This window comes from Trichoplusia ni, chromosome 9 (assembly GCF_003590095.1).
Source record: "Trichoplusia ni isolate ovarian cell line Hi5 chromosome 9, tn1, whole genome shotgun sequence".
In the NCBI taxonomy this organism is placed as follows: Eukaryota; Metazoa; Arthropoda; class Insecta; order Lepidoptera; family Noctuidae; genus Trichoplusia; species Trichoplusia ni.
In genome coordinates, this window is record NC_039486.1 from 7,958,269 (window position 1) to 8,102,447 (window position 144,179).

At 34.4% G+C, this 144,179-nt stretch overlaps 11 protein-coding genes and 1 long non-coding RNA gene across 16 annotated transcripts; 9 read left to right on the plus strand and 3 right to left on the minus strand.

Annotated features, from left to right (window-relative positions):
* The first annotated feature begins 3,447 nt into the window (after positions 1-3,447).
* On the plus strand, positions 3,448-34,535 carry LOC113497104 (acyl-CoA Delta(11) desaturase-like). The gene is made up of 8 exons (XM_026876488.1): positions 3,448-3,689; positions 19,614-19,735; positions 22,913-23,025; positions 26,709-26,871; positions 29,156-29,329; positions 31,314-31,499; positions 32,802-32,962; positions 33,587-34,535. The coding sequence occupies exons 2-8, from the start codon at positions 19,623-19,625 to the stop codon at positions 33,793-33,795; spliced, it is 1,119 nt and encodes a 372-aa protein (XP_026732289.1). The 5' UTR covers positions 3,448-3,689; positions 19,614-19,622; the 3' UTR covers positions 33,796-34,535.
* A 4,202-nt stretch (positions 34,536-38,737) lies between these two features.
* LOC113497107 lies at positions 38,738-40,909 on the minus strand. The gene is made up of 2 exons (XM_026876491.1): positions 39,893-40,909; positions 38,738-39,471 (listed from the first exon to the last, which is right to left on the minus strand). Exons 1-2 carry the CDS (start codon positions 40,335-40,337, stop codon positions 38,981-38,983), a joined length of 936 nt encoding a protein of 311 aa, XP_026732292.1. The 5' UTR covers positions 40,338-40,909; the 3' UTR covers positions 38,738-38,980.
* Positions 40,910-44,039: 3,130 nt separating this feature from the next.
* LOC113497109 lies at positions 44,040-47,679 on the plus strand. The gene is made up of 3 exons (XM_026876493.1): positions 44,040-44,584; positions 46,285-46,457; positions 47,160-47,679. Exons 1-3 carry the CDS (start codon positions 44,485-44,487, stop codon positions 47,325-47,327), a joined length of 441 nt encoding a protein of 146 aa, XP_026732294.1. The 5' UTR covers positions 44,040-44,484; the 3' UTR covers positions 47,328-47,679.
* An 11,423-nt stretch (positions 47,680-59,102) lies between these two features.
* On the plus strand, positions 59,103-65,527 carry LOC113497108. Its single transcript, XM_026876492.1, has 2 exons — positions 59,103-59,640; positions 65,135-65,527. The coding sequence occupies exons 1-2, from the start codon at positions 59,442-59,444 to the stop codon at positions 65,404-65,406; spliced, it is 471 nt and encodes a 156-aa protein (XP_026732293.1). The 5' UTR covers positions 59,103-59,441; the 3' UTR covers positions 65,407-65,527.
* Positions 65,528-72,707: 7,180 nt separating this feature from the next.
* LOC113497103 (glutamyl aminopeptidase-like) lies at positions 72,708-81,954 on the plus strand. Of its 2 annotated transcripts, XM_026876486.1 has the most exons (17): positions 72,708-72,890; positions 73,122-73,486; positions 74,663-74,798; positions 75,017-75,293; positions 75,503-75,673; positions 75,983-76,080; positions 76,185-76,319; positions 76,547-76,713; positions 76,886-77,029; positions 77,244-77,329; positions 77,607-77,737; positions 78,486-78,686; positions 78,776-78,852; positions 79,118-79,275; positions 79,927-80,056; positions 80,380-80,602; positions 80,960-81,954. In XM_026876486.1, the coding sequence occupies exons 1-17, from the start codon at positions 72,708-72,710 to the stop codon at positions 81,107-81,109; spliced, it is 2,832 nt and encodes a 943-aa protein (XP_026732287.1). In that variant the 3' UTR covers positions 81,110-81,954. The 2 variants fall into 2 exon arrangements, with proteins under 2 accessions (XP_026732287.1, XP_026732288.1); XM_026876487.1 differs by lacking the exons at positions 72,708-72,890; positions 73,122-73,486 and adding an exon at positions 73,684-74,325.
* A 77-nt stretch (positions 81,955-82,031) lies between these two features.
* LOC113497110 (odorant receptor 13a-like) lies at positions 82,032-86,157 on the minus strand. The gene is made up of 5 exons (XM_026876495.1): positions 85,274-86,157; positions 85,093-85,192; positions 84,140-84,244; positions 83,301-83,459; positions 82,032-82,665 (listed from the first exon to the last, which is right to left on the minus strand). The coding sequence occupies exons 1-5, from the start codon at positions 85,864-85,866 to the stop codon at positions 82,612-82,614; spliced, it is 1,011 nt and encodes a 336-aa protein (XP_026732296.1). The 5' UTR covers positions 85,867-86,157; the 3' UTR covers positions 82,032-82,611.
* Positions 84,250-97,291, plus strand: LOC113497105 (acyl-CoA Delta(11) desaturase-like). 2 transcript variants are annotated; one of them, XM_026876490.1, is made up of 4 exons: positions 84,250-84,333; positions 95,260-95,390; positions 96,197-96,402; positions 96,743-97,291. In XM_026876490.1, exons 2-4 carry the CDS (start codon positions 95,379-95,381, stop codon positions 97,227-97,229), a joined length of 705 nt encoding a protein of 234 aa, XP_026732291.1. In that variant the 5' UTR covers positions 84,250-84,333; positions 95,260-95,378; the 3' UTR covers positions 97,230-97,291. The 2 variants fall into 2 exon arrangements, with proteins under 2 accessions (XP_026732291.1, XP_026732290.1); XM_026876489.1 differs by lacking the exon at positions 84,250-84,333 and adding an exon at positions 94,618-95,114.
* LOC113497111 lies at positions 87,353-88,518 on the minus strand. 2 transcript variants are annotated; one of them, XR_003400869.1, is made up of 2 exons: positions 88,366-88,518; positions 87,353-87,897 (listed from the first exon to the last, which is right to left on the minus strand). It is a non-coding gene; the product is annotated as an uncharacterized LOC113497111 (long non-coding RNA). The 2 variants fall into 2 exon arrangements; XR_003400870.1 differs by having other exon boundaries at positions 88,371-88,514.
* Positions 97,292-98,080: 789 nt separating the features above from the next.
* On the plus strand, positions 98,081-99,494 carry LOC113497497 (acyl-CoA Delta(11) desaturase-like). The gene is made up of 3 exons (XM_026877063.1): positions 98,081-98,481; positions 98,640-98,845; positions 98,946-99,494. The coding sequence occupies exons 1-3, from the start codon at positions 98,299-98,301 to the stop codon at positions 99,430-99,432; spliced, it is 876 nt and encodes a 291-aa protein (XP_026732864.1). The 5' UTR covers positions 98,081-98,298; the 3' UTR covers positions 99,433-99,494.
* Positions 99,495-102,371: 2,877 nt separating this feature from the next.
* Positions 102,372-103,901, plus strand: LOC113497448 (acyl-CoA Delta(11) desaturase-like). The gene is made up of 4 exons (XM_026877001.1): positions 102,372-102,584; positions 102,702-102,832; positions 102,961-103,166; positions 103,252-103,901. Exons 1-4 carry the CDS (start codon positions 102,407-102,409, stop codon positions 103,736-103,738), a joined length of 1,002 nt encoding a protein of 333 aa, XP_026732802.1. The 5' UTR covers positions 102,372-102,406; the 3' UTR covers positions 103,739-103,901.
* Positions 103,902-113,040: 9,139 nt separating this feature from the next.
* LOC113497268 (acyl-CoA Delta(11) desaturase-like) lies at positions 113,041-126,940 on the plus strand. 2 transcript variants are annotated; one of them, XM_026876743.1, is made up of 5 exons: positions 113,041-113,172; positions 121,278-121,502; positions 122,837-122,967; positions 125,753-125,958; positions 126,209-126,940. In XM_026876743.1, exons 2-5 carry the CDS (start codon positions 121,283-121,285, stop codon positions 126,711-126,713), a joined length of 1,062 nt encoding a protein of 353 aa, XP_026732544.1. In that variant the 5' UTR covers positions 113,041-113,172; positions 121,278-121,282; the 3' UTR covers positions 126,714-126,940. The 2 variants fall into 2 exon arrangements, with proteins under 2 accessions (XP_026732544.1, XP_026732543.1); XM_026876742.1 differs by lacking the exon at positions 113,041-113,172 and adding an exon at positions 121,038-121,144 and having other exon boundaries at positions 126,209-126,794.
* A 3,861-nt stretch (positions 126,941-130,801) lies between these two features.
* Positions 130,802-135,395, plus strand: LOC113497505 (neuromedin-U receptor 2-like). Its single transcript, XM_026877079.1, has 4 exons — positions 130,802-131,809; positions 132,716-132,813; positions 133,190-133,294; positions 135,266-135,395. The coding sequence occupies exons 1-4, from the start codon at positions 131,056-131,058 to the stop codon at positions 135,332-135,334; spliced, it is 1,026 nt and encodes a 341-aa protein (XP_026732880.1). The 5' UTR covers positions 130,802-131,055; the 3' UTR covers positions 135,335-135,395.
* The last annotated feature ends 8,784 nt before the right edge of the window (positions 135,396-144,179 follow it).

Below are 144,179 nucleotides of genomic sequence, written 5' to 3' on the forward strand. Positions count from 1 at the left end.
TAAAATGCTCCCGGAAGCTCATCCGTCCGTCGAGGACCAGGCCGAGATACTTCATCGTGCCCGACAGTGGGATCCTTGCGTCCTCCACTGTCAGGCACGTGTCCATCTGGGGTTGGCTCCGGGGGCCGTGCAACATCAGAGCTTCGGTTTTCCCCAGAGCCACGTCCAAGCCGAGCATCCGGATGCGACCTACAACCACCTGGACGCCGCAGGTCGCACGCCGGATGCATTCCCGGGGGTCAGAACCCGAGGCTAAAATTAGGGTATCGTCCGCGTAGCAGACGACCCGCATACCAGGGAGGAGGGCCCCTCTGAGGGCCCAATCGTACCCGATGTTCCACAGGAGGGGTCCTAGGACTGACCCCTGCGGAACACCGCACCCCGTTTCGTACCTCTGCAGGCCTGTCTGCGACGCGAACGAAATGTCACGTCCGGTGAGGTAGTCCGCCACGACGTGCTGCAGGTAGAGCGGCACCCCATGATATCGAAGTGCCGACTCTATGCACTGATGCGGCAACGAGTTGAAGGCATTGGCGATGTCGAGCGAAACCGCCAACGCCACCCCTTTTCGTGCCGCCGCATCCGTGGCGAACCGTTTGACCACGTCTAAGGCGTCCATTGTGGACCGCCCCGCCCTAAAACCGTATTGTGACTCCGACAGATTCGGACCCGTCCCGGTCAAGTGCCGGACGATGCGGGCAGCTATGATGCGCTCGAAGAGTTTGCCCGCCTCATCCAGCAGGACAATCGGCCTATAGCCGGATGGCGAATCTGCCGGACGTCCATCCTTCCTCAGGAGGACGAGTCTCCCAGACTTCCAGATGGCGGGGAATCTGCCCAGCTCCAAACAGGAGTTGAGCATTCCCCGCAGACGGTTTTCCAATGGCCCCAGGGCCAGTGCCAACGCACGCGCTGGTACTCCATCGGGCCCGGGGGCCGTCTTCTTTAGGCGGAGGCGGTCTATGGACGCCTTCAGTTCTCCTTCAGTAATGTCCTCCGGTGGCTCAGATGTAAAATGAGAAACGCCAGCCACCGGAGGGACGAAGTCAGTCCGAGGTGGAAAGAGGGACGAGACTACGGTCCGGAGCAGCTGCGGCTCCATGGTCTCCGTGATCGGAGGCGCCGCGGCCCGGAGCTTGTTCCGAGCCATCAAGTACGGGCGCCCCCACGGATCCCTATCAAGAGCCTCCAGCATCTCCTGTCGCGCTGCAGATTTGGCCTGCAGAATGGCGACGCGGAGACTGCTCCTCGCCGTGCAGTAGGCTCTGTAAAGGGGAGCCTCTGCTGCCTCGTCCCTTTCACGTCGGGCATGCCTGGAGCGGTGGCGAGTGTATGCTCGCTGTGCCGCCAGGCACGCCTCGCGGAGAGCTGCGATCTCCGGCGACCACCAATACACCGAACGACGATTCGGCCGCCTTCGGACGCGAGGCATCGCTGCATCGCACACTGCGGTTATTGTCCTACGAAATTGCTCTGCCTCGACGTCAATTGAGCGGCCCCTCCCCGGTGCAAACCAGTCGGTGATGATGGCCGCCTCGATCAGCAGCTCCCTGTCTAATTTGTTTAGGGCCCATCGTGGAGTCCCAGAGTTCGTTGCAGGCCGAACCGCCGGTCCTCCAGGTGTCGAGACGCTGAACCGAATATACCTATGATCAGACAGCGTCTCCACATCCTCGACGCACCAGTCTGTGACGCGCCCCGCAATAGATGGAGCGCAGAACGACACGTCGACGATGGACCCGCCATTGTGCCGGACGCAGGTCTGGACTCTTCCCTGGTTGAGCAGGGTCAGGTCCAGACCTAGGGCCCACTCCTCCACTAGCTCCCCGCGTCGGTTAGTTGCCGGCCCCCCCCAAGCCGTACTTTTGGCGTTCAGGTCGCCCAGCAGAATGACCGAGCGGGATGACAACGTCCGGACAAGGGCCTCCAGTTCGGCCAAGTACGTTATTCAATATCACCTGCCCCATTGTCTGTCTGTAATCATATATTGCAAATTGAATTTGATCCATTTCCCGATTTTCGATTGAGCTGAAATTTTGACATAATATATATTACTAGCTGACCCAGCAAACGTTGTTTTTCCTAATAAATTATTTCTAGTTGTATGTATTTTTAATGCCACATTATAAAAAAAATAAAAACACACGGTTTCGTGTGAGCGTATCACTTAGGGGTATGAAAAATAGATGTTGTTCTATTCTCAGACCTACCCAATATGTGTACCAAATTTCATAAAAATCGGTCGAACCGTTTCGGAGGAGTAGGTACGGTAACTAACATCGTGACACGGGAATTTATATATTAGAAGATGTAAATTGCGTGACAAAGTAATATTTTGACATGCTATAGAGCTGGTCTGATGCTGGTGCTGGAAGGTGGTCAAAGGAGCTTTAAGATGGAAAAAGGTTTTGTCTTTTCGAGTACTTTGAGTCCAGAGCAAAAAATAATAAAAAACTTGTTTTCAAAAAAGGCATAACTTGTTATACATACCTGCACTGTTGAATACTACTCTAAAACAAGGCCATCATACAGATTTAATTTTTTAGTCTTTTTGTTAAATGCTTCATAATATGATTTTTTAGGATTCCGTACTCAAAGAGCGAAACGGCACTCCATTAATGTCTTGCCTATCCGTCTGTCATCTGGCTGTATCTCACGAATCGTGATAATATGCTGTTGCAGCTATATCAATACAAAAAAAAATGTTGTTCTTCTGCAAAATAAGTTTTTTTTTGCTCTTTATGTCTGACTAACACGTCTGACTCGCACTGGCACTATTTTTATTTCGTTGGTACCTTATCTCCAAATGGATCAAGAAATCGGACTATTTGTAACACTAGTACGTTAAACATAACTTACTTGGTTTTATCAATTATTCATGTAATTGTAACTGTTGGTTTTACTTCAAAAATAAATAAATAACATTCCTATACTAGCATAAAGTATATTCAAGCTTCTATTTATTTTTACAAGTAGAAATCATTGTCTTACTTAAATATACCCAAGAGCTAAAACAGAGTAGATATATACTACTATGTACAAACAAAAGGCTTTCATGAAAATTAAACAAAAATCTTGTTTCATTCCTCTTGGAATTGTTTCGAAACAGAATAAACATATACCACATTATAGAAACTTAGATAATATTAACTTGTCATTATCTTTTTAACCAGTTACTTCAACTTTTTTTTTATGCTCCTGAAACTTTGCTGTTGCTGTCAAACTTGTCTTAAACATGAATGCAATGCAACAGCATTCGAAAATAAATACTCAACCAATTAGTGGTTATAATTATTAAATTAGAATAAACTCTAGGTACCTCCGCAAAAGTGTCTTATAAAAAAACTTTGAATAATCTCTATAAAATAAAGCTAAATGACTATATAGCATTAAAGTGCTACAATTTAAGGTATAATATTATTAAACAAAAACTAAAGAGAAATTCTCTTACATTTGCGAAGAGATGAAGATAGGTGGGGAAAGTGTTACACCGCGCGGCTGAAACTATAAGTAAGAGTTGGATGCGCACGCGCCACTCAAAGCTCCTACCAGTGCGCAGTGTCACGGACGCTCGGTGTGCTCATGCCCTAAAATACCGCCATCTACATTTTTATTCTAGTGCTATTTTTTTTTAAAGGTGTGTGTTCTATTCTGGATTCAAATCATCGTCTCTACATATTTTAAATAAGGTAAGTTTTTTTATTTTGCATTTGTGATTATAGCCAAAAATTAGGAAAAGTAATAATCGTGTTTAATTAAGGAAGAAGCAAAAATTAACTAAGGCATAAAATAGCGTCATGCTGATTATCTCATTACAAAAATAAAATTAATTTATTATTCAAATTTATTAATAATTCATTCATCATTTTTGTAGATGCAACTTTCTTTCTAGTTTTAGTTTTATTTCAAAAAAATGTTTAATGAACATTTATTAGAGTATTACATAAAAGTAGTAGCAAATAATATATTGAAAAAAGTCCACTTGATATTTATTTAATAAAAACGGTTTAATTAAATTATTTCTGTCATTGTATTAATTATTTTGAAGGCATTCAAATTGCAGAACCCAAACGTAAATTTAAATAATAAAATTGTATAATGTAATTTGGTGTTAGTCTCGAGATGCAATTGATCGGATTATTTATAACATAATTATTTAATTAAAATACCATTGCAATAAAAAAAGACATGTATAATCTGCAGAATCTGTTAAATCTGTATAATCTTGACCGTTTAGATGAAAAATATGTAAATAGATTATTTAGAGAGCATTAATTGCAAGTTGACAGAGAGAGCTTGTCCAATATTCTTAAGGAGGTGTTTTAAAAGGAAAGTTTAACTCTTAAGTTGCACACAAATGGTAAAGAGGGTGGGTTCGAGAAAAAAAATAAGGTTCGAGGCTTTTTTGAACACGACGTATGGCAGTTATTTTGTGATATGAACCATGGAGAATACAGTTTAGTATGACAGTGAACAGACGAGACACTGAAGGCTATGTTGCATTTAAAAGATTCAATGGCGTCGCGACCGCAGGCGCATCTCAGTACCTTAATCACGAAGTGTTGGCACTAAGACTATTTCAGACTGAGATTTGACCCAACAAAGTTATTTAAGTTCCCCGCGACTTCGTCCGCGTGGTTACAAAATAAGATATTTTCTCGTAATAAATCGTAGCCTTTTTTTAATCCAGGGTGTCAGCTAACTTCATACCAAATTTCATTAAGATCGGTTCAGCCGTTTTGACGTGAAGAACTAACAAACATACACACTCACAAACTTTCGCCTATATAATATGGGATTAGTGGGATATAAGTGGGATTATTTTTACGTCATTTGTTTTTATTTCTATAGAAGATACTTGGTACCAAGAAGTTTCACTAACTATACAATACTTAGAAATACATTTCATAACAACGTTTCAGTATTCAGGACTGTTAAAACCCCACTATTATAGTTAAACATTGGGCAACATGGTTAGCGTAATGTAAATGAAATAGGACTTACGTTTCAAGGAAATTCCATTCAAGTTTTCAATGTGAACGGTATTTTCGTATTTTCCTTCAAATATATAAACAGTGTAGGTAAAATATTCGTTTAAGTAAGTTATGACAGGTAACGATTGGCGAGTACATGCAGTTTATACTTCGTCCGTTTTAATAATTAGTAACTTAATGATATATTTTAGTTTAGGAGGAACTGTTGATAGTTTATATTTGTAATAACTAGTTGCTGCACGTGACTATGAAGATGAAAGTTTTCATAACTGCTCTGTTTCAATCAAAAACATAGTTTGATGGTATATGTTAACCCTATAGCCTTAATTATAGGCTCTCTAAAACTGAAGGTTTTTTTTAAACCGGGACAGTAGTTCCTGAGATTAGCACGGTCAACGAACTCTTCAGTTTTATTATCTGAGAGTAGATTATTTCTGCAGGAATTCAAAATGATGCTATTAACTACATTTGTAGACACAAAAATTACTGAACTGGTGTGCAATTAAACATCAGAGTATATCTTGAAACTACCTCAAAAGAAGCACAATAACAATGGGTTTCGGCGAAGCTTGATACCTAAGGTAGCTCTTCCGAGGATGTAATAAAATATTTGTCTACAAATTATCCTTGTTCTATTTATATATCCTTCCTTCCATTAACAATTGCTGATGATATCAGCTCGTAACAGATACATACAAATAAACTTAAATATATTAAACAGTTTAGTTTCGATAACAGCGTCCTTTTATCCTTAAAAATACTAGAAAAATTGTCAAGCACAATTATTATCTTAACTACCCTTATATATGCTGTAATAAATTTCTGTCATGTAATATAAACATATGTAATTATAATACTGACAGATTGCTTTTGTAAAAAATGTTGATTGAGATGGATTTATTTAAGAATTACCATTTCGCAGAACGGGAACATTACGCTTGTACCTACAAATAAAATTCATTTAAGTATTTACCATAATAATGTTAAAATAAAATAAAGTCGTGAAATATCCATCGTTTAACGTAAATTGTATTGAACAAGTACATTACAATAATAAATTGAATATTCAACAATACAATCCAAAATATTCATAAGCTTTCTACAAATATTTGTGACAAACAGTTATTTCGAGTCTAGTTAGTGTGTCAGATATTTTATGGTCATCATAAATGTGACACAATGGTACATCTTGTAGACAGACTGGTATTGAAAGACGTTTGTGAAGATCAAACATCTTTATTAGAAACTTAACGTACATTATACATTCATTTTGTCATTTTGAATCCGTTACCCGTGAATTGACGTTCGTCATTAAAATGATTGTCAAGCTTCAACTAAATGCGGCCAACATTTAAGCAAAACTCGAAAATAATTGGTTTTCTTGCGACCCGTTTGCGTCCTACAGTTACTTTGTTCACCATTATATTCCAAAATGGAAGCATTTGGAATTTCTTACGAAATTTGAAGAATCACGTGTTTTGTTTAAGCCCACCGTGTTTTCCATGAAGGCTATCCCTAAGTTTAAGAGCTGAGTGTTGGAGCAACAAGAATTCTAAATTTTCGCTCTTAAAGACGACAAAAATGTTTGTTACTCCTTCAGCCATTCCCTATTCGCAATTCGTTCGTTATTAGAATAAAGTTAATAAGAATAAATTAAGTGTCTCTGCTCACGAAAACTTCGGCAATCTATTTTTATTTCAACCTAATTATATTTGATTTATACAGTGGCCCTCAAACTTAGCATAGCTTGTATCTTTTGAACCAAATAGAATATAACAACTTTTCTTTCTAGTAGGCTTGCTATACCTCCCTAAAAAAATGTATTGCATTAATTATAATTATCAAAACCTCTCGATCCAGTTATACTATAGAGTTAGTAGTAGATGTTTATTCACGAGTATTTCTGTGTAACTGCTACAATTTTGTTTTAGGGCCGCGGTTTGGGTTTTGCTCTTATTAACATTGAGACTAGCGCCGTACATCTCACATCGGAATGTTTCTGTGTTAATGCTATTCGTAATCATTTTTAAATTACACCGGCCTCGTTATTTTTTATGCGTTTGAAAATATAAATTAACGCCTAGAAATTTTGAGACACATTTTTTGTTTTGGAGAGAATACCTGTTTTTGTATGTGAATACCTAAATGGCATGAGTATGCTTATGAAGGTATACTGACTGTGTTAATCAAAATATCTTGAAATTCCGTTTGAGATACCTCTCCGTGTTTATTTATTTTCTTTATTGCCAGTCTCCTGGTTTGTTCATAATGAATTAGTTAACAGACAGGCAATTACATTTACGACTTGATGGTATGTTGACTACTTAGAGCTATTTTCTGATGTCATTATTCCGCTTGGTAACAACTTTCTTTGCATCCCCCACTTTATGCCCTCGTACTCGAAGCAACGCAAGTCTTCGAGATTTTAAACTCTACTTTTACTCTGCCGCCAGATAAACTCGTAAAGTGTGCAGTTCATAAGTACGTGCCTAGTTAGAAGTTGACGTAAGCAAATTATTATATTTTTCCTTTTAATTTGAAACAGAAATTTATAAAACTCCTTACGTTACATTATCAGCATTAATTAAAATCGTGTTCAAAGATACCATTCTTGTTAGTAAACACACGATCGCTCGTCAAAGAAATCGGCAGAAGTTTTTCCTCGACCTCGCGTGTTGGCGTTTCTCAGCAATAAAATAATACTGGCATATAAATAACCTAAACAAAGAATAAGAGAGAGATAGAGAAAAAAAGGCAACCTTAAAGGAGGTTCCAATTATGTCATATTGCACACTGCTTAAAAATAAGTAAAAGTGCTTATTATTAAAATTTTAGAAAGTGATAGCGGTCACGTTACTTTTTAATTTAATTAATCGGCAAAGAAACTTTTGGTATCAAACACGTTTGCACAGAAATAAATACGAATTGCTAATTTTGACAACAGATGATTACTAATGAGTTTTGTTTGCATTAATGATGATGCATCCAAGACCTTGAATTTGACACAATTTTAACAAAATGTTTTTTTTTATAAATAGATTTTGTATTAAGTATCAATTAGTATCGTCTAGCTTGTGTTAACAACCATAGACTCGCTGTTTGACCTCAATTCAGGCTTGTACAATATATATCAACGAATGTATACTATGTCTATTCATATTCGGATTCGTAAAATGTAATTTTCAATCAATATACACTTAATACACGCATTTGTAATACATACACATAAACCTACTTAAAATTTGATTAATATTGTCGTTTTAAAACTATCTTTTAAACCAGCTGCCCACTAAAATATATTAATGTTCATAATATATTTTTTAAATTCATTTCTCCGTGTCGTTCTTTCAAGATTTAGTCAAAGCAAATAAATATTTAAAACATGAAAATAAAGCAAAATATTCTAGATATTTCTAAGCATTGTAAAGGCAAGCAAAATTGCTAAACAGTGCATCGGTTCGACCTCTTTGTGTTGGTTGAATAAACTTTACGACCAACTGTTTCTAGGACATGCGAATTGTAAAGTATTCGGAAACAAAGTTGGACCTAAACTTAAACGACACTTGCAAATTACTTTACTTATTCAACGAGAAAAATCAACTCACTTTTAAGTCGCTTTAACTCTTACAGTAAAAGGATCTGTTATTAGATTGTAGTAGATGTGAAGTTAACCTGAAAGACACTTGAGAACATAAATTGATGTCAAGTCGTATTTCAAATTTAGAACTATTAAAAACAATTCGTTGCACGCAGCGCATTCTGTTCGCAGTCGTTCCCTTTAAAAATGTACTGTAAGGGCAAAATAATGCATGTTTTGTAGTATTACTTATTACCTAATAACTTGGCAAACGCTTTACAAATTCTTACACACGTATGTATAAATTGGATTGCGCAGTCGAACTATATATAGGTATTATGAATATATTCACGATCGTTACCAAAGGGTACTCTATAGTGTTAATCTATCTTTTGGCTAGCAGTCCGGTCTAAAGGAGTCTGAGCCTTTTGGGAACTATGAATCTATATTGTCTGTCACTGTTATTTTGGACAACAAATATTTTCTATGTGATATGTGTTACTCAGTACAATGGGCTTAGGTCGCTTGGCTTGGCGATTCAATCAACGTTCAACAGAATCTTTGACCTTAAAGTAGACTGACAGACAGCAAGAGAGAAAAGAAATATAGTCTTATTTGTAGAAGAAAAAGTCGTAATAAGTAATCTTCTATTAAAGAGTATTTAATACAGTGTATAAGTTCTATTAAACCTCCTTAATGATAGTTATATGCTTATAGAAAGTGCTCACGTGATTGAAACAAAACGGTTACTAACTCTTCTTATTTTTCCACGACACTTAAATTGATATTAAAGGCTGGTATTAATTTATCCACACTAAAGAAAGATCGTTATTGTCATTGTTTTAACGAAGCGAATGATTGATTAATTTTCTTTAAGAGGATATGAATGTCCATTTTAGTATATATTTTACTATTATCATAGAGAACGCTTGCTAATGATCTGCTTTCTTTATAAGTAAAGTTGCTTATGAGAAAAAGTGATGTCTACTATTTATAGACCAAGAAATGTTCTGTTTTCGTATGATAATTTTAGATCAACTTGGACAAAGACTTTTCTATTGATATTTTTGGTCGAAGTTTTTAAATAATTGTCAGTTCGTAGACGGAATTAAAAAAATACGTAGGCCCGATTCTTCTTGTAAGTAGTTGATGTACAATTGTTGTCCAAGTTTTAAGCCACATGGACCTCCGAGGTGTTTTCAAATACTGTGAAAATTAAAATTATGGCTCCAAATACAATGATCTACGAGTGGAATAGGGAAAAGTAGAGGATTAGAACTCTCACAAATATTCAAGTCACATGCGCAAAGACACCCAGACTTGTGGCCCAAACCCAGATTTGTGGATCACAAAAATGTTTTGCCTCCTTGGGGATCGAAATCACTAGACGTTGCGCTCAGCGGGTATAGCGTGGTGACCTCGACCAAAAAAAATATGCAACGAGGGAGCGTCTATTACGTTTTCTCTATAAAATGGAATGAATCTAGTCTATGACTAAGATTAATTTTATTGCATAAAAAGGTTTCTACGTATGATATCTGTTTAACGTTTTTACGCGTACGTGTTAGTTTGTCTACTCTGGTGTAGTGACGGCCGGGCCTATACATTTTTTTTCATTTGCATTAGAAATGAACGTAACGAATGTCATTAACGGTAACTGTTACGGTTTAAGATTTGGGTGAATATCAAGGTCAGCTGGCTTCGTACTACTTTAGTTACGATATTAATAGCTTGTTAACTATTTATGAGTCAACTGCGAATGAAAGTTTTGTGTAGTTACTTGATTGGTTTTCTCTTACACGGGATTCCTTATTAAATTTAAGAAGAAATTAAATCTTATGTGTCTTCTTAATTAGTTGATCTTCTTAATTAGAATTTCTACCTACTGTTTTCTTATATCTCGTTAAAATATTTAAAGCATTGGTAACATACCCCAGGAAACGGTCTACTAACTTAAAAGTACCAAAATTGTACCCTGTTTGAAATTAATGCAGTTAGTATAAAATCCTTTGAAGAGTAAAAATGTAGTTCTCAATAGCTTCAAATCTCAATATCTAAGTTACTTTCATTTTTATAATAATACGATATGAGTTCTCTGTCAATCTACTTCAAGTACTCTTTCAAAGATTGGTGTGGTGACGTTCAATTTCCGAACTTATCTGAACATATTTCAGCATGTAAGGGATTTCAGTCAGAACTATTAGAATGGATATGGAAATTGTCTTAAACATATCCATGTAAGTAGTAGTAAATAGTAATCTTTATGTAACACAAGCTGCAGCCCGCGACTCCGTCTGCGTGGACTTCAGTTTACAAAGCGCGGCAGTTCCCGATCTACAATTGAAAATATTATTACTTAACAGTTAAAGTGGTGGTAGGCCACCAGTAGGTACCTAACGACGTTCAGGCCATTTTTTTTAAATAAGTATCTGTTAGTATATTATTCACTTATTAAAATTTAAAGTAATTTAAAGGTAAAAAAAATAATTAAATTTTGCTAACATAAAAAGCACAATTGTCGCTTTTTAATTAAATTTTAATTTATTTCTAAACGCAGATTAAAATTGTCTTACCGGATGCAATATGTGTTTACATAGCCTTTTAGATGGTTCACACCATTTATTCTTTATACGGTGAGAATCAGATTTGCAAACAAATATCTGTCATTTAGTTGAATTATTAATTCAAGAAACCTAATCTTAGAAGCAGGTTTACGAGATAATCTTAACTAACCAAGCTTTTTTTGTAACCTACTCTATAAGAATAAAGAGCTACCGACAGCTGATCACGTCACAAACTACTATCCAAAATGTTAACACGCATCTTCATCCAACCTATTGGGAACGAAGAACATTGTAACAAAAAAAACGCAACGTAAGCTTGGAGTTAAAGTAACTGTTCGAGCCTAATTTTTTCTTCGGCTGGTTCTTTTCCACGGCCGTAGTAGAGTACAGCTATCTGGTGTGGGCTTGGAGGCTGCGTATGAGCGGTACTTCACAACGATTCACTCTCGGCCGGTAGCCGGCAGCGCCGCGCACCACGTGGTCACTCTCTACAGGTTCCACATCTCGTCACTCGCTATCCGGTGAAAGTGTCGACGATCCCAACGCAATATTATCGGCTTTACTCAGTCGAGGTCAAGCACACAACAAGTTTCGTTCCCATTATTTACATTTCTTCGAAAGGAAGTAAAAGTAAGTGGCGCTGTATTGCGAACAATTATTACGTTTGATGTTTCAAGATCTCTGTGGTCGTCGATGTACTATTATGGTGTTCGAATGATGTTAAAAAGTACCGTTCCCCTTTTATTATTTTCACTTCCAACTTGTTGCTTTCGCAAACATCGTAAATCTTTTGTGTGTAGAGAATACATGGGTTTGTCTAGACAACCACATGAGGCATACAAAAAGTACGTGTCAATTCTTAAAATTCATACACAATGTCAGTTGACGCTGCATAAAATGTTTATTGTACAATGGACAAATTAGAAGAAAGTAGGTTCCGTATGTCTGTTTGTAATTGAAGGCTGTGCAAGTAATCATAAATCGGAATAAATGTATATGAATCAGTGTCGAGAGCGTACAGGTGTATTGTTACGGCTTTCTAAGTTACGATACTATCATCATCATCTATAGCCGGGATCTATCTAGGCGATGGTAATGTTCGACATCTCATTGTTTATTGCTCTGTGACAGAAAACGTAAACAATTCTTTAGGCACACCTCAATAAAGAACAGAATTCCTCTAAATAAAGACTGCATAATCTCTTATGATAAATTTCTCTAACGACTTCGATTAAAATTCAATAACTCGTTTCAAATTGTGTAATAACAGACTTTCAGTTTTAATTTTGGTAGAGAATTATGTATGTGACTTTACATCGATTTACAACATAAAACTCGCTTTCATTGATGTATTTGGAGAGCCAAACGCGAACACAGTTAGCATATCGAGTCCAAAGATTGCAAGAATGCATCTTACAACCAGTTCGCCTCGTACTACACTTACAACACTAATAACCATTATTAACAAAGAAAACTAATTTTCTACGCCTTTCAAATGTTTGAGACGTCTAAAAAGGTTTTTAAATCATCGATTTAAGATCAAAACCTTTTTAAATAGGCTGCATAGTGATCTTGAAAGGTAGGTAGGTAAGGGTAGGTATTCGGAATATTTAATACAAAAATGATAACCGTGCATAAAATGTGAGGTTTAACCTTTTTTTTTTGTTGTTCATTTTTTTTTTCGCTTCTTTGGAGCCATGAAACACTGATTTTAAAGGCCATATTTGCTTCGGCTTTTGGGCAAAGATTGTGTATTTGTACAGGCGGTTCTTGAGTAATTAGTCAACAAAGATATGAGCACAGCTTCACACATGGCATAACGCAGCGCTCAATGGCACTTGCTATATGGCCATTGTGAAAGTGCGCTCTTGTCACCTTTCCTTCATTTTCTAAATGATTTAACTTTCGAATATTTTACTGTTAGAGAACAAACACCCATCTTAGTACATTAATGTAAGTATAAAGAAACAACGCGTTGGAATGTAGGTCCTTATCTTCACACGAAAATGTGAATATGCTGACTATTGTCCTTTTTTATCATAATTAACGGTAATGGATGTACAATCATGATGTTTAGTACTTGTTAGCGCAAATTTATTACAAAAGATACAAACAAATAAAAGAATAGGATGACGAGCTCAGCCAATACGTGTTTATTCTCACGATTCTTAGATTTTTTAGATAGCGGAATGAAAGGTTTTTAATAAACAACTATCAGCACTTCATACCAGCTAATGCGTTTAATTTTTAAAGTGTTTTGTTTCACGGGTAGACATTAGTAAATCCGTAATACTTTTTTGTTTAAATGCTAAAAATCAATTCAGATATTATATCAATACACAGTTCTAAAATTTAATTAATATTATTTATAACGTCCGTTCTGTTTATAAAAATAAATATTTAATTTGTTTTATTAAAATAAATAAATACACAAATATAAAAAAAAACAAGGCTAAGTTGTATTTTTTGAATTATCATTCGCGTGCAACATGGCTTATTTGCGATGCATTGTTATTAACATTTTACTGACCGACTACATGAGGGAGCAATTACTACTTCGTACCTTAAGTGGTTAGATGTAATAAGATCTTTGATGGTAATGCGCGGGGAACACATCGGAACTTATCGAGTAATACAATACTGGAAAACGAAAATGCGATCTTTTTGATAGTTGTTTATATTAAATAATCATCTACCTCCTCTATACAGGGATACTTTTCAACAGCCAGCCAAATAATTACTCATATTATAAACGTGAAAGTTCGTACGTACGGATGAAAAGGTGTTTGTTCCTCTTTCACGCAAAAATCACTAAACGGACTTAGACGGAACTTGGTAAACAAGTAGCTTATAGCCAGGATTAACATATAGGATAGTTTTATTCCTGATTTTATGTTCTCGTTAGATCATTTTCGACTTGCAGCGGACGGGCCTGCAACCAATAGCTAGTTTTAACAATAAGATCATTTATAAGTGTAATTTCTATAATTTTTAACGTCAATAAATAACCCTCAAATGGATATGACATTTTGTTTCGATAAATCACGAGAGTTTAATCTTTCATCTCCATACTTTCGAGCGTTGTCTTTGTTCGTTAAGATTGAAGAAGAGGATTGTAGAGGGACTATTGTGTGTCAGTATGTAACGAGAGGAAAGTATCGAGAATATATAATTATAAGTTGTTATAATGAATCGTGGAAGGTATGCTGAGATATTTGAAATGAGTGAATGTATCTAGGTTCTATATCTCGTTTTTTTTGTGATTTTAGCACAACAACTTGTATATCGACATCCTAAAAATCCCCCGATACTAAAAATATTTAAAAAATTGTTGTCGGAAGATTCTTTTATTTACCATCAGAGTGACCTTTCCGAAAATCTGAGCAAATTTTCCGATTCCGGTTCCAATATAGTTTGTTTAGGTATTTAACTATTGACATAGGTACATGGGTAGTATGCTAAGCCTACGCTGTGTGGCTTTGATCATGTATAACGTTTGTTTAACCACAGCCCTGAAGGCCAGAATCGAGAATATTCTGTAGGTGAGTTAAAATTGTTTTAAATTTAAAACAACAGCACAGAAGATGAACACAGCTTGGCTATGAGCTACGAGAATATTGAATAACTTAGAGAAGGCTTCTTAATTCATTCATTCAGTATTTGCATTTTAACAAATATTGTTGTCAATTGTGTATTGAATTGTATCATGTATGTTGTATACCATGATACTGAAAGTAAAGAAGTCAGAAATTAAATACAAATAATAAAGCAAAAAGAAGAACATACGATTCCTGACTAAACGCCCACCGTAACACCTCATAGAATACAATTAATATTTTGACCTGTTTGTCACCGAAGTTATATTATATAGCAATTGATACGTTTAGGTAGGAGGCCCAGCTTCGGGTCCTGTCTGACTTTTTTTTTTGCGTTATTCATAATTATTTGCAGAAAGTTATTCTTTTCTCTGCATCGCTTTCGTCGTATTAAGTAATAAAGCCAATTAAGAAATTAATTTCTGTTTCGTTTTAATACTAGGTTTCTGCCTCAAATAGGAATTTATCTCAGTGAGAGGTGTACGTGATAAGATTTAAATCGCTCGACGCTTTCATATGAGGCTGGTTGTATATCTTTTCATACGCGATGGCTTCGAATTATGACATTGGAATAAGTGGGACGTGAGAGAACACTACTCAAAGGAGTTATTAATCACTTACGTATTATTCGGAAAGTTAATGTAATTAAAGGTATAGGAATATTTATTTTAAATGTACTGTTAGTATGTAGTTGAACATAAGTTTGTTCCGTAAATTGAATTTATTTATTTTATTTTGAAGAATGTGCTTTATATTTTGCCGACATTTTGTCTTAGGTCTGTATCATGAGTAAGTTGTTGTGTACATTTCGTATAATATAAAAGTCAGTTTTTTTAATGAGAACCAACGCCTTTATGATGTAAACGGTTAGTTTTAAGTAAAATGCAATAATTTAACTTCTCGTACAAAATTGACATCAACTAATCAAAATGTTTTTGATGAAAATGTTATGTATTTCACTGCCAGCTTGTAAATCAGTGTCGATCATAGGTGCCTCTTGCACCTATTTAATATAGAGCTGAAAATATTAACGTAATGTCTTCGATTCCTAACATGTTTCTGCTTTAAAAGATCTTAAATTTCGATGTACATTTTTAATGTATTAAAACAATTTTGCTCTGTAACAATTACAGGCAAACGGGAAAAAAGCAAGTTTACGCATAGAAACATACACATTTATAGAATATCAATGGGCAACTTGACTTTAGAGAGGTCTATTGTGAAATACCTATTGAATAATCAAAACAAATCGACAACAAGAACTTGGAAAACAATGAAAAGCGATTATAATTAAACAAATCTCGTTTGAAAGACTAATTGTCAAAAGTTCAAAGTTTAACTCGGCTTGTGTTTTTTTAAGTTAATTGTTTTTTTCTGTTCAGACGGTTTCTATAGAAACAAAGATTTTTTTTTTACTTTTTTGATTTGATAATTAACCTCTAGAGCTACCTATTGAAGATTCTCGTCTCTTCTGCTAAAATTGTGTAATAGTCTGTCAAATATTTACTGTCGTTCTTAATACTTTTAATGTGTTGTATATTGTGTGAGAGGTAGTTCTTTTTATGCTATTTTCAGTTAGTTAGTTTAGATCTTTCTTTTATTTTTTTGCATACATTTAAAAATAACATTGTAATATTAATTATACCTACCTTTCGTGTGGCGAATTCATATCCCAAGCGCATATTTATCAGGATCGTGCTACAAGCTCCGGATCGAGAACTCGTCGGGCGATCCTATTAATACGCATAAGTCAAATGTTCGCACAAAAATAATGTCTTGGTATAATCGTTCACCAAAGTGTGTGATACTAAAGTACCTACAATTTTCAGTCACTTTTACCGCATGGCATCAAATAAAGGTTTTCAATTTAATTTGATTTTTTGAGTATTAAGTTTTTAGCATTTTTTTTCTATTGTTGTAGCTAAGTAAAAGATAAGTCATTTATATATTTTTTTATCATGGATAGATATGATTTTAATTATTTACTTTTTTTACTTACTAATTTATATGCTTTATGGTAAAATATTTTTAATATTAAATACAAAAAAAGGAAAATAAAATAAAAAATCTAAGTACTGTCTGAAATCTTTTTCTAGTAAAATAATCATGATAAACTTGAAACAATGCGCAATTAATGTTTTAAAGGATAAACAAAACACTAACTATTTAATTTTGAGATTTTATTTAATTAAGAAGACGTGTACCTTATTAAAATCGTTAAATAAAAAAAAATTAAACGAAAATGCTAATAACTAAATATTTCGTTACCAAATATTATGACTAAATCCTAGAATAAAACATTTTTGTTTACAATCGGTCAATGTCAACGGAGATTTGATTAATTAAAAAAAAAATAACCACAGATCTAGTATTTACGCAACGTCCTGTTGACTACCTGTTAGACTGCTCATAAGGAAGTGGAAGATTCACGTAATATTTATTTTGCGGTGTCATCAGTAGGTATAATAATCAAAGATGGCCAAATAAATTTCGCTTAATTATTTTTTGGCATTTGATGAGGAAAACTTAAAAATAATAAAGTTTTAAGGTATTTATTAAAGACATTATAAAAATACTAGCTAAGTCTAAAACCCTACACAATACGTAAAATAATCACAAAATACGAATTTCCTTCAAGAAGCGTGACATACCAATCACTATTTAGATTTCATCGCAACAACATTTCTAACTAGGTTTATTCACGAATTATTTTCAAAGATCATCGGCTTGTTGAACATAATTGACGGTTATTACATAAACGTAATAATGACCTAACAATGCTAAATGCTAATACGTCGATTTCCCGACCAAAGCCAAGGGCAGTTTCGTTTAAACTTTAAAGGAACTGGGTCATTTTGTTCGTGCGTTTAGATACTTCTTTTCACAAGGGATGTGAGTCATCTTATTATCCTGTCCTACTTATACTCCATTGGTCTAGGTACCTTAAAAAAGTTAGACAATCTTTGAGCGTCCTTTACCTACTCGAAACATATATTAGGCTCTTTATACTATCAGTGTTCAATTTACTATAGGTACTAACTGCACCATGTATACCCGTTAAATAAATTGAATAAAATGTATGCTCTTTGATTTTCAATTTTCAGTTTTCTATGATCATATTATTCATTTTGTAACGCAATATTCTGCTGTTCATTTACTCAAAAAATAAAATATAGCACGTTTGTGTTCGTGTTTAAAATTATTTGATTATAATTCGTTAATTATTTACGAATTCGCATCGTAGTTTTACCGCTAATTTGATCAGATTTACGTATTTTAACACGCTCTCCTTTTATGGCTTAATAAATATTTTATTTTTATGTCACTGGCTCCCATCGTGATGGTGCATTTTGAGCAGAGAGAGACTTGAATAGAGCGCATCGTTATTTCCGTATTAAGGTTATGAGCACAACTGTACAACAAGTCAAATCGAAAGTGCGGTAACCAATTAAACGTAGAGATAGAACCTTTCCTCTAATTTTCCATTTTCAACAAAAAGTTGATTTCATCAGTAATTGGTAATGCGTAGTACGATATTTCTTTATTATCATCGTCACGCCTTAAATGGTCCACCGCTGGATAGGCCTTTGCTTAAGCCATTTTTATCTGTCTCTTGCCCTTTGCATCCAGGTCCAGCTATGTCTACTATATTAATGTAAAGGAAAATAAAACAAAAAAGATTTAAACTTGGAATTTAATCAATTTGCAAACTGACAGTCTGGATAAAGAAACGCTCTAGCTTTATGCTTGTCTTTTTCCAAATTTTCCTAGGTTTTCCGTCTTCAGGTCACCCGTGTTGTAATTAAATCGTCTTTTAGAAGAGGTTTTCCAATAATTTCGAGGACCTTTACTGGCTTCAACTTTTAATCGTAGACAATAAAATATTAACTTAAAATTGACTTACAAAACAAAATGAAATGACGACAATTAAAATTTCCTCTATTTACAGGCTGTCATATCCAAAGGGTAAAAATAGGACTGTTTTTTATTACTGAGGCTCCGCTGTCTGTTCGTCCGTTATCAGGCTGTATCTCAGGAACCGTAATAGCGAGGCTGTTGCAATTTTCAAAATATATGTATTTCCGGTACATATTGCTATAACAACAAATAAAAAAGAAGATACAGGTGGTTTTATTAGAGTAGATAGCGGTATCACAAGATGTGCTCAGCAATGTAGATTGGAGAGAATGACATGGATCATAAAAAAATGAACGGCTGTACATTTACACTATAAAGTGATAGTAAAACTTAGACTTGGAGCTACGGTCATTATTTTACGCGTTTTGAGAACAAATTTCCGTCGTACAACCGTTGTTCTATGTGCACTAGATTGTGATCTATTTGAATTCTAATATCACATTGATTATTTTTCTGAACAGGGTGTTGTAAATGTCGTTTTATGATTTTATCAATTTTGCAAAAAGAAATAACCAACGGCAGACTAAAGTTATAAGTACTATAAAATAACATATAAATAGCTGCAATAATTAACGGTAAATACAATATTGACTTTTAAAGAATGGAAAAAAACAGATAATTATAAAAAACTCAAAGTTAGCGAGTTGGGCCCATGTTTTTAAATTCTTTCTTTTATATTTCAGAGTTTCCAAACTATTTCATCGCCTACAAGCCAGTAGTACAAGCAAAACAAATGAAAATGGTCACTAAACCTGTTATAAATAAACTGATAGAGCATTATCAATGAATATTTTCTTAAAGTGCGTTTATTGACTGTCTAGCGTAGGTTTTAAGATCCTAATCTGCCTATTGTGTCAGAGCCAATATAATATTTTAAATAGCTGCATCAAGAAGCTTTCACCATTGTAGACGAATCCACATAGAATCACGAAAAACAGCTGTTGTAAAATGTTTTCTTTTTCAGAGAGGAGCGATGGCCGCGCTGTCGGGTACCCCCCTACTCATGGCCAGTACGGTGCTCACAAAAAAACTACACGATGAAGATATAATATTTTCTGAACGACAAAAGAAGAACAGAGATTATGAGTAAGTTTTGTAAACAAAATATATCTAACTAACTGTTGCCCACGACTTCGTCCCCGTGGGTAGAAGATATAAGCTAGATTAATACCTGCCCTGTTTTTTTTCACTTTTTCCATTGTATCTTCGCTCCTATTAGTCGCAGCGTGATGGTTTAAGCCTAAAGCCTTCCTCGATGAATGGTCTATTCAACACATTTTTTCAATTTGGACCAGTAGTTCCTGAGATTAGCGCGTTCAAACAAACAAACACACTCTTCAGCTTTATATATTAGTATAGATTAGTACAGATAAATGTCTGCCCGAAAGTTCGGTTTCCAATTTGGTCAAGTTTCAGAAACAGAATATATTTAGATTTAGGTTTGGTGACCTGCGGCTGCCGAAACAACGACTAAAACTGAAACTCCAGACTTCTAAATAGCATTGTGATCGATCATACTCGGTGCTTTGAAATCCATCTAAGCGACAAGGTCGTTATATGAATACCTATATATAAATACTGCTGGACTCTACCTAACCTTACCTAAAAATTGGCTTAAAATTACACTTTTGTTAAGAATGTTTCCTAAACAATAATTGGAAATTCAGGATGGGACGGTACACTCAAGGTCATTACAATGAATTTTCAACTATTGTGTTGGCATAACGCATAAGAGAATACGAATAATTTCAAATTTAATCCAAATGCCATTCATTTATCGGCCATTGGATTGTAAATAGCTGAATCTGGGACCTGCTGTCCTACTAATATTATAAACGCGAAAGTCTCCATGTATGGGTTGACGGATGCTTATTCCTCTTTCAAGAACTACGGAAGGGATTTAGACGAAGATTAGTACACAGATAGTTTATAACCTGGATTAGCATACAAGTAGTATCGAGCGGGACCGTGGGCAACACCTAGTATTATATAACACAAGATTTCATGCAACTACACCATTCAACAAAAATACTTGAACTGCAAGGTTACCCTACAATCAAAAACAATACTATAATATTGGAACTTCAAATACAATTAGCTTGAACACAGATCATTTGCTGAACAACAATATCATAGACTAATAGACGCGTTCAGCAGTTTATTTAATCGAACAAATACGAAGCCTATGTTAATAGTACGTTTAGAGAGGAAAATAATAGTATAAATAAAGTGCGCAATGTACCAACTGATTTTTTTATTTATTTGCTATTAGGTAGCAGTAAAATGTAATTCAATTTTTCATGAAAACAAATACTATAATATAATATCATGTTTTCATAATTATAATTTTTTATAGTGTGGCGAGTAGATGTATTTCATATATTGCACGGATAGTATGTATTATAATATGTATTGATATCACTTCTTTAAAGGATATCCAAGTCGTTACCACGTTAAACCCGCTATACAGGACGTGTCGCGAGTTAAATTCCGGCGATAATCGTGTAAAAAATAAGACATTAGAACAAATAAAACTCACTCACGCCTCTCACTTTATTAGCCTTTATAATCATCTCACAATGTTGTTACGTTCTCAAGTATGTAAAATGACTAATTTTCGAATATTGGAATAATTTGATCTTTTTTAAATCATCCATCTCTTGTCGATAACAGGTGGTATGTATGGATAATTTAAAGTTTCAGATTAACTGATGTAGTCAAGTGTATATCCTCAATATTATTATGAGCTAGTGAAATCCTATGTTCCTCAAACCCATTTCAGAATGTATAATTTTATTATTAGAATAAAAAGTATTTATTTAGCTCCTTTTCTGACGTCACGAAACCTTAGTTAGAGTCAGCATTAATGATGGCAATAAGATTAACCTTAGAAAAGTTTACCAAAAAGTGTATCCTTATTCCTGGTTACGATTGACAATAAAGGTTAATAATGCCATATTATGTCCTCAAAATTTTTCTGAATTGCTTGCGTAAATTTCCTTCAACAAGTTTTTCCTTATGAAAATATTCCACACGTTTTCTAACGATTCCGTTTGGCAGAAAAAGCGGAAAGGTTTGTTAAACTTAATGATGATTTGAATAGTATGTACTTTGACTTGAATTTTCGAGTATTCTCTGAAAATTTGTCTTTGAATCCCTGGAGATTTCTACCACGTCTTAAAGTAATATACTCTTAATATGTGTTGTTGGAACGTGACAGCGCAATACAGGGCGTAGAGCGGCATCTGTTTTCCACAACTGAAATAGACGCTTTATGAAGCGGTGTTAGGCATTCAGCACTCTATACTTAGGTATAATATCACAACATCTGTCAATAAGTAACGGATAAGGTATTATTCATCAATACTAAAACGACTTTAGAACGTTATTTACTGTTTAGCTGTACTTTAAGTTATGAAGTACCAGAGATGAAACTCAACGGCGGCTTAAAATTGATTGAGGGTTCAGTATATCAGCATAAATGTTTTCTTAAGTCTTTAAACACTGCTTTCTTTTGATGTTACAATTTCTTAAACTCATTTTAATTCAAGCTTCTACCTTAGACACACAATTAATACTGACGTCTTAACTTATTCGAATTTCAAAAATACAGTGAAGGTTATTTTTAATCTTTGAGATGTTGTTTCAACTTGACAGCTAAAAGGCAGCAAAAACCCAATGATCCGTTACTATTATTATGATTAAAGAATTTTTTTTCTTCGTCTAAGCCTACAAAAAAATAAATCAGACCATGAAAACTGTACTCGCTGTCACTGTTAATCGATCTTTTTGCAATGAACTAGTAGTTTTCGTGGCTTGGCTAATATCGTATAAGAATCGAATATATTTATTTCTTTCACTTACATCTGGCTGCCCCGTCACTAAACACAATAATTAAATGAAAGCAATGTTCATATATGACTCATGGGACAGGGAGATGTGTAAGAAAATGTGACTTTCACAAATTTCAATTAGTTTAGAAAGTCAGTGATTTGTTATTAACTTTTCTTTGTTCATGAATGAAATAGAGACAAGTTTTCCTTGTAAAAGAAAATGCTTTTAGTGTGTAGAAAATAATTAACGACATTTAAAAGCCGTTGCTAAGAAATAAGCACATACAGTATAAAATAATTATTGGTAAAACAATTCTAATATATTTAATTTAATAATATGTACATCTATTTGCAACACGTGACAATTTACAAGTTATTAAACTAATTAAAATGGCTGCTGCTATATTTATGTCAATCTCGGTAATTGCAGATGGCAGGTTGTGTGGAGAAACGTGCTGGCTTTTGTCTATCTTCACGTCGCCGCATTCTACGGCCTCTACCTAATGTTCACCGGAAAAGTCAAATTCTGGACCATACTCTTTGGTAAGTTAACCTTTCAGCTATTTCATTTCAACAGTAAAGTTCAATGCCTCTTTTAATATAGGCTATTCAGCCCACACAACGAGGTCGTCCACAATATGACAAGTTTCACTAAAACATTTCGAACTTAGCCCCAGGTGCCGTTGTGTTTGTTGATAAATATTCGTTTAAACTGTCACTACCAATCCAGTGCGGGTAGATAATAGTTTATACTGTAAATATTTTCTGTGCTCTGTTTTATTTATTAACAGGAGAATTTGTTTGACGAAATGTAGAATGCTTTAGGTTGAAACAATCAGATGCTGATACTGCCCACGTCCTACCCAGAAACTGTCCACAGATATTCACCCCGCCTTACTAAAAATTTGACGAAGAAATATTTTTTGTTAGTTTACTACAATTCTGTCTACACTACCGCTTTATTCGCGATTTTCCGGAGGCTTTTCACAAACATTTTGAGCCATACATTTTCTAAATCTATATTTAGACAAAGGGATTAGCAATGGCGGTAACAATGCTTGGGAATTATTATGTTGAAGTTTTGTTTTATATGAAAACTAATTATATTATCTGTGTAATAATATAATTATATACTTTGATCCGCTTACAGCAATTACCCACTTTTGCATAAACGTTGTTCTATTATTTTAAACTAGCTGTTGCCCGCGACTTCGTCCACGTGGTTAGAGTTTTCCCCGTTTTTTCCACATTTTCCATTGTATCTTCGCTCCTATTAGTCGCAGCGTGATGGTTTATAGCCTAAAGCCTTCCTCGATGAAAGTTCTATTCAACACAAAAAGAATTTTTCAATTTGGATCAGTAGTTCCTGAGCTTAGCGCGTTCAAACAGACAAACAAACAAACAAACTCTTCAGTTTTATACATTAGTATAGATAGAAAATAGGCACAAATAGGCTTAAGATAAACTGATTAGGCAACAAAATTGGTCACCTATCAAATTTAAAACCGCAGCAACTATTTTAACCTCGGGTATCGAACCTTAAAAATAATAACATATCATTTTTTTTTGGTCCTACCAACTCACGTATGAAAATTTACCTTACACCCACATTACTTGTACCAACATGGTTAATAAATTTTAGAAAAATGTATATACTCACTATTCTAGCTGATCCGCCAGGTTTTTATTTATTTTCTTGTAGTTTATCGTTAAATTCCAGTGATAGTTCACTAGTATACAGGTCTACACACAAATTTTATGGGCAAAAAATAACTTTGTTCTTTCATAGAAATTGATATTTTATACAAAAATGTGGGTATTTCGTTCTATACAATATTTGACAATCTGAAAACGTTTTGAGTCTAAGCTGTTTGACTTTTGTGAATTTTCTGGTATTCTTGATGTAGTTTAAAAATCAAATGAAATCAATGAATTATATTTCAAAAAATGACCAGGCTGTTAATATTTTTAAAATGTGACAGTATATCGAATTGCAATATTTACTTGTATTAACAATTTACAATAAAACAACGATTTTTCTTGAAAATGTTGGCATTAAAAACAAAAGGTAAATCTGGTCATTACTCTTAATAATTAAATGTGTTTCATTTATTAAGGACAAAACTACTTTTACTGTAAATAAAGTGTCTTGAACCTTCGTGATATCGTTAATCTTTAGTCAAGTAATTAATAACACTAGTATCTTTATTACAATTATGCAAAATACTTGTAACTGCCTTTCTTGAGAGTTACTTACCCAAAGGGCAAAAACGAAACTCTATTACTGAGGCATCGTTGTCTGACCGACCTTCAGTCACTATCGCCCTGAATCTGCTATTTACAATGGCTGATGAATTTGAAACTATTCCTATTTTCTTTGAGTATTGACCGTGAGTGCTCCACCCAGTGATGAATTTGCAATTATTATTTTTTATCTATATCACTGTGTCCCACTGCTCAAATCTTTCCACGATTCTCTGTCCTGGGCCTCATGGAACCAGCCCGTGCGGTTAACCTTAAGATCGCCACGCCACCGCTTCCTAGGCCTAAAACCCGTCCAATTATTTTGTAGGAAAATGGTTTAATAATATGAATAGTGCAGATTTAATCCAATTTTCATTCTTTCATCAGCCATTGTAATAGCAAAACTGGAACCCAGGTGCCTTTTATAAACCGTGATAGCTAGGCAGTTTAAATTTTCACGTATGTGTTTCTGCTATAACAAAATATACAAAAAATAAACATCGAGGTTAAGCAAAGGTTGTTATTACGATCATAAAGTGTGGGTCACCGTCAAATTTAATAGCCGCTACCTATCCGATTTTCTTCAACCTTTTTTAACACACACCTCAAGTTCGCTAGTACGACTCGTATTTGACCGGTTGTATACCTACTCCTTATTTGCCTTCTTCCTAAAAATATATTGAAATAACTCCAACTACCAGATAATTTTTGTTTTGGATTATAGAAATATGATTGGCGACAAAGCATGCGCAAAAAGCGATGAAAATGTGACATTTTATTGATATCGCTACGTAACTTGGTGAAGCGATCAATTGTTTTTATATGTGAAAGGAGGAAATTTTCTTATTTGTAAAAGAATCAGGGCCGCATCTAAGGGCCAAGAGGCCCCTAGGCCTCGAGGCAACAAAGGAGTGGAGGCCCCCTTGGTTCAAGTTATTTTCATTCTGTGAAAAATTTATCGAGCTTTTTTTAGATGCATAGTCATAGTGGTGGGCCCCCAGGCACTGGCCTAAAGTGCCTTATGGATAATACGGCACTAAAAAGAATATACTGAGTAAACCGTTGCCGTCATATTCAAAGTACCTAATATATGAATTAAACATTGTAATGCAACAAACCGTTGTGTTTACATTTCTTCATTCTGTTGCTAATATTGACACGCGAAGGTGTCAGATGAATTCAGTAACTTGGTCATTCCGATTTACAAAACAGCACTTGACTGGTGTTTAGTTAACAACCCACATATATTTGTTTATTTTTCTTTTACCCCTACGACTCTATTTTACGACATCTGAAAACTTCATTTATCTAATAACAGGGTTATCTAAATATAAAAAGTCTAAATATAAGTTGTTCTTGTTACACACCCGGGTGATTCTCCGGAAAAAAGTAAAACAAGTCGACGCACAACAAACAAACGTCATTATCCTCACCACACTTTTGAGACTGTAGATTGATGTATTCTACATATATTATTTTTATCCAAGTTCGTAAAGTACTCAGGCTATTAATAGATGACTTAAAAATTTAGGATTTTGTGAGGATAATGACGACGTTAACTTGTGTTATTTTTTTCTGGAGCATCACCCACCCAAATCTAACTTGAGTGATATTTTACTTTTCATGAATTAGTTGGACTTAAAAATTTTAGAACAGTTTTTGAAGACATTCCGTGGATGGGTGACCTATGTCCTAACTAGTTCCTCCCTACATCCAGTTCAAAGGCTGAAAACTGATACCAACATAGTAGGGAAAGGGCTAGGCTGTATCTGAGCCAGCCAGTCATGTATCCCATGTCTCTGGCCTAAGCAGTAGAAGGATCCAGAATGTTTTAGTCGGTGGAAGTCAAACATATTCACTAGCCGTGCACTGGACGCGGGTTGAAGTTAAAAACAACAGCAAAGAAGGCTGATGTTGAGAAAACCTTTTATTTTCATAATTGTTTCTTTCCATTTGGTAAATATTTTATTTCTATCTTCCAGGTGTCAGTTTCGCGATAATGTCAGGAATGGGAGTGACGGCGGGCGCTCACCGACTGTGGGCGCATAGAGCCTATAAAGCCCGCTGGCCACTGCGACTCTTCCTAGCATTAATGCAGACTATGGCCTTCCAAAACCACATTTACGAATGGGTTCGGGATCATAGGTGAGTAATTTTGCTTCAACAGCGCAGTATTTACCGTTATATTTTTGTAGTTATTTTCTTATTTTCAACAATCTCTTGCTTCCAGTTAAAATTTCGCGAACGTACAAATAGTTCAATTCCGTGAAACACTAAAAGCCACTCAGTCTAACTTCTTAAATAAGTCATCAGATTCGCCATAACTATCGTTATTTTATCGATTAACTGCGTCCTACAGTCCGATCATATGTGGTACAAACGCCGCTTTTTAAATCCGATCGAAAATAATTTTCACATCTCCAAAAGTGTTACTTTAAGAGGTGGTAGTAGGCCCCTCGATCTCAAATCAGGTTTTAATTCTGTGACAGCAGAAAAAAAACTTGTAACAAAAAAAGAAAGTGACTCTTGTCGATATTTGTGCGATTTCCATTTTAAAACAATACTCCAAGACAAACGCTGTTTATTACGAAACAATTTCTTCCGTCTCAATAGTGTTTGTCAATATTTTAATGGACTTAATTACTGCAGTAACGGACCAATCGAACAATTTCATCATCTACTCGTGCGTACTGAGTATTATGAAGTATACCTATTTGGTCTAGTTGGTCAAGTACAAATGTCCAAAGTACAAATAAGATTTATAAATAATGTAGAAAATCTTGTCTTTCTGTTTATTGCCTTTTACGGAAGAATTGGTTAAAAGATGGCCTGATATTAGGAATGGGATTGGAATTTGTTTGATTCAAAGGTTTCATAGACATAATTATTCTTGAATCACCAAATGAGGTTGCCCCTCATTCGGGGTGTTGGTCGTCGGGTCGCGGGTTCGATCCCCGCGTATGACAAGCATTTTGTAATCCACCAATGCTTGTTATAAGTCGAGGTGCATTTGTGCGTGTGTGACACAAGGATTAAACAAATGAGTGCAGGAAAAAAATAGTTTTTTCAATAATAATTCTATAACTTGAAATCCACTCGACTTTCTTTTCTTAGCCTTTATTTCTGTCAAATCTTATCCTCGAAAAAGTGATGAGCAAAACCCTAGAAACAAATATGTATTAAAAACAAACGAAAGTACTTAAAGGGGAAGTGACGTAAACTCACGTAGTATCGTTGTTACGCACGGTCGGGCTTATTAATAACATTGATATCACGCACGTGATTTAGTACTATGTTTAGTTTACAAGTGGGAAAACCACGTTGAATATAATGCAACATATTACAACATGCATAGTCTCATGTTTGACACAGAAATAGGAAATGGCTTCGTTAGCTAATTTACGGTACAGAACTATGAGACTTCTCGTCGTTATCGCTGCTGGTATTTATAATATCTATATTTTTATTTATTTAAAATTAGCAGTTGCCAGCGTTCCTGATCGCTACAAGTCGAAAATGAGCGCACGGGAACATACAATCTATATCCTATGTATTACCAAGTTTCGTCTAAATCTGTTCGGTGGTTCTTGCGTGAAAGAGGAACAAACGTCCACATATATGTACATACATACAAACTTTCACGTTTATAATATTAATGGGATTAGTAAGATGATTTTTTAATGAATAAGCTATAGGAGATTCCTCTGGGTTTCGAACGGATTAGCAAGTACACACACACGCATACGATTCGAATAATTTGAAATCTGAATAGCAGAAATTTTCCTTTATCATAGCCATGTAGCCATACCGTACAGTTTGTATCTGGAATTTCAATTATAATCATTCATTTGAGAATCTTTCAAAAAGATTAACGTGCAATGAATTCCACTATGAAAGAGGATTTTTATATTTCAACCTAACTATTGTATTATAAAAGAGGGATTAACTTTTATTAACACAATGGTCTTATTATTTGTGGTATCTTAAAGATTTGTTTTGTTTTTGTTGTTTGTTTCATACCAGTCACGGTTCTTTGAACTTTATATCTGTATTTTGTTTTTAATATCATTTACCTTAACTATCTAGTAGCAAAATTAAGACAATAACTCTAGTTCTCAAATTATAGGTAACTTAATTCCTATGAAAGCCCACAGTTTCAAATAGGAATCAGTTTAATTTAAGAAAATTTCTTAAACGATAAGTTGACCTAATGAAAAAAGTTATAAGATTTTCTATTAAAAATTAAAATGACTTCAAAAATAACTAAAAAGACATTTATATGAAATGTTAAGCAAAATACCGCATACTATACCGTAGAGCGGCATCCGTTTCGACAACTGCTGTACGTAAATAAATTGTTAAGTAGTTTCTGTCAGTGCTTAAAAGTTATCCCAAAAATCTCATATTTTTCTTCGTCATTTGTTTCTAGAGTTCACCATAAGTTCACGGAGACGGATGCGGACCCTCACAACGCTAAGAGAGGTTTCTTCTTCTCTCACATCGGCTGGCTGATGGTGCGCAAACATAAGGATGTCTTCGAGAAGGGCGCCACCGTCGACATGTCCGATCTGGAGAAGGATCCAATTGTTATGTTTCAAAAGAAGTAAGTATTTACTACTCTATTGTTAAATGTTTTTTTTACGCAAAATCGCACATGCTCGTCAGCAACTACCAAAAGAAAAAAGGTGTAAAAATGCTGTTGACAACATGCTTGTATTCAATTTATGAAGACTAACCTGGGTAACTTCTAGACAAAGAATTCAGCCCGACCTTAATCATTTCATGCGTAAAGACAAGTATAGTTCTAGTCTAGCACAGTAAATGTTTTCTTATACCTTGAATCTTCTTCTTCAGGTATGTATGATATACAAACTGGTAACGGAATTTATTCCGCCGCCGGTAGGCCTCTAGACTTAACCTGAAAACCATTCTGATGTGTGCTGGTTTCCGTAGGATGTGACTAAGCCAATACCGCTGTAAAATATTATCTGGACTAAACATTATACTCATCATGTTCAAAGAAAACTTCTAAGATACCGAGAAAAAAAAATATAAATGTCGATTGTTTGGTCGACCCTAATTAGTAAGTTTGAAAAAAATTATAATAAAGTGGGAAGTACATACATAAAGGAGTCGGCTATTCATTGAAAATGATCCTTAAGAGATATCTTTGTTGTCAGCACTGCTAATAAAAACACCCACGGGGATGAAATCAAATAATTAGAGTCTAGACGGTTATTGTAATTCTATTAGTAGTCAACATTCATGTTTAGGATTCGCACTCAAACATTAGAAGGGCGATACCGAGGCTTCGCTGTATATCCCTCTGTCACCACCCTGTATCTCACGAACCTTAATTAGATATTTCTTTTGCGCTGTCTATTGATCTTTGATATAAAATTACACGAAGATGAATAATCTTCCACGAAAAATAAATATAAAACGCAAAAGGTTTTCTAATGGAATGTAAATCGAATCGATAAGTGGGACCCTTGTTAAACCCTTTGAGATATTTCATGGAAGAAGGTTTTTGACAGAAACAATTTAAGTTATTTAATAGTTTAATCTTAATCAATGGAAATCGGTACTTGTTATCAAAATATTGTATAACAGATTGGACAACTTTCAGATGTAATTTCAAGTACTTACTAAGGTTCTTTTTTAATTTAGACTGAATAGGGGTTAACTATACATTCGTTTGTTAGGTTATATGGGGATTCTACTACTGAAATTCTACTCATAATATTAAAAAAATACCGTCCAATGTTGCACCGTACGCCGCCGCGCGTCGTCGCGTCAGCTTATGATTCAAAACTCCGATTTCACCCGAAACTAGCTGGGTTAACCCGATAAATATGCGTGAGTAAACCGTTATTAAAAAAAATATACATATGAAGGCAATCTTACCCAAATCTAATAGCACGTCTGCTGGTCCTTAAACTGAAATATAAATTGAAAATGACTACGTCTATGTCTACTATACTCATTTAACTGGAAAAAACCTCTCTACAATTTTCTACTCTCATTAAGGTTTTATATCAAACCTAAGTAATTTGATTTAACCAAACTTAGAATTTTCTCTAAGAGAATCTTCGAATACTGAATACAGAAAAAATAACTCTTTTCTTAAAATTCTACTGCGCACAAAGGTTTAGTTTAGATGTCTTTTTATCAAGTGATTTGATGTGAACGAAATTTCGAACGCTGGAAAAATGTATTTAGTATTTTTTTATATAATTTTGTACTGGTAAAGATTTCTGAATCAAATATTTTAAAGTACCTTTTAAAATAACTGCTAGCCGACACGTGCCCGTTGATTTATATCTTTTGAGTATATACCTAAAATCTAAAAGTAATGTGGCTAAGAATAAATAAGAATTTTAATGAGAAGAGTTTGAATAAGAATTATCTAAATCGGTTCAGTAGCTCCTGCAATTACTCCCTCAAATACACTTAGGTATACATATAATATATGCGTGTCTTTATAAAATTCGTACGTAATTTAATAAAAATGAATTCTGAGTTTGTAAAGATTTCATTTGAAGTAAATATATTATCATGACTAAAATTGGCACTATATATTTCAGAACATATCTCGTGGTGATGCCCATCCTTTGCTTCATAATCCCAGCCTGGATCCCAGTCTACTTCTGGGGCGAGAACGCGTGGATCTCGTGGTACGTGGCGTCCATCACCAGATACACAGTGGCACTTCACTTCACATGGCTAGTCAACTCGGCCGCTCATATTTGGGGTAATCGGCCCTATGACAAGTAAGTTATTATTTCACTTATGAATATTTCGAGTAATAAAGAGTGAAAGTATAAATTTAGCTGTGTATGTTTATCATATACTTGGCCCAGTTTCGCCTCAGTGGTGTTCGTCTATAGATTTTTACATATCGATAAATATGTTACCTTGAAGTATTATAATGATACACAAATAGCTGAGTTGTTTTCAATAGAATGTGAAAATTGGTCAGACTGATAAATAAACAAGTAGTAATTCACAAAGACATTGGTGTTTATAAGTTTGACATTCTTGGCCTTGATCTCAATAGAATTAGGTTAGAGATATTTACTGGCTTTCCCTATATCTGCCTTTGAAACTGGAGTATTTTCTAATGACGTAAAAAAACATCCGTCGACAGAGTTGTTACTATGACTTTGCTATTACAGGCAAGGCATCCTAAAATGTTTAAAACCAGTGCTCAAGACATAATATATGAAGGTTAGTAAATAGATATGCAAATTAATTTAGCTACCGGCGATCTTGTTCTTCAATAACATACAATGATTGCTAAGCAGTTGTATTTTCTTCAAAACGTTTTGGCCCGTCAACGTTGTTCACAATCAATTTTATTTTGAGATGTATTTTCGATACAACAATAAAATTCGTAGGTAGTTAATTGCTGCAGTAATTTATTGAAATGTAAAATATTGCTGTATATCGCGTGATTGCTTGTTATGTAATAGGGACTAACGAAGTAACGACCAACATCCTGTAGCATCGATCAAATTACTACATACATTTACAGTTACACAATTTTTCTACAATTTTAAATTTTAAACTAAAAAATATAATAATAAAGCTGTTAATAGATATAAATTATGTGACATTACGTGAATATGATATAGGTATACGAATCTATAAATCAATTTTTGATGACCGGTGATACCTAGGTAGAAAATAGAGCAAAAAATCCTAGTTCGGTTTCGTTTAAAATAATATTTTCACTGCCAATGTCAATAGCATCGGAGTGATACTCAAATCAAATCAATATCCGATGAAAGCGGTTGCTTTGAAAGGCCTACATATTTTTTATTGGTTGTGATCAGTCCAGTCTCATGGTTTTTATTGATCGTTGATGAGGTTGTCAAACATTTCAAGATACTGGTTGTGATACTTTTATTTATTAATCATAATATACAGTTTCTAAAATTAAAATGACTATAGAGTACTTTCTTTATCATAGTCTTTTAAAGTATATAATACGCGTGTTTCTATTAGACCCATTAAATCCCTTATGTTTATATTATATCACTTTCACTTTACGCAACTCATTGCTATTTCAGAAACATAGGCGCTACGGACAACAAGATGGTTGCCATTTGTGCATTTGGCGAAGGCTGGCACAACTACCACCACGTCTTCCCATGGGATTACAAAGCGGCTGAACTTGGAAACTATAGTACAAATCTCTCTACTGCTTTAATAGACTTCGCCGCTAAACACGGTAAGATCCTGCTACTTGAATATCACTACTAAAAGAAACTCTTACGTGTTAAGCTATTGCTAGAGAACAACACCGATATTAGTAGGTGCCATTTCTATAAGGTTTTGTTTCCTTTAAGACTTGAAGCCACACATGAGTATTAAGAACCAGAATAATGACTTAAGTACCTACATTTATTTTTAATTTATAAAGGTATAAAATATTCGGCTCAAAAGACATCTTACATTTTTTTCATGTTGCCTTTTTGATACCAAGTTTTTACCCTATTAGTGACATTTAGCGGATTCGAACCCCGCGAATGACAAGCTTTTGTACATGTGACTTGAATTTTGGAAACCCCCGCGACACAGGGATTAATTTTCTTAGTGCGTGATTTGTTATTTTTTTAAGATAAAGTATCACAGCAGAAACCAAATTTCCAATCCTTCTTCTAAGGTTTGTCTATAATATTAAGCCCATAACGCACTAGCGGTTAAGCACACTACACGTCTGACCACTGATTAATTGTTTTTAGTAGATGCAGCCCCTTATTATGACATAGTTGTATGCCAAATGGAAAAGTTTGTACAGTTAGTCGCTAGTTGCTGGAGCTTAATCAAAAAGATAATGTCTTTGCTTTCGCAGGTATGGCTTACGATTTGAAAACAGTGTCAGCTGATATGATCCGGCAAAGAGTGAACAGGACAGGAGATGGCTCCCACCCCTGGTCAAAGGAAGAGCTAGAAGAAGACGGTCACCATCATCCAGAGAACCCCGTGTGGGGATGGGATGACACGGATATGACAGAGGAAGACAAACAATTTGCTGAAATAGTTCATAGAAAAACTGAATAGATTCCTTAAGGAGTGGAATTTGTTTTAATTTTTCTATTGTGTTACGAATGTCCCGATTATTCCTGATGACTGACTGTTTTGTAAGCATTTCATTTAAAAATACTTTTGTTCAATGTTTATCAGCAAGAATGTCGCATGCTTTTGTGTCCGTAATTAGAATATACTACGTTACAGTTTGTAAAGATTCAACAGATGTAGATTCAGTCAGGGAAGCTTTGTAAAGTGCCTCGTTTTTAAAACTTCCAAATTCGATCACAGAAGAAAACAAGTTTAATATGAATCGTGTAATAAGTGTTTATGCTTTTGTGCTATAAATCGTGTCTATGCTACGTGGCTGTATTACTGTCAAAAAGTTATGAAATATCGGGAGAGATGATGGGTAGATATTATCGGTAAGGTGACTGAATTGATTTGTATATCTTATTATACTTTAGTGTTTATGTGATATTGTTCTGTAATGATTCGTGGTGACTGTTAATTATATTTATTTCTTAATTTATAACAATTAAAGGCCTGTTTAGCGGTATTAAATAAGTTTTACTTTATATTATTTTGTTAAAAACACTTATTTACGGATAACTCAGGCCTCTAAGGAAACTTGACACAAAGTTGTTTTAAGTTTTTTATAATTTATTTGCAACGGAACATTCGGAACGGATAGTTGCTCATTATTTTGTGTAAGTACCTATCGTATTTAATGTTGTAAGTACCTTTACTTAAAAATAAATCATGAATCGTTATGCATTGTTTTACTTGCACCTAACATTATATAATTATCAGCCGCATTAGCCGAGTTTGTGATTTCATTAATTAGATTATTAGGTTAGATACCTATTCATAGTTTAATAAAATAGGTGAATGTTTTCCGATGATTTTCAAATATCGACTAAACAGTTTAAGTATCTTAAGATTTAATACGACAGCTCTCTCCAAAATCAAGAGACATCCAGACATGTCTAACTTGGATCTGAAAATCTATTTTACACAGTTTCTGAGAAAGCGGCATGAATTCTCGAGAAAATATATTTCTCCTAAATTAGTAGAAAACCTTTTACAACAAAAGCCATGTCTCGTTAATGTAAGTTGTTTAAAAAAAAACACAACAGTATTTCCTAAACTTAATAGAACACACACGAAAAATCTTTTGTTTAGAAAAGAAATATGAGGTTTTTTATCTAAGAATATAATACGTTACTTACATTTCATTTACCTACTGTTGTTGCCCGCGTGAATGTGGGTTTCGGGGGAATCGATTGCTAAGCCTGAACTTCGGTTATAACTGCAAAATCTTTCCCTCGTTTGACGAAGTCGGATAAGGGTAATCTATATGTTAGCCCAGCCAAATTTCATCGGAATCGGTTCAGCAGTTCGAGGAAACAAACGTAAAGTTTCGTGTTTTTAATATCGTACAGTTTGTTTTACAAGTATTTTCGTAAAGGAGCATATTTCTGAGGAATATATAGGTATTTATTGAGAATGTTTAAAAAAATGAATGTACCTAAGGCTTAAAGGTGGCTTAAGGTGCTTAAATAAATCAATTCCTTTAATGTACAACAAAAGAAAAATCTCATAATATTATCCGAGAACTTCAAAGCTATAGAAATACAATACAATAACTCGCTTTGTGCGGTTTGATTCTACGTTTGGAAAAAACAAAATGTTTACTTCAAGTGTTTTCATTATTATGTTTTATTGCCTCTTTGGAGCTTATTAGGGCTGTTGCCTGTTTGATGAAATAAGACATATAAAACAACAAAAAATATCTACGTAACGAACATAATGTTACATCAGGTTCATTACGTATTTTTACATTTTTGTTGTTAGGTTTAATTTGTTTTTATTTTTGAGCAATTGTAGATTATTTTCAAATATCAATGTTAATAAATGTTACATCATCACGGGCCAGCGGAAAGAACACGAGAGGGCTTTAGTTAATAAAAAGTCTTCTTAGCAATACTAGATAGATGGATATTCGAAAAGTACGGAACTCGTAAGCAGGTAGGTAAAGCTCTTAACAGGAACAGCGATTTCTAAATTTAGTTACTTTACTATTTCTGACCAAAGCTTTCCTTCCTACATTCGGAATTGGACAAGCATGGTCCAAATTTGTTTAGTGAGGCGTAAAAGACAATTACGCAATGAATCGATTCGAATTGTTCTGATAGGGATAAGGAAAATAATTCAACACGAACGTAATTATCCGATACTAAGACAGATTTAAAGAGTAATAAATCCCTCCTCGGGGTGTCCCTTCCATTTCATTAAACTGTTTCGGGGCCCAGCGGTTATCGTTAAGGACCAAAACCATTCAAGCAAAGCGAGTTTTCGATACCCAACATTAGTTTATAACGACGTGGCGCCTGCGTGAATTTCTATAGCAATAGTTGGTATACCGACTGATGGCTATGTAAAATAGTATTTATCTAACATCAGGGCCTATTTTAATAAATACTTGGGCTGAACTTTAGGTAAGTAATCGTTGAACGAACAAAAAAACAGAAATATTAAACTATAATATATATTTTTACATGGTATTTTACTGGATTAATATGCGGCGTAGGTACGTGTTCAGCAGTGGATATCAATATGTAGGATTGATTGACTATTTGAAAATGCTAGATTATATTTTTTTTGTCTGTCTCTTTGAGCAAGACGGATATTTTTTGTTACTACCTAAAATATCAGGCTAGATCTTTTCACCCGTAAAAAGTTGATACTTCTATGTTTTATAAAGACAAGAGGACATATTACATTGTATACACACAAAGCAGTCTTCTACACCCAGAAGCAAAACAATATCCCAAACGGTCAGTTCATTAAAAGTCTTCCACAATCCGACAACTTCGCGATAGTTTGTTTACTAACAACACTTTAGTGTCCTTTGAGTATAGAATATCCATTAAGCATTCATCGTATCTTTATCGACTTATCTACTGGAAAGCTTAATGGATACTTTATCAGGTTATAATATAACTAAAATGCATTTAATTAAAACTATTTTATCTTCACTCGATTAGATTTCGGTTATGGCTGCAAAAACAGCACCCTCCTCTGGCTCAGTCAGTCTAGCCGTGTCGACCATCAGCTGATATAAACTCACTCACTTTCGCATTTGTAATGTAATATGCGTGATTTATAAAATATCTCAGTGATTGAAATTATGGGAAAGTCTAGGTATACTGAAATCGTAGTGAATATTGCTATCAAATTAGAATACAAAATTTCAAATGATCATAATAGGGATGATATTTTTTTTTCGATGCGTGGCGTGACTTGGACTTTTAATTTAATACACTTGAGCGATTTGTCAGCGTTATAAGGGTTCAGAGAAGTGTAACTAGTCTACATGTTCTAATCAGTATTACCCAGTGGCCAGTATCTAATACTAGTTTCTAAACATATTAAGTTAAACAACCTGAAGTTATACACTTATCGGACAGATAAAACAAAGACCTGCCCTTAAAGTAGCAAGTTACTATACTCGTCCATTATGGACTTGTATTTGTCAGTTAACTAGGTACTACGTGTCTGACTATTGAAAAAAAAATCAGACTATACATCGAAAAATCTGGTTATCTGGTGTTTGAAAAGTGAACCAAAGAGGAAGAAGTATGTTAAAAGCTGTTAAACAATTTTCATCGTAATAAATAAATTCTTGGAGAGATATTCCCGTCTTTATTAATATAAATTAAAACATTTTAAATAAACAATATATTCACAAAAACATAACCAGAGGGCTTACCAAACGTCTCAAAGTAATGTTATTATGGATGCGTAAGAGCGAAAGCGCAATACACTGTGTAGATCGGCATCTCTTTTCTGCATCAGCTATAACATTACATTAATACGGGGTGGTACGCCCTCTGAACAGACTAGAAGTCAACAAGCGATTCCGAGAAGGCAGTATATAGTGGCAGTTTAATTAAGAGCAGTTTCTAATTAGTTTCATCTTGCTTACAACATACGGATCTACCAAATTCGAATAACTAAGATCTTTGTATCTAAGTAATATTCTTGAAGTTGTGGGAGCGACAACACGGCTTCTCTGTTCAGCTGCAGTCATATAACCCTTAGGTATATTCTGTCTAAGATATGTTGACTTTTTTGACGGATATACTTCTACGACACCTACGTAACAAATAAAAGAAGTTCGACAGTCGTATACTTTTTTTTAATGCGTCAGTTATAATTAATTAATTCGATAAATCGAAATTCACTTTAATCAAATAGGTTACGTACTGTCGCCTTTCATGATAGACAATTTGACAACCTGTCAAAAAGGTCAAGTATCGGACTGAATACAAGTCTTCAAATTTAGGCTTTTATTACATAAACTTTTGATAGAACTAACAATAAACACGCGCTTAGAAACATGACAAGGTGTTAAAATTTCATCAACTAGTCACGTTTTCTAAACGCGAGTTTAAATTTATGATAAATCCTAAGTCATTACTATCCGTCGCGGATCGTTAATTAAATTCATAAGCCGCTTTGTTACTTAACCCATTAAACAAAATCTTGACGGTTAGTTAATTAACACTATTTAGTTTATTTGGCAAGGAATATGAGTCTTAAGCCGGAGACTTAACTGAAAAGTGTACTGTAGGTATTTGACAAATTACAAATCAAAGTATTTGTCGTCGACAATATTTGTCAACGACTGTATATTAATTACTCAATAAAGTCAATGTACAACTCCGAGCAAATAAGAAATTATTTAATATTTCTTTTTGCCAGGAGTTGTACAATGTACCTACTGATGCACAAACTTTACAACGTGTAATTCAAGCAAATCAATGCTCGCAATATGACTAATTTCAAATTATACCACCTATGCCTAATCATTGCTTAGGTAACTTTTTTAAATTTTAATTATTCCACTACGCAACTATTAAAACAAAAATTAAAAAGTACACTTAACTTCACCAGACTTAGACTTTAAACAATTGGATTTAAGCAATTATTAATTAAAAGTTAGACAAAACATATTGAGTTGCCAAATAAATTACAAACATTGAAGTAGCACTATCATATTAGAAATTTCAGAATTAAATTATGCGTCTGCGAAAGATAATAACCACAACACTCTATCTAGAAATAATAATAACTACAATTAAAGCATTTTAAATTAAGGTCAGTTCTAAAGGTACAAATTGGCAAGGTACGTTTACTTAGGCATGATGGGCTAGTGTTTCTGTTTGTTCCTATTTTTCCCTATAATCGCCAACATTTTCCCGTCTGCGTATGCTTTGAGCCATTCCGGGCTAACAGACAATGCTGGTATCTCCTCACCGTTGTCAAAGCTTTCCGCAAAGTTCTGTTCTTCGACTTTAGGTCTCTGGACGTCATCGTAAAGAATACCATAGTGATTAGAATGAATGTGCTCTTCAGTATTCGTGGCGGCAAACTTTTCGTTGTCATATCCACTATTGACGTACACAACTTTATGCTCATACTTATCGTTAAAGGCGTTGTTTCTTAGCAACGTGAAAATTGCGCCCATCAAAGCCATGTTATTCATCATTCCAACCATCAGAGTCATCATCTTCAACCCAGGTAATATGAAGGGGAATATCGCAGACATTACAAGACCCGGCACCAAGAGTATGGGTGAGAACTTGTAAAACATTTTATACAGTTTCTTCATGCTACTCCTACCAGTCTCAGCTTCGTCGCCTGAAAGTAAAAATAATGGTTTTAAAAAGTGAAATTGTATCATTATTTGGCAACGCTTGAACAGTGTTACACTTTCGAAGGAAAGTTTAATGTAATAGATAACAAAATCGGTAAAAATAAACATTACAATTTTTTCTGTTGCGTACGCAAATGTAGGCTAATGGAGAATAAATATTAAAAAATAAAAATAATTTGCGCTCGCTATTTTTACATTATTCTTAATTTACACCCAGTCGAATAAAAATGTTCTTGTTAAGACAAAATTAAAATGACAAAGTACAACATTGCTCTACAAAACGTTCCATAACAAGCAAGTTCACTAGACACGGTGTTTACAGTTCGAGTTCATTGATCCTTCATTGCACCCGTTTTATATTGAAGCGGAGTAAACAACAAAACTTCGGAGAGTTGCTTTACTTACTTTTATAGAGGTCGACGTTCATCGTTCCGTTTTCTCTGAAACCCAATGTTAATTGATAACCGGGTATCATGTTCAGCCCCAGAGGCCGGAACTGCAGCAGTGTCTTAGTATCATCATAGAGTTTTGTATATAGCTGCTCATCAGTAGTGTTAGTGTACTTCGTCCATGGGAATTGTTCCACATCCTCGGTCAGATTGAACCGGCTAGCGGGATCCTTTGCGAATGCTTCGATGGCGCGTTCCGCTCGCCAAACACTTAGGGCACTGAGACATTTCGTGGGTCCTAATGAGTGCGTACAGGAGAGTATGCGTTGTACGGGCTCGAAGTGTTCTCCGAGGAGCGAGTGCAGTGTCCTTGTAATGCGTTCACGTGACGTTCGCGGGAGCTCGTCTGCGTGTAAACACTGGCACGCGGCTAGTAGGAGCAGTGCGGTGAGCGGGCGCATCGCGTCGGCTGGACTGAGGCCGCGCGCCGACGTCTGGGCCCCCCTCACTACTCACTACCCGCTACAAATGCTACGTGCATCAACTCACCCGGCGAAAGCGTTTGCGAACGTGCTAAGCCAATCAATATTTTGTTGGACATGTGTATTTCCTTAAACCGATACATTAACACTTCCATGTAAAAGAATTTCGACGGGGGCAATTAAGTGGCGCTTCCTGTGAAATAAAAGTATGTTAATCACGCGATACTGTTAGAAAGAATTATACATTTTTTATTTGTCACATGAATTAGAATCCTGCGACAAATACTAAGGAGAAAAACATCGTTACGTTTAATATTTTATACGTATCTGTTGGCTACAAACCAATATAAAATAAGATAGAGTAAAAGTCACTAATAAATTGGTTCTATCGCACTTGAAAACGATAGAGCAATGGAAGCGATTAATGAAAAACAATCGTGCCCAATGAACTCTAATACTTTCCTATCGTTAAGGCACTGCCAACGAGTTTGTTAACACTTCCGTTATACTTCGGAAGGTACTTTGGGACCTCTGGTTCGTTGCTTCCGCAGTTTTCAATAGGCGAAAGTGGTCTCCTACTTGATTACCACCCAAATAGCGTTTTGATGAAGTGGATTTTATTAGGTTACCGATGTAGGGATACTCTTTTTTTTAAATAAGCTGCTGCGTATCGTGACAATAATTTGTGTTTTTTGTTTAAGCGAATTTCTTAATTTAGTACTCAACTATAAGTAGGTACTGGTAATTAAGGTTACTATGCTGGACTCTTGTGTAACTAAAACATAACATATTATGTACCTACTACTTTAATTTGATTTGCTTTCAACTCCAATGGGACATTTCCAATTTAAAAGGTAATTGACAATCTCGAAGAGTAGCCAAAATGCTTGCAAAAGTTGACCGGATGTTTGTGAAAACTTACATAATATAGCTAAGACATTAAGACGCAGCAACCGCATGTGTTACAAAAGTCTGTAAATGTTAAAAAAGATTTATTGGCAAATCATAAGGATTAGCACTATTGCTCGTATAAGCATAATAAAGAGGAAAAAAAAACAATTGATGAGTGTAAAATGATTAAAAACCGTAGCTAAAGTCTTGTTACATTCCAATAATCTGTTTTCTTTCAAACCATGTATCTAATTACCCATACATATAATAAACAATGTGGTATAAACCATGTTTACATATAAAATTGCAGTTATAATCGTTAAGCACGCTATATTATAAACTAAAGCATGAAGAACGAACGTCACAAATTGAAAGTGAATACAAAAAAAACCTCTTTTTTAATGTTCTGGTATAATGCGACTGCAGTAGAAAGCAACGTAATATATGCAACGTCTGGACGATTGACTTTACAACTGTAATATAATCTACATAACATTACGCGATTCAGCAAGGAAGTTAATAATTAGAAACAATTTAAGTAATTAATTGTTTTATTAGAAATAGAGTAAATACAGTTTTCTTGTGTCGCTCTTTTTTTATCTTTTTCGCGTTTTGAGGCTTATGACGTTACTAGCTGTAGCCCGTGACTTCGTCCGCGTGGTTAGAAGATCGATCATCTTTCCTGTTTTTTTCGCTTCGCTCCTATTAGCCGCAGCGTGATGGTATATAGCCTAAAACCTTCCTCGATGAATGGTCTATTCAACACAAAAATAATTTTTCAATTTAAACCATTAGTTCTTGAGATTAGCGCGTTCAAACAAACTCTTCAGCTTTATATATTAGTATATAGATTACGCGATTTAGCAAGGAAATAATTTAAAGTATTTATGTTATTTATTTGATTACTTTATTAGCGTAAGCTAGTGTATGCTCAACGAAACCAACTTTGAATATAGGGTAGTTTTCTTGTACCTATCAATTCTTTTTTAAATATCTTTGCATTTTAAGGTTTATGACGTTACTAGCTGTTGCCCGCGACTTCGTCCCCGTGGGTAGAAGATATAAGTTATGATTTATACCTGCCCTGTTTTTTTCACATTTTTCATCTTCGCTCCTATTAGTCGCAGCGTGATGGTTTATAGCCTAAAGCCTTCCTCGATGAATGGTCTATTCAACACAAAAAGAATTTTTCAATTTGGACCAGGAGTTCCTGAGATTAGCGCGTTCAAATAAACAAACAAACTCTTCAGCTTTATATATTAGTATAGATTCCGATCCATTAAAAACACACTGATCCTTTCCATCGCCTAGGCTGGTGTCACAAGATTGCTCCATGTTGTGTCGATTCGATTCCAGTAGCCCTGTGTAAGTACGATCAAATAATAGCTTTTACAACTTTCATGCACGGGAAAATAAATCCTGGTGCTGTATGATGCGCGAATGATTTTTGAACCTATTGTGATACGTTACTTTCGTAGCTGACGGCTGTTTTATTAAGTTTTCCGATTTTCTTCTTAATTAGAAGGAGTAAGAAATAGTTATTCTTTGCCAAGTTTTCTGGAGATTAATTGAATCACGAAGGTTCATTCAGGTTCCAAGTAGAACTTACAAGTGGCAATGTTTCTCAAAGTAGAAACCTGGTGTTACTATAACTAATAGATTTTTTATGTTAAGTACATCGATCGTTAATACATTTATGGCCATTTTCTTTACGCTTACTACATCGATTCGTATCGCTGTATCATTTATAAAAACTAATTTCGATCTCATCTGTTCTCACAATAATGTGAATGTATTACACTTACTCTATGGTGTCGGCAAAAAGCAATTACTATTACAATGGGACATTTTTGTTACGTGATTTCATACTGCTCGTAATACATCGATTGCTTTATTTTTTCTTCCAATTGCATATGGCTATCAAAAACGAATATTCTTTTGTTTCAATGTCTATTGACGGCCTGTTTTATTCCCAAGCATTGTTATATAGAAGAGGTTTTTGCTTGAATTTACGGCCTTTATATGAATATTGACTTATCGGAGCTACCTTGCAAGTATCTTTTCAAGACCATAAGTTTGGAAATTGTTGTATCTCCAGGTTTTGCAAAAAATAAATTAAGATGAAGTCTTAAAGCACTAATACTGAATCAATAATTCTCATACTCATCCTTACCAGGTTTAAGAAATTTGGTCGTAAAAATCGTGACAGTTGCGCCGAGGAAATCCGAGACTGGAATACTGCATCAGTCACGACAAGAATAACAAAACACCATCGTGCTTTGACAAATCACAATAAGAAAATGAAATGTGCGTGAAAGCACTAATTTTGCTCCAAATTCTATGTAAATACATTCGTTTCGATTTTTCGGTATTCGGTGTTGACAGGAAGTGGCCTATATTGCCCAACATAGTGTGTGATTAGCATATGCACGGTCACGGACGCAGACGGCGCACGCGTCGCCGAGTCGCGCACCGCTGCCTGCGCACACGCCGACGAGTTTCTCCACACTATACGTGACAAGATTCCTGATTAATGCTCACTAATTATGCCCCACACACGCAAATCATAATTTCACTAATATTCTTACATGATTTCAGGCAATTAACTGAAAGCAAAACTTACAGGAATATCATATGATTGATTTCAACTTGTATCAATGTCAAGCATTGTGCGTATATAAATCAACTTCATTTACGCTTTTAATGGGCATACGATAGGCAAGAAAAAGATAATTACCATTATTAATTTGCATAGATTTCATTAAGATTACAATGAATACATAAACAAAGAAACGATGAAAATCAATTATTGAATGATATTTGTTTCTGAACCAACCGAGCAACCGTTTGTATCAATATTCTAATTATAAAAACTAATTATTGGAATTTTGGATTAGCACTATCTGTGTCCTTGATTATAGCGGCCTTGTAGGTTATTACTTTCACCGTTTCATATGTTCTGATAAGGATCAAACCAATGTCCAACGGGAGCATGCACACCGTTAATGATTCAACATTAGTCCTTAAGCGGAGCGGTTATCGGGGGCGACATTTCTACCGTGCAGTCACGTTGTCCTGCGCTTTCTTTTGTCGTTGTTTGGTCTCGCCGTCCATTGTCTTCCGTAAGACACTTTATATCCTGGCATACAGGCATACAGCCCATCAGTCACACACCAGCAGGCGTCTGGAGATCACCAGCTAATTGTTAGTCGCAAATTATTAAGTGCCAGCCAAAATGTGCAACAAACTCACCCTTTTGACCTTGACTTATGTCGTCATCTTCGTATCTGTAGTGAACTGTGATAATGTGGAAGCTAAGGATTTGTTAAGTGAAGGTAATGTTGAATTATTTATGAAGTTAGGTTTTTGCTGATTTAAATTATTAAATATCTTTCTGCAAATTGTGTCCTTACACTTGAGCTTAATTTTCTCATTAAAGTTTCCCCACACTTTTGTTTCAAAAAATTTACTCTAATTGTAGCATTCTTATCTCCTGATTAAATTCGTTCATCCATTTCAGCAGCTAAGATCAGCTATCGCGATTTCAAATCCAAAATAATAGAATATACTTTCAGTAAGCTTCAGTAAGTTAGTATTAACATATTGGAGTTATGTCAAACGACATGATATCACAAATATATGACTAGGTACCAGCTTAGAAAACTAGCGATGATTATAAAAATCTATGAACTCTAAGATATTACTAATAGCCTGCTAAACTAATCCGTTTATCGAAGCTTATATAAAAATCAACAACATTTAACGACGTATCCAATTATAAAATGTGATATCAAATTATGAAATATGACATAAAAATATTTATTATTCGACGTTAATTTTTTTATTTTCTCATATTTCGTAATACAGAACCGTGCTTAAGATTAATTAATATTTGAAATGATATAACATCGTGTCATTGCGAAATCAATCATCAATTCTGGCAGCTCTCTTAAATTATATCCATTGACGACTTAATTGTTACACTAATTAATCTAAAGACATTTATTTTGTAGATTGCCTTTTGAATTTGATTTATTCACACATGTTACAGCGTATTACTTGGTATTCGTTATTACGTATATTACGTTTCGAACACGTGTTAGACTGGTAATTGTCAGTAGAATACTTATTAGAAACAAGTTCTAGAGTGCTGATATATTCTTGTCAGAGTATCCCACTAGCTTAGATTCTCACAGTTTGAGCTATCTAGCGCAATTACGCTAAATATTTGTGTTACTTGAACTAAGATGGTGGAATTTCCCACTAAGTATAATAATATCATTTAGTATTTTTTTACATAAATTAGTCACTTTAAACAAAATAATAAGTGACTTCATTTATTTAAATGGTGTTGTAATTTGCTTAATAGTTAACTTTGTATTCAGTTTCGGTTAATCTTAATCAGTAATAAAAGTTTTTAACTTTCATAAAGAGAAAAGAGATAAGGCACTTTTCGCTGTTTAAAGAATATTTACTGTACAAAAAAAAACCGATCAAGTGCGAGTCGGACTCAGGACGAGGGTTCCGTAGAAGGGTAAAAGAACAAATTCGTAACAAATATTGATCACCCATAGAATTTATCAACAATCATCAGTGAAGAAAATCTCTACTCTTTAGCCGTAATGGTTCATGAAACAGCGGAATCTTAGAAGAGTTCCGTTATTTAACCTTTTTGGTACGGAACCCTACAATTTTATTTGCGTACAAAACAAAATCAAGGATAAAGGAACAACAAATAGGTAAAATGAACCCTACGATACATAAGCCTTTCTAAATAATAAAAACAAGCTAGTAAATGTTCGACTACTAAAAAGCCCTTTCCGCAAGGGTTATCGCGACCTCAGTACACAAAGGGCAAAGGAAGGAACACGGATGGGTTTTAGACACTCACCGCTCATAGCGGGAGGAGTCATTTGATGCCATCCAAAATAAGGTCTCTGTCCATACAAAATTCCGGACCAGACGAAGTTTAATCATTTTCATATAAGAAACCATGAACCACATGCATAATAACAAATTTCTTTCTCATTTTCAGATGTGAGCGTCGGCCGTACGTTTGGTCACAACGCGCTGAAGCGTTTGTCCTTCATCTTCTTACCAGTGATGTTCACTCTGGGTGTGATCTCCACGCTGCTTATGGCATTAGCGGTCATCTCCGTGAAGAACCTGGCCATCGGAGTCATGCTGCTTATCGTAGCTGTCAGTCAGGTAAGCGAAATTGGTTGTTGATTTTATATTTATGAAATATTGGTCTAGTGATACACCCGACTGCTATAGAGAAGGTCATGGGTTCGATTCCCACTCAGGATTTTTTTGGTGTGATGGCTCTTATCGTTTATTCTATCTAAGTGAATTTTACCCCTTATACTTATTTGGAAATACCTAAGAATGATTATCAGTTGTCTAGTACTCATAAGACAAGCTTCGCTTAGTTTTAGATTAGATGGCGTAGTGTGAAAGTTGTGGAATATTAAATTGTTAGTATTTATTCTTTTTAACGACTCCTACATTAGGCTATAAGCAAATTAGATCAACGTTTAATTATATCGCATACAAAGAACCGACCATTTGGTGGTCAGACGAGAGAAATAAACATTAATATTGTAAGGTGAAAGTTAACGAGTGTATCTACGTGTATTTTCAGTCTCGAACGGCTAGACCAATTCTTATGTAATTAAGTATGGAGATAGCAGTCACACTGAATAATCACATTTTTACAGTTACATAAAAATATGAAACGGACAAGTTGTAGCTACGATTCATATTTTAACATTCACATGAGGAGTGCAGAAAACTATTTTCGATTGTCCTTTGATTTTGTTTTTCGTGTGGAAAGGAAAGTTTAATTACGTATTTCATACTAATTTCTTACAAGTACTTATTATATAACTTATTTCTTTTTTTCTGCAGGCTGTATCGAGGCTCTTCTTTGCAGCTGCTTCTCCGTCGCCCCTAGTGCACTTACATCCCCGAGCTGAGTTCCTCCCTGCGCCCGCTCTACCCGCGCCCTGGGCCGCCCCTGGACCCCTGCTATCGCCGTGGGCGAGATCAGACAACGATGCCACAATTTCTGACTAGAAAAATCTCGAATCTAGACCTTATTTAGGCACGAACAACGGTGACTCACAAACGAAAACCCACCAATTGAGAAAACGCTATGGCTACCTCAACGACTGAACGACTTAGTTCAGCGAATAATACGCATTTATATACATTAAGAAATTATTTATTTAATCGTTTATACGACACATTATTACATTGAGTACTTATGTAATACAACTAACGATGCGATGTATGAAACGGATGTTCTTGCTGTTGATGTAATTTGTATAAAATTTTCGTCTGCCTCTCGCGAAAACTGTGAGATTTTGTGAAAGATAGACGATCAAGTTAGCTTTAAGTATTTATTACAAATAAATAATCGTAACAAGTCGTATTTTTTACTTTCTGATCGTTTAGAAGATGAATTGCGAACTCACAAATCTTAATAAAAAAAAGGTAAATTTAGAAAATTTTAAAGGCGATCAAGACTTTACTTCGACTATTACAAGTTGAGACGACGATTATTACAAGCAAGTTACGATTTGGTTTTAATTCACTTCAATACAATATGTTGATCATCATTTATGTAACGTTCAGTGCGCAGATCTTTTATCAATTTCAAAGTTTTTTTTTCTTTTGCAGACTTCATATTAACAGTTGAAAGTCAGGGCGCGGTTCAGTAACGCTAGGCTACATACTCACTACTTTATTAAAAGAACGGAATTTGGGTGTGAATTAACTTTCTATTGCAGAATTAATAGCTTATTTTTTTCTGTTATTTTTTAAATTCTAACAGACTGCACACGGTTTTATTGCAAATATGATAGAATTGATTGACGGTATCTGTAAGTGTTCTATTTTTAAACGCAACTGCAATTAGCCAATCGGGATAGTAAATTACTTTTTTAACGGTTTATTTGATTTAAGAACTTGACGTAAAGCTGACTGAAAAGCTAAAATTGTGAAGTATTTAATCTAATTTCTTTATTTTTTCTCAAAAGAAAGAAAACAATCAAGTTTTTATCGAGATACTTAAATTCTTAGCTGTCACTAAAACCCTTTTTTAAAACAAAAATGAGTTCAACGTAAACTTTTTCTGCCAAAGGTCACGATACTAAATATTAAACAAGATAAGATTATAGTTCCTTTTCGGAAAAAACGAAAAACGAAAGCGGTTTTTATTTCACCGGTTGCCAAGTACAATGCACTCTTACTTCGTAACGTAAAAACATCGTAAAACAAAGTGTCTCGAGTAAATAGCGTGCAAAAAAGTGACAACTAATCGAATATAATTTCGCGAAGTGTTACTTAATAACATAGTTTCGTTAATAACGTGTTAAATATTTACACGCAACAATTATTTGTTTAATTATCTATTTAAAAACAAACATGCAGGGTAGTTCTATGCATGTTTAACATGTTTCTAACCTATTTAAATCAGCTGGTAGACAAGAAATTATTTTATTTAAATTTTTAAGGGCAAAAGCAAGGGCTTAATGAAAACTTGTTCTGGTTTTTAAAACTATAGATACGAGTTCCTACAGTTACTAAGATACGAAGCTCTGTCCAAACATTCAAAGAAATACCTTTTATATATTTAGTTAAGTCGAAGAACTATCATTGGATCTCCTGATTGAAGATTAGCTTTAAACTCACAAGATCTTCAATCAATTCTTGAGCAGATATCTCACCTTTTCATCGTTGCAATTGGTTCAAGTGCTATGCAAACTCGCGCAAACTTTTTCCGAAATGGATTTTATCGGTTCTTTTTTAAGTCAAAAAGGACCACCTTTTCTGCTATTGACTTTTAACAGTCGTTGAAAATATACATAGGATAAAAAAAACATGAAATAATATATATCATCATACGGCATACCGTACCTTTTATAACTTTTTGTTTAGACGTACTTTTTTACTGAGATTCACCTTACTCTAATGAGCATGTAACAAAATTGTATCTACAGGTAAAAAAACTCTTTATAAAATTCTTCCAAATCAAATTTTATTACATCTACGGCTTCATATTCAAATAACCTTTCTGTTGTTCAAGATTGGAAGCCATAAATTGAATTTATTTCGGGTAGAGAATGGGAGTGGGAATAGCTAAGACGGTAATGATTCGTGAATTTATGGCAATTATTTAGTAACAGGTATGCATTTGGAAGGTCCCTATTACCGGTTATAGTTAGTAATCAGGTTAAGTATTTATATTCAAATTGTGCTTAATAAAATGAAGTTTTTGTCAAGAAGATCTGAAATATGTATTTGCAACAAAAAAAAAATCTTCTTAATCCTTATTTTCTAAGTTTATTCAGACTCTTAAAAAAGTTTTTTAGAAATTGCGTCATCATTTTTCTTATCTTTTTTTATCTCTTCAAATAGATACCAGACCTGCAAAACTAGGCTAATATTTTACAGCTGCGGGCTCAGGCAAACTGTACCTATCGATTGAACGGGATTTTTTCTGTTAAAATGCTTCACCAAGTCCTATTTCTATTTTATCATTTCTTTCATAATCTTTTATCCTTTTTTCATGACATGATATAATTATCTCACTAAATATGCTTTGTGAAATGCATAGTCATGCTTATAAAAGTAGCCGCGGAAAAACGTGCGACGCGGCAAGGATCGTTTTACTTTTTAATTGGCGTTACAAAAATTCTCTTGCTCTTTTTTACACATCCCGCAGTAAGGAATTTAATCCTTGTGTTGCTGGGGTTTCACAAACACTTAAGTCACATGCACGAAGACACCCAGACTCAGGATAAGCATTTGAGGATTACACGAATGCTTGTCCCGAACGGGGATCCAACCCGCGACACGTTGTTCTCAGTGGGTTTGGCGTGGTGGCCTCAACCACTCGGCTGTCCTTGCATTTATGCGACTAGCAACCTCCGACTTGCTGTAGAGTCTATGCCATCACGTCCCGGTCTGCATTGGCCATGACATCGCCTTTTCCCAGTTTTACTTTTTATTTCCAAGCCTCAATTAATTCAAACAAGCATTGAAACGAACAAAAGTACAAAAAAAGAAAAATAAACGTGTTTAATTTGCTCCGCTCTCGCTTTTCTTTCTCTAGGTCACGAATCACGATAAACTTTTCTCCTAAACTAATAGACCCGATAATATGATTTCGCAATCGTATTTGATTTTACAAAGGACATAGAAATGGTATAGGTACGTTCTAAGTTTTATTTAATTACACTGTCAAATGGAAAAGGAATTCGTTTAGTCTTAACCGACTTTGTAGTCCAACGTACCACGAAACTAGTTTAAGCTACTACTGGTACTGGGTTCAGTCTTTTTGTATAATTAAATAACAAGCCTTCTGCCTGAAATAAACAATAAGTTGGACTCGTGACACATATGGTTCAATACAAAGGCTATCTAAAAAAAAGCGATCTTTATTTTTTGTTATGGAGTACCTTATGTATTAGGTAGTATGTTTCGATACATTGGTAATAGAAGTTATATGTGAAATTTCAATTGTATAGTTACCACGGTCCATGAGATACAGCATACAGGGTGTAAGAAACACCGTACCACCAAAGTCGCATAATGACTTTAAAATAACGTGTTAATTAATATTAAAGAAGTCGCTACCGTCGGAGATTAATATTTATAGATTTAGTCATTTTTGAGCACGCAATGAATTGGTTACCGCGCGATCCTTACGCTCAGCGTACGTACTTACACGAACTGTAATGTGGTAGGAGGGCGACACTCGGCGACACGATCGAAACATTCGAGACGCGCGCGCATTTTATAAAAATGTTGTGATGTAACGAAAAACAATCACAAAAAAATACCAATCAATTTACACTATTCTGACTTCAATCTGTGTCTTGTGTATTATTAAATCAAACCTACTCTTACCTTAATCTCGCTCACTTCTAACCAGATAAGGTTCGAAAATTTCGAAATGTCCGCCATCTACGTGCACACAAATTTTGGCGCGGCGAAAAATCTGCTGCTGAACCCGGGGCAAAAAGTACCGCGTCCAGTAAATGTTCATCGCGAGACTTGCATTGCCACGTGCTTCGCCATAACACATTAGCATGTTGCCATTCTCCCGGGCGGTAAAATAACCTATCGAGCTACTAGGATCGTAATTTAAATAATATACACACAACACACGCACTTATATCACTTAACACAATAAAATTGTCTGCCTACACGATAATTAGTCCGCGAATTACCCGATTGCACATGCACATTCGATTAGCGTAAGGAACAAACTGAGTAAAAATAGGTACTATTTTGAAAAAAGCCGAACTTTCGGTTTTACCTTTGAGTAGTGTTGGACCTAGGTACCTATGATTCTTTATCGATAAATTACATGAGGTCGAAGTGAATATCGTAAAATTATTCTTGACAATAAAGTACTTAACTTAAACCTTTAAAATTGATTAATCACAAAATGTACTTTTGTGTAAGAACATAATTGTTTTATGTGACTGGAATAATTATTCAGCAGTTCGTAGGAAAAAAAATGATAAAAATTTTTAGGCAGGAATTTCATTAGTAGATGATGGATATTAGTAACAAAACAGACTTTAATTTTAGAAAAAATAAATTATTGTTTATAACAACATGTTTTAGAACTACAGAATTCTAAACAAAAACAAACTGTTAATAATAAAAAGTTTTAATAAATTTCGTGATAAGTTGATAAACGCTGAGAAGGTGATTTTCTATTTTATAACATGGAACCCGTGTAACAAAAATCGATGTACTATTTTATCCAGTGTCACAGGTACGTCACTCGCCGATACCGCTGTAGGTGTCGGCGGCGCGCTGGCGGTGTCGACAAAGGCGGCTAGCGGTGCCTACAAAGCGCGCGGCTTTTTTTAAAGGAATAGTAGGCAGGATTACGAATAATGCGTGCGAGTGCGCGCGCAATAGTTGCGCTATCTCTTACGCTTGTCGCTCATGAGTATTGGTTCGGTTTTGACGTCACTTTCGGTTAGATTTGCAAGAGAGCGATGACCGACGAGTACCTTTACGAATCAGCTGATCGGGAGCAGTTTTTAGTGTTTCATTTACATTGCCTTTTTTTGTGAAAACGGCTTAATAATGATTTTGTTTATGAAAATATTATTGAAATACGTAGGAAAAATGATTTTATGACACATAAAATTAAAAAAACGCGAAAAAAAACTGCAATTTTCATGAAAAGACCGATGAAAAATTCCAACGCAGTGGGGTCTGGAATCATGTCTAGAACTCAGATCCCACGGAAAAGTCACGGTGTTCCTTACACCCTGTATAGATGGACGGCAGACGAACAGACAAACCTGACAGCGGAACTTCAGTAATACAGTTCCGTTTCCACCTTTTGGAAATGGTGGGTTTCTAGAACTCTAAAAAAGGTCAAATGTGAAATTCATTTCGCATTTTTCTTATTAAAAAGTAATTCGCGCGGCAACGTCATTAGCGAATACTATGGGTGGTCATTTCTTTTTAAACGTAATGACCAAATTATTGTTCCTTTAATGTCTTCGGAAGTTGATCTTTCAGCGAAAATTGATGGTAGGGGAATAACAAGAAAGTTTGGTAATAACATAATTGTCAAAAATCATGTCTCATAAATGAACCTTCTGGAGTTCACGTTAATAAATTATACACCTTTAAGGTTACACTTTAATTCGTGACCTTTCATAAGAAATTAAAGATTTTCTCTTTACTTACGTCTGCCTTTATTTGACATTTCATTTCATCATGTAATAAGTATTTGATTTTCCCTTGACTACTGATTTGCAAGGATAATGTTTTATGTGCGGAGTTTTAAATATGTGAAGAACGTTAAAATAATCTCTTTAAAATCGCCAAATATCGTATGGACGAAACATCTGTTGAAAGCTTGTGTTTCAAGGTAGTGCAAACGAATTAGGCAATTTAGGGCTCTGTACTTCAGGCTTCACTATCCAGGCCGTATCTCATAGAACTTGACAGACAGTTGAAATTTTCGTTTTTTTTCAAATACTTTGTCATTTCTTCCATCTTTTTGTATCGTCTTGCAAAAAAGCATGGGAATATTAGGAAGAGCAGTAACTTGGATTTTGCGTAATAATCTACAGCTTACTATCGAGAGGCGTGGTTGCAAGTTAAATTGAAAGTTCTATGTTAATCGTTCCTGCTTGTTTTCCTTTGAGTAAACCAACCGGTCGAAAGTAGATGCGCTGGTATTGTATCAACTAGATATTAAACGTAGGAATTTATACAGAAGAAAGTCTTACTTCGAAGTAGAATTTTACAAATTGTCAATTTAAAACTTCTTTTTCCATTTCTTTCAAACTTTTTTTAAATTATTTAATGTTTTAGTACCTACAGTAATAAACAGTATTATTTACAACAATTTGATGCTTAAATTTTGCAGGATGCCAAGAACGCTTTCAATGGACAACTTCAACCCTCGTTTTCATATTCTGACGTACTCTGAATATTTCAGTGTCACGTCATGAAAGGTACTTAACCTACCTCAATGTGAAACCGGAAGAATCCTTTCCGCTTTAAAAGTAGGAAGTACTTGCATTTCCTTACAGAATGTTACAACGATTTTAGTCCTTCGGAAAAAGCCATGATGAGATCGGTCGAGCCTTTTAGCTATCATGAAATTTTGTATGCACATTAGGTATTGGGTATGTATGAGAATCTGACAGCTATATCTCATTCCTCTAACACATTTTTTTATTATTATAATTTTTTTGTACACTGGTGCAAAAAAATGTGTGCTGGAACAGCTAATTTATCTACCTATATAATCTCTCTGTTTAGAAATACATATATAAATATGTTTATCAGACGCCTAGTGCTCACAATACAAGCTTTGCTTATTTTGAGGCTAGATGGCTTGTATGCCTTAGGCCTAGACTGAGTAAAATTTGTGGCATATAATATAATTTCTACTTAAATATTTAATATTAACCTTTTCTGCGTAACTATTAGGGTAGTTAAATAACATAGTCTAATAAGTAATTAATTATAAAAGTGCAATAAAATAAAGTACTCTGTAACGTACTCTGAATATTTCAGTGTCACGTCATGAAAGGTACTTAACCTACCTCAATGTGACACCGGAAGAATCCTTTCCGCTTTAAAAGTAGGAAGTACTTGCATTTCCTTACAGAATGTTTCGACGATTTTAGTCCTTTGGAAAAAGTCATGATGAGATCGGTCGAGCCTTTTAGCTATCATAAAATTTTGTATGCACATTGGGTATTGGGTATGTCTGAGAATCTGACAGCTATATCTCATACCTCTAACACAATGTTTTTTATTCGTTTTTTTTTTGTACACTGTGGCAAAAAAATGTTTGCTGGAGCAGCTACTTTATCTACCTATATTATCTCTGTATTTAGAAATATTTAAATATGTTTATTAGTCTCACAATACAAGGTTTGCTTAGTTTGAGGCTAGATGGCTTGTATGCCTTAGGCCTAGACTGAGTAAAATTTGTGGCATATAATATAATTTCTACTTAAATATTTAATATTAACCTTTTCTGCGTAACTATTAGGGTAGTTAAATAATATAGTCTAAGTATTTAATTAGAAAAATGCAATAAAATAAAGCAAATAGCTGTATAAGTATATAGGTCACGATTTAGAATCTCTGTTTATTTCTAACAAATAACTATAAAACCTATCTAGACTATACTAAGGCCTACCTGGCACTATAGTTTCTAACCTGTTTTAAACTGGTACCGGGTAAGAAGCGTGCGCGGCACCTACACCTGTGTTCCTAAACGACTCTTGTGGAGATACTAAAATATTTGAGATGTTTTCTTTATCCTATAGAAAAAATAAGGAGTAGGCGTGATTTTGAGAATATATTTTAATTTATTTTGGTTTAAGTTATTTCTTTTAACTAGCTGTTGCCTGCGACTTCGTCTGCGTGATTTTCAAGATTATTTATTATTATTTATTATTTATTATTATTTTATTTATTTTTTTTACATTTTAAGCTTTTTTATTTCTAAATTATAATGAATCTTGAGCGGCCCAAAGACTATCAAATGTTTGAATCAAACAGATTTCATCGTTTACGATACTATCCTGGTGTCAAATATTTCACAGCTGTTTTAATGACTTTTTCTTATTTAATCCCAAAAAGAGGGGTTTATAACTTTGACATATCTGCCTGCCTGTCTGTCTGTGACATCATAGCTTCCGAACTAATTGAACTATTCTAATTTCAATGTGAATTATGTGCGAGTGTTCGTTTAAACATGTTTGACAAATCGAGCCGTTTAAAAATGGGGGGTGGGGGGTTAGTAGGAAAAAATTACAGAAAGCATAACTCAGGCTTAGCAATTCTGCTAAAAATGTTTTACTTAAGGCTCCTGCTCACCCCCTGTATCGAAAAGCGAGATAATAAGTAAAAAGTATGTTGACCGGACCTCTTGTTGATATTCTCTGCAAATTTGAATCAAATCTATCCAGTACTTTCCGAGATCTTTCCGGACATACATACAGACAAACAGACAAAAATTCTAAAAATCATATTTTCGGCATCGGAATCGTTCGCAGACCAAACTTCAATTAATCTTTTTTTTAAATATTCAATGTACAGTTTTCACTTTTCTACAATTTTATTATATGTATAGATAATCTTTCTTTTTATCTGTCATCGACTTGAAAAGTTAATTAATAGTCGCCCTCCTGAATAACGCACCAACATCCAACGGTGGTTTAGGTACCGGTAACGGTTGTTATTTAGGTACTTAATTACTTGGGCATGTAACATAAACTTAAATAAAATTTAATTTAAATCAAAGAAATTTACCCAAAGTAGACAATTTTCACATCAAGGATCCCTCCATAATTTATGGCATAACTGCATAAGAGAGATCATTCAAAGAATCTTTTATCTCTTGTATGAAGGATTCGAACCCTGAACGCTGAAGGTCAAGGTCGTTGCTCCATCAATTACTTAATCGCGGTGTAACGGTTGAACAGATTCAGATCAAGTTTATTGAATGTCAGACTTGGAAAGCGAATTGGAATCTTTTGCGCTTAACTCTACAGAAGTAGATAATGAGATTCCTTTGAGTTAAACACTCAAACCTGCATTGTGCAGTCCTGTTGGGAACAGACTATCCTAAATTAATTTAATCTTTGTCGTTCGGTCTCAGCATCCTCGAAAATAACTTAATAAAACTTAGGTTTTACTAACTAAACAAGTCAACAAGCTACTCCACAGTCTGGTATTTTAATTGGTCGCAAATCAATAAATAAATTGAACGTCTAAAAGTAATAACAGGGTCGGGTTAAATCCCAGTATTTTTGTTAAAAACAATTGTTTATTGTTTTCGGATAAACTTTGAAGTTTCTTATATCTCTCTCTCTCTCTGAATAATTGTGTTTATTTGTATTCACAATAATTGGTATTTTACCTTTTTCAGCTACTTTTCTTATGCTGAAGAAATATTTATTTCAACGGCATCCATTTATTTTTCATACTCTTTTGATCTTATTATAGACCCCAATTGAATTTATTATATTTTTCCTCAAACATATTAGACCACCCGGAATATATCAGAAGATTCAAAATGCAAACCAAATCGTATAAGATCAATTTCAATAGATGTGTACAATTTTATTGAGAAATTTGCAAGAAACTCCCAACTTAAATAAAACTATTCGTTGCCAACACGTTGTTTTACCCCACCTTTACCAGACGATACAATTTCATCATTATTGGATGACAGTCAAAAACTGTTTGTCTTGCAACTGGTGTGCTGCCAATGAGAGATGGCTGTTGCTTGACAGCAAACCCATATTATTCTTAAAAAGAAAATCAACAGTCTAAATTAATAAAAAGTATTTTTCAAACAATTAACACATACATATTTTTTGCTCACAGGTCCTAACTCTTTTCAGATGTACGCAGTTTCTCCATTTCAAGGTTTTCAATACTCAACCAGACATAGTCTACTTCAACTTTACAAGCAAGCATCGCAAAATAGCATCGCTAAACAAAGGCTCTAATTTAACATAGTCTAACTATAATGATAGAAAGTGCTCAAGTAATTGGAGTGTTGTTTCCCAGGAGTTGTGGGAATATGTTAACTAATAATACTGTGTGCTAATCCTAGGCGTTCGTGGAAGACAAGAATGTTAGTGTGTCATCCTGTGTGGAGTACAAGACGTGAGACAAAACTGAGGGAAACGGGTTAATAAACGGTCTGAAAACCGTTACCCATTGCTGTTATTAGTGCTATTGTTATCATTTTAATCATAACATGGTATTACGGTCTCGAGTAAACGTTTTGTTGCAAGATAATGAAGCGTTTGTGGTAAAGGATTGACTTGATATATAGTAAGTAGCAGGTCCAAATTATAAACTTTCTGAACAAATGTAGTTGTGGTGACTAAAGATTGTACTGATGGTTTTTGGTTGTCCTGCAGTGGGACATATGTATATAGGTGCACGTGGAAACCAACGAATTCTGCGTTTTAGCCGTTAGATTCCCGGATTATTTTGTCGCATTGGTTTACGATTTCAGATTGCAATATTTGGAGACCAGGTTTTTTTACGATAATTTCCGTCACGTGTCACTTCACTTTTGTCTGCACGGATTGCTAAGTGACATAGGTCACCACGCCAAAACTACTGTGACGTGTTGTGGGTTCTATGTAACTTGAATGTTTGTAAAACTTAAAAGCTCCCTGCTCATTGCGGGAGTCGATTCTTGATAAAAAAAATCTAATCGAATCTTTGGGATCGAACCTAATCCTCGTACTTACAAATCCATACATTACAGTAGCCGTAACCAAATACGTATCAAAGCCAAAAGCAATAACATGAACAATTACCAATTACTTCAGTACACATTGATTTATTATGATTGTTTATTATCCGAATAAATTAAGTAAATTGATTAAAAATACATTAATAAATAATGCGAAAAAGTAATGGGCTAGTGTGGTTCTCGTTTTATAGACTTGTTATGTTTATAATTCACCTGCTTAATATTTTAGTGCTCATTACAAAATGTAAACATACACACAGTGACAGTGCACACAGTGCACATTGTTCAGAATGTCGTTAAATAAATGTCACTTATAAACGACAAACTAGCACATTAATATAATAATAAATAATTATATTGTGCCCAGTGCCCAACTGTGTGTGTCATTGAAGCTTAACAAGTAAAATGATGAAGACATATACTTTCGGTTGCTTCGTAAAGTTGTTAGTTTGAGCTTGATCCTCCTCGCGAATGGTCTAATTAATCCCTGTTAAAATTATTATCCAAAACTGTTCGAATTTAACGATAAATATACCAGAACAACACCGACATTGATATTTGTGATTATGATTGCCTCTCTTTTATTTGTCGTGATCAATTTTAATGCAAAGTGACCTTAACTGACCTCAGAAATAAATCTGAAGATAGATATAAGTTTGTAGCAGAAGTATTACAAAAAATGACTGAAATCAGATTTAACTCAAATGAAATCATAAAAGAAAGCAAATGAAAAAAAAAACGATTTAAGTACCCAGAATCCATTTTATTTTAATGAAATGTTAAATTGCATGAAAAACGAAGAGTATATATATAAAGTATAACGTCATACGGAGTCTGCGATACTTAATGGTGCACTTTAAGTTTAACGAATCAGAAAGAGTTTATGTTAACATTGATGGACGAGACTTCTCGCTTCGGTGCAATAAGTAGTAAAATCGATTTGCTCCACTTCCCCTTGACTTCCACCGTTAGCTGAATCGCTAGTACACCTAGACAGTTCTAAAATCATAATCGTGATGAACGGTGCTACCAAGTTAATGCTTCCTTCATTTATAAAACCAGGCCTTCTTACTTAAATGCTAAAAACTCTGGTTAATTGCTGCTCTGAAAGCCAACGAGATAAGAACAGCTTAAGTGCCAAAAAAATATTCCATGGAGTAAAAGTTTACCGTTTATGAGACAGCAATGATAGTTCAATAAACAATCAAGCGTAATATACTGTAAGTTTCACGTGATTACGTAATGGACTAATTTCACGAATAACAAGTGAAACTGAACATGGAGAATGTGATCGTGGAGAATATGGTCGCGCTCGAATAAGATCAGTTTAGGGGAACAGGCGAAGGCGTGGAGGGGCGTGCGTGCGCCGGTGCACTGCCCATACAACCGGCAAAATGGACGCACCGCGCCTGACGTGGACTCTGTGCCTCCTGACTCTGTTTATCTGTGTGACAGCCCATAATATACCAGAAAAAGAACCTGAAGATGACAAACTGGAACTATACGACGGTGTTTATGTTACGATTCCGAAGAGTAACAGCACAGGAAGGTTGTTGTCGTTTGAAGTCGATACCGGCAAAAATTTGAATGAAGGTAAGATTTTTTTCATTGATAAGGTATCTTCTGTCGATTTTTGATGTACGGATGTGTCTGGATGTTACGTGTGATATTATTATTTAAAGTGATTTATTTTATTACAAAAAGTAAAAGGATTGAAAGATACGGAAAAAAATGTTAAAAACATCATAAATTGATAATCTTACGACCGATTAAATTGTCGAATGCGGTTTATTCGAAACGTCGTCGCGGTGAATGCAAACGAATTATATTCGTCTTCTCAAATTATAATGCAACAATTTTTAAGAGAAACCTTATTAAAATTACAACAATAAAATATACCAAATTGTATTTAACTTTCCATTTTTAAAATGCGAATTGTCGATTCCGTATCAAACTTTTACTTACTCTCTACCGAACTCTATTTCCTTTTGTAATTCTGATAACTTCTTAAGAAAGCTGGTGACGTTTTTTGGACGCATCTACTATACTATTCGGCTTTTAAATCAAGATTAGTTCGCAATTTACTCTTTCGCATTGAACCATGAATGTACAGTATGTATATACACATAGCTACTAATTTAGCATTAATTCCTATTGATGACGAAGCTTAGTACTTAGAAAACACCATTTGTATTCGCGTTGTATAGAGAGATTCACTCGTTGCCTGATAACTTAAATTGCCATGCCAACTTGGCCATTCTAAATGAGATGTCAGCCTCATAGTTTACTTTATCTCTACGCTTTTACGAACTCCCAGCCTTCTGAGTCAGATATGACAAAGGCTAGTTATTTAAACTGCTTTCGTAAATATAACAGCAGATATCAGAATTGCACTGATGGTATTGTAATGTAAAATTAGAATGGTTTTCAAGTTTTCGATTTAAACTAGATTATTGATTAGGCACAGAGTCAATAAATTGTTTCCTAGATCGTACTTAACTTGAAACATATTTGCTAAGAAATAGACTAGATTCTAGTTAAGATTATAATATCAGAATTACACTGATGGAATTGTCTGTACCTTGACATCAAATGCTAGTTACATACTAAACATTTTATAAAAAGGATAGCAAATTAATCTGGGTATAGGTAGTGAAGCCGAGGTAATTGTTGAGAAGTAATAACCCCTTTCCCTTGGCAGAACCTTCTTTTCATTAGATAAGCAAATTAACTATCGAATATGTAAATATATAGCCAGGAGTAAAGGGAGGTATTAGTTATGGCAAAATCACCGAACATATCCACGGACGTAACTTGATAAAAAAACCCAATGGCTATTACTTATTAGTATAAGTGTTAAGTGTAAGTTATTGCCAGTTTATCTCCGGTTTTTAATGAATATATTATATGAATATTATAATATATTTCCGTTCTATTACAGCTTTGCATAATATTCGATTATAATTTTCAAGTTATATAACATTGGCAATTTCAATCAGATAAATTTAAAACGAAGTCGTTAATCTTGTGGTCGCAAACAAAAGTGTCCAAGATTGAATTTTTAGTTGCAATTTCCTGATGAAACAAACTTCCTTTGATTTTAAACTAGCGGTATATTTTGCCCAACGATTTTAAAATCGTTTTAGTAAAATACCTTTAAATTCTTGCTTCCTTCAATTTGAAACATTTAATTTATTTTTATAGCTTCAATTTAGATGCCAAATGACTTTATAAATAATGTTAAGTTAAAAGGACATTTTTAATACAAGGTGATCTGGAAAGACTGTTTAGAACTTTTAACTTAGCATCTTTGTAAATTAACCGATTTTTTTTTATGATTCTGTAAACTTTTGTGGTTAAAGAAGTACTTTGGTCTACTAGCATTTGTTTGAAAACTAATACTAAATTAAGTTTTTATGTGCAGTATTTATAAAATCGTTAGTAATCATTTATCAAACTTATATGCTAGTTTGCTAATCTTTTTTTCACAGCCGCAATATTAGCATTTGTTTGACATTTAGTAAAGTCCAAGTAATCCTCGTATCTATCAGAGGCATAGCAAGGCAATGCATAGAGCCTAACTGATTTTTTTAACGCCTAATCTTCAATGGTTCCAAAAATAAAAATTATACCCATTGTCCTAAAGAACCAGTTCTAAAAATGTGTTACAACTTACAAGTTATTATACAAGTGACTAAACCGAAGAACAGACAATACGAAAACAAAAGTTATAAATTGCGCAAAAAAAATCTACAAGAACAAGAAATCCCCAGACATATAATAATGAAATTCGAGAAAAATGTTATAAACGGATTACCGAGTTGTCATAATATGCCAGTAAGATGTTGTCGTGAATTCTTTTGACATCAGACGTTAAGAGTGTTTTGTACGCGTTTCTTTATCACCGCCTATCACGTGAGCTGTCATTTTTTTCTTAAAACGTCGTTTATATACTGTGAGTTGTTAATATGATTGATTTTAAATCTCATGAGGATTTAGTTAACTTAAATGATACACATTCATTATCCAAAGTTTTATAGTATTTTATGGGTGTTTAATAGACGTAAGCAGCGTGTATTGATTATTTATATTACTTATTAGAGGTTTCTTTCAGTGAAAGAAAGTTTTTGAACGTTGATTAATGTTTCGCATCACTAAAACTTCCGCAGACACTTTTTTATAATGGTGTAGTGCATGGAACATATTTTTATCAACTGATAAATTGATGTTATAGATCTTATGTATACTTGATACAGACTCATATGCAGACCAGATCAATACTCATTAAATATCTTTCTAGTAATTACTTTTTGGTGCTAATAACTTAACTCTTTCATAGCTCCGATTCAGAGTCAGGAACAACTTTTTCGATTTGAAAAATATTCCATTGTGACAGCCCATTTATTGAGGAAGGCTATAGGAATTAGGATATTATATACCATGATTCTAAAAAAATCTGACCAGAGCAGGAATTGAATAAGTTAAAAAAACGGGGAGAAATTGCATGGACTATAAATGATTGATTAATGTAATGATTCTTTCTTAAAAATTGCTAAATTATATCTTCATAACCACGTGGATGCAGTCAACAGCTAGTTTAGTTATAAAATAATAAAAAAATAAAGTTAGTAGTTAGGACAACATTGCTCGCAGACTAGTTACATTTCTCCGGACACTAACGCTAAAGAATTATAATTAATCAATGAGCTAATTTCTGTATCAATTTTGACCTCGTCAACTCACTATTATTATCTCTGAGTTTACGTAACAATTTGAATAGTTTGTTTAAACTTGAATTACTCCAAAACAATGAATAGAGTACATGGAATTTAGTTAAACTGTTCAAAGGTAATTACGAAAGTCCGTGGGAAGCATCCCTGGATGGTAAGCAGATACTGGAGTTGAATTTCAATATCAACGTTTATTTTAAATACGGTAGAGTTCAATATTGCCTGTACTTTTTACATTTAGTCTTCAGTGTTAATCTGACAGAGTATTCTTTCTTGAATACCGACTCCATGGAAAGTCAAATTAGTGTAATTATCATTATTGTTTAGTGGTTCTTTAAAGTTTATGTTTGATTTGTATTTGTGACTGCAGAATACTAAGTACCGGGTTCGAATTACGGATACTTACTTAAAAATATTTAGGTATTTAGGTTCTTGACGCAAAATTGAGTACACCAGGGCCCCGATTCTGCTATTTTAAAATGGCCGATGAATGACTGGCAATTGGATTAAATTTGAAATTATTCCTTTTCTCTTAAGAATTTTGAAAATACAATAATTGGAAGTTAATTGTATTGACCTTGACTGTACCGTCCCATACTAAGTTTTTAATTTTAGTGTAGGAAAAAATGCGAACAGTGTCGTTTTGAGCCCATTTTCATTCATTAATCGGCCGTTGTAAATAGCAGAATTGGGACCCTGAATAGGTAAGCGGTAAAGTTCTAAGATGCTGTAATATTTGGCAATCGTTCATAAATACATTGTGTTAAAAACAAAGGAAAATTAATGTACTTTATACATTGTCGATTAAAAATAATCAAGAGTTTCTTGTATATGTTCGGAGATAAAAACTTGGTGTCAAATGTAAGTTATACTATGGTCTGAAAGTTCTGTAACATTTTGTTACCTTATTTATCAGATTTTTATTACTTGTATTATCTAAAAAATTAAGTTAAGCCTTTAAAAACCTTTTTTCATTTGTGATGGATAAAAAAACAGAGACTTTAAAAAAACTTTTGAAAACAGTATTCTAATAAAGATGAATTAAAAAATCATATTTCTATTTTTTGGTGTCATAGCGGCAACGCAAATGCATACCTAATCGAAAACGGATGCGGACGGCCAAACGGAATCCTAAGAGGATATTTCTCACAAATGAAAACATTCTATTAAATCGAAAAAAAACCTTTGATTCTCAGAATATCCATTAAACCTTCCTATATTAAGTTCAAATATTAATACTAAGCACATGGGCATTTTACCTCAAAGGAACGTTTTATAAGCCTCGCTTAATACTATAACGGTTGGTACATCGAACCTAGAAAGCTGCTAGTGAAATGCCACTGACATACAAACACTCGATAATCAGAGCGATGACAAGACCACGATAGTTTATTGGAAGTGATGGGAATACACAATGCCCAATTGCGAACTTGCCGAAATATTCAGAGCACTCGAAAGTGCACAAACCGGTCTGACGGACGTTGACTGCACGTCAATGTGGCGGCTGTTATTCAATGTTATGAAATCAAGGGCATATTATTTACATGAGCATGTAAACAAAAGCGAAACGTTCGAATATTTTAAACTTGGAAGAAAAATAAATGAACAAGGAGATTTGATAGGTTTTTTTTTAATTCCTTCTGGTAGTTTTGTAATCAATATTGGATACGTATGTTTTTCTTTGACGAACTGACGAAAATGTAAGTTATAGAATATATGTACGCGTGACGTCACTTATAAGTATCTACAAATTTTTGCTGAACGTAGTAGTTGTGTGATCTAACATCATACTTCTAAACTTTAAAGCAATTAATATTAGTCAATTTTTATTTGTCAGGTGAAGATGAAAAATAAGTTTGTTCCAGTCATCGTCCCCATAGCCTTCGTCATAGTTTTTACTTTATGTTTTGGTTCAAAAAATAACCGTGTATCCACATTTTGGATAAAAGATTTACGCTTAATTAATAATAAATAAGGAAATTTATTATATTGGAGTTAATTAACACTGTGGCTTAATTTACTGCGATACAGAACCATATTGCTGCTATAATGTTACTTTACTGTGTCGAGAAAGCAACGACAGAACACGCAATATTAGTAACATTCCAAGTAGTTTTTATGCAACTGTGGGCCTTCTTATACTGGTATTGTTACCTAGACTTTGGTAATACCAATTGCAAAAAGGTTTAACAACAAAGTCGTGACTACTCTCGATAGCTTCCAAAATATAGGCATTAGGCGTGCAATCACCTTCAGATCTCCACTTTTATTGTCTGTCTGTGAATGCAAACGTTTTTCTATGACTCTACTTGCCATTTTGAGATATTGAATTAATACAAGTTATCTTTTGTTTCCAGGCCGTGGAAAAAAGAAGAACATAATGCAGAGAATTCTACCGATGTTTATATTACCGTTCGTCCTCCAATCGGCGATAATGCCTCTTGTTCTGGGCATGCTAAAGTTCATGCTAGTCAAGTCACTGCTCGTAGGAAAGCTAGCCTTAACATTAATCATGATAAACGCCTTCAAAAACCATAATTCCTTCAAGGGTAGAGACGCAGAAATGGCGAGTGTCCACTACGGTTACCATGGCGACGGGATGGAACATTACACGTCTTATTTAAATTAAACATAGTAGATCCTCTTTGTATGGAAATGTAATTACTTAGCCAAGAGTCCGACTAGAGTACTCATGTGTCGTGTTTAGAAATATTAATTGAATTCTCGACTGATTAAAGTAATAATTTATTTGTTGTTGTTATATCATAATGGTTAATTTAATAGAAATAGTCATGGAATGTTTATAGTAAATATGAATAATGTTTAAAGTCACACCGTAGATAATAATATCGCTTTTAATTGTATGATTTAGATTCTACAGGTCAAAGGCCTTGACTCTGGCAGTTTTAGGGATCTACTGTCACTTTTTTTGTAAAAAAGAGGCTACAAAATCGTACCACACGGCTTAGAGCCATGTAAAACGTCTCTTTGAAGTGATAGTTGCCTCAAGTCTTAAAATAAGCTTGTACATTAAAATATTTTTTTTTTATTTATGTAACTTAGAATTTAAGGCATTATTTAAAATTACATTACTTTTGTATTAACCTCGTTATTGTACTCGGCTTGCTTGTAAATCAAGAATGTTTTAAATGTTATTAAGATGATAGTAATTTATTGTTTTTTATATTTCAATGTACTTTACAGTGTACATTGAAATTTATTTTATTATTTATTAATTAGCATTTAGATAGGTGCTTCAATAAAGTTATTTATTTTAAAGGCGGTATTATATATTATGTTTAATACTCATCCTCTTAATAAAACATCATCTTGTAATTTCAACTAACAAGACATAATATTCAGACAAATAACATATTTTACCTACAAATAGAATCGAAATATACTAATCGTTTCAATTTATGATTTAATTCATTAATAAAATTTATTTTGTGGCTTGTGCAAGAACAATTATTCTGCTGCCAAAGGCAATTCACTTCCGCACTAGATAATTTAATTCTTATGTGTTGGAGGTTTCACAAACATTCAAGTAAAATGTACAAAAACATCTAATAATGTTGAATACCAACGTAACTATGTTTTTAAAAAGAAGTGCATACGGAGCAGACGGTGTAATAATACGATAAAATATTATACACCGTGATTTTTTAGTCGTCTTACAAAATCAGCCCAGTTCATGTATCCAATGACTAGAACACGTTCATGATAAAAAAATAGCTATTTATGAGATTTTAAAAATGCAATTTTTATTCAATATTATGATGCAATTCGTAGTCTTTTAGAAACACAGCTCTGTTGCGAGCGCGGTCCGAGCCTTGTAACAAGCCGCCGCGCGCCGCCCGCACCATGGGCGGCGGCGTTTTTATCATTTCTAAGAGTATATTTCAGATTTCTCTTGTTTAATTTTTCTATATTCTATTATCTTAGTTGATGATAACAAAATAATAATCGCGCCTAGGGGTATTTTACGTCGGATACATGAACTGGGCTGCTTTTGTAAGATGACTAAAAAATCACCGTGTAAAAGATCGTTGTAATATAGGTAATGAACCAGCACTCTCACTAAATATATTAAAAAAAATCAAATATGAAGTAAAAACAAAGTTTTACTTGCTGTCCTGATTTAATTGAACGCATATAGAAAATTTTACGATTAATCCAAACTTTAAATATTTGAAAAGAAATTGAAACTGATCCTAAGCATTCATTATTCTGTGAAACTTAAGGTTATACAGGTACATCTTTTTAATTTTAAGTAATTGGAATTAGTTTTAATTATTCCCTTTTAAAAGCAATAAGAACTCTTCTTACTTAAGTGTTTAATTATTGCTTTAAACATAATAATAATTTACTAGAAATATCAAAAGCCTTATTCTTATTATCAAGCTGTGCTGCCTTTGAATGTTAAGCAGAGCGTTTCCCTTTCATCATTTGAATTCCCCCGCGTAGGACAAGCATAATGTGTAATCCGCGAATGCTTGTTCTGAGTCTGGATCTCTTTGTGCATGTGATTTCAATGTTAGTGAAACCTCCTATAATTACGTTTAGGTCAACGCACAATTACGACCTCATAAACCTGCTGCTACTGTATCTAATTAGTAAACGTTTCTCTCATCATGTAAAAAGTATCGTCATGGCTTAGAAAATGTTAAATAAAACATTATTTTACTACGAAGTGCATAATGTTAAAAGTATTCTAAAAAGAAAGCCTAGATCTTCCTACATTCTCTTTTCATAAATATTAATCTTTATTAACATGGTCCGTGTATTGTCCGGGCGCAGGTCAGCGACCGGAAAATTATTCATCTGAAGTGCCTTGGAAAAAATACACGGCAAAGTTTCAGAAACTTATCAGTGGTTACTATGGTTAGACTTCTAGTCTGGCAATACTAGTCACCACGTCTCAAAGCAATCAACAACGAGACAGCTCATTTATAGGCGTAGAGCTTCGTCTCCTTTTGACGACTGGGAAAATTACCTCAAGGGATAGTCGTGAAGCCCATGATAACATTATGTTTTTATTATATTTCGACTAGGTTTCTAATCTGGAGCTGCCGTGGAGAAAAGAAGAGATCACGTCGATTTAAGGCTTTCTTATGTAATTGGTGGAGTTTTGTATAATCTAAGTGTATGGAATGTATGGTATACGATTATATAGGTAACTAGGTATACGGAATTTATTAAAACTTGTAATGATAGAAATATTAGTAACCGTCTTGGCACGTATAAGTCATAAGGTATTTATACATTTCAATAAAGTTACATTTATTGAAAACAAAGACTATTAGGTAACATAACAATTTCATTGCTACCATAAACTATCAAATAAAAATAAATAGGTATTTTCGACTCAATATCGTAAAACAAAAGAAATAACATCTAAAATGTACATTTATTTTATTTCTGGTAAGTCAGGTCTTTGATTTGCGAAAACATGGAAGAGCATTAATTTTACTTACTTACTATTTGGACTACATAAGTAGATGTAAGCTATAACATTATTTCTGTAGTTTTAGATTATTGAACCTCTGAAGATAAGTATTGGGTAAACTATGACTAATTTTCTAATTATTTCTCATAAATATTCCGCGTACATACTCCACGCTTTGGTATTTCACTTCGATCGTTTTATCCGACCGATTCTTTTTCTAAATTTCATGTCACGAAAATCACAAAGGCCCAATATGGGATAAAAAATGGTGGACAAATATAAAGTAGCGCAAAGAATTCATATTGATTCTTATTTTGGGCTAACTCTGAGCAATAAAACATGGAAGATATCTTTTTATTGTACTTGTTGAGAGGAATTTCCCGATTACAGCATCGACCCTTATCTACAAATAACGGGTGACAGTGCGACTCGAACATCGCTTGTTTGTACGTAATGTAATCTTTGACCCACGACATAACGTTTGACCTGACTTACTCGAGACACATACACGGATAAATCACTAGAATCAACGATATGTGCATGATTAAACAATGTACATCCAACACCACGACGCGCGACGTGTAAAAAGTGCAGCGAATTCTTGACACGTGTTATCAATGGCTACTTTACAATCGTCATTATATTTGTGTAGTTTCTCTATAGACAATTAGCTATGCCGCGGCGCGGCGCCTCACATGCCCGTCACTGCAACTAGTGTAAGCCAGTATATACAATAAAACCAACGAAAACCACCGAAACGATTAAAACTCTCTTGAAACTAGAACGAAATTGTTAAAAGGTGCAGTAAGAAAAAAAATCCACTGCAGGCTCTTCCATTGCAAGCGGGATGCAAAAAAAGCAAAGAAAAGAGATTGACAGGCACCTCGGATAAAAATTAAAAAAGAATAATGGTTCCTATAATTTAGGACTGTTATGGAAAAAGCCTCGTCCTCATAGTAAACCACACCGGATGTTGGTTGCAAACTAACTAATAAGACGTATCGTTCGTCCTACCACAGACCACACTCCCACAGAATATGAAACACACACTCCCAATGATCAATCACTATCCAAGTCCTCTTCGGCTTCTCAGGAACAGACGGAAAAAAAAGTTGGTAAAGGTAACCATTCCACCATCAGATCCTTTGGCTCCATTTGTGGTTTAAAAAATCTGTCGAGCTTTCTACATACCCGAGAGGTTTACTCGTTATTTAAAAAAAAGTAGTAGGTAGAGTCATATATAGCCATACATAGCCACGCGAAGTTGTATCATAAAACGCCTGTTAAAACAAGCAGAGCACACGAAAATCAACGGCAACCATTGAATTTGAAGCAGTTTATAACGTGTTGCGCCTATTGTAGCCTAATGAGCCAAAACATAACGAATTTATTTTGCCCGTGGATGATTTTCAAGATGTTAATTGGAAGACGTGGATATCATTGTCCAGGCATAAGTTTAGCCTAATGGTGAGGACTAGTTTATTAAAAAGATTAAATAATCGTAATGGTATATCACACTATGATCACAGAATCTAAAAATATTATGTAGCTTTACTTTAGAGAAAGAGTCTTTAAAAAAGGATCTGTAATTTAATAGCTTGCTAATCAAAACAAGAAAACACACGATGTCCTCGTTATAATAATAACATAGGTTTAAAATCGTTATCCGCATAGACACGTCATCTATGAACATTTCATTTACACGGAGAAAAGCATGCCTAATGTATAATACCTGATAAGCTAATGCACAGCCAGCCATTGGAGAGATCATAGTGCGGTAGCTAGTTTGACCGGAGGGTCAAACAACTTAGGAAAGCAACGTATATTTGTAAAAGCGGGATATTCAACTTTTAAACTAATGGTGCGTCCACTGTGCTTCTATTAGAGACCCGAGACCCGCAGGTCTACTCCCAAAACTGAAGTGCTTTTTTTTAATTTCATTCGAATTATATTGGGTTCTCGATTCGATCCTGAAATGGTACTATGGAACCAAACCAAGATCGAGCAACTGTTCTATCCAATGCTATCATCGTCTGTAGCTGTTGATTGACCTAAATCCAATTCGAGCTACTGCACAAGTTGGCTCTAAAGAGAGCTTCAGAGAATTGATATCGGTAAGTTCGATATAATATACGTTTTTTTCTTTAAATATAAACGACTCTCACACTATCCCACAGTAAGCAATTTAATCCTTGTGTCGTGGGGGATTTCACAAACAAATAAATCAAGTGCACAAAGACACCCAGACTCAGAACAAGTATTCGTGGATCACACAAAATGTGCCTGTCCAACGCGGGCATAAAACCCGCTACACGACGCGCACAGTGGGTTTGGCGTGTTGACCTCAACCACTCGGCTATCCGTGCAGTCAAGATATCTTCGACGTTACGTGATATCAATTCGCTACAAACAGAACTCATTTTTTTTACCCGGAGTACGGCTACTGACCGCTGCCTTTACCTCGAAAACTGGCTTCTACAGTGAGGATCAAACATAAAACATACCATTATAAACAGAAATACATTTGAGTTCCAGACAAGAAGGATCAATGACCATTCAAAAACATCTAATCAGAATGTTGAAAATAAGAAAAACAATTCAATACGAGACGGTTTCTTATTATTCAAAAAATACCTAACGTACTTCAAGAGAACAATGTAAACAATAAACTGAGTACCAACAAGAAATGGTAATAGAAACTCTGGTACTAAATTAGCATTACTCGTGTAAAACATATTAATGTACATTGTTCTTACAATAGTATTATTTCATGCAAAGGTCAATTAATTACTTAAAAATGAAACCAGGTGACGTGACACAATTTCTGTACAAATATTATGGAATTTATATTTCACTTTCGAAGGCCGAAATGAACAGTCAGAACTTATTTACAGACCAGTCAGTGATAATACATACTTTAATGATACGATGGTTTATTCACGCATTTATCTGAATCGATCACCCGGTTTCGGATCCAACCGTCGTCCCTAATCCTAGTCCTAGTAGCCACATCGTCGACTGCGTCGCGAACGGATCCAACTCACGGCCCGAGTCTGGCAGGATCGAGAGTTGAAACTTTTGAGGTCCTCGTCGCCACTCTACCCCGATAAATAAGCGAAATTAAACCGTTGTATCATTAATCAACTACGACTAGGAACAGCACTTCCGAGTCTATCGCCTCCATTACGTTTGAAAAGTTTCAGTCGTTTAGGAGGTTGCCCTTAATAGATAAACATACGTTACGATTGTGTAAATCAAAACATAACTTTCTATTAAACCTAGTTACTGTGTAATATCATGACTCAAACTTCTTATATAATAATTATTTTTGTGACGTCAGATGGTAGGGATGGATTTTATAAGAAAAATATGGCTTTGACTGTACACCAAACCGCAAACGAATGCAGTTGACGACCCTTTTCACGAACCGACAAATTTTCATTGTTTGGTAGATTTGTTGGTTATAAAACGTGGAAAAATATAGGGTGTATTTTTCAAAACGGAATCAAAATGTATTGTATCAGTAACAACGTTATGTCGCTAAGTATTGCGTCCATCTAGAGTGGACGCAGTCGCCAACGAGTGAAACTTATGTCGTAACATTGCTAGCACGAGCATTTTAATCGTAGTTGTCTTGGCATCGCCCTGTACAAGCAGCTCTACTCACTCTATCAACAATTTAATAAACAAAATAACAATATAAGTGATAGTATTCATTAATGTAAATAAAATTAAGTACTAACGGTTACAAAAGTGAAAGAATTATAGCAAGGTAAGTGTTTTTGTTTTTCTTTCTTTATTAAATAATTATGGCTCTATTTAAAATGTTGTTGTTTTCTGTTGTTTTTTACAACGGTGCAATACGATATCAGATAATCGGTGAATTGATTTACAACACAATATTTATATTACGGTCTATACCTACATAAGTAGCCACCCACCTACTACACTTAGATATAAGTTAGTACTTACACTATCTACATTAATATAATATACCTAACACAAAAGTAAATCTATCATCGGTTAAAATAGATTATTACTTAGAATTTAGGTACTCCATGTTTAATCTATTTCTTACTAGAGCTGCTATTTTGAGCTATTTGAATTTCTAGGTGATTATAAAGATCTTAAAATGTAAGTTTTTAATACAAAAGTTAAATTAATTCCTAATTCCTAATTAATTCCTCCGAAAGAGCTCCTTTCTCTATTTTTTTTATTCTGCTTTATATGCAATGCCGTTAGGCGTTAGCGTTTTACGTAGGCATTTATGAGTACTCGCACCTACATCTTCCTGTGGGCTTTACGCGTTTTTAAGGCATTATATACATTGCGTCTTATTTGCATAGGTTTTGGATGCAGATTCTATTCATGAGCGACGTCGTCGTTCACGAATTTTGGAAGAATGTCAATGTTTGATGAAAAAAAATAACAAAAGAAAAAGGTACATTGTTAGCAGTTACAAATCATTGTTTTCTTTTCAGATGAGTAATAGTTTTAAAATGAAGACATGGACATGTAACAATAAATTGCTTATATTTTTCATATTATTGGCTCTATGCCTGTTTGTCTCTACCGTGGCCTTAGCTACTAGAGAAGAATGTAATCTACTTCTAGCGGCTCAAAGAACTAAAGATGCTACAGAAGTTCCAACTGAAGTGGTTGAGGTAAGTTACAAAAAAGTGTGATATGATATAATATGAATATTTTGTGTGGAAATAATACCTACAAACTTACTTGATAGTCACATAGTAAAACATTTACCGCTTGTCTTCCAAGTTAGGTGATAGCGTATAAAATGGCAACCTGACTTCATTTAGGACCTATTAAAAATATATTTTTCTACAATAATATAACGTTGAAGAAGTAGAAGAAATTAACACACGTATTTTTTACAGGATAAAGATTTTTACCGTCTACCCAGAAAACTAATGCCAAAAAATTATAAACTTATGTTGAAACCGAATCAAATTACTAAAACATTTGATGGCTTTGTTTATATAACATTTCAAGTATACGAACCAACTGACCAAATAATTTTGCACGTGAATAATTTAACTATTCATTCTGTTAATCTCAAAAACCATTTAAACCAAAGCGTAGCCATAAGATCATACGAAATAGTTGCAGATAAAAGAGAGTTGTTGCTCATTATTTTAGACGATGAATTGGCAAAGGAATCTCATACACTGTTTATTTTATTCTCTGGAAATATGGATAAAAAACTTGTTGGTCTCTATTCGAGTAACTTGGGACACCATGGGTGAGTAAGATTTTCTATAACAAGTGTTTATTTCGATTAAGTACTGTTTATTAATTTCCTTAACTGGACTAGTCGTTATTTATATTGTGAATGGCAAACAAATTAACTCTAGAATTAATGTAAGCAATACTGAAGCCTTCTTTTTAAACGCAAATCGGCAGTAAACTGTCAATGTCATGATGACACTTAAAATTTTGACTTTGAAGTTTATGCTTTTTATTCTCTGCGTTCAATGGTGTATAAGTGTTAAATCGATAGTGTACAATTTCTGAAAAAAGTAAACAACTACAAGTTTTAGTTTTGTCATTGATGAAATGTTTATACTGCAGTTTGTTTAACAAGGCGTTCTATTACGTCGGCTTTATGCCTCTTAGACACCGCAGCCGTAGGCAGATATTCAGATTTACTAATGTAATACGGCAACAAGACCGGCAAATTCATAACTCGGATAATAATATTATGGAAGATATGCGTATCAACGCGAAATTGTCAGAAAGGCTTTCGCCATTAGTGCGGCCGGAGAATTACAAACTCGAACTGCGTCCTAACATGGACGCAGGCGATTTTACAGGGAGCGTGTGTATCGATGTTGTGGTCCGACAAGAAAAGAATTACATTAATCTCCATTCTAATTTTCTGAATATTGCCAATGTGAAGGTGTGCAAGGGCGAGGATGAGGTAACAGTCGCGAAGTTCGTGGAAATTAAACAGTTGGAGCAACTCTTCATACATTTCGAAGGGCCTTTGAGCCCAGGGAATTATAAAATATTTATTGATTTCTCTGGTGACTTAACCCGAAATATCGTTGGGCTGTACTCCTCACGATTACTTGACTCTAGGTACTAAAGCTACATTTAATTTTTCAAATGTGTTTGATATCATAGTTCCTACAAATTCATTTCATAGTGATTAACTAATTCTATTACTGGTGTTATTCTATTACCGCTTTTACGTCAATAGACTAGATAGCTACTGTAATATTCAAATGAAAAACCAATATTTGAATATTGCCATTCATAAAATAAAAAAATAAGATAAAAATAAGCTTTTTAATGTAAATCAGAAATCTAATCTAAAAACAGCTACAAAACTTTTTAGACGATTATTTGTAAAAAAAAATAATTGCTAAAGTGAACAATGAATATTACCTTTCTATATTTAACTTCTTACTTTCAGGACTATGGTGGCGAGTAAATTCCAGCCAACTTATGCCCGTCAAGCATTCCCTTGCTTTGACGAGCCGGACTTCAAGGCTACATATGATATCACACTGTTTAAACCTAAGTCACACATTGCTCTGTCCAATATGAATGTAAGTTGTACCTAATGGTCCAATACTTGGGATTTGCAGCTATAGCACAAACCTAGGACTGCTTGATATTTTTTTTTGTTCTGTATATAAAGGGTAAAATGGGGTTTGTCAAAATTATACTTTATTACATCACAGTTCTGGTAACAAACAGATAAAATAACAGTGATAGTATATATTTCTTTGATACCCTTAATAACTACTTTAAAAATCTTTTTCAGGAAATATCAACTGAATTTGACAGTCAAGCTAATATGGATAAAGTAACTTTTGCAACAAGCGTTCCTATGTCTACTTATTTGGCTTGCTTTGTGATCTGTGATTTTGATCATAAAGTGGCTGAGATAAACTCTAGTAATATTGGGAACAACTTTATACTCCGCTCGTTTGCACAGAAACAAGAATTGCATAAAATTAATTTCGCTCTAAGCATTGGGAAAAGAGCAACAGAGTTTTACATAAAATATTATGAAGTACCATTTCCACTGCCGAAGCTAGGTAATATTAAAAGCATGCAAATTATTTATATTTTTCACATCTATCTCTATTTAATATAATTTTTGTATCCTGGATAATGTTGAGGTTGGCTTGTAGTTCAATTTAGTTCAATAGTAGGTATATAAAAAAGTATAGAATAATTTGTTCTGAAACATAGTGATGTAAATAGCCCTTACAAAAAACATTCTCAAAAATCTTTATAATTTCAGATATGATTGCCATTCCTGATTATGTTTCTGGCGCAACGGAGCATTGGGGTCTGATTACATACAGGGAGACTTCATTCCTTGTTGATGAGGCTAAAGCATCAGCCATGAACAAGATCAATGTTGCGAATACCATCACTCATGAGCTGGCACACATGTGGTTTGGTAATTTGGGTAAGTTCCACGAATATTTGGTGCCACCTGTTGCCCGCATCGTATTTGTTAATCCTGGCTATAAACTATCTGTGTACCAACAGTTTCGTCTTAATCCTTTCAGTGGTTTGTGTGTGATAGAGAAACAAACATCCATACATGCAAACTTTCGCCTTTTTAATATTAGAATCGTTTCTGCGTAAATGGACGCTACTATGTCCGTCTCATGTTCGGCCGGCGCGTTATGCCAGACAGCTGTAGACACCGATTTTCTTACAGAAACGATTTTTACTTGCTAGTTCAGTTATTTAAAGCTGTTTTTTATTTCAGTTACTATGAAGTGGTGGGATGAAGTCTGGCTGAATGAAGGCTTTGCTTCGTACATGCAAGTTAAAGCATTGGACGCTATTGAGCCATCTTGGCAAGTAGTAAGTTACAATTAATTCTTGTGTAACATAGTCTTTTTTTCATTTTTATCCGGGAACCTCTTTGTTTAGTTCAATAAACATATAAAGCATAATTTTATTTTCAGATGGACCACTTTTTGACGAAAACCTTACATCCAGTCTTAGCAAATGACGTGAAACTTTCAAGCCACCCTATAGTGCAGACTGTTGCTACTCCAGACCAAATCACTGCTATTTTTGATTCAATCTCGTATAACAAGGTATTGTAAATGACCAACTCCTCTTATCTTTAAAAGTTCTAAACCGCGCGAGTTGGTACCGGCGCATTTTTCTAGGTATTACAAAAAGGTTCAAAACTGCAATGTTGCCAGTGCGTGGGGGATGGAAGTTTTAGATGCTGTAGAAATTGTAGTATTAGTAACATTAATTTTGTTTTTTGTTGCCAATTTTTTTTGTATGTCTTAGTATAGCAATGCATCTATTCCAGGGAGCTTCAATCCTCAGAATGTTAGAAAACTTCATTGGCCCAGAGAATTTCCGTTTGGGTGTGTCTGACTACTTGAAAAAGTATAAGTTTGGCAACACAGTTACGCAAGATCTACTGTCATGCTTGGAACCTTATTTCAAGCAAAAATATCCTGATTTGAATCTCACGTATGTACTCGTTCAACTGTTTTCGTACCTAGATATCTTTGCGCAGTAGTTATGATATATTGACTTTTCGTTGAATAATCCACCTAAGGAAAAGTATTCCTTTTTTCTATATTTTTGAACATTTTTATTATTTCACCAGGGTAAACGTTGTAATTCATTGTATGTGTTTTAGATACATAATGGATACTTGGACGCGTCAGAAAGGGTACCCAGTGTTAGAAATCAAACCTGGAGATATGCCTAACACCTACTTCGTAACCCAGACCAGATTCCTGATCGATCCCGAAGCGGAACACGCTAATGATTCTAAATTCAAGTAAGTTTTATAAATTAAAATACAGAACTTAAAGTTGTAGGAGATAGATGTCGCTCTATTTTTTCCATTTCTCTATCTCACTTTCACACCTGCACGCATCTTATTTCTATTCTCTGTCTCATCCTCTTTAATTACGGTAGTAATCTTTATGAACATTCTTTGCATTATTCATTGTACTATGCATATATCTATAGATACCCTTTTTCTTTTTTAGATATCGTTGGTTTGTTCCTATTACCTATACTAGCAACACTGGTCCAAGTGATGAAATTGTTTGGCTGTCTGATACTGCTCAGTCAGGTAAGAATAATAATTAAAGTCAAAATAAACTAAATTTTAAGTCTTGTCTCATAATAGAAATGTCAGAGACAAAATAATGGTAAGACTAACCATTATTTTACCTGAGAGTTTAACAAGGGTGTGTACAAATACAGTAACGGCAGAAGAACTCTGGCGGTTACAAAAACTTTAACCTGACACCTGTATACATATTGGAAGTTTAGAAAGAACTTTTGAATCTCATTTAGTTACTCGAAAGATAAATCAATTGAAAATTATATTTTAACCTTTTTTACAGTGAGTTTGAGAGTGAAAGATGGCGACGAATGGGTGAAGTTGAACAGCCATCAAGTTGGCTATTATAGAGTGAACTACTCAATGGTCATGTGGCAGACGTTGATCGAACAACTCAAGTCCAGAGCTAAACACGTGTGTATCCATATCTGTTTCTATAAAGTTGAACACGACGACCAAATTATAATGCAGAAGCCAAAATATTCAGTGTAAAACTTTAAAGTAACTTTGTGACTAGGTGAGATGGGCAATGTGTATTACTGCATTTTAATAGGCCGTTTCGAAGTCTATATTATTATTATTATAAGCGGGTGAGGTAACTTGTCACGTACTGATCGAAACTAATTTGAAATTGGTCAGGGCCCCGATTCCGCTATTTACAATGGCCAATGAATGAATGGTAATCAGATTAAATATGGAACTATTCCTATACTCTATACCAAATTGACTGTGAGTGTTCCGCCCCGTATATTATATATTATTGTATTGGAAAAATGCTTATAATAATACAAGAAGCAGAAGATATTGAAATCGTTACTTTAGTACATAAATGTTTAATTATATCATCTAAAAATAGTCTACTTTAATTTTTGTGCAAGCTGGTATAGTCGTACTATACCAGCTTGCACAAAAATTTCGTGAGTGTTTATATCCGAAAAATCACGCCTAACGTGGAGACAGACATCGGTCGCTTGCTGACACGGCTTTTCTTGAGATGTCTGAGGATTGTATGGTCATTCAATTCTTTTAATTCATGTCATGTCTGTATTTATTTTATCCAAACGATTCATTCAATTTAATACCGCCTCTGTTTAATCGTCGTTTTTATGTTATTTTAATCATTTTTAAACCTACGTGAAAATAACGATGCCACTGTCTTCAGATCACACCGGCGGACAGAGCCAATCTGCTGGACGATGCGTTTGCGCTGGCCGAGGCCCGCATGCTGCCCTTCCACATGGCACTCAACATGAGCACCTACTTACTTGTCGAGAACGAACTCACTCCATGGGACACTGCTGCTTCTGTGTTCCGAATGCTGGAGGACAGGCTACATAATTCTTTGGCACATGATAATCTTATGGTACGTATGTAATAAATATATTCAGGAAGAAATATGTTAGTACTGACGATGTGACTTTATTATTTGAGTGTATCAATATATCTTTACAGAAATATGTGCAACGTATAGTTCGGCCTATTTACGTGAAACAAGACTGGGATGCTGAAAATCTTCCTGTTCTTGCAAGGTAAGGAATCTTCATCATTATAAAGGACTAGTTTAAACAATTGTATCTGATGTCTATATCATAGATATTGTATCTGATGATAGGCTGATGATGATGATGATGATGATCTGATGTCTTACCCTCTTTGTAATGACCCAAAAACATTTGAAATTAAATCTTGTGTCTTTTGTTTCCGGGTACCTTCTACCTCAAATTTACGTTGTTCTACTCATAAATTGCATTACCATTAAAAAGATACTAAAAAAAAATACCTTCTTTGTTACAGTTTACTTCGTACAAGAGTCTTATCGCTAGCTGTGCGTTATCAGTTACCAGACGCCGAAGAACGTGTCAAGAAAATGTTCCTCAATTGGTTACACAAACATGGCGAGCTTGACCACAAACCCATACAACAGGATCTACGGGAACTTGTATACTTCTATGGTAAAAACATATTTTATGGACAGATTGTCCATATTGTATGGACATATGCAATTCGTAGTTTTTTAGATACACAGCTCTGTTGCGAGCGCGGTCTTAGCCTTGTAACAATGGTGAGGGGCGCGGGCGGCAGCGTTTTTATCATTTTTAAGACTTTTTAAGACAGAAATATTGTTCGTACTTATTATGTTAGTTGATGATAAAAAAATATTAATCGCGCCTAGGGGTATTTTACGTCGGATACATGAACTGGCCTGCTTTTGTAAGACGACAAAAAAATCACCGTGTAAATAGTCTATAGATTTTTAGAGCAAGACCAAAATAGAAACGCACGTGAGTTGCAAATGTGTAAAAGTGAGTGAGCGATTTTTTTCAGCTCTTTCGGCAGTAATTTGTAGTGTACCAACACTGACATATTGTGTATTTTTCTACTTAAATTGAGAAATTTTGTTTTCTGGTTATAAAGTGTTTAAGGGTTTGCATGTTAAGGTATTCTTGTCTACATACCTGAGGTATGCACTTCCTTTAAGGTTGGAGGTGATATAACTCTAACAGTGTTGATAGACTTTCGTGAATGACTTAACGTTTTGTCTCTACTTAAAATAGTATTAAATATATGTATATTGACAATACTAATTTTAAAATATTCCTTAGGCATGAAATCAGCTTCGATGGCAGATTGGGATACTCTCTGGAAGATATATCAAAAGGAAGAGGATGTTCAAGAGAAGACGAAATTGCGCAAAGCTTTAGCAGCGCCGCGTGATACCGCCATATTGCGCAAGTATGTCATATAGTCAATTCATACATCTTTATAAACAGAATAATCTAGAAAAGTTATCCTAATCTCCTTCAAGTCTGTTGTCAGTATGTCTTCATAATGGAAATACCCCTAGAACTTATATTCGTCAAATCCTGCTTTAAAAACGCCTTCTGATGAAGTCTCAGAGTTTATTAGGGGCCTACCACCACGTCTTAAAATATTATAATGGCGAGTGTAAAAGAGAGATAACGCTCTACGACGTGTACTGCGCTGTCACGCTTCCACATCACACCAATATGGCTTCAAGACAATATGGTATAACCTCCAATGTAACAATGTTACAGGTTCTTACTAATGGCTTGGGACGAGACCAACATTCGTAGCCAGGACTACCTGAACGTGATCATAATGATCAGCAGCAACCCTTCAGGCACGGCCCTCGTGTGGGACGAGGTGCGGTCGCGTTGGCCCTTCCTCGTTCAACGGTTCACACTCAACAGCCGTTACCTTGGCAACATGATACCTGATATCACCAGCACCTTCAATACTGATCTTAAACTTAAAGAGGTAAGTTGTTCATTTGGTCTTCAAGCCTTCTTCCATTTTGTCTTAGACTCAATTGCGTTTCAATGTTAGAAAGCTGGCAAATAATCCGTTTTTTGGCACTTCATTATATGGAGTAGCGATGGATAGATATTTCAATCATCTTAAGACGGGTCATGACGCTGTCCCCAACTGTTGCCACTTGTCTAAAATTCAACGACATTCTTTGGCCAGCCCGTACATTTTCTTAAAGAAGTTGCGACTACGCTTTTAATCCATTCAATTGTCGTTTGTAGCCGTTTAATTGTAGAACCTTTTCTTATACTACCGTTCTCGTATTAATATTGTAATGTATTCAATATAACTAATTTTGTTTAATAGATGGAAACCTTTTTCGCTCAATATCCTGACGCTGGCGCCGGCGAGGGCGCTCGGCGTCGCGCTTTAGAAACAGTTCGTAACAACATCCGCTGGAACGTGTACCATCTGAACGCTGTCACGTCATGGTTGGTCACCAACCATAGAGGCTAAGTGCCAAGTAAAACTGACACTAGTAGATCTTAAGGTGCGTTTCCACTGAAATTATATACGACATTTCTTACCGACAACTATGCTAACTATATTAAGTTGTCTAGGGTCTTTTCAGTGGAAATTCACTTTTAAGCACAAACAGAATAGAAGGCGCTAAGAAGGCGATGCTTTCACAATAACTTTTTGCTTTAAAAGACTTCGGCATTTATGAAATTCCATTAATAAGATGCCCTGTCTCCGCTGTACGTCTATTCTGCGTGGCCTACGCAACATAACAATTAAATATGACATGTAATCATGAAGGATTTTGTATGTGTTTAATGTGACAACGTTATGTAAAAATACTTGTCAGAATGGGGTAAGTGTTCGTTGCGCAAAGCGCCGTCAAAGGCACTGTACTTTAATGCGAAAAACCAAAAGATTGGGTCTACGCAGGTTTTATTTGTAAGTATTATACTCAATTGTAAGTGTCTATTTACTCTGTATTACTTACATATCTCTGTGTAGAAACTTTGTTTTAAATAGTTTTGATAAAATTTAGAAGCTCCATGTATAATATGAGCATTAACAAAAATTGTAAAAACAAAAAAATATTTTGGTATATGAAAGAGTAGCCAAGGGGATTTATCTTATATGCGAAATTAAATATAACAGGTTTGCGTTAGTTCACAGTTTATTGGTAAATTAACAATTAAATTAAAGATAATTAAAACTTAACACCAGCTTATTAAATCGGACTTTTGGTAGTAACTATTTAACATTATAACCTATGTATTTATTTCCTAAGTTTCCTTGTTTGTATGTCGCATAAGTTTTGGCTATAAAATAAAAATATTGTAACGAAATATAATTGTATTTATTTGGTTTTTCATCGAAGCTATGTCCTCAGTTCGCTCAACTGGATAGGATTATCAGGTGTTGCCTGATAATCTTGACCTTCCTTGACATCAGCAGAACTATTATTTGTTTAAATTAGCCCTTTGAAACTTGGGATATACTGGGTATAGGGACCTACTAAAATCTTGCCTAACCATCATCATCGTCGTAGCTTTAATCCAACTATGTTGGGGTCGGATTTCCAGACTAACCGGATGCTGCTAAGTAGGTTCCAGTGGTTTACAAGCAGCGAATGCGTATCTGACCTCAACCCAGTTACCTGGGTAAGACGATATCCCTTAGACTGGTTGTCAAAGTATCGACTGTCAAAAATGTGTTAATAACAGCCAGTTGGTGTCTACCATAGAATTATCCATGTGCCTAAGCTACGCGCTCTACCAGACCGCGCGGTGTAGCACTTCTCTTTCCTTTACCACCGAGCCGTGCGTGCGTGCCTTACCCAAAACCAAAAAGCGGGCATTATCTGGGTGTAATGACTGTCAATCATTACCATACCTAATTTTATTTTTACTTGTCTATTATCTAAACACCTGTTTCAAGTACCTACGTATTCTGTGACGCAAATTGTGCACTTATTAGGTAATCATGAGGAAATTGAAGTCAGCTTACTGCCCTCTTTTTCCCAGTACAGCGTAATAGCTGTAGGCGGTGCGGATGACCTGTTAAATGATATTGTTATGAAATATTACACATTTTCGTACAAACTGTGCTATGTTTACGTGAGGCAACAATGATGGTATTGGAATATTTTTCAGTCTTTTCTGATGTTACTCGCATTACCCCCCGCCCTGTCAGCATGAGCTCATGATTAGGGACTCCGGTTGGGTCCGAAACTGGTCGGGCACTCCCGATATTCGATAAATACGTGTGAGTAAACCGTTGCATCACCTAATAGACTATATATTACCAAAAAAAACTTAATTTTAACAAACTTTTCCATACCGATTTACCTCTGAGTTCTTGATCTAGCTTTTAAGTCAAATATCGTTTCAATATTACATAATGCTAGAAATTTCTTGTGGAGTGGTGGATTTGACAGGCCAGGGAAAATATATTCGGCAAAAAAGTGTTTATTATCAGCTATTCAAAACAACTGTAGGTACACAAACATATTCTATGAGTTGATGTTATGCTATTGATACAAAAATGGTTTGTCACCTAATTAATTGGATTCCGATAACCGACTCTTGTTGCTAAAACTACCTACCACCTGGATATTTTTTTTGCACTTCAACAAGTTGAAAAGTGGACAACGATTTTAAGACTGTCTAGTTGTTTTTTGTGTTGAACTGACCTGTATAAATGAGGGCAAATCCAAATAGCTAAAGGGTCCGGCGCGTAACCGTCGCGGGCGCATCATACTGGCGCTGAGGATGGCCAAGTCTCTTCTGATGCGGGGACTAAGACACCACGTGGCGGCAGCATAAGGACCTTGACCCATACTCAATGAACTCTACATAAATAATCACGGCATTGAATTAATGAAATGTTCACGTTTTAGGGGTTAAGAGGTTAATTCGAACTTCAATTCGTATCTATAATTTGAAGTTGTTCATTTTATTTATTACGGTTTTCTAAATTTAGGATAATTAAAACGCGTTTACTCTTCAGACGGGCAAATTCTATGTACGTATACTCCGTATGTTTAAATGAAGGTTTATTTTTTAACGGAATTAGCGTATTCGTAGTACTCATATTAACTTCTGAATAATTACGTAATGAGTTCAAAGAAAGTCAGTAGTAGTTAAGAATGTAAGTAAATGAAAAAGAAAATAAATACCTATTAAATACTCATAGCATTGTAAATGTATCTAATAAGATATGACTACTTACTTTTTTTAGGTTAAAATTCTTTCCATCCTTTTTTTCTATACTGCTTTTTAAAAACCGAATTACATTATAAAAAATATTTTAACCTCACAATTAATAATGGTAGATAATAATACCAGCCTATGCATCCTACAGGTGTCAAGTTTAAAAATAACTAAAAAACAACGTCATACCGATATATGCAATGTTTGTTAACGTAATTTGGTCTCTTTAAAAAAAAAATCCAATGCCGTTAGCATCCAATAACAAACACCTTGTTATAAATACTTCGGTTAACAAAATTATATTGTTTTACGTTTTTACCTCGTTCATGACGGCGTCTCCGAAACGGCAAAACACAAAGAGCTGTGTAAGAGTGGCGCACATGTATTGTATCAGTGACACCAGCTGCATGGGGCCCATGACTTCCTAAAACATTAAAAACAAAATTTGAAATTGCTCAAACGAAGTCTTGAACATCGAGTGTTTACTTCAAAATCAAGTTTTTCAACTATGAGGTATGTAAGTATTTTTATCACGTTAGTGCAGGGGAGTTCAATTATCTATATATATAAAATAAAGTCGTGTTAGTTACACCACTTATAACTCAAGAACGGCAGAACAGATTTGGCTGAAAATTGGTAGGGAGGTAGCTTAGAGCCAGGAGACGGACATAGGATACTTTTTATCCCGTTCGACAGCGTTCCCGTGTGACTTGACATGAAACGTCAGTCACTATAAAACGTGGTATAACAAAAAAGAATCAGGCTTGGAATAAGCTGGGGAGCACGAGGGCGGTACCAGGAGAGCACGTAGCCGTAGTTCATTAGGGTGATACCAGGAGATCAGATAGTAGTATTTCATGAGGGTTGTAGCTGGGTAGCAGGCACTGTACGCGTGGGAGTAGGGTGGGACCTTAGAGTAGGTAGAAGTCATGAGGGGATTACCAGTAGACCAGGTAGCAGTAATACATGAAGGTGGTACCATTAAATCGGGGAATGGTAGTCAAAATCAAAAATAAACTAGATGTCTATTGGCAGCACCCATGAGTTTGGCTCTAAGTTGCAGTAGATGTATATGAAGGTGGTTGCGATCTTGCTGAAGGGACGCGATTAGCATAAAAAACTAATTCAATCGGCAATATTATTAAATCATGTGTTTCTTATTTACAACCTATATACAACTTAAAATGATTACTTAAAAACAATCAGCAATATTATCATCGACTCTAAGGCGGTACGAAGTCCGCCGGGAAAGCTAGTATTATATAATCTTACCGTTTGCAGTCTGACTGCTACAGAACATAGGGTCAGTGTGGCCACAAAGAAGTAAACTCCAATAATGTTTACCAACAATTTGTCCAGTTCTGTGATGGATCTGAGAAAACATTACCAGAAATAGTTAAATGTTAGTCAACGCAATCTAAAACTTTAAATATTAAATACAATTCAAACATACTTCACTAGTATGAAGTTGGTGTGGTGACATTGTTTAATTCTGAAGTGAGCTCGGTCATCCCGTTTCTTCGATAGATTACACTTCTTTCCCTTCCCCCCTATTAACGAACTGTACTCGCGAAGCAAAGAAAATTGACCGCAAACGAATATCATGACTCCAAAAGACATCAAGTCAAACGCTAAATGCACAGAAACGCAATAAGCAGCGGCCAAACATTCAGATACAACAGTTATCAGGTAGCCAATGAACGTGATATCATCGAGAGGTGACCAGCATGGCAGTATGTGAGGGTATGTCACGCATTCCATACTTTCTATCAACTTACATAAAATTTGTTCAATAAACGGTGACAATATGAACAAAGTTGCAGTAAAAAAGTATATTTTAATCAATATTGTCGATGCAGTCTTAAACTTGTTTGTATAAACGTTAATGTAATCAGAAAAGTTGATATTTTCGTCGTTATTCGACTGATACTCTAAGGGTGACGGCTTTGCCTGCAACTGTTGGTTCTCTAAGCTTGATATTTGGTTCAGAAGGAAGTGCCAGCCCTTATGATATTTACACAACGAGTGGAGTTTTAACAGTCCCATGCCGCAAAAGGATAGGATGCTAAAGCATTCAAACAATTTATCGGGGTCGTTATTTGCTGTGAACAAAGTAACAACTTGTAGCACGCAGGACACTAAGAAACAGAAGATAGAAACTTTAGCAGCCCAGTGCAGTTTGTATACTGAAGAGTAAGATGATAGTCCAATGTAGCGGAATGGGTCGGTGATTAAGTTGACTAGTCTCGAACACTCATCAGGGTCAACGTACTGTGAACCAAAACAATACAGGACGTAACTTATCTGCAAAGAAAATTTCCATGAGTATAGTGCTAGGTTTAGATAATTATATCACTTATCAAACTAAAACATTCAAATTTACGCTTAGCCCCCTTATATCATATCTACGTATTTTTTGGACCTACCTTTGTTTTCATTATGATTGCTGGCAAAACTCCGTAGCTAGTGGTCTAACAAACACTGTAAAAGTTATGATTCATATTGTTTCTTGTGAAAATTATTCCTAATAAGCCTGTATTTATGTTGCAGACACTATTAAACCCAAATTCTTACTGCCAACATTTATACTGATAAATTCTGCAGGGTATTGTATTTTAAAATATTGTATTCCGTAAACCGCAGTTCCATAATTTTAAAATATGGAGTTGCGTTTGTCGGTCCCGTTGGCTTTGCGGTTCCATGAATAGTTTTGAATGCACAAGGTGCAGCGTTTCCAGCGCAAGTACCGTGTCTTTTTCGGCCTTATGAGTACAATCAATTAAAGTTAAAGGTTCAATAATTAATTAACATTTTTTTAATAAAGCCACTGTCAAATGGTAAGAAAGAAAACGTGGTGAGGAAACCTGGATTTAAAGTATTTTAATCGCAGCGACCAAACGTGGTGATGTATTTCCAACCTTCTCAATATAAAAAATGGCCAGTTCTCAAGAGTGGGATATTAGTAGGTACTATTTTTGCAGACACAGATTAAGTGGTTATTATAAATCTGACCCTACCCACTGACCCAATTTTACTGCAAACGTTTTATTTTTCTAAGTATTTTTGTTAAGAACCTCCGTTTGAACATATTCGATCCGATGTTTTCTACTTTGCCTTGTTGTTCCTAATAATTATAACTTCGTACGTGTACCGCAACATTTTTTGTTATCTGATGTGATTAAAGTAAAATTGATGTTATTACTCAAACTATTGTAATTAAAACTTTCTTATTTCTAAAGATATGTTTAAATTGGGTATTTGATAATTTCGAAATATATATTTTCTTCTTTCCATCTATAATAAGTAGGAATTATCTAGTTTGTCATGAGCACTGTTCTATTACCTTTGTTTCAATAGCTAGGCAATTATGTCGTTATCGACTAAGTCTGCCAATGTACAGCACTCCGCCTTTTCCGTGTATCAATGGAAAACAAACATTTCAAGTAAAATCTGCAGCGATTTCATTTTTTTATATACGCAGGAATATCACCTATTGTACTTTTTTATGTGGGGTAGTATTAAAAGCATGAAATGAATATTCAAATTTATTTTAATGGATGCTTTTTAAATATCATTGTCATTTATACAGAAAGGTCCGGTTAATTGTCTAAACAGGCAAACAGGAAGAAAAATAGAACGGCACTCAGTATCAAATGCACTTTTCTGCGTTCTACCAGCTCGAGGACTGCCAGCCGTTGGATGAGAAGCCTCCGCCAGTGCTGTCCCAACCATTCGATGAATCTAGCCTTTCCGGTTCAGCAAAATTTGCGAAATTGGCATTCCACCCAGCATTCGACCTGGTATATTTTCCGGCGAGCCCACCGTTTGACCCGAAGCCACTCGCTTTCCATCCGTTGTCGGAACGTCTTCTTTCGCCTCCATTTAAATCTATATCTTGTCTTCGGCCGTTGGATCCGAATGCAGCATTTCCGCGCCATCCGCTCCTTGCTCCATTACCGAAGGAAGACCGGTACAGTCCACCTCCGGAGCCAGACCAGCCGGCATTAGAAGAGCGTGCAACACCAATAGAGGGCAGTCCTCCGCCGAATCCACTGTTGCCTTGCCAGCCGTTACCACCTGCGGAAGATGATAAGAGTTTTATCGATTTGCAAAATTCCTGATTATATTGAAAATCTTTTCATATCGCGCTTCATTATTAATATGTTTTCAAAATTAGTGGGTATATATTGACTTAATGTGATGTAGATAAAGCATCTACGATATGCAATAAGAGAATCCCTCTATGCTCGTTGGAGAATTGTTGCAAACAGATCGACATGCAAAATCGTATTGGCAAGCAGTAACTTGCCCAGTTTACTTGTGTAGTTCCATGTTTCATGTTCCATTGTGTAGCCGTACAAGTGGGTATTAGTTATTGTCAGAAATCAGAACATATTTGCGTTACTAGTCTGAAGTCCGAACAGCATGTTTGCAAACTCTCATAAAGGCAAAAAGGCCTATCGATCTAAGCAAAACTCTCTGCATAATTGACGGATGCAATGGAAAAATTATCAGCGACGATGACGACCAACAGAACAAACATACGTTACATGGGTTAGTCCATAATGAAGTTATTGAGTTTGTCACATTTATGGAGATTTTTATTGTTTTGTATTGTAGATGTTAATTGTCTGCCGATGTTCCGCAGCGTACTTGATGTTTGTCTTTCTGACGTTTATGACAACAGCCATAGCTATTGGTTATTTCTTAAATAAAATCCTCAGTAAAGAGGAATTACTTTTGTCTACCATGTCCAAAACTTTACATTTGGTATGCATAAACCGTTGATATACATAAATATATTTGATGAATAAAAAATAATCGATCACAGATTGAGCCAAACTTGAATCGGTTGGTCCGTAGATGGGTGACCATCTATGCCATTTCGAGCTATTTCGTTTTTCGGAAGACACGCTAAATTGTGGGCCCAGCCAATTTATGACATCTTTAACAGTCGTCGTTACGGGTAGTCAAAAGCTAAAAGTCTGACAACCAGTCTGACTAAGGGGTATCGTGTTGCCCAGGTAAGTGGGTTGAGGAGGTCAGATAGGCAGTCGCTACTTGTAAAACACTGATACTGAGCTGCATTTGATTAGACTGGTAGCCGACTCCAATATAGTTGGGAAAAGGCTAGGATGATGATGAAGCCGATCTTTAACATAGCTTACAATAATAACGAATTAATTATTTTTACCAATTCCGTAACAAGTTGGTTATTACAAAATTAAGAATTTCTCACCTGGTGAGCGAACATCTCGGCTGCCGATTGCTGCAGCTATTGTGGCTATTAGTACAAGCAGCGATATTTTCCTCTGAAAATATATATATTCCAATCAGAATAAAATCCTGTAAACTTTTAAAAGCGAACCCTTCTTTAAATAGTTTAGAAAAGCACTTTAAAAACTTTAGAAGACTTTCTGATTATAATTTTGCTCAATCTTATTGTCTGACTAGTTTCGGACGTCATAGAAGTCATTAATCATGCACTAACGCTGCGACAGTCATTAAAATTCACAAGATAATTAGTATCTTATTTAAAGTCGAGGAATAGCAGTTATTTTATCTGAAGAAGACTGACTTACCATCTTTATTGATACTCGAATAATTCGTAATGTGTGGTAGCTTCCACGCTATTTATACTGCTTCCAACAATTGTGACCATATTCTGTTTGGGTTTTTACTCTAATATATCAGAAACACGATTTAATACAATACAAATATGTTTCTAAGGCACGACTTTACAATTAATTAAGTTTTTAAGTACCACACTGACAAAAAACTGTGTCACCATGTGATTGTTGACATCATCATTTAATTGTATCGCCTGTATGACACTTCAGTCTCCTTAAAGGTCATTGGCGGTTGGAGAACCTTCCCCTGGGACTATAGAATGGCGGAACTTGGGGGTATTCTTTGAACATTACTAAAATATTTATAGATTTGGCCTGTTGGTCTAGTGGTTAGTAACCCTAACTGCTATACCAGAGGTCGTGGGTTCGATTCCCACCCAGGACAAATGTTTGTGTGATGAGCACGATCATTTGTTCTGTGTCTGGGTGTAATTTATCTATAATATGTGTGTATTTAGAACTATATAAGTATGTTTATCAGTGGTCTAGTATTCATAACACAAGCTCTGCTTAATTTGAGACTAGATGGCGTTGTGTGAATGTTGTCCAATATTATATTATATTTAATGGCCAAGATCGGTTGGGCGTATGACTGGAATTCTGTGTCTCAAGATTTGATCGAGAAAAGTGTGAAAAGGAGTGAAAAGAGTGAAATGGACCGGGGACGGGAGTCACCCGGCTTGGGGATGGGATGATAAAGACATGCCTATTGAAGACAGACTGGGTTCTATAATAAGCTTAAATCGATTTAGTTAGTAGTATAGATATGTGTAAAGAAATAGACAGTTGGAGGATTAAGAACCATTGACCATAATATGTTAGAAATTGTAAACCAAATTCTATTTCCTGAGGGTGGAGTTAAAATTGTATAGATTTAAATCGAAATATTACCATTTGTAAACTACGTTGCATGTGCAATGAGGCTGAAAGCAAGGTTTTAATTTGTTCATTCCAATGTCATTTTATTCTTCAAAGTAGATAAAAATAATTGCTGGGCTGGTCATATGTACATCATTATCAAGCTCCCACTGACTCGACGATTAAAATGTAGCTAATTTTCACACGTTTTTATACACTCACTTTTCTTGTTTGTTCATTCTTCGGTTGGATTTTTACAACTTAATTTTGAGGCACTTCCTGATAATCTAGCAGGGTAGCTTCAAACCCGATGCCAATGCAATTTACAGCTATAAAAATGGCTAGCCTGAAAAACGTAGGTTTTTAGATTTTCTGAATCTATTAAATTTGTAATTACCTATGACATTATTTACAGTTTCACTTATTTTCCGATAGTCATTTGCCGTCATTCTTGTAACCTTATTTACCTTTTGCACCAATACTAGCAATGCTTACCTACTATGCAAATTGTAATGTCTATTTTGATTGGTTAATTTAAATAAAATTAATACCAGTAGGTAACTATGTTACGCTATGTATAGTTTTATTTGTCAGCTGATTTTACTTTATTCCAAACATAGGCGGCATCTACCCTTAAAAGGTTCATGCTAAAGAAGGAAAAATCACATATTTCACCGACTTTGCCACCGCTAGTAGACCCTTTTTTTGTTATGGGGTGGAATCCTCATGGACACCCACTCCCTCGGGGAAGGAAATGGGTAGTGTAACAATTTTACTGACTAAATCTGAACCGCCGTGCTACGTCATCTGCGCTTTTGTGTCGGTGTATGGCAATGCGTAGCCAAATACCTAATAAAGTTTTCTTCTGAGAAATTGACCTAACCTTCAAGAAGACCACAAAAAATATATGACTCATACTTTACAATAAAACGTGAACGTAACACGTTTTTGACAGTTGTAGGAAGTTCATTATATATTTAAGGTATTAATGCATGCAATACACTTTAAAAAACATACAATTTTATAGTGTGACTCATATTTTTCGATAGTTTTCTTGAAAAAAGACCTGATAACAATTTGAAGAAGCTGGTGTCCATAGAAGAAACTTATTCCTTGTTACGTTTTGCTTTAAGTAGATACCATATTTCACTAAGCATTGTTACTCCTTGAAACTCAAATATTTCGTCTAGGAGACGTATCGTAATAAAGACTTTTCTAAATAAATATTAGAGTTATCATTGAGGTACTGAAAGTAATATTTTATCAAATTTTATTAGTTTAAATAACTTGTAGTTCCTTGTTATATAACTAGTTAAAATCATGCATCATCTAAATTCGTGTTTTTGGACATGTTTAGGTCGGACCTGCGGACTAATTAGTCCGTCAACGCCAAAGAAATCATGGATTTTGTATACTCATATTTTCTGATGTTTAGATTATTTTTGTTAAAATGTCAATTATTACGGTTTATTAGATGCAACCTGGTCACAGACGGATTGACGATATATTCAAAATAAGGCTTCGATCCCTTTGAGTACAGAACCCTAACTGCATTAGAAAGTGAATCAGTAAAGACTATTCCAGAAGTGTTTCTTTCGAACGCAATAGTTTTAATTTAAATAAGTAAGTAGCTATGCCAATGCGTCACAGATAATCAGAATTTTGAATGAGATAGCAATCAGTCTACTTATTCAGGGTGTGCTCTATCTTTCATCTTGGCTCCCTTTCTATCTTTTCCGTGACTTTAACCCACGCTGAGGGGGTGCAGGGATTTGTTTTACTGGGTCCTCTACAATTGCCCAAGCCAGAGTCACAGGCTCGTTAACGCTTGCTCTGCAAGCATTATTCCTTTCTCGAGGAGTGGGTACAAGAGCCCTCCCTCACTTGTCGTAAAAACGGTCGCGTTTTTCTCCTTCTTGCTCCTTTGAGCTGAAGATAAAAGGACCAAATAATATCACCGAACTATTCCATGGCCAAAAACGTCTCAAGGCTTACCATCGGCTTAAAAGTACAGCAAAAGGGCAAGAGCTCCATGTCGGGGTCAGACGTTTGTAATAAAGTAAATAATAGTAATAAAGTAAAAGAAGTAAAATAAATGAGATATTAGGGTAGGTTCATGAATAAGCCGATTCATACATTTCCATTTTTCTATCACTGAGTATAAACATAATATATATACATGGCCACTAAACGATTTTAATTTATTTTTTTCCTTTAATCTAACTAACAAAGTAGCTTCTCATGAAAAATCGAACGAATAAACAAAATATATTAATAATGCAGTGAATCAATATAATTGATGTGGTCATATGATTACAATTACACTATTTTTTTTTGTGCTTCCTGATTTTTGAGCCAGACGGTGGTAAGTATTTTCATGCTATGAATAATTAATAGATTTAACAAAATAAAATTAAAAACCCACGTCTTTAAATGTCCTTAAAAATGATCCAGTTACCTAGTTTTTATAGTCGTAAATTACATTGTTATCGGGTTTGAAGCTGCCCTAAAAGAGCCTGCTAGCTTAGCGGGAAGAGCGTCAAAAAAAGTTTCAAAAATAAAACCAGAACGTCGACGTCAAACAAGCAATAAAAGTGAGTAAAAAAGGAGGGAAATAGAGTGAAGTATGTGGTGATAAACAGACCGGAAATGTTTGATAGTATTACGTAAAGGCGTGGAGGTATGGAGAAAATGTCATTTTTGTAACTTTCCACCCATTTCGAATAAGCCAAATGTTATTTGTGGTTGATAGGTGTACCGATAGCTCATTTGTGAAGAAAAGATTTATTTTGTCAGCTTAGTGAGGTTTCATACAAAAATGGCGATAAAAGTTCTGAACGAAAGTATTAGGAAAAATACAGTCTTTCGAAAAATATTTAAAGTACTTAGAAACTTATTGCGAATTTAAAAGATGACCAGGGACTTGGAGCCTTCTTTTCGTCACTTAACTGATCATCTAAAATGAACGTGGTGTAAAACCGTTCCAGTGTTTTACCTAATTTTCCTTTAATTTTAAAAAGTAGGTAACGTCGATACTGTATTGCGGTATGTATGAATTTGAATACACTAGATGTAGATTCTGTATGGCTTTCAAAGATAAGATCACATGCTCAAAGATTTCCTATTGATCGTGATGAGAGCATACCTAGGCCCAGATGTCTGACGATTATTAATATTTATATAATGCTAGCTAATAATACAATATTTAGTTTAGCCTATATCTTCTTCTTCTAATATATAAAATTCCCGTGTCACGATGTTAGTTACCGTACTCCTCCGAAACGACTTTTACCATTTTTGCCGATTTTTACCAAATTGTATATGCGTATTCAGTAGGTCTGAGAATCAACTATCATCCTTTTTCATACCCCTAAGTGATAAGGATTGCTCACTAATGAGCATTAGTGAGCAATCCTTATCACTAATGACACACATTACACAACACACATTAAAAAAAAAATTGTTTGTTTTTATTTTATAATGTGGCATTAAAATACATACAGCTAGAAAAAAAAATATTCGGCAAAAAAACGTTCGCTGGGTCAGCTAGTTACATAATAAAATTGTAAACGAATGAAATCTTAATACACTACATATATTTTAATAAAGTAATAATTACGTAGTCTTAAACCTATACAATAATTTATTTTCCGTATAATATTTTTGTGAGACTTTTCATTTGAACACGCTTATCTCAGAAATGGCTTATCCGATTTCGTTAGTAATTATTACTACGCGAATAAAGTCGCGGTCACAGCGAGTATAGCACGTGACATAATTAACTTCAGTATTAATTAGTATTGGCTATCCATTCGTTAGGGTTCCATACCAAAAAGGTGACCGCCCAACCGTCTGTTTCCAGGCTGTATCTCATGAGTATCATAACAAAACTCTTGAAGTGTTCAAAGATTATGTTTTTTTTTCACTTTGTCTCTTTGACAAAGAAGGCTGAAAACAGTAAAAAGAATAAAATACGTATTAAAGCACAGTCAAATAGTCCTGTGTAGAAAAAAACTTTTTATATGTATGTAGGTATTTATTATCTATACTTCTATACTTACTAATATATAAAGCTGGAGAGTTTGCTTGTTTGCTTGAACGCGCTAATCTCAGGAACTACTAGTTTAAATTGAAAAAATATTTTTGTGTTGAATATACCATTCTTCGAGGAAGGTTTTAGTTTTATATATCCATCCCGCAGCCATCACGCTGCGACTAATAGGAGCGAAGATACAATGGAAAATGTGGCAAAAACGGGGAAAATTATTTATCTTCGAGGGCTTCCGTTCAAAAATTCCTAACTTATATGTATCTTGTAACCACGCGGACGAAGTCGCGGGCAACAGCTAGTATAATATGTTACGGAACTCTTCCAGCTTTAGTCAGACTTGCACTTGTCCGCTTTCCACGAAAAGAATTGGAATCAAATCATGATTAATGAATAACCATGAATAATGAATGACATTAAGGAGTACCTTAATTTCATTCATTTTGGTTATATTATCCTAAGTTTTACTCCAAGACGGCTGATTGCTTAGCCATTATACATTTACTACTCGAGTAAGCTCCTCGTCAAAAGAATGTCGGGAGAAAATTTAATTGAACAATCATGTAAATTAAACACGGAAAATCACAGCAAAGCTGTGAATGGCAAAATGGAACCAGCAGCAGATGCCGAAGCGTCGCCGCGTCCAAAACTAATACTTTTTTGGCCGAACATTGTGCTATTTGTTGTTTTCCATGTGGCATTAGTTTATGCCATTTATTTAGCCTTCACGAAGGCTATGTGGCAGACTAATGTTTTCGGTATGTATAATATGTTTATCTAAACGAGGAAGGAAAGCTTCTGTAATTTTTCGAAAAAAAAAATCAGGTTATGTAACCTCGAGTACAATCAATTTACTTGTTGTTGATCTATAGGTGTTTTTCATCAGTTTCTCTCTGTTTCCAGCCTATGTACTGGGTTTATTATCAAATGTCAGCGTCACGGCTGGAGTGCACAGATTGTGGTCACATAGAGCGTACAAAGCCAAGCTGCCCTTGCGCTTGTTTCTCTTATTTTTCTTCACCATGATTTACGAGGTACGTGTATATGATAACCTTTTCCTTTTTTGATTTTATCAAGGGTATAGTAGATATAACTGACACAACTTATGTTGTCTTCATAAAACATCAATTTTATCAGAAAATTAATGAATCTGATAAATTTTCCGAATTTTTCTTTAACTAACAAAACTCAAATTTTCGTAGCTTACCTAGTTATTATGATTGATTAGCTGTTTCCCGCGACTTCGTCCGCGTGGTTAGAAGATATAAGTTATAATTTATACCTGCCTTCTATCTATCTATATGCCTTTTATCTATTTTCTAGGATTCAGTCAGCGTTTGCAATGTAAGCGCAAAAATGTGTTTTTTTACGACCTTACATTAGAAACCTCAAAAATTGTAGCCTATGTGTTATTCTGATGTATAAGCTATATTGTGGTAAAGTTTTATTCAAATCCATTCAGTAGTTTTTACGTGAAAGAGTAACAAACATCCATACATCCATACTTACAAACTTTCGCCTTTATAATAGTAGTAGGATTTGTTTTCAGTGCTATAGGTAACCTGTAATATATCATTTCAAATTAATTAAATTTAACTCCGAAAATTCTTTTAGAGTGGTTCTTCTTTACCTAATTAATAATTTTATACTACACTAAAGCCCCTTAATTGATCGTTTTTAATACGTACTGGTTACGTAATTTAATTACGTAATTTTTATAACCATCAATTTGTACGTGTCAACTCGATAGCTCTTTTTGTGTTCTTTACTTTTGAATTATGTTCTCCTTTATGATTTCAAGTGAAAAGTTCTAGATTTCATATTTTACCATATTTTCCAGGGTTCTGTATTACATTGGGTACGCGACCACCGTGTGCACCACAAGCATTGCGACACAGACGCTGATCCCCACAACTCAAGGCGAGGATTTTTCTATGCACATGTTGGCTGGGCGATGGCAAGGAAAAACCCGGAGGTCATCGCTAAAGGACGCACAATCGACGTAAGCGATATACTGAGCGATCCCTGGCTGCGATTCCAACACAAGTAAATATAACTTTTGTACACCAGGTATAAAGTCACAAAATAGAGCTACTTAATAGTTAGAATAGCTAATAATTTAGCTAGCGCCCTAAGAGGTCAGGATACAATATGATCGGAATACTGCAGAAAAGGAACTTGAGACGTGTTCAAATACTGGATGAATTTCTAATCCTTTATATTATATCAGCTTTTAAAAGCTATGTAGCCGGTTTTGGAGAAAACCCCTTCATGGCGCTGTAAATCTATAACTTTCTTTCTAAAAACGACAACTTGTATTTCAATTTATTTTGCATTAGTTTTGCCTCACGTGTGCTGGTTTTTTTAAAAGAGTGTTTTTTTTCAGGTATTACTTACGCTTGGTCATCGTTATCTGCTACGTTCTGCCAACATATATTCCTACGTTATGGGGGGAGGAAGCATGGACTGCATTCTTCGTTGCTGGTGTTTTACGACATGTGCTATCAACCCACGCGATAGCCCTCATCAATTCAGCAGCTCACATGTACGGCACCAAACCCTACGATAAAAACATTCTTCCAGTGGAGAACAAACTTGTGTCGCTACTTGCTACTGGTGAGGGCTTCCACAACTATCACCATACTTTCCCATGGGATTACAAAGCAGCTGAATTAGGAGGATATTCGTTGAATTTTGCCACGTTTTTCATTGATGTAATGGCAAAACTTGGTTTAGCATACGATTTGAAAACAGTATCACCGGAGCTAATAGAGAAACGTGTCAAGAAAACTGGAGATGGATCGCACCCGGTATGGGGGTGGAATGATAAAGACATGCCTGAAGAGGATAGGAAAAGTGCTATAATTTTGTAAATATTAATTTGACTGATGTTATATATTTTTATAAAAATTTTCAATTAAACAAAATTTATATACGTCATCTTTTATTTTGTATGTTAACCATATTGCATTTTATACTGATAACCATGCGATAGATTTTAGCATGTTACCGTGTATGTGACGGGAATTTAGTCTTATAGAATAGAATTTTAATTGTTACACGTCTCTTGTCCTAATGAAATAGTTTGAAGTATTCGATAACGGATAATGGCTCTCTGAATCCTTTTTTCCTGTGACCCTCTAGCTAACACACGAATTTAACACCTTACTTCTACTTCGTTGTGCGAAAATCATAGTCGTGACCTTGGGTCCACTAACAATCTTTTCCAATTGTGTCCAACACACAGGTTTTGTTAACTCTTCTTTTCTCGTCTAATCCATCTTATTATGGAACTACCTTTTCTCGTAATCAGGACGACAAATAAACATTCGCTAACTATTCCTGAAGAGACTTGCTGTCTCCAATTCTTATTTAATTTGGTAAGTGTATGTAATGTATACACTTACTATTTAAAAGGATGTATGAAAGAAAGAAAGAAAATAATCAAAGCCGCATACATAGTAAAAAGAGTACAATAAAAGAAATAATCATAAGAAATATGAGAACTATGAATAGATTAATTAAATCATAGGCCAGAAAAAAATTAACCTGGAGAATGTTCGTAGGTCCTATATTGTGCAATAAAATAACAAATAAAAAATATTGTTTCATTTCCCTTTTATGCAACTTAAAAGGTGTAATAAAACATTTTATATTTATCGGTTACCGATCGTTGCATGGAAACCAAAACATACAAATAAATATGGATGTGTGCAGTGAAAATATGAATGGTAGAAACAAAATAGATGAAATGGCAGTGCCTTCTTTTAAATTTAATCTTTCTTTGCGCAATATTACATTCTTTGTTCTTGCCCACATCGGATCATTTTATGCTATTCGTTTAGTTTTTACAAAGGCTATGTGGCAGACAAATCTTTTTGGTATGTATTTTTCTTTATTGCTAGTGAATCATAGTTCGTCAGAATCTAGCACAAACTACAAATGCGACATTTCAGATCGACAAGTATTTTCAAATTACTTTTTCTGCTTTCAGCGTATTTGCTGTTCGTATTTTCATCTGTTAGTGTTACCGCTGGAGTGCACCGGTTGTGGTCGCACAGAGCATACAAAGCTAAGCTACCCTTGCGCATCTTTTTGTTATTTTTCTATACAATGGCTTATCAGGTGAGACTTTATCACAGCATCGCATAAGGATCTTAAGTCTAAACCTTTTTCTAATACAATGTGTGCATTTATGAAATCTTTTTTAGTTTGTGTTCCAAATCTTCTTTTGCCTCTACATTCTTTAAATAATCGTTACATTGACCGTATACTTGTTCTAGGGTTCTGTGTTACACTGGGTGCGTGACCACCGCGTGCACCATAAGCACTGCGACACAGATGCGGATCCCCACAACTCAAAGAAAGGTTTCTTTTTCGCCCAAATAGGCTGGATGTTGGCGAAAAAGCATCCAGATGTCATCGCTAAAGGAAACACCATCGACGTTAGCGACATACTAAGTGATCCATTACTACGGTTACAAAATAAGTAGGTATTTTTTAATTTTTCATTTGTTGAGTGATGGGAATTCGAGGTATAATTTCTTGCCCGATTGTAAAAACACAAAAACCTTACGTATCATTTTCAGATATTACTTTCATGTGGTTTTCATCATCTGCTACATGGTGCCGACGTATATTCCTACACTATGGGGAGAGGAAGCATGGACTGCATTTTTCGTAGCTGGTGTTTTGCGACACCTGGTATCAGTGCACACGATATCCCTCATTAATTCAGCAGCTCACATTTATGGCACCAAACCCTACGATAAAAGCATTTGTCCGGCAGAAAATATGACGGTCTCGCTGCTCGCTTCTGGTGAGGGTTTCCACAACTATCACCATACTTTCCCATGGGATTACAAAGCCGCCGAATTAGGGGGATACTCGCTTAATTTTGCCACGTTTTTCATCGACGTCATGGCGAAAATCGGTTGGGCATACGGTTTGAAAACCGTTTCAGAAGATCTTATAGAAAAACGTGTCAAAAAAACAGGAGATGGGTCGCACCCTGTATGGGGGTGGAATGATAAAGACATGCCTGAAGACGATAGGAAAAGCGCTATAATTTCGTAAAACAATGCGATGTTCATTATCATTCATTATACCTAATCAGGTTTTAGAGAAGTAACAACAGTTGAATAAACATTTTAAATGAATAGATCATCTGTTTGATTAGCTCCTGACTAGGTATTCACGTCATCGATAGAAAAAAATCATCAGAAAAAATTGGTGTCATACATACATTCGGCAGCCTACAGGTAACCCCACGATTGAACTATTAAACCAGTTGAGGACATCACTATATCTCTGCTAACCACTGGTCAGGTTTTCCATATCAAGCACTACACACTTATGGGGCCTATCACAAAGAAAACAGAAAAGGCATTGTAGTTTGTAGAAAATGTTCTAAACGGTACTAAAATGACTTTTTATAAGTGATTTAATGACAATGAGTTGCTAACAGGTTTGTTAACGCATTCTTGAAACAAAATCAAGTCTGGAATCCATTTTTTTAGCATAAAGGCTTAAACGTTTTTGCTCCTGGTTACATAATAGAAGTTCTAAAATTTTACATGCATACCTTCTGGGCATATAGTTAATCAATTATTTACATTTATTCTACAAATGGGTTAGTCCTAGCTATGGTATGGTCGACAGGCTTAAAGTTAGCTGGCAGACAGCTTAGAACCTAAGTCAAAGGAGTAAAGAAAAAAAAAGGCAATCTTACAACAAAATATTAGTGCAAAAATAACGTGCCTACCCTGCAACTATTGTACTATTGAAACTACTGACTATTGTAAAACCGTCTGACTTTTTATTTTCATTATTCTATGAAATGTCATCGCCATCTAGCGGTGACATGTAAAGATGCTACAACACGCGCACTTTTAAAGGTATCACAGATGTGTTCTTTTTCGGTTACATCAAAGTATTTCCGCCCGATGGCGCTGTGGTAAATTTATTTGCAATAGTTTGTTTCGTAAATACTAATATTACGAGATAGAAAAACAGGTAGGTATGGACATATTCCTGACCCAGAACAATAGCCTCTCCCAACGTAGCCAAAAGCTAGGCAGATAACTCTTATATTTGTAATAAATGTCATCGTCATTCACTTACATCATCCTTCCATCCAAGTAATTACAAAATAAGAAGAAAATCGAAAATTCTCATAATATTTAAATATTCTATCGTAGAAAAAAGTAATAAAATAATTTCTTTGACAAATATTTATGTATTAAATTTATAGTAATATTTCTGTTACTAAAAATATTTTGTCTTTGAATATTAATTATTATTTAAATAGTTTTTTTTTTCGAGAAGAATATAAATAGGTTATTCACATTCACGAGAAAACCATTTCATTGAAGAAATATGAATTTTGGAAGAGCATGTTTTATGTAAATGTTGAAGACTTCGGCGATGCACCTCATATTTGGATGTAAAATATCAGTAGAAACCTTATTTGATTAATAGATACTACAAAAACTGTACATCACTTCAATACCATAAAATACCATGTCTGCGTTTTGCGATGTCGTTCGCCGTTAGGTCTTCCCGCGTCGCGTATCATACCGTCACATAAAGTCGCATTTGTATATAACCGGTCGATAGGAAACTCAACCGCCAGTCTTCTGTGGTTCGTCCGTAATTAATCACATCTTACGGGAAACCCACTGGATGTTATAATTCGTGGATTTAACGCAATTCCTTATACTTACATCTTTCTAAAGATTACCAGGTAAACTTTCTATTTTTAATGATTCCAATTAATTAATAATACATAAATGCAACCTTTGTCCAGCTAATTCTAAAGGTTTTAAGCTATTATTTCCGACTTACCAAAAACTGAACTGCTTTTAGAATTTTGTAAATAGTTTACTTTAAAATGTATTTTAATTTAGCAGTATTTTGTATGAGGAATTAATTACTATGTGAACATTAAAATAACGACATTAGTGAATGTTGGCTATTTGTCTAAAAACTACTGAACTCATGAAGACATAGCATGAAAAGCATTCTATAATGCCTAGACTTGCTGAGCTTGGATGAGCAACAGTAAAAGAAGGTGGTTAATTAATGTCTTGAAGGCTGTTTAATTTAAAAGAAAAAATGACTTTTTTCAGTCACAGTAAAATTGTAATATTTATGAGGTAAAATAGAAAATGTAGTTCAAGTTATTTCTCAGTTTACTGTCACAATAACATAAAACTGGATAAAATAAATTAGGGTTAGGTTTACATACAAGATTATGAATTAAAATCCGTATAAAATTGCTAGGATGAGGAAGTAGAATTTGTTTCAGTGCCCGGTTATTTTTTTAGTTACTTATATATATTTTGTTATTATCTACCTAATATAATTAGTTACCATTTCACATAATTAATACGCGTGTCTAAAAACTATATAAAAAAGAAATGGCTTATCAACGTTATTTGTCTAATTAACTTTAAATATAATTTGTTCTTATTTAGTGTATCGCGTTATCATATTTTATCAATTCTTCTAAATAGTTTGTTTCCAATTCTGACATCATACTATTCAAGAGACGCAGAAAGGATAACGCTTTATTTGAACAATATCGATAGAAGTAAGAGTAGATTTAGGATCAAAAACATTGTAAGGTTTTGAAAACTTTAATACATTTTTCTTCTAGTGGCAGAAAACAAGAACGTTCTCTTCTTCCGACGCAAACGGGACTCAAGAATTGTCACCTGGCTAGCAATTCTGCTATTTACAATAGCCGATTGGTTGTAAATTGGCACTATTCGTTTTACTCTAAGCATTTTCCAACACAATAATTGGAAATTCAGTACGTTGTTAATACATTCAATTTCTAATTATTGTATTTGCAAAATCCTTAACAGAATAGGAATATTTCATTTCCCTTTTATGCAACTTATAAGGTCTATACGACACTGTACGAGATTTTTAAACATACATATATAAGTAAGTGATCGTTGCATGGAAACGGTGCAAATAAATTCATTATATTTTAATTTGTTTTTAGATCCGCTTTGAAATTAATACATATGTACAAATAAATATGGATGCGTCCAGTGAAAATATGAAAGCTACCAACAAAACAAATGACATGGCAGTGCCTTCTCCAAAACTTAAAATATTTTGGCCCAATATTATATTCTTTGTTGTTGTTCACATCGGATCATTTTATGCTATTCGTTTAGTTTTTACGAAGGCTATGTGGCAGACTAATCTTTTTGGTATGTATTTTTCTTTTTTGCCCATAGATCATAGTTCGTCAGAGTCTTGTACAAATTATAAATACTTACGGCATTTCAGATCGATCAGTATTTTCAAATTACTTTTTCTGCTTTCAGCGTATTTGCTGTTCGTATTTTCATCTGTCGGCGTTACGGCTGGAGTGCACCGGTTGTGGTCGCACAGAGCATACAAAGCGAAGCTACCCTTGCGCATCTTTCTGTTATTTTTCTATACAATGGCTTATGAGGTGATATTTTCAAATTTACGATGACGATTTACTTCGCATAAACAAGTCTTTTTTGGCTTGTGTCCCATATCTTTGCTTCTACATTCTCTACATTTACCTAACCTTCACTTTGCTTGTATATGTTCCAGGGGTCTGTGTTACACTGGGTGCGCGACCACCGTGTACACCATAAGTACTGTGACACTGATGCGGATCCCCACAACTCAAAGAGAGGATTCTTTTTTGCCCAAATAGGCTGGATGTTGGCGAGAAAACACCCAGATGTCATCGCTAAAGGACACACCATCGACGTTAGCGACATACTAAGCGATCCGTGGCTACGGCTGCAGAATAAGTAAATACTGTTAATTTTACATTTGGGGAAGTGTACCATCGAGGTTTATTTTTGCCCAAGGAATAATCTTACGTTTCATTCCCAGATATTACTTTCGTTTGGTTTTCGTCATCTGCTACATGGTGCCAACGTATATTCCTACTCTATGGGGAGAAGAAGCATGGACTGCATTTTTGGTGGCTGGTGTTTTGCGACACCTGGTATCAGCGCACACGATATCTCTTATTAATTCGGCAGCTCACATTTATGGCACCAAACCCTACGATAAAAACATTCGTCCCGTAGAAAACATGACCGTGTCGCTACTTGCTACTGGTGAAGGTTTCCACAATTATCACCATACTTTCCCATGGGATTACAAAGCAGCTGAATTAGGAGGATATTCGTTGAATTTTGCCACGTTTTTCATTGATGTAATGGCAAAAATTGGCTTAGCATACGATTTGAAAACAGTATCAACTGATCTAATAGAGAAACGTGTCAAGAAAACTGGAGATGGATCGCACCCGGTATGGGGGTGGAATGATAAAGACATGCCTGAAGAGGATAAAAAAAGTGCTATAATTTTCTAAAACAATACTAACTGCGATGTACATTATCATTAAGGATGCTACCCCGTTTCTGTAGTGCATCAGAATGTTTGCTCAAACACATGAAAATTGCTTCTATGCAACAATGGAAAAATGGTGTGCGTCCCTGGTCCGTTGGATGATAGGTTGAATAGCCTCACTTCAACTAAGTTATTGGTGTATTTTCTTACCCTAACATAAAATTGCTTATTAACTAACATTATGAGTCAGGGTTACTTGAATAAAGATACTTTCTATTCTACTCTGTAGTAGTAATAGTAACAACTGTTGAAATAGGTAAAAATACATTTTTAAATGAATTGATTATCTGTTTGATTATAGCTATGACTATATTCACCTTATCTATAGAATAAAAAGTTATAGATCAGTAAATTTTGTCATATACAGCCTACAGGTACGACACCAAACCCTACGATTAATCCAGTTAAGAACATCGCTCTATCTCTTCTAACCACTGGTTGGGTTTTGCACAGCAAGTACTAAACTTTTCCATAAGATTACAAAGTGAAAAAAAGGGGAAAAGCAGAAAAGGGGTTTGTGAAAAGCGTTCGAAATAATACAAAAACAAAGTTTTTTAAATGTACTTTAATGACTAAGATGGTGGTAATGCAAAACATTGTTAAGTATTAGAATCATAGATATATGTAACAATGGTTAGCATAAGATAAAACTTAATTTTTTTATCTTCTTCGAAGTTTTACTTTCCTAGTTTCAAAATAAAGGCTCTACAATTTGACATCCATAACGTCTAGGCGTATAGTCAATCAAGTATTGACGCTCTTTGCAAGAATGGGTTGGTTGAGTTGTTAACCTAGCCCTAGTGTGGTCGTTTGGGCTAAAGTTCAGCCATTTCTGGACCTAAGACATAGTAAACGAACAAAAGGGAAAATCTTACAACGACATATGAGTGCAGAAAAATAACGTGCCTCATCTACAGGTACATACAATGTGCTGTATGATCACTACCTTAAAAATCGACCGACTTTTTATTTCCATTATTCCATGTTATGTCACCGCCATCTAGCGGTGATATGTAAAGACACGTAACTGCTTAGATGCTACAAAACAGCGCACTTTTCAAGGTAGCACAGAGTTAGTCTTATTCGGTTACTTCACAGTATTTCCGCCCGATGGCGCTAGCTAATTTATAATTAAAGATTGTTTTGCAAATACTCAAATCATGAGATACATGGACAAAAAGTAGGTCGGGTTGTTTCCCTGACAGACAGCAATAGTCAATCCAATGTCATCATCATTCACTTAGATCATCTTTCCATCCAAGTTATAACAAAATATAAGAAAAAATATCTGTGTTTATATAATGTATAAAATTCCCGTGTCACGATGTTACCGTACTCCTCCGAAACGGATCGAGCGATTTTTATGAAATTTTGTATACATATTGGGTAGGTCTGAGAATAGAACAACATCTATTTTTCATACCCCTAAGTGTTAAGGGTTGCTCACACTAAAAAAAAAAATATTTTATTTTTGGAACGAAATGGTTTGTTTTTATTTTTTTTATAATAAAAAATGAAAAAAAAAATCGGCAAAACAACGTTTGCTGGGTCAGCTAGTTATTTTATATATTCTTAAGTAGAATAAATAATTATTAGTTAGATTTTTCATATTCACGAGAAAACAAAAAAAAAAAAATAATTTAGAAGACCGTCAACGTTGAAGAACAGTAACTCGAAGATGACATGTATTTCGTATTTTAATGTAAAATACAAGTTGAACCGTATGTGAAATTAGTAGATGGCATCCTCCATAAATAATATTGGTAAATGTCAGGACAATTAAGAATATAGTCACTTTGGTTATTTTTATGAAGACATCAAGGGAGTATTTGGGCGGTGATCAGTGATTGTAGGGTCAATAGCATGTTCTTTACTGTACATATTATGAATGGTCGCAATGAACGGACAGCGCGTCGGTGGAGTGTTTGTCACTATGCTTGCCGTTTGTTCTCTTCAGCCAAAGGTCGTCTCACATAGCGAGCGGCAAAGCTGGGAAATGCTCAAAATTATTTTTCTGCTATTAATATAATATATTGTTCTGATTTTTCGTCGCAGGGATCGAACCTGTAACACGTAGCGCACAGTGAGTTGACCTTTACCACTCGGCTGTGTACCGGATATACATTGTATGTTCGATTTTTATTGTAATCATTTGGCCTTCGTGATAACGTATTTTTAGAAGTATTTATCAGGCAAAATGGGGCGCTATTTCTAAAACTCCAATTTTTTGCCCGTTTGTCAATCTATATCTCTAGAACCGTTCAACATTGAATTAACAAAGAATACGTATTTCTATTGCAGCTATAACAACTAAAAAAGAATGAAACAAATAAGGAGCTCCATAAAACTCATTTTTTTAGGATAATATAGATAATGTAGGTTGTTGTTGATGTTTTTCAAATTGAGACCTTTTTACGACGCATCTGTATCAAATTTATCTAAAAAGAAAAATTTTTCTCAATATATGATTTCTCTGAAGATTTTTATATGACTTTTTAGAGCACACCACCTTATTAGTATCACTACAGCTGTTGAAGCAAAAATCTGCACTATGTCGTATATAAGCATAATAATATGCTATGTAGAGTCGCGGAGAAAAAGGCATGACCTATTACCCATTTCACACACGGTCACAATATATCATTCCGCATAAATTAATACCGAAAATTGCATTTATTTACATAACTATTTAAACATGAAAATAACGTGCCAAAATATAATGAGGTACACGTGAATAGGTCGGCCTTGAAAGCATACAATAGGAAAATTTCAATTAGACTTTATTTTTCTTAGTTTAGTTTATCTTCTTTAGTTGTTGTTAGCAATCATACTGTCATCATTATTAGGAATAGGATTTTTTACCTGTTCTGCCAATTAGTTTTACATTTTCAGTCACTTTTGTCAAAAAGCTAAAGCGACTAGATAAGTACGAAGATCTCTGAAAAATGTATACGTCAACTAGCCTTGCAAGAATGAATGCCTCGTGCTACTTACAGCTATTTAGTTCCATCTAAAGAGTTCCCATCAGCCTATTTTTAACGTTTAAATATAAATTTGCAAAGGTAGGCGTCATAGATAAAAAAATAATTTACCTATACATCATATACACCAACAAACCATAGACCATATAGGCCTAAGGACTGTAAGTTGTCGTTAGAATTTTCTAGACCTGACTTGGCAAACAACAAAGATAGTACCGAAAATATGTCCGTACACAGGGATTTAGCCCATTAGGCAATTGACGATTTATTGCGAACGTGAGCCGTGCAATGGTCAATTTAGCAATTTGTGCACAATACAAACGCATCGTATGATGTATTGACTAAATTTGTAAGATTGTAAACAGTCCTACTGACTTCTACGGACTTCCAGAATCCCGTTAGTCATAGTTTTTTTTTTTGTAAGCAAATTTTTTTTTTTTTATACTAAATGAACACTTCGTAATGTTACAAAAGTTCGTTGCTATTTCGTTTCTTAGAGTACTAAAAATAAGATCTGAATAACATCACTTTGTCAAATAATTATAAGACTTAATACCATGCCTGTGGTTCAAGAAAAGCTAGGCTTAATACAACGAATACCTTAATCAAAGTCTTAGGAGTAATAAAAAGTTTCAGAACCTGTATATATGGTACCTATTAATAATAAGTAGTCATTTTCCAAGAACATAGTTTTCTCAATCACGCACATCACAACGTGTTAGGTTTACAGATTACGAGGTCATGTTAATCAGATCACTTTCCTTGAACTTTAGAACAGCCCATACATGACTAGTTGACAACAGAAATTTCTACTAGAATCTTCTTTATTTATTTGATACATATTTTGACGCACACTCAAAACGGTAAAACAGCGCAAAATATCAGAAAATGTCACGATCACGATCTCATGAAAGTAGAATAGTCATAAAACATATAAATTAATAAGTACGTAGTTTTCAATTAAAATCAACCCCACCTTTAAAAACTAAAAACTTAAATCACGAAAATCTTAAGACCTTATTATCTATGATGTGAAAAAACATCACACTTATAACCCAACAACGTATTACTATATGCTTCATATACCTACAAGGTAAGACTTATTTGCTACGACGCGACAGTTTGGCACACTTTAAATCAATGCATGGACACGCCTCTACGAACTCATACCCATTCATAATAAATCACGAACAGACATGGAAATGTACCCAATAATTACGAATTAATGATGCTTGTACAGAACCAATGAATTGCAGATTGAACCTCCTTTGTTTATATTGTAGATTAGGTGAGCCTCGCAGTTTTCTCCGAGTTCTTTCCGTTTTTGTAGAGCTGAATCGAAAGGATTTGATTCCCTTTCTTAATGGCAATTGAATCTGAGATGAAATACTGAATCCGACTTATGACTGAATACTGCTAATTTTATTTGTCGGAAGGAAATGGACAGAAAAGTCTGTCAAGTCCGTTGTTCAACGGCAGCAGAATTGCCTATCACGGTTCATGAGATTCAGTCCGATGACGGACGGCCGGACTGATAACGAAGCCTCAGTAATCGGTTCCTTATTTCACCAATTGGGTACAGAACCCCAAAAGTGAACAAAAAGCAGAATTAACGAATAGTCTCAACAATCTTTGTTAAACCGTCTGCCTACATGCAGTCTTACTTTGTAAACATAATTTGCGTTTATATTTAGTTACAAAACGTGATTTACGTAACGTATAACGTTCTAACGCACATAAGAAGGCAAAGCTTATCTATTGCACTCGAGAAGTATCTGGTTGCAGCAAGTAATTAATTAAAGGTTATCATTTATCAAGCGATTCATGTAAAATGTGTGAAACGTGCTGAAGTATACTTGCACCACATTAAAACATAAACGTGACTGCTAATAAACTACGGAACTATTTTTAAATACTTAATTAACTATAACTTTTTCTGGTGATTTTGTTTGCTTCGTTTATCAATAAAAATGTTAACCGTACAGCTTAATAAATAAATATACCTACGTTAAGACTCTATTTATGTGAATTGGTGAAATAAGAAAATATGTTTTTAAATTTTAGGTTATAAGTCTACATATATCCCATTTGAGAGACGGACAGACAGCGAAACTCTGTAGGATTCAGTTTTTACTATGTTTTTGGGGGACCTTAAAAACTTATTATCATCTGTTTTATATCAATGCTTCTGATGCTACAAATAAATGCATAGGTTAAACTTATTATGTGGCTGCTATTTGCAGGGGGTTCAAAAGCAGACACTGAAATAGAAATGCTCCTTACGTTATAGCCACAACTTTTACTTGTCACCCAACTTATTCATCTTAAGTCAGCTTTCACGAAGCAAGCTCAAGTTATTGAAGGCAGTAAAGCTACAGAATATTAATATTTGAGCAGTCAATGTTTTATACTAAAACATATTTATTTATGGAACAAATAAATCTACGAGGATTCATTCAAATAAATTCATGATAGGATTTCTCGTGAGGCTTTTCGCTATTTATTTGTGTGACGAAAAAGGTTTTCCAATTGAAGTCTCTTTAGGTTCGAGAGAGATGTTAATTACGGCTGTTGTTTAACACGTGGGGATAAATCTTATATCTATATATAATAATATATGTAAAAATGAATTGCTGTTCATCAGTCAGTTCAGATTTCAGTCTTGAAATATACGTGGTAGACCAGAAAAGGTTTAGACGGTGAGAAAATATGGAAAAATTGCAGCAAAGATAAAGAAACTGCAAAAAAAAACCACGAGATTGTGTAATACGCGGGAACAGCTAGTTATATAATAGATTTGCTTCCTCATTAAGAGATGTAAACAAGGAGTCAATTTACTAGGTCTCTTAGTTCCATGGATCATGGGAATCTCATCCTCTGTGTCAACAGCTAACTATGTGTGAAACAGGTGTATACCGCAACGTATGCGGGTGTTAAAGAGAGAGCCGCTCTACGCTGGATAAAGCGCAATCTTGTTTCTGCAACCATTATTATATTGCTTAAGATGTAGTGGTAGACCCTCAGGTCTTAGGTAGGTACTTGAAATTAATTTTCTGTACTTGGACTTACGATGTACCTTTGACAAAAAAACTGGACGTACTTGGCACAAAAAATGAAATCAGTTGTTCAAAATGCGCAAATGTGTAGGTCAAAAGTTATTTTCGGTGTAGTTTTTGTGATTTTAATGTTTTTTTTTTCTGGAATTAATTTACATAATGCTGTTGAATAACTTCTAGAATACTGTTATTTAAGTTTTTAATATTTACTTCAGTAGAGACCGTGTAGTAGTAGAATATAAAAGTAACCATTATTTTGAAAAATACATTAATACTCTATCCTTGTAAAAATCATTTTTTCTTTTCTGAATGTATTTACCACTAGGTTCAAATCTTTCAATGTCCTTGATTGACAATTATTTTAATGCATTTTTAAGTTTTATATTTCTTACTAAAAGATGATTTTTATCCTCTTTATATTCCTTAAGTAAGGGAAAACCTATCCTGCAGTAAACAAGCGGGAAATTTACGAAGTAAACTAATATTACACAATATTGATACCTTGCCTTTAAATACTTTTTCCTCTTCGACTTACAATATAATATTATTAAGCGATTAATAATATTTATTTGTATCTACATATTTAGATTTATTTTACTGTTAACTCGTCGTTTGTTGTACAATAATTTGTTTTGTTTTTTTTCAAACTGATCACCAAAGTAACGTTTAAGATAAATGTAGATATGATTTTGCACGAAAGGTATCTAAATGAAAGAACCTACTCTGGATAAAATTCGGAATTTCGCTACTTAGTTAAAAAGTTCATAGGTATTAGCAAAACTTGAAAACTGTTAAATGATGTAACGGTTTATTCACGCGTATTTATCGGGGTAGCCCGACTAGTTTCGGACCCAACCGGAGTCCTTAATCATGAGAAGACGCGGCGGGATCGCCACTCGCGATCCCGCCGCGTGACGCGCGAGTAAACCGTTACATCATTTAATAATGAATCAGTCTCACGATAGTTATTATAAAAACTTGAAAACTATTTCATGAAAGTGCATATAAACGCCCCACAGCAGCTGGATTATGACCTCTACCCATATAAAGAAGCTTTAAGGCATTGATCACCACTCTATCCCACTACGGCGATTCTAGATTTCAATAATTCCGTATTCCTCATGATGATTTCTTGTTTTGATTTCTGTAAAATATTTTTGAATTTTGAGTCAACTACTCAAAATTCAAAAATATTTAAGTAATTGAAATACTTTTGAGTGTCAAAAAAATCTTTTTTACCCCGGCTCTTACTTCAAAACTACTACTTACTAAAACTTAGAAAAGCTAAGTGAATGATCGATGCCTTATGCACAATCAGTGACCTAAGTTTAAATTTTCTTTTTCTGTGCCTAAATCCCAAAACGCGACACAGCCGATAAATACACCAAATTATAATAGCATCAAAGCCTACAAGAAATTTAAATTTACACAAAAGGACATTTAAGTGTTTGTGCTTAATTGTAAAAAACGAAAGCAATAAAAACATTTAGTAAAAACTAAAATTTTATGACATGGAAATTCATTTAAAAGTTACTTTATACGAATACGAGTTGTTGAAGAAAAGATAACTCTTCTTCAAACACAGCCAAAGTATGAAAATGAATGTTATCGTAAGGTCCGCTTTTTATGTATTTGCGGAAGTGTTCTTTGGAAAACGACAACGGGAACCTAAAAAGTAGTCTTTAGAAACCCGCCATGCCTCTTCACCTTCCTTAGACCTTGGAAACCTATGACGACGTAGCCTGAAAACAATTCCACGTGGTCTTTGACAATAGTGAATTGAAAAGATTGATTCTATTTATTTCTGAACATAACTTTGTTTATTACGTTTGCTGTTTTAGACTACCCAACAGCCTATGAAGGACTCACTATACACACCCCGTGATTAATTCGCAGGTATTATGGCCTCCTCATACTGCTTAAAACCGTGAAAGAAAATTGACGGTTCATAGCAAGATAATTATTTTGTAATATGCACCTGAATTCCAAAAGATTTTTATGCTACGACCTTTGACTTGAGAGTCCAACGTTCATATAACAAATGTAAAGCTACTGTATCAGCAAGAAAAATACGCTAAATTTTATTCCCTTATTTTTGTACTAGCTTTTGCCAGCAGCTCTACCCGCTACTAATCGAAAACGATGCTATAAGAACATGAAATCTATCCAGGTTGTAAACTGTGTTTTTGCGTCGAAAAGTAACAAGCTGGGGGTGCTTGTTTTGTAGGTATTTACAAACTTTCGCGTTTATAATATGAGTAGGATTAAGGGGAACTACATAGCTGAGAACGTTATGTCACTTTATTACCATAAAATACCATTACTAGTATAAATAGACAGCAAACAAACGTTTCAGATTACTGAGGCTGATTACTGCAGTGATTTTAGATGATAGCGAACATTATGTCCAATGAGCTAATGTCATTTTGTTGTTTCGCAAATACGTAGATAGTTGACATTTTACTATTATTATTGCGTAGTTTTTCGAAAAGGAAACGTTGACAGATAAACTAATATACTGTTTTCTGTCAAAATCTCTCTACTTCATTCGAATTATATAGTAAAGTTTTTTTGTGTTTAAAAAAAATGTGAACTACCACTTTTTTTCTCTCAATATTTAAGTATAAGCGGAAGGAGGTTGTACTATGTACCTTCTAGAAAAACTAGACTTAGATTTAAGTTTCTTAAATGGAAATTACAGCTGTTAAAGTTTCGAGACAAAGTACCACGTCATCGGTTTTTGTTATTGTTTCTTTCATAATATTGAAAATAAATAATGAAAATAAAAAATATTGTCTTACTGGGTACCTGCCTACGTGCCTTATCTGACGAAGTACATACAATTCAAAAGGTAACCTACCGAATTTAAATAATTCCCAATATCAAACGTGCATTAATATTAACCTTTGACACTAATTTGTTAAAATAATAAGTATAATGAGAGAAGCGTGACTTTCACACATGGACTGATAAAAATCACGTAAACGATCATTCCCTGCACCGTGGAAAAAAACGAATAGCGAAATAATCCTTCGTCCTATCTCAAGTCATACGTTATGATAGCTAACTAAGGTTGGAGCAAAGGTCAAAAAACAAAACAGTTCTTCATGAGATCCGCACGGGACTGAATTTTGACCCTTCAGTGTTCGAGTGACGTCAGAGGTGCGCGCACGCCGGTCTTCCCGCGTCGCGTATCATACCAAAGTCGCATTTGTATATAACCGGTCGACAGGAAACTCGACCGCCAGTCTTTTGTGGTGCGTCTGTAATCAATCACATCTTACGGGAAACCCACTGGATGTTATAATTCGTGGATTTAACGCGATTCCTTACACTTACATCTTTCTAAAGATTACCAGGTAAGCTTTATTTTTTTTTAATATTCCAATTAATTAATAAAATTAAATGCAACTTTATACGTTTTCACTTAAGACTTAAATCTTGAATTCATTTCCACGTAAATCTTTTCGGTATTTTTGTTGGCTTGTTATTATTTTCAACTTATCCCACACTGAACTGTTTTTAGAATTTGCAAATTGTTTACTTTAAATCGTATTGTTATTTACCAGTGTATTGTATGAGGAAGTAATTACTATGTGAACATTAAAATAACGACATTAGTGAGTGTTGGTAATTTTTTTATTTGACTAAAAACAAGTTTCAGTAGTTTATTAGCTATTCAGTTGCCCCTGTCTTGAATATTTTAGATTGCTGACTTAAAATTTTAGGCACTTTTATTTATAACGTGATAGTCATTACAGTAACATTTAATGAGTCTTAGTGTAAAATCCAGTCTCAAATTTTTTGTAGCATAATTTCCGAAATAGTCGTGGTTATCTTGAAAACATGTTTTTCTCGTCTTTTTACTTAAAACGTTCTTTTTTTTTTAAATACATCCTGTTCATGATATCCAACGCGCCTTTATACAAAACATAAAATCAGGCATTCTATGTATAATGCCTTGACTCGCTGTAGCCTTTCATGAGCAAGAGTATAAGAATGTAGAAGACGATAGTTAATCTAAGTATTTCAATGCAAACATGAATTACATTCTTACTTACATTTAAATGCTAATAAAAGACTTGTTTGTGAAACAAAAAAGAGGATACAGTAACGCAGAAAAAAATTAACATTCTGAAGGTAAAATAAAAAATGTAGGTCAATATTTTTTAAGTTAAATATCACAATAAACTTTCGTTCGATTTTTTATTCATTTTGATCAGAAAAAAAGTAATATTTAAACCGATATAATTTCATATGATATGATATAATTGAAATTATAAATCACAAATTCATTTAAAGTTATGAGTAAGTAGATAGTATGTCCTGCATTGTTTTTCACTTTATTTACTTTCTTAATAAAATTAGTTACTGTTTCACATAATTAATATGCGTACCTAATAACAATATAAAAAAGTGAATAACTTATCGTCGCTATTTGTCTAATTAACTTCAAATATAATTTGTTTTTTATTTTGATTTTCGGGTTATCACATTTCATCAATGGTTCTACATAGTTTTTCTCCCTATTTGTAATACAACTAAGATAATTCGCACTATGCTGACCAATCGTCAAAATGTCTTTTGGCTGATAAGAAAGTAAAAGCAGGTTTTTACTTTTTTGAAAGACTATTTAAAGTCCAAAGTCTGAAAAAAGACAATGTTTAGATATCCTATTCTGTCATCATATGAAATAGTGTTCAAGAGGTGCAGAAAGGACTGAACAGATATTAGAAACGACGTTATTTTAACAACATCGATAGAAGTAACAGTCAATTATATTTGAAATACGTTATATTCTTCTTGTAGTAATAACCGAAACCAAAAACTTTCTTCTTTGGCCACTTTTTGGCCTCAAACGGGATCCATGCTCCGACACCTGGCCTTTTGAATTTTAATCTATCTATCATCGGCTATTAATCTACCTTTCCCAAAGTATCAAGCATACATTTTAGTATTTACGGATAAGAATATTAAATTAAACATCCTAATTAGTACAATAACGTGTCGGTCTGATTAAAGTCGCTTGATAACATACTACTGACATAATGGCTTCGTCTGTCGGACAACGTGAGATCGCAAACTATCATCTTTTATTGCACACAATGCCAGTACTGTCGTGATCGGTGGTCGATTGTGATCGCATCATATAACGGTCACGCCACTCCCGCGCACCCGTCACCGAGAGCAAATAAACATACAATTGCTAGACGCGTTCGCTGAATGAATGAAGGGAAATGTCTACAAAAGGTACTGCGATTCTAGTGTCTTTTAGCTTATATTCACCTCGTGTTAGGAGTTTTGGAGGTATGCTTTTACTAGTCTTTATTCCTAGCAGTCAAAAAAGTGTACCAGCTTAGTCCAGATTTTCAAAAAACTATCGCAATAAGGAGTTTAAGCTTCACGAACGAATTCGACAAACATTCTAATCATATGCATATAAAACACCTACACTCTGTAATAACAGTCATTTTTAGTACCTCCCTATACGAGGATTGACCCCGCAGAACATTGCAAAAAAAAAAACTGTCATTGCCGTTGACCTATGCACTCGGCTATCGATGCAGCCAAAATTACGAGAGGAAGAACATTCTATTATCACCACGCTCACTCAATGCCACTCGATAATTTCAAATACCTATGCAGTGTCAACGGTTTATAAATTATTCTTATTGATACGGTTAACATGCTCGTTATTGCATGTCGAGGTAACAATATTTGTAATGTTATTAAATTGATAGTGGAGTCAAAATAAAAATGAGTTAAGACTAAAAAAGAATGAATCATACTTATCAATAGGTATGAAATGGTAAATATAACAAGGTTGTTTGCTATTCGTTACTTCGAAATGATCTAGAATGGAGGTATGATGGCTGATCTAAGTCACAAGGACAGTATTTCCTTAAATAAAAAACAACATATGTCTTTGTTAAAATCGATTTATGAGTGTTTCTAATATTTTTATTAAAAAAATTACCAGTTTCAAAATACATTCATCTATAAGCATTCAAAATGTCATTACCCAAATATTAATTCTTGAACAATCGAAATGTAACTATTGTTCAACTCATTGTATCGTAGTTAATTAATTCAATTTTAATTCGCACCGTTTTCAAGTGTCATGGTCACCAGTATATCAACTGTAAAACTGCGATAGACTCGTTTTGAAACAGTTTTTTTTTCTATGTGGAACATTTTTGTGAGCCAAATATGTTCTGCCAGACATAATTCAAACGTTGGTAGAAGAGTAAGCATAAAGGCCGTAATGGTTAACAGACGACTACTATGGCCAATAAGTAGAATAACGTCCGTTCACGAACAAGATGCGTGCATCAATCACTCTTTGCTTAGTTGTATTGGATGGATCTCGGTGACCTGCTAGTCTCACAGCAAGTCCATTTACCTAACAAGATCAATATAAATGATATGGAAACTATTGCTTTAATCAATTTTATAATTTAAGATGTTCTTAAATTTAATTTTCGTAATTCTTGCATTTGAAATGCTTCTCACTGTATGCAGAATATTGAAATTTGAATTTCAAGGTCACAATTAAAATTTAAAGATGGAGTTTGAATACACACTCAAATATTATTATAGCATTTTATTTTTTGCGGTTCTTGTTAAGTCTTATACACCGTGATTTCTTAGTCGTCTTACAAAAGCAGCCCAGTTCATGTATCCAATGACTAGAACACGTTCATGATAAAAAAATAGGTATTTATGAGATTTGAAAAAAAAATATCGTAGTTTTAGAAACACAGCTCTGTTCGAGTATATTCTGTAAGAGTATATTTCAGATGTCTCTTGTTTAATTTTCTTCGTACTTATTATCTTAGTTGATGAAAAAAAAAAATTCGCGCCTAGGGTTATTTTACGTCGGATACATGAACTGGGCTGCTTTTGTAAGATGACTAAAAATCACCGTGTATAATAATATGTTGTTTTATATAATCTTTGATTTTTATTTTACCATCGTCGTATTAGGGAAATGTCAAATATTTGTAAAACTATGCTAGTTAGCAAGTTTAACGTAAGTTAAAAGAACTACGTAGTTTACCTGAATTAAAATTCTAAACAAACACAAATTATTCGAGAGAACCGAGTCATTGTATACTAAAAACGTAATACAAATACATTAACGAATTTGAGTACTGTCATCATGATTTATTTAATTAGAATGTGTTAAGGCTGAGTTCTAAATATTTGTTTCTATTATTATTAAATATGTGATCTATTGACAAAAATCAACTACTTATCTATACTCTATACTTAATATATAAAGCTGAATAGTTTATTTGTTTGTTTGAAAGCGCTAATCTCAGGAACTACTTACTGGTTCAAATTCTTTCTGTGTTGAATAGACCATTCATCGAGGAAGGTTTTAGGCTATGTCCCATCACGCTGCGACTAACGGGAGCGAAGATAAAATGGAAAATGTGGAAAGAAAACATTGAAAATGATTCATCCTCGAAGGCTTCCGTTCAAAAATTCCTAACTTATATCTTCTAACCACGCGGACGAAGTCGCGGGCAACAGCTAGTTATAATATATCACAACATAAAGTCAAGACATTTTCAAAGAAAGGGGTTATATATTTATTCATATGACCTACGAACAAAAAAAATAGAACACATTTTACACTAGATACGAATACAACTATATATCTATTAAAATAAACAGCTGCTACAAAAGTACATTGCAAAAATAAAGTAAATAAATAAGAAGAATTATACTTAATTTGCAAAGTCATAAGGCATTTTATCAATTAATCACGTATTTATCAACCAGAGACTAGAGATGACGTATTATAGATTTGCGTGCGTGTTGTTTGCGATAATATCATTATTTGTTTAACTTGTCAATTTGTTGCGTTGCGTAAATACGTCATCGTAAATTATAAATATTATGGTTTAGAAATATTTATTTACATTTGTTATTTACGTACCTTAACTGAGATTATTTTAATCATTGTACATAGAATCAGCCAGACTCTTTTTCTTAGGCCATGCTTAAAAAATAATAGGAGAAACCTCAACTTCATTTTTTTTTTCATTTTGCTCCAAGTTTCGAAAACAACAGAAAAACGAAGGTTTTTAATACATTGCGGCTTACATGTGTGATTGGATGTTGGGAATACAGCTTAACTGTGCTTACCGAGCGAGCCACAGGCGCGTGACGTCATAACGGTGTTTTTCTCGTCATACAATAGCCGTAGCCACTACCTTATTCCCTGGATCAGCCTGCATGAACAGGAGCTTAGTGTATCAAACCTCTTTACTAAGAACCTGTGCTCTTGTAGACGCCATAGGCCACTAGGATACGTCAAAGAGAAAACAACTGTAGTTAACATTACAAGGATTCCAAGGACGCACGAGTCGATTAAAGAAAAAAAAAGTGCATTTTTTCTTAACCTCTTTATTTAAATAAAAGCAAATTCATTGTTACTGGATGTTATTCCACAGGAATAAAACGAATAAAAGTTCAAAAATAAACGTTCTCAAACCGTACTCTTAGAAATACTCTAAAGAAGGAACTGCACTAAAGTTTGGAAGTAAGATATGTTCACTTCTTTGCTGGTTCTATTGTTTAACTATCACAGAAGTTTGTTATTATTTGAATCCTTTTGAATTTAAGTTAACTTGAACCTTCAGGAAGTTACTGGATATTTTAATATGTTGATCAACTGTCTAATATACCTTTAAAGTTATTTAACAGGTCATTGCCAAAGAGTTAAACGAACACGTATTATATTTATATTTGAACATAATTAAGGCGATATCCCGATCACGCAACATGCCCGCTAACTATGAGCCTTCATTTGTTTCACATTATAGACCTACGTTTGCACTTTAACCTCGTTTTGGTAAATGTCAGATTGTCAAATATATGTTGCCATGGAAACGAGCTAACACAACAAAAACGTTGGCTGTGGTTTAATTAAAAATTGGAATTAAAATTGATATTCAAACTTTTTCTCGCTTTTAATACTTTTCACTTGACTCGGTGGACATGAAGACTCAAAACCTGATCGTGATGTATGCAGTAGGACAGACCTGCACCGTCAGCTTTACCTTACAACGTTCGATATTTGAATCCCACGATATTCTCGGTAGCTATTCAAATATGTGAATAGACTGATTACTTTTGTGTCAGCTCGAATATTATATAAAACTAGCTGACCCAGCAAACCTTGTTATGTTATATGAAGAAAAAACCGATGTTGTTCGATTATATTATGAGACCAGCCCAATATTTATTAACCTACACACTAAATTTCATGAGAATAGTTCAAGCTGTTTCCGAGAAGTTCAATAGCGTACACCATTACATGAGAATTTTATATATTAGATGTGCTAAACAGCATGTAATTTTTAAGAAAACATCTTTTGATCTTTGTGTGACTATCACAAATCAGCAACAGGGTGTGCCTCTGCCAAAAATAATAAATAATATTTCAAATTGATATTGGCTTAAAATATTTTCTTTATTTTTGAAATTTAGCTTACAATACCCAATAGTAACAGTAAAAATAATTTTTATTTTATTTTCTGTAACATTACGGCAAAACGTTTAGTAGGTCGCGTTAGAATAAAATGCATCTGACGCCAAAGACCCATTTTCACCGCTTGCATTCGTTGGATTTCAAGTAATTTCAACCGATATGAGGTAGCGCTATTTTAGGGTTTTTTTCTTTTCTATCAATAATTTATGCAAATCTTTTTCAAGTTAAAACCGGTTTAAAATGTCCAAAGGGACTAAAATCGAGAGCCATTGCTCATCACAGTGTAGCTTGCTGAACACTTAAAAAATTACAGAATATGACTCAAGGAGCCCTCTGCTCTATGCACGAAGAGAAGTTTGTCTGGAATGACCATTGATGATTACACTAATCTATATCTATACTCTATACTAATATATAAAGCTGAAGAGTTTGTTTGTTTGTTTGAACGCGCTAATCTCAGGAACTACTGGTCCAAATTGAAAAATTATTTTTGTGTTGAATAGACCATTCATCGAGGAAGGCTTTAGGCTATAAACCACCATGCTGCGACTAATAGGAGCGAAGATAGATATAATGGAAAATGTGAAAAAACAGGGCAGGTATAAATCATAACTTATAACTTCTACCCACGGGAACGAAGTCGCGGGCAACAGCTAGTTGGTTAATACCACACAAAAAAACTGACTATCCATTTTATTTATAGCTGATGCCAACTTTGTTGCAACACAAGTAACAACTTTTAAAAAGTCGACACTAACCGAGGTCGATATGTATTTAAATCTCTACAAACGCAACTTAACTGCTAGCATTATAATTTAATTCATTATATACATTATGTCATGTTTCTGTATTGTTACTAAGGACGAAAAAAAAACATTTACCTATTATGTACGATTTTGAATTGATTGTATTCATACATCTATACGAGTGTCAAATTTGTATGTAATTTATTGTGTACAATATGACAAAAGATAATTATAATTGATGAGTAGTAATCAGAATTAATTTTTTTATGGATATTGTTTGTTTTTTTATGAAAAAACTTATGTGTATCGTACAAATACATGCGTATTGGGAATGGTAATGGGAATTTTGAGCATTAATCTCTAAACTAGTTCACTAGGGGGCGGATTCTGAATCTAATATTTAAAATCCAGGTATTTTTACGTTGTCTTGGAATGATAGAGAAGCGATATGAAACATTAAAAAATAACTAGTAACTAACCTCATTTGGGATTGAATTTAAATCCCTTGCATTCAAGTCTATCTATTAATTCATTCCAGTATAAATATATTATGAGACAATTTAACATATTTACTTAAATGCAAGTTAAAGAACAAATGAAGACAATTACTATACCTTCCTGTACTCTTAATTACTAGAAAAGTTAAAACTCGATCTTGGTCTAAAAATACAAAGGTATTCCACCTATTTATTCCCAGCCAGGCCATACATTAGCAACCTGAAAAGCAATTGCGCTCTTTATCTAGCATTCCAATCTCGGAACTGAATTGAATCTCAACGGAATCCAGTTCTAAACTTTAAACCTTGTTTATCTGATCCGAACTTTAGAGACTTTGTAAAAATATAGCCTGGATACCTGAAAACGTGGCTGCAATATTTTTCGCTATGCAAATCTGTTATTTATTACAAATTTTAGGATTAAAGCTAGCCATATCATTAAGATAAACTAGTCTGATTGGAAATGACGCACTTTCGTAAACCGATTTAAATCAGTGTGGAATAAGTCAGTCTGAAGTGTTGCCTCCAGTAGTACAGCTTGTCTCCCCGCAGTTTAGTAACAGTAACACCATCAAAATGCAAAGTGAGACTTCAAATAAGGAAACCATGAGCAAAATTTAAGGAAATAAATACAAGGAAATTTGTATAAATAAGACGTTTAAGTGATGTGTTTGTGTTAATTTATTCTTATGGTATCAATTGTGTTTTGTTTGCAGACAATATGCCTCCTCAAGGGCAAACTGGTGGATCATGGGTCCTGTATGAGACAGACGCTGTGAACACGGACACAGATGCGCCAGTCATCGTGCCACCATCAGCCGAGAAGAGAGAGTGGAAGATAGTATGGAGAAACGTCATCCTCATGGGCATGTTGCATATAGGAGGAGTATATGGTGCTTACCTGTTCCTCACGAAAGCAATGTGGCTCACGGATCTATTCGGTATGTTCTTTGCTTGTTTACCTATTAAATATTGAGCAATTCTAGCAGAGCTGAACCGCTGTTGAGGCCTATGTCTGCGAATGGAAGTTAGTTACTCCGTCATCTTCTAAGTCTGTTTATTGACAATATCAAAAAGTATTATATTTTTCACGATACCCCAGACTGCAAATCTAAGAAAAATAGAATCGCGACGAGTATTTCATTTATTATTTATACAATATTAAATTATTTGTAAAATGAATTCTCTAATTTATTTAAATCTTAATTAAGGTGTACGTGTGTAATTAATGTCATAAACGTGACAGTAACGTGATCTTTGTGTCAGTTACCTTGTTGTTTAAAGTAATTGTTTGTGTGTCAGAGTGTTTGTTTGTTTAGGCAGTTAGGTATTTAGTCACAGCTCTACCAATATAAATAAATCAAACTGGTTTGCTATAGATCAGAGCTGTGTATAATCGTTTTATTTTGAAACACCTGCAGTGATAAATATACCTATATTAGGTCATATTTATCGACATAAGATAAGAAAAGAAAGAATAGAAGGAAATATAAGTTTAATTACCTTAACTGCATACACAATTAATATGGGGAAACACTGCCCACTATTTACATGTGGCGTGACCTAATAAAAATCCCACATACACGATGTATTAATTATTTAATTCATAACGTTTTGTTTTGACTTACATTCCTCAAACAAAGAAATAAATCCCTCAAATATTTTAATACTGGTAACATGAAAAGCTTACGCCATCATATTACAATTTAATTAATAGATACCTAAGTAGTCTGAATATAGATGAAGCGCGGCCATATTTAAAATAGTCTATACGCACATACTACGAGTAATAGGTATTTACGCAATTTACTGCTGTTAAAAATTGGTAGTGTTTTCTCGGCACCACAAAAAAGGCTGTATTTAAAACTTATCGCATTTCATTTAGTAACAATGCCTGATCACTGAGCTAATGAGGTCTGATGACAGTACCATTCACTGCCACCGAATAAATATCTGAGCCCCAATTCTGCTATTTACAATGGCCGATGAATTACTGAAAATTGGCTAAAAATGACCTTTTTTGTATTTTTCCCTACAAAATAATTGGAAATACAGTACGGGACGGCACGCTTAAGGTCAATACAATGAATTTCCAATTACTGTCTTGACAAAACGCTTAAGAAAATAGGAGTAATTTCAAATTTAATCCAACTGCCACTCATTCATCGGCCATTGTAAAATAGCAGAATCGGGGCCCAGTTTACATGTATTGTATACTACATAAAGTATAGTATAGTATTTCACGTTACTTAATATTGATTCTGTTTTGTTTCAGCGTTCTTCTTGTATTTATGTTCGGGCCTTGGCATCACCGCCGGAGCACACAGACTCTGGGCCCACAAGTCTTACAAAGCGCGCTTGCCTCTCAGACTTTTGCTCACACTCTTCAACACATTGGCCTTCCAAGTAAGTAATTTTGTACTCTATACTATATACTCAGCAACTATCACCTCTTTTAGTAAAATTATTATTTGTGCAAAAGAGACGAGGACTGAGACTTCTTCTTGCAGAACGCTGTGATGCTTATGAAACTGCTTTAAAATTACTTTGAGACGTAGTGGAAAACCATCTAAAGGGTCTTCCAGTGACTGTAACAGTGACATGTTACCTACCAACACGTCCTAAAGTAATATTATTATGGTTGTAGAAGCGTGATAGCTAAACACACTATGTAGAGCGGCATCTCTATATTACTTAAAGACGTTTTCATTAAAGCAAAGGATTTTTTTAGTTCTGAATAAACAGTGCTTTGAACTGCATTTGAAAGAAAATGATAGACAATCGACATAACTGCCAAGAGTATAAGGTTTTCTTTATGCAAATATCATTTTTGACAACCATATCTCTGTCACGCTAGTTTTGCTAGTTTAAGTGAGAAAGCTGTGCATATTGATTATTTTAAGGTTTTCTATTTCATTTATTTATCCAAAAACAGAATATTTTTCAAATCAACAACAAACTGTAAGTAAATGTGGCTAGTTACAATGAGAAAGTTATATATGTTACGAAATAGAATGATTTCATACCTAAAAGAGTTGATTTTTAAATATGTTCAACTCAAAACGGTCAAGGTTATATCTTATCGGTCTCGTCACTTTAATTATGTATACATGATTTTGCACGTAATTGTTGTTGTACATACTTATATTTTTTTACGACCAAAGTTAATGTACATAATTAGGGTTACATTTTTAAGAACTGATGTACTAAGGACAAAGTAAGAATATGTAGAGTCCTAAGGTGAATCTCGAAATTTTCAAGACGCTATCTTGTCTACTAAGCACGTGCACTCATAAAAGTTCAAAAGGTTAATCGCATAGATGTGTGCGTTAGTGATAAGATGTTTGCGTGAATGTCTCGTCACAAAACTTTTCCAGGAAAGTGAGGAAAACTACTAGAATACGACTTTAGTCACCAAGGGCACCTTCACCATTATCCAGTTTTAAAAATAGTCCAAAGTCTTAAATGTCACACAAACGATTCGGCTTTATAAACGCCCCAGAGTTCATTGGTTTGTTTAAGGTACAAAAATATATTTTACTGAGGCACAAAAAATAACGGCAACAAACAGTTTTAAGTCAAACATTTAAAGGTAGAATAAACTGTTTGCCTACATCTCATGAAACATATGGTAAAATAAATCGCATGCAAGTAAACGAATTTATACTAAATACGTGATACTTTATTAAGTTAAAAATTAATTGATCCAATTTAAATTGCTTCCTGTCGATTAAGTAAATCGTATTCGATTGCGTATTGTGATTCCGTTGACATATGTAAAACAGCTATACCAAACAAACCTCATTCGATATCCTTTACGGAATCACGTAAAGAAAAGTCACGATGTCCTCATTTTCTATTAACACTGAAAGTTAGGGGTCACGACATGATTGCAACATAAAATATGATAAACGAATGACATTTTATGACATTGAAAGGCATCATGGAACTTTCTGTCTATTGATAGGAATACAAGCACGTTTACCACGTGAGCGAGTGATCGATACGGTAACATGTGCTCGCCACGCGTGAATCTCAGCTATCAGCATCACCTTTTAACACCACTATCGATGATTAACCTCATAACCCATAATTAGTTTATCATTCAAATGTAATGTGATCGATCGGGACTTTCTTTCGCTGACTTTGTTTTATCTACCTTTGAGATAAATTAAAGATTTTTTGTCTGAGAAAAATAAAATAATAATTTACTTAGGCAAGACCTGGTATATTATTTAGTCTTTGAATTGCCTACATGTCAAAACTATTCATTCGTTTTTCTTCAGGATCTTTCTTGAAAGTTTTATAAATAATCCTAAATTTGAGATAGTGTCATCGACCGCCGTTTATAGTTTAAAATAACTATTGTCAAAATATTCTTGATCAATCGTTATTTTTTACTAATTGCAATGAAAACAAAATGTTGCATGAATGTAAAACAATGTATTTTTTTCAAACTAAACGTTACGTAGGCCAAATACTTGTTTGTTTACAGTTATCATAATGCTAACAACTAACTTATTTCTAACGTACGGGTTTCGTTAATTTACGTAAATTTATATCAAGTCCATTGTGTACAAATGTTTAGCTAATTACCATTTAGACAAAAGGAATGTGAATTTCCTTGAAGATAATGAAGAAAAACAAACGCTCTTTACCCAATATCTTATCAAAAATTCTAAGTGGTATTAGTATCCCTGTAATCTGATATTTTAGTAAAATCAGTAGCATTTTAATACTTGATAAACAATGACAAACATTATTCGTAACGAGCATTGCACGTGAGTTTTTTTGACCGATATTAAGGGTGTCGCATATTATTTTTCAGAGATATAATCATGCAACTCAGAGTTCTATTTTATCCTTTGGACCTTTAAATCATTATCAGTCATCACAAATCTTATTTACGATTGAACAAATTCCTACATTATGATCTTCAAATTATTTAATCTTCTGAGTATTAAGTATGTTATAAAAAGGTAGTAAAAAAAAGTTCTCAGGAATACTAAGCGTTCAATGAAATGACAAAAATAACAAATACATATCTATAAAAGTGAATGACCACTAAATAAGGTCCTGAGCAATTAAAGTCTATTAGGTTTGGTTATAATTAACATCAACGGATATGTTGAACCTCCTCTTGAACGATAATGTAGAAAATATATTTATAACAACTTCTCCTTGTACCCAGGACGCAGTAATTGACTGGGCCCGAGACCATCGTATGCATCACAAGTACTCCGAAACTGATGCTGACCCCCACAACGCGACCCGAGGATTCTTCTTCTCCCACGTCGGTTGGTTGCTGGTCAGGAAACACCCGCAGATCAAGGCCAAAGGTCACACCATCGACCTCAGTGACCTTAAGAGTGACCCCATTCTTCGTTTCCAGAAGAAGTAAGTTAATCAAAAGTTTTGTTAGAAATAATGAATTTGTTTTTATCATCAAAAATATCTTAGAGCTCTTATCTAATATTAGTCGTTTTGGTTCATTTAAGTTAGACAAAATAAAAACAGAGTTAAAAATAGACGAACACACGAAAAAAGATAAGTGACTTGTCTTGACGACAGTTCATACTTACCTTAGAAGCAATTATATTTTGATCTCTTATACAATAAGCCTCTAAAATAACAATATCATTTTCAGGTACTACTTGACACTGATGCCCCTGATCTGCTTCATCTTACCGAGCTACATTCCAACCCTGTGGGGTGAATCTGCGTTCAACGCGTTCTTCGTATGCTCGATATTCCGCTACGTATACGTACTCAACGTCACTTGGCTTGTGAACTCCGCCGCCCACCTGTGGGGCAGCAAGCCTTACGACAAGAACATCAACCCCGTGGAAACCAGACCCGTATCACTCGTAGTACTCGGTGAAGGATTCCACAACTACCATCACACTTTCCCTTGGGACTACAAAACTGCAGAACTCGGCGACTACTCCCTTAACTTCACCAAAATGTTCATTGATTTCATGGCCAGTATCGGATGGGCATATGACCTAAAGACAGTCTCGACTGACGTCATCCAGAAGCGCGTGAAGAGGACCGGCGACGGTAGCCACGCTGTATGGGGCTGGGACGATCACGAGGTTCATCAAGAGGACAAGAAGTTAGCTGCTATAATCAACCCAGAAAAGACTGAATAACCAAATTAGTCCATAACACAATTCCATTAGTTTTTAGATCGACGGGTGTATGCGTATTATACCAATGTGAGGGAAATGTGATACCAGTTATATTTTATTTATTTCTTAATTATTTAATTTGACATAATAATGGTTTATCAAGACTTTTAGAATTAATTATTAGATTTTTAACAAAACAATGCCCATCTGTTTTCATTCGACAGAAAATAAAAATAGATTTTGTTAAATTGTGTTTCCTTGTTACCCATCTCTATACACATACATCTTTATACAAAAGGAATAATAATAATGATCCCATAGGACAAATGACAAAACATCTATGCCAAAGATTGATGCTAGAGTTCTTTTACACCACGATAATATTAATTGGGATGCCATAGCCATAACCAAAGTCAGAAACATTTATTATTTTAGTCCAAACAGTCCCTTTTTATTTTGGTTAGGCGTGGGAATTCTTATGGTCACCCTTGTCCTTGGATGTGTCAGACTCCTAACTACTAATCTTGGAGCTACGTCTAACCCCAGTTGGTCTGTGCGTAGCAATGCATTGCAAATCACAAGATCCAAAAGGTCCTATCGTTTAGAATTTATTTTGGTTGCCAACATGGATGTACCCACAAATCTTAGATTTTTTTAAGACCTAGCGAAAACGTTTATACAAAAATAAAAGTTGCCCTTCAAATGTCGTGATTTTTCAAAGTTCATGATTTACTTGTAACATATGTAGGAGCATCGGCTGACAAAACATTGTTAGACAAGTAAAATGGATTCCCAGGCTTTTTTTAGACAAAGTTTCTTATATGTACCAACTAAGATAGAATTTTTCGTGACACATTGCGTCATTGCATGTTTTCACTTGCCCTATTGTTGGAAACACCTGTTTACTAAAATCCAAACTATTTTAGTGTCCAAAGCCAAGCTAATTTCGTCTCGTACTACATAGTACGTGTACGCACATTCTAATGTCATTTGAGATTCATTATGAAAGTGTGGGCGCGGCAGTTTGATCACAAAGATACATTATGATTATGACATTCGACACAGTATGGGCCATTTAACATATTAAGGTTTTTGAAAAGGCCAGCTATAATTATAATAAGCTAATAAAATTGTATGAAGGGCATCTTTCCAGACTGTTTTAGATTAAATTTCTTTTGAAGTAAGAAGTAATTAATTTGTTTACGAAAAACAACGAATAAGAAATTAGAACCGTTAATTTCATCCTACTTAAGACCGCATGACATAATAATATGAAGAAAGAAAAAAAGTAGACATTTTTTCAGTCATAATTGTTAAAAATAACGCCAATGACGCAATGACATGAGTATATACCCACTCGTTACATGAATGAACGCTTGCTCCAAGTTAGACCGTCGCAGCGGATATTTTGGGAGTGTTTGCAAAAAATGCAGAAAAACTGCTTCAAAAATTCAAATTGGAGAATTTTACACAGACATGGAGACTGCGATATTCATTTTGTTTAGTTCCTCTTTTCTTTACATCGTTTTAATATGCACACACATTATAATTCTCATTGGAATAGTACTTTTAAATTTAATAATTTGTAGAGTTGTTGGATTGATTTGCAATACCTGAGCTTTTGTCAATTACATGTCTTTTATTCTATCCTTCTTAAAACTCATAATATTAACAAAACGCCTTTCTTGGTTGTATGTCGCATCTTACTATGACAGGCTGTAATTTCAATTAGGGGTGGCCGTATGCCTGCACTGTATGGTTGCCGTCAATTTGACGGCTTGTTTAGATCAACTCAATTACTTTCTTATTCAGGGTGTTCTTTTTAGGAACGAAATAATATTATTTTCTTTTATGCAACTTATAGACTTTGTAGACAAGTCCACAGGTCTATTCGCTGTACTACTGTCTCTTGTTTTCCTTTTTATGACTTTTTCCCTCTAACTTGCCTTTCAACATGGTTGCTCGATTGAAGAGATGACTCGAAAGATGGAAAATAAAATAGAGAACTTTACGACCCTTTTGGAAAAAATGCCTGGAAAAACATCGTTAATGCATAATGCAGCAGGAAAATTCCCGTCTCTGAAATATTGCAAAGCGGAATTCGCAAATTACTCTCTCATTTCAACGAATCGGATTTCAAACTGTTTTCTATTTTCATTTTTCCGTCGGAGGTAAAATTTAACACTTTCCATTACCTCATTATAATCTTTGATAATATTCTTGTTAACAGCTTCGTAATTCACTTTACTCCGATCGTGTAAAGATCAAAATCAATTTCTGCGTTAAGTTTAATGTGGATAATGAAATTTTACGTAATCGTCGCGCCTAATAACACTTAAAGCGTTTATTTGTGGGCTGTACATTTATTTTATCACTACCCTGCATCACAATAAACGCGCTACGTAATATTAAAGGTAAAATTTTAGGGAAAAAGCTAAAATCGCTGAGTCACAACCAAAATGTAGCAAAAAGAATTTCTGGGCAACTTTCTTAATTTTCCGAACCTTGAAATTGATGACCTTGTTTTAAAGAAAATGTGACAGCAATATAATGCCGACCACATTTTCATTTCATGTTTTAGAAAACTGATTTAGTGAACTTTTCTGGAATAAATGCCTAATCGTTTTTGGAAAGCCACGAATATAATGGTTGCCAGTCTTAAACGACGTGTTTAAATAGTTGCCTTTTTTCGTCTCTTAGGAAATTCTTTATTTGTACTTTTGGAAGGTATTTGTGATACGTTATAATGACATGAAGATTACGATTGAAATAGCAAAGTACATTTCCTAAATAATTAAATTCAATACTTAACCTGTATGAGTTCACTCGAGCGAGTAGAAACTTACCTAATTGTCTGTTTAGGCTTGTTCTGTTTTAATAGAGACGCTTTTGTAACTATTAACAAGTGACGATCGTAGAGAGCTACGAGTTAATTGCTACGAACAAAGTTGGCTACGTTTAACGCTACGGTAGAGAGAGAGTTACACCTTTAGTAAGTGATCACTGTCGTTATATAAGAACACTGCAAGGTAAAGCATCTTATAATTAAATCTTTAATACAGTACATTTTAAAGAAAATAATATAATAATTAATCTTAAATACAGTAAATTTCAAAGAAAATAATAAAAAGATAATAATTAATGATATTCCACAACTTTCTCTCGGCGCCATCTAGTTTCAAACTAAGCAAAGCTTGTTTTATGAGTACTAGATAACTGATTAACGTACTTGTGTATATCTAAATACATACCAATTGTATATAAAATACGCCATCGAGCCTTTTAGGTAGAGCAGATGGGGCAGCTTACCACTATACTCCTACATTAGCCAAAAACATCAGCTTGTGGTCGATCAAAGCTTAAAAATCATTTCTATTATTTAGTATGTTACTGCTCTTTCGTAAGTGTTTTTTTAGTCCAGTTTTATTTTTAATTTTTTCTAATGGGCACACCGCTTTGAAAAAATACTAGTAACTTCACACGACATTAATAATTCAAAGTTTAAGAAACATTGTGACGTCACAAGAAACAAGTGAAATAGCTCTATCAATAGTATATGTGATAAGTTTACTACATGTGACGTTAAAAGTAAATCTGTATCACAGTTACAACTTTACTGAGTGACACACGCCCTTTGCCTGTACTTTGAAGTTTTAAAGAAAGACGATTGGAATTGAGGAGGTGAGACGACGCAATACATTGTTTATAGTTGTGTCTCGCTTCTACAACTACAAGTCTTATTAAAGAAGCTAATAGTAAGCGAACAGATAAAGTTTCCTTTTGTTCGTAGTTTTTCGAACTATTTGGAGACGTTACATTGAGTAGAAATAAATCATTTGTAGCGAGGTCTTTGGAGCTATTTATAGTTCTGGTTTCGAAAACTATTCTTCTTTTATTGAAAGATTTGAGGCCTATTTATACGTAAAAAATGGTGATATGGACTTGAAATATTGCTTATATGTTTTAGTCGTGGAATCTCCCTTGGGACTGCCAATTACATATAAATACATCCTTCTCAGACCACTAACGAGGTATCAGGCTGTAATCCCTACTCCCACGGTTATATAATAGGCTTTAACATTAACCCTCTAAATGCTCAATTATAAAATTTAGCTAAATAATTATTAGATTTTTAGTAATCAAGTTAAAGTCACCAATTTTAACATCACCCTGTATAAGGGAGTATCAAAGTGGTGGCGAAATTTCTTTTTATCAGTACTTCCCTATCGCTAGCCAGAGCGACACTGTCCGCACTCAATGGGCATTATCTAACATGTCGGCTTTATAGTGTAAAGGTCATTATAAAATGTAGTAAGAATCAAAACAAATATCGTACTCGAGAAAAAGTGACACTTAAACGAGAATGTCGTTTATAAACGACAGCCAGTACGAAAACAATTCATTTTCTTTCTTCGGGCCCGTGGGGATGGCTTTTTTTGAAGATGGAACAGTTTTGGACGACACTTATCCGGTCAAAATAGTCGTGAGCTGTTTCTTGGGACTCTTCATGATGTTGAGCCTCATCGGCAACATTTGCACTTTGACGGTTATCGGCCGGGACCGCTCTATGAGGACGCCTACAAACTGCTATCTCGCAAACATCGCTTTAATAGACCTGCTGACCGCTCTATTCATCCCAATTGAAATATACATCATCTTTATCCCAGACTTCTATCCCTTAGGGGAAGTAGGCTGTCGGATACATTTCATCCTTTGGGACGTGTTAAGTAACTGTAGCCTTTTGATAATAACAGCGTTTACGATAGAGCGGTACATTATAGTGACGAAACCTTTTTTGAGACAAAAATTGTCGCTGAATTCTCGCGTCTTCAAAATTGTGGGCGTTATTTGGCTGGTATCCCTAAGTTTCTGTATTCCTGACGTCTTTTATATAGATCTGCTTGAAAGAAAGGAATACGTGTTTTGTTATTATAAGTTGACGAGTATTGTTAATATTGTTGTTGCAATCGAGATATTTGTTTGCTTCCTGATGCCGATGACCATTATATCGGTGTTGTACATTAAGATGCTGATTGCGTTGAGGTCTGCGAAGATTAAGTTGCGGAGTAGCCCGGTGGTAGGCAAGCAGAACAGAGATAAGGCAGTCAAAATGATCGGTTAGTACAAATGTCATGTTTGTTTATTATATTTTTTTAATGTATGTATTCAAAATAACAGTGTAATTTTCAAATCTCCTCATTTAAATGTTTTTAATTTTGTGAGTGCAGAGATTTAAATAGATTCTTTAATTTGTTCAAAACGCCCACGGAAAGATGTTTTAACGTTCGACACCATGAGCACATCATTGTAATAAAACTTTTCATGACCCAAAATTGTGACAAAAGTTATTTTTAACATATAAATAAAAGTCAAGTTTTCTTGACAATGACCCAATTTAATGAGGGTTAATTTGGGTTAATAAAGTAAAAAAGGTAACACCGTCCAATCCAAAACTTTTGAAAGTTATTCTTGCAAGAAAAGATGATAAAGAAACATTGGAACAAAAAATAAAATAAAGACCCTTAACTAATATAATAACGTAATATCTAACTGTCAGTCCCCTTATAAATAAAACGGAACATCATTTTAACACTATATTTTATGTATAAAACTAAATATTTTAAACAATGTGCACTTACAATAATAGTGAAACGAACCAACAATCTTGTAATTGCTGGAGAAATGCCTTGTCCCTTATAAAGAAAAACAAAACCTTTGAAACCAAGCTTGCTTAGTTACGGTGTTCCATTCTCCAGTGTTCTTCCTTTCAATGTTTTCTTCCACCGTTTCTCAAGTGGACTTAAAATAATAGGGAAAGTAGACGAAACTTTGAAAGAGCAGCAAAACATTTGTATGTAATAGGTTTCAATCTGTAGTGCTGTGCATTCACATAAGTTTATAGGCCCACCGACACCAAGGCAAAGGCAACATTATTTTTAAACTGCATATAGTAATTATATCATGCATACACAGTATTTTTGCGTTTCGCATATCTATGGCTTTATATTTTAATTCTATTACAGCGGCAGTGGCAGCTACTTTCTTTCTAGCTTGGTCACCATATTGCGTCCTGCGCATAATGACAGTACTGCCTAAATGTAATTACGAAGATTATTACAATGTAAGTTGCTTTAATACTTATTTTCTATTTACTTAATCCGATTCATTTTCCAAACCAAAACGGACTCGTGTACTCATTGTTCGAAACCATTATCTATTACCACAGCTAAAAATGTTGGACTCCCTTAAATTAAACTTTTTGTTGTCTAGTATTTTTTCAATTTAAATTATCAAGTTTATTGAAAAACAGCCTGGTGATAGACTGCGGAGCCTTAGAGCTATTTTGCGACAAGCAATGGCTAATCATTTAATTGCTTTCAAGTTTCAAGTATTTAAAATGATTACAATTAGTAGGTAGGTAATGAGAGAAGAAAAAAAACGTATTACTTCAGCCTTTAATCATTGATTAGTTTATAGTCAAACTATTTTTGTTTCAGGTGTGGAAAATAATGAACTATTTATGCTACAACGCGTACATGGCGACTGCAGTCAATCCCATTGTCTACAGTTTGATGTCACGAAAGTTTCGTCAGGCCTTTAAAGTGAGTATATAGAGAAAGCAAACAGTTTTAACGGCCAATAGAAGTGATTACGTTTTATGCAGCCCTAGAGGCACATGACGGTGCCAAAATAATTATAAAATAGCTGTTTACAGAGTAAAGCAAATGTTAAAATAATAGCTTGTTTTTTTTGCGATTACATTTGTGTTAAAAACTCGATATTTTAAGATACAGTAAGTTGTACTATAGACATTTGAGGGTCTCCACAAAACATATTGTCTAATGTTACCACGAGTATCTAATGCTTTATTGAAACCAGTTTTAAAACTAAGCTCTTTGAAATCCCCAAAAACGCGTATACAATCTTAATAAGAAGTTAGGAACGGCAGAAGTGGGGAAAAAACAAAATGCCTCTACAATTTGATTAATTTGAGCCCAGTTTAACAATCCAATGATATGACGTCACAAATCTGGGGGCGTCCACTCCGTATTCATAAATTCATCTGCCAAGCTGCGTTTGACATCGTCCAACGGGTCGTGAACTTTACCACCTATAAAACACATCTGTGCAACATGTCTTGCAGCACAATGCATTGTACCGACTCTTTGAAATACAGCTAACTGGGCAAAGGCTGGCTGAAATTTCAGATACATTCTAGTAATACACGTAAACTTGAATGGAAAAATAAAAACAACCCGAAAGATCAAGAAGACGGTTTGAGTGCTGAGAGATGGAATACCTACTGGAAATGAATATTCATGGTTTTATAAAAAGGAAATTTAATCAAATTTAAGTAGAGCATAGTAATTGTATCTCATAGAATCGATCTTTAAGTATGATATTAACATCAAAGCACGGACAATCCACAAAGGACAATCTGAGGCACACCGCTTAAATAACTTTTATTAAAATGTTTGCAATGCTGTTAAAAGATCCAATCGAAAACAGTTAAGTAATTAAAGACTAGTAACTAAGAACTGTTAAATTATTAAACGGAAACACATAAACTGTGTAAGCAAAAATAGAGAAAGAGGATTCATTAAAGCTCTAGAAAACATGTAGGAAAAAACGATCAACGTCCGAGGTGACATAGTTAATGTTCGTTTGGAAGCAGTCCAAAAAGCAGGTCTGCAGTTAACAACGTAGACCGTAGAGATACTAAAGAATTTCCTCTAATTAATGAATACAAGTTCAGACATGTTCTGAATTTCCAATACACTTCTGCAGTCTGAAATATGGAGGACTATGCCGCTTCGAATACAAAAAGAAGGGAATGAAAACGGGCGCGTCTATTGAAATATATCTGATAAAAGTAATATTTTGATTTTGGACTATAAGTACATTAATTAAAACTGAAAAAAAATAAAAATATATTCTATTTTGAATACAGTACAATAGGCTTGAAGAAAACTATTGAGTAAATAGGTGACTCACCAAAAGCGGTTGTTTTCTTTTCAAGTTTTGTGTGAATATAGAGTGATTCCAAGTAGAGCCGTCACGTATAAAAGCTTCCTAAAATCACATTTCATAACGGATTTGAATGTTTAAGTGGGATTTAGCTTGTCTGACCCTTGTGAGTCTACCTGTGGCCATTTACGGTCGACGCAAGTTTTCTAAAATATTACAGTAGCGACAGATACAATCCGAAACACTACTGATTTAAAAAAGTTTATAATCGGATAGAAAATCCTCTCTTGAAGTTTTATTGTTAGCCGAGTTCCGAATCCCGCAAGGGGTTAAGCGTGCCGTAATGACTACACGTAGCAGATTGTCCGAATTGTCTGTCCGAACGGCACCATTATTAAATGTAACCATTATTAATTGCAACGATTTACTCACAAGTATTTATCGGTTGTTTTCTTACCCGAATATTTTCCACCAGAGTCCGGAACCTTACTATAAAAAAATATTTAATTCTCGCTCACTTGTGATAGCAGGCTACATGATCTTTGTGACGTGGCCTTATACACAGTATTATAATTTCAATTAAAATTATAACATTTCGTTTTCAGGATTTGCTGAAGAGCCCTCGAACCCTCGGTCGAAGAAGGTTAACATCAGTACGCAACTCTATAGTTTAAATTATATTTAACATCCATTTTTGTTTTATAGTTATGTAGCGACTTGTGTATGTGCATGCATGTCTTGGAATTAAAATAAATATGTGTTTTATTTTATAACTTAATTTTATTTTTAAGAGATTTGTTAATTTGTACATAAAATAGGCAAGTATTCATTCTGAAAATTACGTATTTGTGTAATGGAATGAATGCTATCCAGACGCGTTTGAAGTTACTTGAGTCATTTTAAATATTTAATTAGTTTTATCAGGCGCATGAACACGGTTATAACAAGTTCTAAAATGGTTTTGTTCGCGTTTTAGATTAGGCCCTTAATTTGGTAGCTTTCAATCAAAATTAATTAATAATAATAAGTCTTTGAAAAACATTATTTCAAGAGTACACCACAACATTAAGATTATATTTTTATAGTTGTGGAAGCGTGACAGCGTTATACATGGCAGAGAGCTTCATCTCTTTTCTACAAGCTTAATTTAACTTTAAAACGTGGTGGTAGGCCTCCAACTTCCCACACTAATAAACGAATTCAATTTCTTTAAATAAAACGACAAGAGTTAAAAAATAAAACGTTTATTTGTGGCGTTAGATATTGAAGCAGGTACTTTATCAAGAAAACAATATCGTAGATCATAATAGTATATTGCATAAGTATGATAATACCGTGACACGGTTTTGCAGAACTTCGGGAATGTTGGACTAGTTTCTGGCCTCCAACGGCAGCTTTAATCATAAGCTCTTCGAGCGGCAAAGTCGCAGCCGGATTGAAACTACACGGAATGTATGATATAGTTTCATGAATTCATTTAATAATCATGTTTTAGTATATCCTTCAAGAGACTTCAAGTTGTTGATGTTTAATTTACATTGACTGTACTGTATCTTACTATACTTTATTTTATTTATACTTCTTTTTGATTTTACTATGATGTACCTTCAAGACTTGATAAGTGTATGTTATGGTTTTGGCCTTGATAATTCGTCGCTTACATTTTGAGGCATTGTGAGGTAAATTTTTGGTAGTCACAATATCATATTAAAATAGTGTGTTACTAAAAAAATAAAATTAGTGTGTTAAAAGTCAAGATACGAAGTGAGTATTAACTGTCGTTATTTAACACTATCAATTGCATAGACAATTGAACTAACCTTTCAAGTGGTTGCACACCAGCGATCACATTTTACGAAATTCAACCTTGTGCCTTTCGGACAAAGATGCTTTCAGAAAGAAAGTGTTACTTCTAATGGAGGATTGACCTTATCAAGGTTACTCTAAATCTTCAGCCCTCCACTAATTTCTATAATCAAGATTAATGAGGACGTGCCAAGTTTATCAACAGTTGAAAGTGATTATCTTACCTATATCTTCATTCAAGTCACCACAAACAAATTAAATTAGCGCTATTGGCGATAACCGCAGAGAAGGTAACATTGTAGATAGTGCACGTGTATCAAAAATGACAAGAATACTTAATTGTAATGTGTTTCATGTTTATTTCACAAGTCAAACTATCAAAGCTTATATGAGTACGTAGTAATAAATATATAAGTATGTTTATGAATTTACACAACTGATAAACACACTTATATATTTTTTTAATCATACATAGTACATAATAAAGAAACGAAAAATATTGAGAGTTATTTGAAATGAAATAGATCGCAAAACTCTTCCTGACTGACTTGACTGACTTAAATTGTTTGTTTTATAAGTGTAGTTTTCTGTCTACAGCTTTTGTGTTCTATGGACCAATGAAAACTAGAAAGATAAATATTATCGACACCTGTATAGTTTTAACAAAAATAGCAAATCAAGTGATTAAAAATCATGGTTATGTAAAATTATGACATTTTATCATATATATTATATAATAAGATAATTAATTTCTCATTTTTTCCACCAGCGCAATTGTTCCTTCATTATGTAACTCTCTATACCCGTTATGCTTGATCGACGGAGAACCTCAGTATGCGCAAGGACATCTCTACTGCGCTACTTGTGACCGCGTGTTCAAGAAAAAGTTTGGTTTCCCAAGTCAAATACGTTCACATGATCGAAACCAAGCTGCCAGTATACCTATGCCAAGGTGTCGCCGTCGACGGAATCCTCTAGGAAGACATCATCATCATCATCATTTTATGGTGTACTAGCTGTTGCCCGCGACTTCGTCCACGTGGTTAGAATTTTCCCCGTTTTTTCCACATTTTCCATTGTATCTTCGCTCCTATTAGTCGCAGCGTGATGTTATATAGCCTTAAGCCTTCCTCGATAAATGGTCTATTCGACACAATAATAATTTTTAAATTTGAACCAGTAGTTCCTGAGATTAGCGCGTTCAAACAAACAAACTCTTCAGCTTTATATATTAGTATAGAGTATAGAAGTATAGATAAAGTAGTAAGGTATAAAAATCAGCCATCCGTAAAGACAACGTAGTCAGTTAGTTAATCAAATTGTTACTAAAGTTCTGCTAGTATTGGTTTTTGTAATGTCATATTTCTTTTAATATTATTTTTGATATGAAAAAACACAACACGTTACCTATTAGGCTTAGTTTTAGAATGCCAGTTTCATGCTGTAAGATAGTACCACGTTTCCAGTAAAACCACAGTCCATTGAGCAGCCACGCTTCGGAGAGTCCACTTTCAATACCAATGTGTAAAGTGGCTCTGCTGCTGTGCAGCAACAGATTCAAGACTGTATTTATAAATTCATGTTTGTTGATAGTGCTTATTTACCGTTAAGAACCCTTATTATTAATTATTTATAGTACGGTATATAAGACGCGTTTTATTCATGGAGCAATATTCTGTATTCGGATGACTTTTTTTATTATTTTTAAAGAAAAACTTTTGTTTAATAGTAAAAAACAAAGTTATCAAGATTCCAAGCTGACTTTTGGTATATAAAATTGTAAGCACTATTCCAGTGCGAGGGCCAAAATATATTTTTTTTATCCCGGAATGATTTTGTATTTCTCATAACGAAGCCTTAAATTGGGTAAACAACGTATTTTCAATTTGTTTTCAGCAAGAAATCAAACCGAAATTAATCGAAGCATTGTTACAAACATTAGATTGACCTCTTCAATGAGACAAATACGTTGTACAAACAAATTAAACTCTATCCGTCAAGATGGATGTGAGTCGCCATAGCGGATGACCTATGCCATTAATACTCTCATCAAATGAATAGTCACGATCTGGGGGTCTACCACCTGGTCTTAAAGCAGTACTGTTTCTGTAGTTAGACAGAGATGACGCTCATCCTGTATAGCGGTGTCTTGCTTCTACATCAGCATGAAATTTACTTTAAGGAATAGTAGTGTGCAGTCAGCCTAGGTGTTATCGATTGCTATCCGGATAGCTAAGACATTGTGTACTGTGGCACAATGTCTCAGATCCAATTATTCATGGTACCTATGCATTCAGATAAGGTCATTGTTTCAATAATTTGTTATGACAAATATTGTTTCATGCATTATTTAGTAAAGACTTTGTTATGAAAACTAAACTATTATTATTTGTAACTGTTTTATTTTCCTAGTCTTTTCTCCACTTTGTTGGAGTTGGCTTGGAGTCCAACCGTTTTCAGCTAAATACCAATGTTATACAAGGCCGGCGACTGCCTATCTGATCTCGTCAACCCAGTTACCTGGGCAACTCGATACCCCTTAGTTAGACTGGTTGTCGCACTTTCAAGCTTATGACTAACGTAACAACCGTCAAAGGTGCATGAATAACAGCCGGGACTACAATTTTACGTGCCTTTCAAAACACGGATATTATTATTTGTGACTATGTCAAAGTAAAATAGGTAGTTTAGTTACGGTACCCTTTTTTCATTAGAATAAGGAACCCTAAAAACATACGCACACAAATACAAAACAGTTTTATTGTAAACAGCGCCAGTAGATAAACAATCACCACAAATAAGTGTAGCTTCCATTATTGTTAATCTCCACAAATATTTGGAAATAGATTATCTTTTCCCGTATCTACGCTCTGTCCTTGAATGTTACTAGTTAGGGAGAACATTGTCAAACGGGTCGCATTATCAAGTTTCGGGCGATACACGAAAAGGTTTTTAGACTACATTATAGCGGTAACATGTTTTTACGATGGATAATTTCTAGCTATTAGGACCATAGTTTGGGACATCTACATTGTTATAAATTTAAATTGCATGGTTAGCCGAGTGGTTGAGGTAACCACGCTAAACCCACTTTATGATGTCGCTCGTTCTTTCCTCGCGTAGCACAAGCATTTGTGTGATCTACAAAAGCAAGTCCTAAGTCTGGGTGCTCTTGTGCAAGTGTCTTGAATGCTTGTGAAACCCCCCGCGTTGGAAGGATTATACTCCTTATGGGGAGACTTATTTTTAATTGTGATCAAAATAAGAAGACCCGTCAAAAGTAAAAATAATGATCATTAATGAAGTATTTTGATGACCAAATGACTAAGATCGTTTTATTTTTAGACCTAGTTTCCAACAACAAAACTGAAATACAATTATCATTTGGTTCTTGAACTTTTTTCCTTTTTCCAATAAGATGGTAATAGGAAATGGATACTAAATAGCTGGATCAAAAATTTCCACAAATGTATTGACAAAAATAAAATACGTTGATAATAATATTACTGTGATAAAATTTATGTATTGTCATAGATCGCTATTTGTTTTGTTATCGGCTTATCGCTAAAATGCGACCCAAGGGTTTGATCATTTGTTATTGTGATCATAATAATTCAGTTATTTTGTTTTATAATATACTCTCTAAATGATATTTTAATTATGGAGAAACTAGTACTAGAAACACTAATTGAACGTTCTGCCCCTTAAGTGAAGTCCTGCTTCATACGGTCAGAAAGACTTACAATTTCTAAATCATACTACAACATTAATATTTTATAGAAAAAAGATATGTAAAGATTCAGAAACTATCGTAGTTAATACGTGCAAAAATAGTATTCGGTCAACCAACAATAGCATCCCACCAACGTTTTCTATACATATTATTACATATATTCAATCGACGAATTATTAAATACTTTAGTTTTCTATATTTAAGTGAACTGTGTATGTATTTTCGAGAAATAAATTTCTATAACCCAAAAGATAAGAAAATAATAATTGTGGTAAACCTTAGTTGTCACGTGCCCTACGGTCAGTACAAGGCATTGATTACTAAGCTCTGTACAATGAGGCATTTGTTATCTATTGAGAGGGCTGCCTATTAATCCAGTTATCTTTGACCCATAGTATAATTAAATCAGCTGTTCTATCTGAATATATTTTATTATATGATTTTCAGTAGAATTAAAGAAAATGTAATCAAATTTTTGGTGAAAATTTTTTCTTTCAGAGATTGGCATGTTAATTATGGTGAGCTGGAAACCATATTTTTTTCTGTAAGTAGTTTTGCTTTAAGGCTCGCAAATTAAACAAAGCTCTTTTAAAGCAAAACATACTTAAAGTAATAGAAGTACAAAAACAACTTCGTTAAATTATTTTGTTCCGGTCTATATTTAATTTTAATATTTATAGCACTCGCCAGGAACAGAAACATACTTTGAATGTTTATAACCCTAATACCTTTCAGCAAACGACTTAATACAATTCTTTGAAGTTTTAAAATATTTCACTTCCATGAAACATTTAATCAGGCTTTACAAATTCACTTGAGGTGTCAAGCCCGTATTTTCTTTAAGGCAACAAATGGCAGTTGACATTTAATAAAATACGTAAATAAACAAGTTTTGGAGGGTTAGTTGGCGTGTCGCCAGGCATGTACACCCGTCCCATGGAGCAGAATTACAAAATGTACTTTTGGATACCAGATTGCTATCAGATGCGCCGTTATATATCAGATAGTACATATATAGATAGCCGTTAGTAGTTTGTTTACCTATTATTCGGTGATATCGGTGATCTTGATTAAATCTAACATATTTGTTGATTAATGGTTGGAAATGGCTCGAATAGAAAGGATGGAATCGATATAAAAGATCTGCGGCAGAAATGATAATGCTGGAAAACCACCAAATCGCCGATGTGTGAAAAGCTACAAGGAAAGTAAATACTGTCATAAAAATCTACTTAGAGTTAAATGAACCTATGTCAATAGGCATCAGATCTCCACTGTAATTGACACCCAACTAAATAATATATGTCGCATGCCAGTCTAAATTACGGCATTAGCATAATTTCCCTAAATGATGAGCAGATTGGGTTTCAACCCTAATTTATTAAAGACTTTGCGGGCTAAACAAAGCTTATTTCGCATGAATTATTAGGATTCCCGAGGTTTATGGGCTTGTAATTAATAATTATAATACTTGGATGAGGTTGTAAAAAAAGCCTTCTTTGCACTGATTGATAACTGAGGTTTCAATTTTATAGAATCGGCTTCGACTAAAATCTTGTTAAGCTTTCATTTTTTAGTCTGGTTGGAAGAATGCTTTTTTTATCGTAATCAACTTTATTTCCTTTTTGGAGAAAATAGTTCAATACGTTTTATTGTACACCATAGAACTACAGCAATGATATTAGGTACATACAATTACGGGTTCAATGACGATCTTTCCGCTAATATCTTTAAAACCATTAGATGGACAAAATAGACCAATATTTTTCAATTGTAAGGACAGAGGTTACTGTCCTCCTTCTTGGTCTTCATAGGGCATACATAACAATATGGTTTAAAATGATCTACAGCCATTGACAAGCCGCCCTCATCCAAGCGTTGCAAATTTGCAGGCTAAGTTTAGTTCAAACTTATCTCTATAACTAATCTCGTGACTTAGGCGTTCAACTATTGCTGCTCCGACAATTATATTCGTCGTCTTAAGACCTAAATCATTCAAAGGGCAAGAAGTTGAATGCCAGTTTGGCATACTTATATACTAACCGTCAGCTACTTTTTTTAATTCGATTCCTGATCATTTGATTATGAAAATGATCAAATCAGGATTTTGAAAATTAATAAACATTTATTGTAACTGAGGAAGTTTGCATTATTGTGAAGGTTTTTTTACGAATGTAATCTTATAACATTACTCTACTCCTTTGGATGGTCATGACCTTGCATTATTATTTTTTTGCATCTTTTCTTTCTACTACTGAATTAGCATGATTCACAAAATAGTAAATGAATCCCCAAACAGATCTACAAACTACCAATACTAATCTCCTAGGGATTTAAACTTGATCTTTCTCGTTTAATAATAAAACCTGAGATACAGAGCGTTTAACTTCATACTTATTTAATAAAAACGATCCCACATTAAGGAATTTAATATTTGTCGCGAGAGGTTTCACAAACCTTCAAGTCATATGTACAAAAAAACTCAGCTACCCGTGCAGGGGAAATTTAATACTTTTTAGGTAGTCGTACGAAGAAATATTTATACTCAAACGTATAGTAGCAAAATTTTTTGATGTTTATAGCACAATTTTAAAAACAAATTTAATTTCCGCCTTTGATATTTTTTAGGATTGCGATACAATTTCTCATACAGAAAAATACATTGCCCCGTAAAGTAAAAATGTAAATGTTGGTTGTGCTAATTCTTTCCCAGGCTCTACAAAAGCCCAAATGAATAGCTTATAAAAACAAGAGTCATATTTTCCGTTGATAAATACGACAATAATACCAGCACACAGTAACATTCAAGTTATGAATCTTTTTTAAAAGCCAATAGCGGTATGTAAACGCAACCAGTGCAAGTACCAAGACTCGTTAAAATATGATTGTTTTACTGCAAACGAGACGTTGCTATTTGAAGTATAGAGCTCCATCTCGCTCCCACAATGATGACTTTTACTTTAAAGAGCGTGAGGTACAGGCACCGTCGCTTTAGTAAGCACGGAAGTATAGCAAGTGCAACCATTCAATGAAACAATGGAAGAATAAAAGTTAATTACTTTTACAACACGTTACAGATTTTTATGCTGAAAATATGTATGATTTGTTAAGCACTTTTGGGTGCTTTTAATCACAACAGTAAGCTGTTAACGTTATAAATTATGTTACACATTTTTTTGTAAATACTCTTTTCATTGTTTAAAATAGCGTTTTAATCTGGACCGAGTTGTGGAGTTTATAGTTGGTATCTGAATGTTTACAAATACTTACATAAGGTATGTGTGTTTGTTATTTATAATATTTGTTTAAAACATAAGAACTTAATACAGTTAAAAAATAAAAGAAAAAGATGCCATGGCATGTTTTAGATAACATTAACCTTACAATGCTACTTAACCATAAAAAATGTGATTTGTTCCAGAAAAACATTTCAAAAAATATCCCTACTTAAACGGTTTTTCGTTAAATGCTAACTGTAATAGTTATAGCACGGTTGTAGCCAAAGCAAATAACAATAAAAGAAACCTTTTCGAATTTACTGAAATTATATGAGACGGTCGTTTATTGTTTTGATATTTTCCTCGAGCCCTCGGCTAATATATTAAATCTTTTTTGGAATTTTCCCTTATTTATAGAATTATTTAGGTCTATTTTGTTTACGCCATTACGCTTAATATGATCTTAAGAAGTGAGCATTCTTACGACGTGTGAAAAAGACGGCGGATACACTTGTATCAGCATACCGCTTTTATAATTGGATCTAGGTTTCATATATTAGACGCAAAAACTTTAAGGATTTGAAGTTATTGTACGGGGATTACATTTTTTACTATTGCCAGCAGTCACTATGCTCGTCGCTTTGTTAACATGCTTATAACTTTATCTGCTAAGAAAAGGAAAGAACTTTATCTACTAAGAAGACTCGGAAAAAGCTTATGGATCACACAAATGCTTGTCCTACGCGGGAATCGAATTTGCGA

What these genes read in the sequence shown, in the direction of transcription:
- LOC113497104 (XM_026876488.1), top strand. Translation starts at nt 19,623, where the DNA reads ATGGCCGCGCTGTCGGGTACCCCCCTACTCATGGCCAGTACGGTGCTC. An exon ending in GAATGGGTTCGGGATCATAG is followed by an intron (nt 26,872 to 29,155) that starts GTGAGTAATTTT and finishes ATTTGTTTCTAG; the next exon opens with AGTTCACCATAAGTTCACGG. An exon ending in ATTGTTATGTTTCAAAAGAA is followed by an intron (nt 29,330 to 31,313) that starts GTAAGTATTTAC and finishes TATATATTTCAG; the next exon opens with AACATATCTCGTGGTGATGC.
- LOC113497107 (XM_026876491.1), bottom strand. Translation starts at nt 40,337, where the DNA reads ATGCGCCCGCTCACCGCACTGCTCCTACTAGCCGCGTGCCAGTGTTTA. An exon ending in GAACGTCGACCTCTATAAAA is followed by an intron (nt 39,472 to 39,892) that starts GTAAGTAAAGCA and finishes TTTTACTTTCAG; the next exon opens with GCGACGAAGCTGAGACTGGT.
- LOC113497109 (XM_026876493.1), top strand. Translation starts at nt 44,485, where the DNA reads ATGTGCAACAAACTCACCCTTTTGACCTTGACTTATGTCGTCATCTTC. An exon ending in TAAGGATTTGTTAAGTGAAG is followed by an intron (nt 44,585 to 46,284) that starts GTAATGTTGAAT and finishes TCTCATTTTCAG; the next exon opens with ATGTGAGCGTCGGCCGTACG. An exon ending in TTATCGTAGCTGTCAGTCAG is followed by an intron (nt 46,458 to 47,159) that starts GTAAGCGAAATT and finishes TTTTTTCTGCAG; the next exon opens with GCTGTATCGAGGCTCTTCTT.
- LOC113497108 (XM_026876492.1), top strand. Translation starts at nt 59,442, where the DNA reads ATGGACGCACCGCGCCTGACGTGGACTCTGTGCCTCCTGACTCTGTTT. An exon ending in CGGCAAAAATTTGAATGAAG is followed by an intron (nt 59,641 to 65,134) that starts GTAAGATTTTTT and finishes TTTTGTTTCCAG; the next exon opens with GCCGTGGAAAAAAGAAGAAC.
- LOC113497103 (XM_026876486.1), top strand. Translation starts at nt 72,708, where the DNA reads ATGAGTAATAGTTTTAAAATGAAGACATGGACATGTAACAATAAATTG. An exon ending in CATGTGGTTTGGTAATTTGG is followed by an intron (nt 75,674 to 75,982) that starts GTAAGTTCCACG and finishes TTTTTATTTCAG; the next exon opens with TTACTATGAAGTGGTGGGAT. An exon ending in AATCTTCCTGTTCTTGCAAG is followed by an intron (nt 78,853 to 79,117) that starts GTAAGGAATCTT and finishes TCTTTGTTACAG; the next exon opens with TTTACTTCGTACAAGAGTCT.
- LOC113497110 (XM_026876495.1), bottom strand. Translation starts at nt 85,866, where the DNA reads ATGGGACTGTTAAAACTCCACTCGTTGTGTAAATATCATAAGGGCTGG. An exon ending in GAGACGCCGTCATGAACGAG is followed by an intron (nt 83,460 to 84,139) that starts GTAAAAACGTAA and finishes TTATTTATGTAG; the next exon opens with AGTTCATTGAGTATGGGTCA. An exon ending in ATTTGCCCTCATTTATACAG is followed by an intron (nt 82,666 to 83,300) that starts GTCAGTTCAACA and finishes ATCATTTAACAG; the next exon opens with GTCATCCGCACCGCCTACAG.
- LOC113497105 (XM_026876489.1), top strand. Translation starts at nt 94,889, where the DNA reads ATGTCGGGAGAAAATTTAATTGAACAATCATGTAAATTAAACACGGAA. An exon ending in GTGGCAGACTAATGTTTTCG is followed by an intron (nt 95,115 to 95,259) that starts GTATGTATAATA and finishes CTCTGTTTCCAG; the next exon opens with CCTATGTACTGGGTTTATTA. An exon ending in TCTTCACCATGATTTACGAG is followed by an intron (nt 95,391 to 96,196) that starts GTACGTGTATAT and finishes CATATTTTCCAG; the next exon opens with GGTTCTGTATTACATTGGGT.
- LOC113497497 (XM_026877063.1), top strand. Translation starts at nt 98,299, where the DNA reads ATGCGACATTTCAGATCGACAAGTATTTTCAAATTACTTTTTCTGCTT. An exon ending in TCTATACAATGGCTTATCAG is followed by an intron (nt 98,482 to 98,639) that starts GTGAGACTTTAT and finishes TACTTGTTCTAG; the next exon opens with GGTTCTGTGTTACACTGGGT. An exon ending in TTACTACGGTTACAAAATAA is followed by an intron (nt 98,846 to 98,945) that starts GTAGGTATTTTT and finishes TATCATTTTCAG; the next exon opens with ATATTACTTTCATGTGGTTT.
- LOC113497448 (XM_026877001.1), top strand. Translation starts at nt 102,407, where the DNA reads ATGGATGCGTCCAGTGAAAATATGAAAGCTACCAACAAAACAAATGAC. An exon ending in GTGGCAGACTAATCTTTTTG is followed by an intron (nt 102,585 to 102,701) that starts GTATGTATTTTT and finishes TTCTGCTTTCAG; the next exon opens with CGTATTTGCTGTTCGTATTT. An exon ending in TGGCTACGGCTGCAGAATAA is followed by an intron (nt 103,167 to 103,251) that starts GTAAATACTGTT and finishes TTTCATTCCCAG; the next exon opens with ATATTACTTTCGTTTGGTTT.
- LOC113497268 (XM_026876742.1), top strand. An exon ending in GTGGCTCACGGATCTATTCG is followed by an intron (nt 121,503 to 122,836) that starts GTATGTTCTTTG and finishes GTTTTGTTTCAG; the next exon opens with CGTTCTTCTTGTATTTATGT. An exon ending in ATTCTTCGTTTCCAGAAGAA is followed by an intron (nt 125,959 to 126,208) that starts GTAAGTTAATCA and finishes TATCATTTTCAG; the next exon opens with GTACTACTTGACACTGATGC.
- LOC113497505 (XM_026877079.1), top strand. Translation starts at nt 131,056, where the DNA reads ATGTCGTTTATAAACGACAGCCAGTACGAAAACAATTCATTTTCTTTC. An exon ending in TAAGGCAGTCAAAATGATCG is followed by an intron (nt 131,810 to 132,715) that starts GTTAGTACAAAT and finishes ATTCTATTACAG; the next exon opens with CGGCAGTGGCAGCTACTTTC. An exon ending in AGTTTCGTCAGGCCTTTAAA is followed by an intron (nt 133,295 to 135,265) that starts GTGAGTATATAG and finishes TTTCGTTTTCAG; the next exon opens with GATTTGCTGAAGAGCCCTCG.